This window comes from Colossoma macropomum, unplaced genomic scaffold (genome assembly GCF_904425465.1).
Source record: "Colossoma macropomum unplaced genomic scaffold, Colossoma_macropomum, whole genome shotgun sequence".
NCBI classification, from domain to species: domain Eukaryota; kingdom Metazoa; phylum Chordata; class Actinopteri; order Characiformes; family Serrasalmidae; genus Colossoma; species Colossoma macropomum.
In genome coordinates this window covers 22,559,646-22,694,619 of record NW_023494804.1, presented here as the reverse complement: position 1 = coordinate 22,694,619, position 134,974 = coordinate 22,559,646, and the positions used below count along the sequence as shown (strand labels likewise).

The following is a 134,974-nucleotide window of genomic DNA, read 5'->3' as shown; positions in this document are numbered from 1 at the left end:
ACAATGGTAATGGAAATTTATAGTCAGCAGTTAGCGCAGTTAGTTGTGCAAACTGCTTGCCCAAATCATCACATGCGTTGTCAAGTTGTTGAGTAACCTGAGATAGACTTGCGTGTGAAAAAAACAGCATACACAAGCATAGCTGGTTGCCAGCAAACCATCATGAGTTGTGTTTTGGATGCTGGTATGCTGGTCAACCAAAATGACCATACTGGGTGACTATTTAAACTAGCATAAACCAGCATAAACCAGCTCAGATCATGATGGGCTTCATGCTATTCTTAGCTGTTGCAGGCCTGTTACCTAAATTAGGCAAAAGTATCGAATTCAGGCTTTAGTGGTCTCGTAACAAGAACATCTGGGGACAACCATGAGAAAATGTGGGCAAATATGGGTGGAAACATAGAATTGTCAGGCTGGAAACAAACTGAGTGTGAAATTACAAAACCAACCCAACAGCTTGTGAAAGTGGAGCTCAAAGTAGAGACAACAGTGCGCTTGTCAACATGGTTTGTCAGACAAAAAGCCTGTTGTTAGAACATGATTGTAATGTTAACGACATCTACCAACATCTAAAACTAATATTCTCAAACACTCTATAGGAAGAAATGCATAGCTGATAACATGACTTATACTCCAAAGTCAGTAACACCACTTACAGTTCAAATGTGCACATTTTTAAATAAAGAAATTGTACTAGGTTAATTGTACTAGTGTATCTAGGTTAATACTTTGTTCTTATGTTAACATTGGCATACATATGGCTACTGTTATTATATGACCTACGTTTCTTTGCTTCACACTGTGTTGCACTAGTAGTAGTTTTGTGATATTTTGGGCTAGATTTGTGTTTTTTTTTCCACCGATGTCAAATCCAGCATTTTCTGATTAGTGCCGTCTCTACTGGTACAGTTTATTAAAGGGCAATCAAAATTTCTGCATATTCCAGTCATGGATGTGTAAAACAAATCATTCAGAGTGGTTTGATGTGACTATGCATTGTAGAGAAACTTACCGACTGATCACAACCAGGGATCGCATTGTCTACAAAGCAAATATATGCATTTTATTTATTATCTAAAATTACATCAATCTTTTTTTTTGAATAATTTGGAGACTCCAGTTACCCTTTACATTGTATTGGATTTTCAAATTGAATGGAACAACAGAAATGGTCCAAAATTACTTGGAAAAACATCTTTCATTACAAGTTAAAATGTTTTTTCATTCTATCGTATAGTTTTTATGAACGGCAACAATATGCAATGTTAATAATGGTAAAATAGTGGTAAATCTAAAAAAGTGGCACTTTTTACAACCACCCTCCTTATATATATATATATATATATATATATATATATATATATATATATATATGATTGGTGCATCCAATCAGGTTTTATCGCCAGTGCATGATTAGAATGCAGTACAACAGATGGTGTTGCAACACCAGTTCATTAAAACAAGGCAGTATTTAATGAAAGCCTCAAACCACAATGTAAAAGAATAATATGAAAAACAGCTCAATCAAAATGTACCCATTTAACCAAGATGTTATCCAAATGCAGATCATCTCTGCTAAGTTTAGCCTACATTCCATTACCAGTGCCTGCAGGTGAGCCTAACGGCCTGATCTAGTTCATTGGGTAAATATCAAGCCTCAAGAAAATGATTATGTTTGAGCAGGGAGAACACGAAACTATGCAGTTACCACAGCATCAGGGTAATGTGGCCTACCAAATAACCATGTTGACAACAGCTTCAAAATATTATCTGAGTTTCTTACTCACTCACCTTTGAGTTTATGCAATTATTGCTACCGTTGATGAGGTAGAAATTATGTTGTAATATAGTAATCAGGCCTTAACTGAAATTAAATTAAATGTGCTAGTCACTGCATGCCTGATTCAAAAGCTGTTTCATCAAAAACCACATTAATGCTGTGGTAAATCTTGTCTAGACCTCAAAACACAAACTCTCCACCCACCTTAACTCTGCTACCTAATATAGTCTCACAGGTGCTGAATGTTTTGCAGCAATAATAGGCATTTAATCTGAGAAATTACAAAATGAAATGTAAATGGTAAGTCTGGCTTTGGGCTGTTTTTCAGACACAGAGAAGCCAAATCCTAAACCACAAGGCATGTTTTCAGTGAGGAAACTGGTGTAGTTATATAACACATGTTTGCATCGCACAATATATTGTGCATCTTTGTACACATAATCTAGTCTCTAGTCAAATGATTACAGTCATTTGCAACAGTTTGGGCACCTCTGGACAAATGGCACATTTTATTGATTTTCTAAGTGAAAATAAGTGAACACTTCCTCTACAGAGAACATACTTCAGCACATTTAATGCACAATTATATGTAAATGTGCCCTGTGCAAAAGTTATGGCACATTTTATACTGTGTGTATTATTTTTTTCAATATGTTAATCTCAGTAAAAATTAGGAATTGTGCACTAAAATTTGCAGAAATGTGTTACATGTATGTATGTTCCCTGCAGAGGATGTGTAAACTTATTTTCACAATGCAATCTTCAAGCTGAATTATTTATTTCATCACATTTTGACCATGAGGGCACCATTGAACTCCTGTTGACGCTGATAGGCTACAGCGTCAGTGCTCCAGTACGTGTTGTGTTTTAAGATTTTTAAAATTTCATCTCCTTTTCTGATAACACAGCTGGATCAAGCGGCACAGGATGACAAGGAATATGTCAATGTTAGTGTGAGCACATTTTGTATTGCACATAAGCTAGGCTACATAGCATCTTTGTAATTTGATTGAGGCTGCAGTGCACCATGTGAATGAAGTACAGTATATTTATATATATATAAGTACATTGAAAGTACTTTAATAGGGAGCATCAGTCTATTATCCATCCCTCAACCCATTTTACTACCCTTACAACCAGCTGAGATCTCAGATGCACACGCATTATCCTTTTTATAGCGGAGGCCAAATCACTCCTGTGGTCATCATCCTGAGAAACATGCCCCGATCAGTGCTTATTATAATAACTTCATACTGTGACTGCCAGTGTATTGTACATTACATACAGTGTATTTGCAGTGCGACATTGAATTACAATGGAAATTAAGTAATTAAGTGTTTGTATAGTGTTTTTAGTCTTTATTATTGCAAACTGGACCAATTAAAGGAGATTTTGGCAGTGTCATTGGCATAACCACAGGGATGCAGGGGTAAAATCACACTTGGAACCATGGTGCAAGGGGTCTCACATTTTATTCACTGTACATGGATATGATGTTCACATTTGCATCACTTTTTCAGACAAAATGTGAAGCTCATCATCATGGAATATTATATATTTCAACAGACATTTGAACAAACATTCATCAGCACTACAGCATTACATCATATACCACCATTACTACATGGTTTTGGTTTTAGCTGACCAAAGCCTCTGCACGAAAACTTTAGCATAATGACTCACCTTTTACAGGCAAAAGACCTTCAGAACCTGAAACCTTTGCAAAAGTCTTAACAGTGATACAGCTTGGCATCAGAAAAGCTCTGCTCTGCCCATTCTGAGTTACAGAACATAAACAACTGAACAAACCTGGTACACTTAAAAAAACATCTTGATGAGTGAAAGCACTTCATATATAGGCAATATATTTAATATCGTTACTGTTGTAAGAGTATTATAAGATTATTTTACAAGTCATTATTTCCTGTGCAGTTTTATTATTTCATGATTAGAGAATTTTGCCTTTTCCATGAATAATTCTTCAAATTAACAAAATTATATGTCAATGAAACAATCACATTTGATATTTCAAACTGATATTTGATGCTTTACTTATTGTATTTCAAATAGCAGAATGTGTAGGTGACTTTATTCATTTTACAGCACTTATAATCCTCTACCAATAAGTGTTATATTTCTCTGTAATGCTATTTGAGATGGTTCTAGTCCCATTTTCTACATTTTATAAATGTTTATATATCAGCAATGGTACTGGCAGATATGTCAGATAAAAATACTGAATATTGGTATCAGCCCACCCACTTATTAACATTCTTATATCAGTGCATCCCTTCTTGAAATAGGTAAAATGTTTAGAAATGGACAGTAACCTAAGTCTAATAAGAAATATATAGATATATTTACAACCCCATTTCCAAAAAAGTTGGGACGCTGTGTAGAATGTAAATAGGATACAATGATCATGTAAACCATATTTTTAAAAGAAATCAAATGTTGAAACTGAAAAATGTTATTGTTTTCTGAAAAATTTATGCCCATGACTGGGTATAAAAAAGCATCCCACAGAGGCTGAGTCTTTCAGAAGTAAAGATGGGGAGGGGTTCACCAGTCTGTGAAAGACTAAGCAAGTAAATAGTGCAACAATTCAAGAATAAAGTTTCTTAATGTAAAATAGCAAAAAATTTGCTTTTCATCATCTACGGTACATAATAACATTAAAAGATTCAGAGTATCTGGAAAAATCTCTGTATGTAAGGGACAAGGCCAAAAACCAGTATATGCTGGTTTCCTGTACTTGTTTTTCTTTTCACAGCAACAATATGGTAGCCAAATGGTCCCTGTTGAAAAGGGACCTTTAGAAAACACTAGGATTAAAATCACTAGTTTCCTGTAAATCACCATTAGATCCCATTAGGAAACGATCAAATGTATTTAGAATCAGCCATTGGTAATGGAGAAGGAAAAAGTGTTCTTACCTTTTAATCTAATTTTTAAAAAAAAATGTAAGTAAATGTAACAAAATTCTGGAGGTAAATGAAATGTTCACTGAATGTAAAATGTAGCTGGCTTGTTAGATGATTCTAAATAAATAAATGAATAAATGAATGAAGTTCCAGAGTTACGAATGAAGTTATGACAGCAATAATATGACCAATTCTGGGAGGAAACCTGAAACCTTCAGCCAGGGAGGAAACGAAACGTGTGGCGAGCACTGACGACAATGGAATTTTCTTGCTAATGATTTAGGAACTGGCTCTCGGGGCAAAGCTAAAAACAGGTCTGCTCCAGCGCAGATGACAGCATCAGTGTGGAAAGACGGCCCTGTGATCAGTGCATTGTTGTTATTCACGTTCCCCCCCTTGCACTAGAAAGAGGAATGGCCCAGTGACGTCACACAACACTCAGTAAGGCATCCAAGAAATATTAAACTGCTTCTGTTTGGACTGAACTGACGCATCCATGCTTTGACCTCAAATGCAGTCTTTCTTAGGAACTGCTGTCACGTGCATTGTTGAGCTGGATTGTTATAGTAGCTATTTAAAACTAGGCAAGTTGAAAATGATTATAAGAAGTTAGTTTCATGGAGCCACATGTGATCTCATACTGTTAAACTTTTGGTGATGGATTGCATCAAAATCTGCTTCAAATAAGGCCACCAAGAGAAAGACTTTTTCCAGGTAATTTTGGGCCATTTCTTTTGGTGCTTTCAGTGTGAAATTAATACATAATGTAAAGGGAAACAGGCATTTTTAAATTACATTAAAAAAAATGAAAATAGACAGAAATGGAGATGTGTGGTTTTGTTCCAACAGCAGCAAAATGCTATGAAAGGGACTTTGCAGCCATGCTAACTTATGTTACAAGCATGAAGCTAACCACAGAGTGTTGTCTGCATACTGTCACCCTCTACATCTTCACGAGGTGTTGGATTGAATTAGAAATTAATTTAGTTTGTTCCCACTCTAATCAGTCTCTGTTCCCACCCACATTCAGCCCCAAAATTCTCAAATTCTCCACAGACAAGACTGCATCTGGCACCGCGAAGCTAATAACAAGTTTGCTATCATGCTAATGTTAGCTGATCGCACTACAGTATAACACATCCAAACAGTGTAACATTTCACACAGCATTTAAAATTAAAAAATGTATTCAAACTTTTGTATTTCCAGTTGTGTGCCACAGTTTCTCTTTAGGTTTTTGCCAACATCCTGTAAACGTTCTGCTTGTCCAACCTTGCAACAGTAGCTACAAAAGAATGCATTAGTGGGTGGAGCATAAATAGGTCAGTTCCCAGTACAGTGCCCCTCTGGACATGTAACCACTGTAAATTAACTCTGTGCAGAGACAGACACTCTTACACATAACCAAGTGGTCCTCTGTATAGAGAGAACTTGATTATAGCTGACCCTTCAGGTGACCTTTAGCGTTCCAGCATAAGCAATGGTTAACCAACTTAAGTCACAACCTTTAGCTCACCGTCACTGAATCACTCACCTCAAGTCAAGAAACTGTTACTCATTTTCATAACATGTAATTAAATAAGTCACCTTTAAATGTGAGTGTTGTAGAGCTCTGTGGGTGTTCCTGTGGTGGAGGTGAATTGTCTTCCTCGTGATTTACTAGCACCTTAGTCATTGTATTTCCATCTGAAATAAACCCAAACACAAAAGAAGGGTTAGGCTTCACGTTTTCACATTTCTCAGTTCAGGTTACAATGACAAAAGCAGGGTAAAGAGCATATATTTCAAACGTTCTACCAAATTAGTTCAAATTGAAATCCCACAGTAAAAAAAAATTAAATAAATAAATATGCATTCTGATCTTAGATATTTACAAGGATTAAGTTATGATCTATTTAAACTCAAAGCAGAGACAGTAATGAGCTAAATGTAGGCAAAATCATCAATTACAGGGTACTTTCTGTTGGGAGATGTTGGTCCCAAACCCTAACCCAGGGGTCGGTAACCCAATTGTTAAGAAAAGCCATTTTGTCCTTTCAACAAAAATCAAACGACCTTGGAAGCCACAACATGTTATGTCCATTTTACCATCTTGGCTGTAGATATCTCTCAGTATGTGCTACTAGAATAGGCTGAAAAATACAATATAAACAAAAATGCAGTCTTACGTTGCTCTGCTTTCAGCTTTAGCTAAAATACAGCCATTTTTCTCACATCTTCGACTGGATACTTTTCCGGAAAAAGTGGAATGTTCTTTTCTTTTAAATCTTCTAAAATGTCTCTCAATGCTCAATTTTTTACATGGCTAAAGTCAGCTAGCCATTCACCAGCTTTAGTTTCCAGTTCCACCTTAAATGCTGCCTGAGGCACCACAATGTAACTGCTGCACTATTTAAGGTAGAATGGGAAAATTCAAACGAGAAGCTAGTGAACGAGAAGCTGATGAACGAGAAGCTGGTGAACGAGAAGCTGAGTTCAGCTTCGCAACTTTTTTAGTGTTTGACTGTTTCTCACCACAGATTAAACGTATCAGGAAACCAGCTGGAGTGATTATAAATGCAAATAAGTCCATTTGTCTTCAATTTATTAATGTTTGTCTTAAATCTTTCTCTCGTTGTTTTCGTTAGCTACTAGCTAGGCGAGATTGTTGCTATGGTGACCAGCAGTCTGTGTGCAAAACTCCAGTGTTTAACATTATTTATTGTTAAATCTGTGTTGAATGATCAGCAGAACTTTATTTCACTGCAAAGGAGGATTATTTTATTTTTACCTAAAAATCTAATTCTGCTGCGGAGCCGCAACAGGGCAGTCAAAGAGCCACATGGCACTGACCCCTGCCCTAAACTGTACATTTCAACTTGTGAAAAAATGCTTAAAATATATATATATATATATATATATATATCTTAATTTATTTACAATTGCTGTCCCACATTTTCATGTCACTACTGAAACACAAAGAGTTTTAGTTTGCAGGCGGAGTCTTATTTTAGCTGTACCCCTGCATTTTAGAGCAGGAAGTGAGACTGCATCCCTGTTCCTAATGGCCACATGGTGAGCACTTAGATTCCACTGTTTTGAAGTAAATGTGTGCCAAAGTCTGAAAATCAGTGTGGAACATTTAAAATTGTCAATCCTGAAACACATATTTTCTGCAATAACATAAACTTTTATTGTGTTTTCATGAAAAATATTACAATTTTATTTGTGTACAACTGTTCCAAAGCTGTGTTTGCTTGTTATGTACTGGCTAACAAAGATTGTCACTACTGAAACAATCACTACTGACAGATCTGGTAAAGTTTCTGCAGTGTTACGATTGTTTTGTAGTGACAAAATGGATCTCTCAATCATTTCCTTTAATAAAACAAAGATTATTAAGATGCATGGTCACTAAAAGCAAAAGGAAGCAGGTTAAAAGCATAAAATGTGCTTCGATATCCAACTTTGAACCAGTTTGGTAGAATGATTCATATAGTACAGTTTAGCTTATTGTTTGAAAGATTTTAAACTTAGGAGTCATTTCCAAATGAAATGCTAAACCTTGCTGTTTTTATTCTGTGTTTATAAGAGAATTCAGCACCTATTTAGACGACAGGTGGTTGCAAGCATTTCAGCATTGTCCTTTTAGCGATTAGAATTGTATTTTTAAGGAAGCACAAATAAGTAAAGTAGTGTTAGATGCCAATCAGTCTTTTTTCATTTTCTAAGAAAAACAGACATGACTGCAGCTTTCTTGAAATAAAAAAGTTTGTAGTAATAAAAAAAGCATTTGAACAAAATAAAAACCCTTCACTTGACCTGTTTACCCACCTACAAAGCAGAAAACAAGTTCACCTATGGTTTTGTAAATCATGCATATTTCATATATCTTCAAATATACTCTAATTATTGAAGAAAAAGAAGTGTGTCAACTCAGGAACCTCCTTCAAAACAGGCTGGACTGTGTTTTATGGCTACTGATATGTGTTAGACCAATAGCATGAGGAGAAAAAAAAAAGTCTTTGAAGTTGATTCCAGAATATACAGTAAAAACTTGCTAAAATGCCAGTTACCACAAGATCTGCTTTCAAGCTATTGCTGTCACATTTACAGCATCGTATTCAGATCAGATGCTGTGGTGGCACCGCTTGTATCTTTTGCTCAAGCTGTACAGTTTGCACAGTTTTTACATTTAGTTTTACAGATATGAAAAGAAGATTCGGGTCTCATTTTGGCTCCTTTTCTTCTAGACAATGTTTGCCTTGTTCCGAATGATTTAAAGTGCTGTTTGGATTGCCACACACTAATTACAGAGATTCAGAAAGGGTACTGAGGAGAGCGACAAGGAACCGGATGTTCCTCAAAGCCGCACACTTACGCAGCATCGCTCATTCATCTGTCTGGGCAGATTCTTGTCTGACCCAACCCTCCACTTACTCACAGCTCTTCAGTATATTAACTGCAGCAGCACTGATCTCAACTGTAAACAGTGATACTCCTGTAAGTGGACAGAGCACTGAAGCAAGGTAATTCAATTCTATTTCTGTCTAAAATCATGGGATTCTAATGTAATTAGAATAATATCATGATATTAGTGACACTGCACTCTGTACTGTGTTAATGCTGACATGCTATAAACTGCAGGATTATATTTTTTTTTGCAGGTAGGTCTCTCAACGGGAAGGATGTGGACATTGCAGACAGTAATGCTCATGCTATTCATAGCATCTGTTTCCTCCAAACCGGTAAGTTGCAGTAATCATTTAGTATTCAATGTCTACTGTTTGACTTATTCAGTAAAGTAAAATGTGTGAGTCCTTATTGCACAACAGACATTAAAGACTCCAGAGCAGACATACCAAAGCCAGTCTGGTGCATTCAGTCATGTTCATTCACTCCAAAACAAACACCTTACAGTAGATGGGCCTGTTCATACCCTAAAGGGCCCAGATCTACATTTTTTTCTTATATTTTATTTTGTGGAGGTACACTTGTAATGCTTGTGTGGCTTCATGTAACAGTCATAATTGAATATTACATGATTATTGTATTTTCCAACCTCTCTGCATCCCTTAAAATTAAACAGGATGTTTTGTTACTTTACCTTTAAGACTGGTGCATGTAAATAAGCTCTGTTCTGATTGGCTGCCTTGTATTATGCCCCATTGAAAAAACAGTCCAGGCTGAAACACTTCTTATAACTTTTCTTTTAAATAGACTGGGTTAAACTTCTGTAGGCTGAATAAGTGTACATATGTAAATGTGTTGGTTTGAATGCAATGATTTCAAAACTGGCTATTTTTGCAGCATAATTTCTAGATATGGACTGTATGTGCTCAGCAGTGATTGGTGATTAGTGATTACATTTTGGAACGTTAACATTTTCAAACTCTTTTATTTAAAAAAATGTGAAAGTGACAGTTTTCCATTATGTGAGGACTTTAGCATTCCTGTTGCTCAGTGGTGACTGGTTGACAAGCTAATATGCCCATTAGCTGAGCAAAGTGGTTTGTTCAAATATTTATTGCACGCGTGTTGCACGCAGTTTTCTGTATAAAAATGAGCTTTATAAACTATGATTTTGCACAAATACTGGATAGGAGCGCCCTCTAGTGTCTGACAAACCCCAAAGACATTAATGAGTGGCATTTCACCACATTAGAAATTCTCTGGTCCTAAAGCACAGGGAGAAAGGAGGGCCAGGACTTATTCTTATTCTGGATTTTTTTTAAAGAACCAATATCATGAAAAACGGACTTTCCTTGTTTTAATGAGTTTATTGTATGTAAACACATTCAGTTCACTACCCAGGCCATACAGAATGGAGAATAGGCTGCAAAAACAGCCTGCTTTTGTGATGTCACAAAAAATAACACATTTACATATTTCCACCTATTCAGCCTACAGCGGTTTAGCCCCACCCATTCATGCCCATTCATGCCCATTCATAAGGAGTGTTTCAGCCTGGACTGCTTTTTGAATGAGTCATAATACAGGGCAGCCGATCAGAACAGAGGTCATTTACATAGATCAGCCAAAGCGTGAGGGAAATAAATAAATTCTTAAAAATGTTTACAGTGTCTCAATTTTTGGGGTTTATGTTGTTAGAGGACCAGTGTGGAAGGCTTTAAACTTTCTATTTGAGATTCTTAACTCATCTGTGAAGGATACAATTAGAGCTCCATAGAATCAGGGTATTTTTAACACAATGAAAATCCAAAAATTGAATCATATCTTGACCTCAGAATTGAAAATACTTGTATCGCCACACTGCTAGTAGTTAATGAACAATACTGTGGATAATATTACTAATAAAAATGTCAATTTGCTTTTATAGTGTCATTCATGGAATCAGAAACACCATATCAGCAGAGACTTTCAGGCATCTGACTCAGTTGAATCTGATGAATCGAGTGACGTGTCAGATGAGGATCGCTCACTGTCATCGGAGTCAACTGAGCCTTTAGAATCCATTGAATCCAGTGGGTTTTCGTCCAGTTCTTCTGAATCAAGAGAATCTTCATCCTCTGAGGAGAATGTTCTCACCACTCCCAGACCAGACATCATCACCAGCCAGACCACAGAGGAAACGATCACCACACCTGGACCAGACATCATCATCAGCCAGACCACAGAGGAAACAGTCACCACACCTGGACCAGACATCATCATCAGCCAGGCCACAGAGAAAACGGTCACCACACCTGGACCAGACATCATCATCAGCCAGGCCACAGAGAAAACGGTCACCACATCTGGAGATATCACCTGTTTCACTGTCCTGCATACAACAACTGAGCCCAGAGGAGATAACTAAAGCACTACTGTGGTTCCTTAAAGGGTTAAGAAGTTCACATGAATGTTTAGATTTGCTTCAGAAATGCACTGATCTCAATAAATTTTTTATGATCTTTTTTTTTGCTAAGCTTTACAAATGCACTGTTCAGGCACTTTTTAAATGTTGTTTTATGTTTTTCTTTGGCTTAATATGTTTCTCTTGCACATGTATTGTCACTGAAGCCTGTTTTTGCAGAAGCTAAATGGAATATATGCATGCTACTGTGTACTGCACTCCGCAGTAGCACATCCTCAGAGATATACAATGCACTTTTGTACAATGTCACAATAAGTCAGAATAAAATCCTCAAAACATTCATCAACAGCCTTTTATTAACAAAAGCTGTGGAGAAGGTCAAAAGAAGCTCAAGTGTTGTGTCCCATCAGAATCTTTCAAGCTGTTAAGATGAAAACTGACTGTGGTACATACAGGTGTATTAATCAAGATTCAAGGTATTCAATGTCTAGCAGTTAAGTAGGTCAACTACAACAACTACAACCAACCCTAGAAGTTCAGAGTCCACTTGGAGGCTACTAGCATTTCCATGACTTCACTTTCTAGCGATGAGGTAGGTTGTCTATTGAGGGTATTGCCTTTCTTCGTTATTTAGATGTAGATGATAAAAATATGGCATTATGCTAACGCTGCTTGAGAGGAGATCAAAATATTCAATATAGCCTTCATCTCAGCGGAGCACTGTGAGTGCGGTCCTTTTCATAGCTAAAACAACTATTTCACAAGATTTTAATAACAGTGACCACCATGACTATTGGCTAATTTATCTCATGGTGGCTCATGGTAGTTGTGTTTACTTTTAGGGTCCCAGCTAAAAGATATATAAGCATCAAGAGAGGGCTACAATACTGCTCCCCAAGTACTACACATATTTTATGTATATATATATATATATATATATATATATATATATATATACACATACACACACACACACATACACATATATAAAGATATATATATATACATATATACACATACACACACACACATACACACACACACACGTATGATTTATATACATATATATATATATATATATATATATACACACACACACACACACACACACACACACATATAGGGTTTTTCACATTGCAATATCAATCCTTCAACAAAAGCCACAACACATTACAAAACCATCAGGAAACTAATGAAACAGTTAATGGTTTCTATGTTTTTTCAATAGGGTTGTCAACTAATCATGGTATCCTCTCTCTCAAATCCTTCTGTGTATAGCAGTGGCATTTGGCCAGAGCCATTTCCATGAAGGTGGCTCTACTTCACATTACTTTAGCAGGCGTCCAATACTTTACCATTGCTTTACCATTAGATTCATTTATTTAATTCATTACATAAAGTGAGCTATTCAAACAGCTCAACATACATTATCTGTACCACATTTACATACCTGTCCAGGAGGAATATTGCTAATTCTGCATCTAAATTCATTGTCTTCATGTTATAATCCTCTCCATCTTGGAAAACGCACTTCCAATGTTGATTATTGTTTTAGCACATTTCTTGTTTTAAAGTTTTTTGGCAGTTCGATAACCAGATTCTATTATGTTTTCTTAGCCAAGCAGACAGGTGAGGTGGGTGGACTAATGTGACATTGGGGAGGGTCTTAGAAAATGACTGACACAGACAAGCCTCCTGGTTCATAGTGCAGTTTTTCAAACAGGATTTATCAGGCACATTATATATGTATGCTGATGCCACTGCTAAAGCAATATTTTTGTCAAGTTCTACCTTTTTCTTATTGTTTCTACTAGTAAGGAAATAAAACACACCACCTAGAGCACATTTAACAGATTGCTGGAACTCTACTAATTGATGTGAGTACTGCAGCAGTTTGACAGTGTTCTGCAAGCTGGAATGGTTGAAACTTGTTGTCTGTCTTCTCCCTCTGTTAATTACAGGCTTAGCAGCACTCCTTAGGGATCACAGCTGAAATAGACTTCTGTCTGCTTTTCTTCAAGACAGAGTGGGCCAGGCTGATGCGATAACTCCTACTTTGAATATCAGACTATACAAAGACAATTTACTGACTTTGACAAATGTCTGCAGTGCAGACTTGTAATTTAAAACAAAAGTTAAGTTTTGAGGCTGGAGCTAAGTGTAAGGTTGGACTTGGACTATGCTGAGTTATGTTGCCACGCTGTGGCCCTTTGAGAGGATGCAGTCAAGCCTTCATCTGGTGAAGTATTCACTGATTCCAGCTCCATCTGTTTCATCCTGCAGACTTTTTTCATGATGACTACTAATATAGGCCTCAGTATGAAATTCCAATTCTCTGCATGAACATAAGTAATGGCAATATGCAACAACAGAGATCATTTATTGTTTTTTGAAAAAAAAAAGAATTTATTCATTAAGGATAAATCATGATACATGGTAGAATAAAATATTTTACATAAACATAATGTAAATACATGTGCAAAATGTTGTTTTGTTGAGATGAAACTGCTTTCTTACAGGTAGCCTAATGCAGCCACAGCCCTGGACCAGGCTTGTCTGAATTGTATTATTGCGCTGTGCTATTTTCCCTTTTTCTCTCTCATGCACAGTGAAGTGAGTCACTTATTAGCACCACTCTGGATACGGTTGCATTCTTCACTGGGGACAGCAGTTTTTGGGGTCTTGTGCTTCGTGGTGCGTTTATTTAGCGATAATGACATCAGGGACATCAGTCGTGGCTTCCACAGCCTGCTCAGCGGAGTCGTCCTCTTGGCTCTCAGAGCTCTGAGAAGAGTCGTTGTCTGCGCCTGCAGTCCCGGGGGTAGCAGTGGCCTCCTCGCTGCTCTTGCTGCTGTTGGCCTCTTCTTTCTGCTCCTGGCTGGCACTAGCACTTGCGCTCTCACCGCTGGCATCGCTGGCACTGGCACCCTCAATCTCCTCCTCAGCAGGAGCACTCCCCTCACTACCCAGGGATGCCTGCTTTGCACTGGGCACCTCGTCCTCCTCTGGAGTGCTGGTATCCTCCTCCAGGACTTCATTGTGCACCTGCAGAGCCTGAGAACCCAACAGAAAACAGCTCAGCTTAGATCACTGCTTACTGGCTGTAAAAATATACGCATACATGCAAGGCCAGCTCTGGTGTTTTGAAGGCCCTAAGCAAGATTTTTTTGGAGACCACCCCATCTGTGTAGGCCAGGGGTCAGCAGCCCAAATGTTTAGAAGTGCCATTTTGTCAAGTTTCAACAAAAATCTAACCACCTTAGGAGCCACAACATTTCATGTCCATTTTATTGAAGTAACGTTTTACCATCTTGGCTGTAAACATGTCTTAATATGTGCTAATGTTCTAGTATAGGCCAAAAAATGCAGATTTACTTTGCTCTGCTTTAAGCTTTAGCTCAGCTATAGTTACTTTTCTCGCATCTCCAGCAGGAAACTTTTCATCAAATGTGGAATAGTTTCTTGTAAAATGTCTCTCAACTTTTGACTTTTTACGAGGCTGAAGTCAGCTTATTCACCAGCTTCTTGTTAGAATTTTCCTGTTCCATCTTAAATGGTGCCTGAGGCAGCAGAATGTAGCTAACTATGTAGCTAACTGTTGCACCGTTTCAGGTGGAACGAGAAAATTTAAACAAGAAGCTAGCGAGCAAGAAGCTGACTTCAGCTTCAAGACTGTTTGACAGTTTCTCGTTGCAGATTAAATGTATCAGAAAACCAGCTGGACTGCTTATAAATGAAAAGTCCATTAGTCTCCAAATTATCAATGCTTGTCTCAAATATTTCTCTCTGCCTTTTCTTTAGTTACTAGCTAAGCGAGATTATTGTCTACATTGCTGTATGACCAGCAGTCTTCAGGCTCAAAGGGTGAATAAGCAGTTGTACATGTATTTTTAAAAAAATCTTCCAAAATTTGTTGTTGAATTGTTGTGAAATCTGAGGTTTCATCTAATTAGGATTCATCTAATTATTTTCTGAAGAATGAAAGTTATTTTGAATCTTTGTGAAGTCAGATGTTTATGCTTGCTAGCATGTTTAATTTGACAACCATACGGTCATGTAAACCTGTTCTCAGATGAACAGATCTGAGATCTGCTCACACCTAAAAAAAGTCCTAAGGTCACTTATTAATACAACCAGAGGTGCTTGTTTACCTTGTACACCTTCAGATGCTTCTCCACATCATTAGCTTCCTGGCCATCAAAATGAGATGTCTTCACGCTGATGTTGTTCAGGTCCTCAGTCTTGTCAGGTCCATAGGACTTGTAGGAAGAAGGAATTTTCTCAACGTCATTGGCATCCATGTAGATGATTGTCTTCTTGTAGTCGCTGGGGTAGCCCATGCTGTCTCCACGGCCATTGTCAATAACAGGGTTCAGGGTGGGCTCCACGGTTACAGGTGGGACGGTAGTGGCCTCAGTCTCTCCTGATTCAGCACTCTCACTGGAGTCATCTGTGTCCTGAACAAAAACAGCACAGAATATGAGGATCATCTGAGCCTTTGCTTCAATACTGTCTCAAAAAACTCTTATAATATAATTTTTTTAGTTTCTTGTGTTTTTACACCACTTTATTCCACTTTTTTTACACCGGTGCCAGTTGCCCCTTTTCATTGAGTGAGCATTTCATTATAAATGGACTGATAGACATTTTAGTGACATTAACAGATTAAGAATAGCTTTTCTTTTTTTTGTATACAAGGTTTTCTTATGTCAGAGACAATATGTTTATTATACTTATGATTATACTTATGATTATCTTGAAATAACAGTCATCTTAAGTGAGCATAAAAATAGCTTAATAAATAAATTAAAATGGCTTATTTTAAAGCTTAGCAGTTTCTAAGAAGAAATATTAGATCAGTATTGGTACTGGCCAATACTGAAGGTTTTAGTACAGATATCAGTAGTGGAAAAAAAGAAGTAGTATTGTGCCATCTCTAATACTCAATAAAAATACTTAATAAAAAGCTGGATATCAGTCAGATTTGACTTTTCCACATTCGATACTGTTTCTTAGTTGTATTCATTGTAAAATTCTAACAGTGCAATCTTGTAAACTTTGTATTGTAGGGGTGACAAATACATAATATCACATTCATGAAGATGTTTTCATGGCACATGATATGTGTCATCATATCTAGTTTACTTGATAAGTTTGAACAGAAAAAAGTGCTTTTTATTCAGTGTACTATGTGCTACAATGCACTAAATCCAATTAAACAGGACAAATTGTGCTCTCTTTGTAATGAAACATCCAGTTGACCAGTGTTCTTTAAAGGGCCCATAGCCTACATTTTCCTGTATTTATTTTTTTGTCTTAAAGTCCACTTACAATATTTGGGTGGACTGACGTACCAAAAATCACAATTCCTTTGTAGATGATCATTTTCCAACTTCCTTTTTATCCCTTCAAGGTAAACTGGCTTATTATTTATTATACCTTTAAAACTGATGTATGTAAATGAGATCTTTTCTGATTGGCTGCCTTGTATTGTACTTCATTCAAAAAGCACTCAAACCTGAAACACTCCTTGGAACTTAATTGGCCAGAGCTAAACTGTAGGCTGAAAAGGTGGACATATGTAAATGAGTTGGTTTACATGACATCAAAAAAAACATTCATTCAAGACGGTCTTTTTTGCAGCTTAGTTTCCATATATGGACTGTATGGACTAAGTGGTAAGTGGTAAGTTTTGAAACTTTAACAGTATTTACAACACAAGTGCCCTAACAGAGCACTAGTATCAGATCATTAATCCGCATCCAGAGTACAGATATCAGGATCGGTATTGAGAGAGAAAAGTGAATCGGTACATCCTTAGTTACATCTGCGTGTGAGAGTGTTATAACAGCATATGCGGTAAAGCTTGACTCACAGTGTCTTGCGTGTCTGCGCTGTCTGCACTGTCGCCCTCCGTGTCTGATTCTGTGTTTTTGTCCTGGAAATGAAGGAAACAGTCACAAGACAGGGAGAGTTACTGACACATACACCCACAGTGCATCCAGACAAAAAGAGCCTTATTTTTGGAGCTGGGAAGCTTTTATTAGGAAATAAGTGAATGCAGTGGTGACTCATGTGGTCAGGAGGATAAGTTGCCTTTTACCTCAGCTTCATCTGAATCGTCAGTGTCCTCGTCAGATGCTACTGCTGCTACTGCGGCCGCTTTCAAGTCCTGACACAAACAGCAAAGAGAAACACCCACTGAAGCATAAGCAAAGAGCAGCAATTATCATGCCTTACTTGAAATGCTTCACGCATTAATTTGAATACTGTTAAATTATAGAAAAATAGCCATGAGAGATTAAAACAAGGCTTTTACCTGTGCAGGTACTGCCTCTGGTGGATTTGCAGGGCCTTTATCCAGAACTTGGAGAGGCTGTTTGCGAGATTTATGGCATATCATTAGATTTACTGCATTTTTTACTTCGACAGAATGGCATCTTAGGTGCTAGAGAAACACTCACCGGTTGGGCAACTGCCTGCTCCTCAGAGCTCTCTGAGCTGCTTGCTGAGCGTTTTACCTGCAAAAAAAGCATCATCAGACAGGAGGATGCATCTTTATCTCCGTTCCTTAATCCTTTGAATCCTAAGGCTTATTATTCAGTTATGAAACTTAACACTGATTGTTCAGAAAGTGCTATAAACTACCATAAACAAATCACTATAATCTAATACATACATTAAAGAAGTTTTAGCTGAGGTTTCTGAATTAACACCAGGGCACATATCAAAGAAGAACCCCTTTTGGTTTCCCTGAAGAACCTTGTAGTGCCTGGTTTTAAAAGGTAAGTGAAAATGTAAAGTATCTGTTTACAACTGAAAGGTTTAAAACCAGTTAAAGTTTCTCCTACATTCTTAAAAAAAAGGTGCCACAAAAGGGTTTCAGAGAAGAACCACTTTTTCTTGCCTAAATAACTTTTAATGGATGGTTCTTCAGTGAAACATTGAAGTAAATGAGACGTCTGAGTACAAAGTACTTTTTTAAAGTTTAGAGATCCTCCACATAATGTAAAAGTTTTATACTAATTTAAGTTTTCTCCTACAGTCTTAAAAAGAGAAGGTGCCATGAGCTTTAGGAGTTTTAAACTTTGTAAATGTTCTTTACACCCACACATCTCATTTAAAGAGTTTGTTCCCTTAAGAGCCATCCATTGGGAAGCAGAACTGGTGCTACTATGGCATTAGAACCCTCGTTGGCATCTTTCTTTTTAAGGGTGTAGAACTGTTTAGGAGCCTTGTATGTTTGAGAGTACAGTATTGCATATTTCAATCGTGTTGGAGCATTATTGCTATTGGAAAGCCTCTGCATGCACTGTCAAAGTCTAGACAGCTATCAGTACCATTTGTAGACATTGCTGATTCAAGCTTTTGCTCAGAACTTACAGGATGGCAGTAGACTACAGCGAAGAGGAGCCCGAAAATGATGACGGCCTTCATTTTCTTCAGATGTTTTCTGAGGAAAAAAAGAAGCGATCATCTTCTGATTGTACATAATCTACTATAAAATCATTCCAAATAACATAATGCTGAGTTGCGATTGCTAAAGGAAAAGCAAGAACCCCTCAGTGAATAAGAGAATGACGTTTCAGTGCATAGTTAATGTCAACGTGTTTATTGAGAGCATCGCCTTCACTTAGACCTCATAATGGTCAAACTATAAACCAGCTTAATGAGCTTGGACTGGGCCCTTTGGGTTTGTGCTTTTCCGCAGTGCTCCGGAAGCATGCCCGTATAGAGTAGGCCACTACGTTCTTGGCAGACGATCCAGGACTTCCCTGCTAACTGCAACCAGCTTTCGCCATGAAACATCGACCATGTTTTTCATTCCAGCTACGATAACATCACCTAAAGTATAAGCTGAGCTTGCGAGTGTTTAGCTACACCTATAATGATCTCTTTCCAGCATATAATTCGCAGAGTTATATGTAGACGGCTGGTGGCCACAATCTCCAGAACTAGAAACCTTAAGTTATATTTTGAAAACGGTCTCAGTTTCTCATTAGGGACTCCATCATAGCAAAACAAGCCCTAAGATTTGTGTAGTTGAAAGAAAAGTGAGGCACTAAAGGGTGGAAAGGATGTTGCAGAGGCGGCCTGATGTAATTAAACTGACTGTCAGCATACTGTTATTATTATTATTCTTATGCATGACTTTAATTTGGTGGTTTTGTTGCTGGAATAAATGAGTCAGCTGACAAATTAGTGAAGGATTTATAGGCCAAAACCACAACTTCTTCTTCATTCTGTTATATTTTGACTCTGCTGACAAAACAATACTGTGCTTTAAATCATTCAGATATTTCAGTTGTTTTAATGTTTCTACAGTTACTCTATTATTAGAATCTGGTTCAGCTGTTCTATATGCAAAGAATTCTGCCGTTTGTTTCCAAAGCTGTTTTGCACATCTGGTACATTGGTTATGCTTAAATATATGCCATATGCAACAGCTTATAATGTACACTTCTAAAATGACCCTTGTTTGGGGTGTTCTGTAGGAAATGTGCATCCTTATAGATATAAAGTACCTGCTATATGAAATAGTTTAAAATGCAGTTCCTTAAGGCTTGATTTGATGAACCTAACTAGCAGTTTCTTTGTAACACAGGCTAGAAAGAGGATATAAAAGTCATTGCTTACCTGTGCCTCCGCCGGTGCGAATCCAACACTCTTGACACTTGTGAGGACGGTGGATTAGATCAGTACTCTCCAAGTTTATCGGATGAGTTCTTGCTATGTTTCGATGCTTTAAGTTGGTTGGCTTTTAAACCCTGTTGCCCGAGGAGCCGACCAATGGCAGCGCGGCCTGTGATGTCATGACATTTACCACTGTTGTCCCACCTTTCTACTCCCACACTTCCTGTGGGTTCTGTGGCCAGTCAATGCAAACATTCAGCACCAGGCATGACAAGCCAGAAAAAAACAGAAACACGTCCTGGGATTGTTTTTCAGGCAGGAAAGGCATTTTCAGACAGTTTGTGAAACACCACATTTGGTAGCAGTAATAGTACCTCTAGTGCACGTATAGTGCCATGACATTATATAACTCCAGTTAGCATTTATATCCTTCACCCATGCTCTTCTCATCTCTCTTCTCCCTTCTCCCTCTTCTGTAGATTGTTAAATGGCTTTATAATTTGTTAATTGTATAGGCTGCTTATAAAGTGTTCGGCATGTGATAACTTAGACTTAACATGGCCTAACCACAGACAAAGACAATGCCAGAGAAAATTACAAAGAATCAGTGAAATAAAGGGTGCATTCAGCTGTTGCTGAAATTCTGTAGCTTGTCCTGCTAGACTAATTGTGACTCATGGCGTTGAGCAAGAATGAAAGAAAAATGTAAACAAAGACGTGACTCATCATCATGTTTGTCAGAATGGGAACTGGTGAGAAATGTCTTATCTTCTGTAAATACACAAGTCTATTTATATCTTAAAATTCCAGTCAGGAACAATGTCTTACCTAAGGGCACTAATTAGTAGGGATGCCCTGTAGCAAATAATTAACACCAATACCAATCGTTACCACACACATATTAGACATAAAACCGACATTTTTCAGAATGCTTAGGTGATTAATCGAACCTCTAGTCTGCCATGTTGGTTGGTGGATCTACAATGCTCATTTCAGTAAGTGTGAGAAGAATGAAAATGCCCGACCATAGTGACTACACATGTATCGGTGTGTCCACAATACATATATGTGAATCAATGCAGGCACAATACGTATGTATGTTAGTTTGTGCGTAATAAATATGTTCACAACATGTATGTATCAGCAAGAGCTCAATGCATATGTGTCAGTGCATAAGCAATGCATACACGTGCCAGTGAGTGCTCAATACATAGATGTGTCATGTTTCAGCACATATATGTATTGTGCACGGATTAACGCATATACATGTCTTGCGTATGTGTATGTATTGTGTAAGGGTATGCACAATATGTATACGTGTGTCAGTGCATGTGCAATGCATTTCGCGTGTCAGTGCTTGCACAATATAAAGGTGTTAGTGCGTACACAATGCAGAAATGTGTATCAGTGTGTGCAAAATAAGCGTATATGTCAATGTATGTAAAATACGTATATGTGTGTATGTGCAATGCATCCGTGTGTTGGTGTGTCCACAATATGTTTACGTGTTGGTGCATGCACAATATGTATAAATGTGTTAATGCATGCACAATACATATACATATGTTGTCATTGTATGCATAAAATGTATACACATCAGTGCATGCACAATATATATATGTGTGTCAATGTATGCATAGAACGTATGTGTGTGTCAATGTGTGCACAATATATATACGTGTGTCAGTGTGTGCACAATACATATATGTGGCAGTGCATGCACAATACACATACAGTGCTGCTTAAAAGTTTGTGAACTCTCTACCTTAAATTGAATTTCTATTAAATGTGACCTAAAATATGATCAGCTCTTCATTGTAGCCATATCAGTAAAGAGAACCCAATAAAACAATAACAGAAAGAATTAAATGCTTTATGATTCATTTAATAAAAAAGTGATCCAACATTAAATGTCTTTTTTCGCAAAAGAATATGTGCATCTCTGCTTTCAGTAACTGGTGTGACCCCCCCCCTGAGCAGCAATGACTTCAACCAAACGATTCCTGTAACTGATGATCAGCCCTGCACATTAACTGGGAGGAATCTTGGCCCATTCCTCCTCTTCAATGTGCTTTAACTGTGTTATGCTGGTGGGCTTTTTTGCATAAGCACCATGTCTTAGGTCCTGCCACAACATTTCTATTTGATTAAGGTCTGGACTTTGACTCAGCCATGCCAAAATGTAACATTTCTTGTGCTTCATCCACTTTTTGCAGATTAACTGATGGTTTAAGATAGTTGTCCTAATGCAGAACCCACCTTCTGTTGAGGCTTAGTTCAAGAACGGATGGCCTAATATTCTTCTGTAGAATTTCTTAATGCAATCCAGAATTTACAGCTCCATCAAAGGATGGCAAGCTGTCCTCGTCCAACAGCAGTAAAAACAGCCTCAAATCATGATACTGCCACCACCATGTTTAAAAGTTAAGATGAGATTCTTATGCTGGAACACATCTTCAGTTTTATACACACAATACACTTATGTGTAACATACAAAGTATACAAGGATGTAAACCAACTTTTCAAATGTATTTTAGTCCTAACTTTTTTTTTATTTTAGATTTTTATGTGGCTGTGCAGCAGTGAACCGTTTTAGAAATTATTTAGGTGAATCATATAAACTACAAATTTGCCTTGAAATTAATTTTGATAAAATTGTTTACTGTAAAATATCAGTACTTTTTTGAGCTTACTGACACAGTGCTGGTACTGATAAGCAGCCAACAAATTTATCATCATAGCATTCTATTTTTATACATTTGAGATATTCTGTTTGCTTCCATATGCAGGCTTGAGTTGTGTAACACTGTTTATTGTATGAAGCTGTATATTACAGGGCATTGGTGTCAGACAGTGGGGCATTCCAGAGAGACATTATAATGATTTGCCATTAAACTTGAAGCTCTTTAAATCAAACTCTTGCTAAGTGGTTATTAGAGTTAAAGCATCTATGCTGTGCATCCAAAGTCATGGTATGACACCTTTAGGCAACTATAAACGAGTCTATCTCCCTAACAATGATGGAAGATGACTTACTGCATGTGCATTCTTTTATCCCTACACATAACTTACATAATCAAGTGGAATGCCCTGTATATTATGTACCGTACATTACCTGTAAGGCAGTTGCAGACATAAAAACATCACAAAGGGGAAAAACTTCATCAGACATGCTAATCTTAGGTTGTCTCCTGGAAAGACTGAGATTTGGATGTGTCAAGACATGTTACATTAGAAGCTGTGGGAATGAAGAGAAAAAAAGAGACATGTTTTTGAAATGTTTTCTCCACTCTGGTTCACGTCGCAGGCGAGAAGTCTATAGTTTGTGTCTGGAATTTTCAAATGTTAAAATAAGCGTTTCTCTGTCACGGCCCGGCTGCCAAACCGCCCGTGGTTCACAGACGGATTAACACAACGACACAGAGACACCACCACATCACCGCAAGATTACAGAAACTTTCCCATTCTGCTCTGCAATAATCACACCAGCTGGATCAGACCTCTACACACGTAACCTGCTGACTTTCAGCAGAGCCGATGATGAACGACAGATGCAGTTTTGTCTCAGGGTCAATGCATGACACACATTGAGTCACCTTTTTTGTAAAAGTTAGAAGCTGTTTCAATCCATTGTTTGCTGTATTAGAGCGGAGCAGGTGCCAACAAAGATCCTATGGGACCTGCCATACAAAAAACACCTTCAGTGAATAACAAAACGATGCATTCTGCTTTTTTACTTACTAGTGCTGTGTTTCAACCAGTCTGGTGCTTTAATGTAGGCTATATCTTCAAGTTATCGTATTTACCCATGAGTCATGCATATATATGTGTGTAAGTAGTGATATAAAGGGTTTAATAAAGCCCCATCCCCTGTGCTATTGCCACACCTGCACTACTGATAGTTATGCCACTGACTGATGGGCATTACATATCAATTCATTATATGCAGGGTGATTCAAAAAGATTCATCCGATTTCAAAGTGCCATATTTTTACAACCATGAGGCGCCTAGGAACCAATACATCCCAATTGAAAGAGGTGGTCATAGAGTTTCTGACTGTCACCGGAGGATGGCTCCTTCAGTCTGTGAGGAGATGGCGACCCCTGAGCAGAAAGCGCTTTGCATTGTCCACTTCAATAAGAGTGAGTCCGTCATAACTGTGCAACGTGATTTTCGTCGGCAGTGAACTTCCAACAGCTCAGAGCATTCATCGTTGGTTCCACGACACTGGATGATCTCCGAAATCACATTGAAAGAGCCTTGAGTACAGTGACACCCGACATGCTCAATCAAGTATGAGATGAATTTGACTATGGCGTTGATGTTGTCCGTACAGCTGGAGGAGGTTCAAACTGAGCACTTGTAAAATTACATAATAAACTTTATGCTCACATAAACCATTTACAATTTACTACATTGATTTATTTCATTACAAGTGAAATAAATCATTTTGAAATCAGATTAATCTTTTTGAATCACGCTGTATAACTGTTTGCATGCGTAATGGCAAGCCTTAGAAAATATTAACAAAATCTCTACACCAAAGACACTACAGGGTCCATATCATAGAATAGCAAGTTTTTCTCACTTTCCTGATATAAAAGTTTGATGTAGTATAACACTGTTTCAATTTAAAATGTACCATTCCATATATGGAGACTAAGCTGCAAAACACAAGCCTAGTACAAATTTATCTTTTTTGTGATGCCACAAAAACAATGTATTTATGTATACATACACATTCTGCCTGCAGCGGTTTATCTCCGCCCATCCACACTGAAGTTATAAGGAGTGTTTCAGCCTGGACTGCTTTTTGAATGAGGCAAAACACGGCAGCCGACAGTCGTTTTCATATATCAGACTTAAAAACATAGTAACAAAAACAGCCTGTTTAATTTTAAGGGACAAAGAGAAGCTGGAAAAGGGCCAGGTGAAAATGAATCATGGAAGTTTTGGAACATAAACCCACACAAATCTTATAAGTAGACGTCAGGGAAAGAAACACAATACAAGTAAAATGAAGAATGGAGATGGGAGGGTTTTAGTCCAGCACAGTTTGGTGACTGGCCTACTCAAACACTCCTAATTCAATTCAGCCTCCATGATGTAGGATACAGGCCCTTTAACTAAATTGCTGTTGATCTGTATGCAGAGTTTCTGTTTTTCTCTTTCTGCACTTTAATATACTCACTCTCATCTAGCCTTTTGAATGTCTTCATATCTCACTTGCTAACCCTTATAGACTGATATATATACATATTCAAATCATGCACTAGCCTGTTCACCTGTATCTGAAACAGCCATTGAAACAGTGTCTCAGGTGTCTCAGGCATCAGGCAAAGTATTCATAGATATTTCATTGAATATATATATTCAAATCATGCACTAGCCTGTTCACCTCTATCTGGTACAAGTAGTGCACCGTGGCAATGTTGTACTGTGCAGGTTGCAGGTGGCCATTGTAGCTAATAAAGTGAAAATGTCTATCAGATACAAATGCTTCCTAAAATCGTAGCCTGTGTCTAATTCTTTATCTCAAGAATATTTATATTATTTATGTACTATGATTGTGACACAGTGCTAAACCATGACTATTAGAGTTCAGCCTTCAATTTAGGATATAAAGGTCAAAACTTGGCCAAAGAAAAAACTCCCCTATATGATAATGCTAATTTCTGCTTGCTACCTTGTAGCAGTTTTACAGTGACTCTTTTCCATTTCTGACAACTCATTGATTAGGCTGCTGCTTGTATCCACAGTCCGTGACATATCTAGGGCGTCCAGAAGGCCTAGGGTGATGTTTTTTTCTCAGAAAATTGGTCCCGCCCACTGTGAATTAATAAATGATTGGTTTATTCCTCTGTCACTTAGTAATTATGCTGATGGTTAATCTAATGCATTTGGCCTTCTTTTCCACTCTTAAAGTCCTAACCAATACAGGCACTCACCCAGCTGTATCTACCCAGATGCCACAGAGAAAAACAGATCAAGAATTTAACTCTTTTGTTTCCATCTAAAACTTTACAATGAAACAAGAGTAGTGCCGTAATACTTGCAGAGTCTAAATACGATGATTCTGTAGAATAAAAATAAGACATTTTCAGTTTCCAGAAATCATCTTCAGAAATCAAGGCCTTTTCTGAATAGGAGAATGCTAACTGTCAATTCTGTTACATCAGCTAACAAATGCCTGAGTTGACAGGCATTGTGCTGAGTGATGGGGGAATGGAGGTGATAAGGCCAATGCTTAGACAGTTCCACCTAAGTACTGTGATTTTTATAGCACGTTTCACTTGCTGCACTGCACTAAATCCAATTAAGCAGGACTAATTATACTCTCCTTGTAATGAGACATGCAGTTGTTCAGTGTTCCAAGTAATAACAATATCCACAATATTCTCAGAATATATTCTCAGAAAAGACAGAATGTGATGTAATTCACCACAATAAAGAAAAATCATCATATTACCCGGCTGAATATATAATGCATCTGTAATACCCTGTAGTAAACTATACGATTGGTCTAAAATACAAGTGTCTTAAATGAATTCTGTAGAAAATTTTGTTCATGAGAGCAAACTGTAACCTTGCAGTGATGTTTTGCCCAGCATGGCCATGTCATCAGTGGACCGCAGGGACCTTGTTTGGTAGTCCTCCTTCTCTCCGCAGTGTCTGCAATTCTAGTAGAGATGTTCTTTATGAAGCCACTGAAGAACGTCTCTCTTGTCTGCCTGATCATGTGCTCCTATGCTGTGGTTTGACTGTTGGGGAAAATGGAGAAAAAGGACACATGGCTTTAATTGCGTTCTGCTCCACAGCATTGGTTTATGAAGCTGATGTCACCCTTTACAAGACTGAAACCCATTGCTACAACTCCTGTGCCATTAAATGCAACTGAAGCCGGCAATTTCTGTGGTCAGTTTGTTTGGAAATATTATGTAGGAGCACCGTGCATACATGGCTTATGCTAAGCCAGACATGCTTTTTAAAGGATCATTGAACAGAACCATCAGCTTCTGAATCATTAAACAGTATATGAGAGTATTAATAAATGGTAGGAAAGATTAGATGTGGTCTAGATTAGGCCATTTTATACGAGGGAAAACTTGTTGGGGCCTACAGATGGTTAAGTGTTGTGTCAGGTTAAACAATGGAATAACTCTGTACAGGCAACTGAGAGTGGGAAAGAGGGGAATCCACCATGAATGGATTTCACCCACACACTTTAATTCTCTCTCATATAGTTGTTGACCGTATGTAGAGTTTACGTGTGCATGGATGTCTGTCTGTTGTAAAATGCAGGTATCATATGTTAACCACAAAGTATGTTCATAAAGGCTCTGGCACTTTCATGTGTGGGTTTAAGTGGTAGGTTCTACTATTTAGATGTGATGTACTGTAGAGCTTCCTCCCAGGCAATTTAGAAGCCTTTAAATGTGTCACAGATCTATCTGAACCCAATGAGATGTACGAGTGTATTTGAAAATGCCCTAAAGTTTTGTTTTGAAAGCTGTTTTCTTAACTGTCTCTTTTTTTTTTTGTCAAATGCAAGAGAATAGATCATTTCACCGTTGCTACCTGAAAGGGGAATTCCACTTTTTTTTTTTTTCAAAATGCATAATTCAATCATTGAGATGTAAGCAAAGTCATTCAGAGCAGTTTGTTGAGAAATGGTGCATTATAGAGAAGCTGAGTCACATTTTCTTTACAATGGTGACAGGAATCAGAAGTAGCGACATCTACAACACAAATACAGCTATTTTATTTATTATCCAAAATGAACAGTGAACCCACACGTCTTTGAAGTTTTTATGCATTATGTCAGGCATGACAAACTGGGGATCTTCCTGGCCAAAGCGCTGCAGAGATTAGCGTTTACCTTCATCTAACACTCTGAATTCAGTTCATGAAGGCCTTGCTAATCAGCTTATGAGCTGAATCAGGTGTGTTTAATGAGGCAGCATGCTACAGTCTGCAGTGTTTTGGCCCGCCAGGACTGGAGCTTGACACGTGTGCATTATGTTGATTAATAGTAAAATAGTGGAACATTTAAAATAAGTCCTTACAATGCCCTGCATGAACCTCTTCACCATAAATGAGAAAGAAAAGTTTCAGGCCAAACCTTTTTGAAGAACTATCAAAAAACAGTGTCTCAGGCATCAGGCAAAGTATTCATAGATATTTCATTGAATAGCATTTTGTAAGATGGCTTTTAGAGACATTTAACACTTCAGACATCTGGTTCCTATCACCACCACTGTGAACAGTTCTGAAGGGCTTTGTTTAAAAGTTCATGAACCGCTAGTCATGCTAAATGGTACTGGATGAGAAAAGAAATAGGTCTCACTTACAGCCTCTTGCAGATTATCATTTAACGTTGAAATTGTTTACAAACTATTTAGAGAAAATCAGCTGATTCTCAGCAGTTTTAGGGTGAGGGTCTAGTTTAGGTTTTGGGTTGAGTTTAAGGTTAGTGTTAGGATTAGGACCAGCCAATCAGCACACCCAACCAGAGCAGAGATTATTTACACACATATACCAGTCTAAAGGCAGAGTAACAAAAACACCCAGTGAGATGTATGAATGTATTTTTAAAATAGTCATGAGAATCAAATGAATATGTATTTACGTATATTGTACACGTGTGTGTATGTATGTATATATATATACGTATGTGTGTGTATATATGTATATACTATATATACAATGTCCATTTCCGGAAAAGTTGGGACATTTTGTGAAATATAATAAAATAATTTGTAATATGTTAATTCTCTTGAATCTTTATTTAACTGACAAAAGTACAAAGAAAAGATTTTCATTGACCAACTTCATTGCATTTTGTGAACATCAACAAATTTAGAATTTGATGCCTGAAACACACTTTAAAAATGTTGGAACAAAGGCATGTTTACCACTGTGTTACATCAACTTTCCTTTTAATTACACTTCTTCATCATTTGGGAACTGAGGATACTAGTTGATGCAGTTTTGCATTTGAAATTTTTGCCCATTCTTGCTTGATACAAGACTTCAGCTACTCAACTGTCCATGGTCGTTGTTGTCTGATTCTCCTCTTTACCACACACCATACATTTTCAATTAGAGATAGATCTGGACTGCAGGCTGGCCAGTCAAGCACACGCACTCTGTGCCTATGAAGCCACACTGTTGTAGCACATGCAGAATGAGGCCTGAAATCGTTCTGCTGAAGTAAACATGGACTTCTCAGAAAAAGATGTCATCTTGCGTATGCAAGTCACCCATGCCATTGGTGTTGATACACCCAATACCATGATAGATGTTGGCTTTTGCACATTTTGTTGATAAAATGGGGTATACTGTTTGCACCTTTGGCACAGAGAACTCAACATCTGTTTTTCTGAAAAACAAACTGAAACATGGACTCATCTGACCACAGCACACATTTTCAGTCTTTTGGACTATCTGAGATGAGCTCGGGCCCAGAGAACTCAGCGGCATTTCTGCATAGAAACTTGCATAATACAGTTTGAAGTTACATTTCTTGATGCAGCAGCGGGCTGTGTTTTGTGACATACGGCCACGCCCATGTGGCTTTATTTAACACAATAACATGACGAAGTTTGGCACAAAATGGTGAGCCATGACACATCTTTGCTTGCAAAGACTGAGTCCTTGCTGGACGCTCCTTTTATATCCAATCATGATACCTTCACCTGTTACCAGTTCACCTACTTATTGTGGAATGTTTTAAAATAGTGTAACTTGAATATTCTATGAACATTTCATTCCATTTTGCCTGTGTTTCAACTTTTTTTGAGTTTCAGGTATCAAATTCGAGATTTGTTTATATTTTCAAAATACAATCAAGTTGCTCAACCAAAACATGGAAAGTCATTTTTGTAAGCTAAGCTTCTAAATAATCTACAATGGACTATCCAAATTAGGTAGTGTTAGTGAAAATTACTTAATTCTAAAAGTAAAGAAACTTGATTTCTCAGAGTGAATGCACTACTTTAAACACCAATCCAAATGAGCCATTTGTTACAGATTAGCCTTACAATATCCCCAATAAAATGCAGTATGATCTAGTTGTAGGCCTGGAGAGAGTGCCATAGACATCAGCTACTGTTTTTTCCACAATGTGACAGTTAATGCACTACATATGTATATACATGTAAATGAATACATGTAATACATTTAAATAGACTTATCTTTTTATTTTAGTCCATTGCTAACAAGGTTATGTAAACATTTTGGCACAAACAAAGGAAATGTCATTATGGCTTGACACATGGCTTATTTGTGTCTTTTTTATATGTTCACTTGTTAGTTTTAGTGTGAACAAAACACCCTACAGCTTTTACTGTCCAAGTCCAACAGCAACACAATAAGAATAACAAAATTAATCTTGTGGAAACCTCTTAAAACAGAATGGGACCCTTCAGCCTTCAAGAAAACAAATTTGCTCTGTTCTACTACAAAAAGCAGGCCAGACTTTTGAACAACAATTCATAAGAATTAATGAGAGACACACAGGAAGTGAAAGCTGTTTGTTTGGAAAAAAGGCATTAATGCTTTGTAGCAGGACACAAAATTGTGTTTGGTTAAGAGAATAGCCACAAATATTGATGATTTCTCCAAAGTGGCAAACAGCCACCAAACAGCTTGTTTAGTGTGCTATATTTGAAGCTCCAATCTGAAGCAATAGAAATGGTCCCATGGCTGATATTACTAAGAGAGACTGTTAAATACATATTGTACTGCATGTATTGTAATTGGTGCTGTTCTTTGAAAGCCTCAGTTGTTGGCCTGCCATTTGCAACATTTCCTGATTGGGGTTTAAAGCATGTTGTGGTTGCATGGATGGAAAGAAAAAGGCAACCAAGTGCTAAATGCTGAGGCAATGTAACTGCGGCTATGCCCAACCATGTGATAAACTGCAGCAACATAACTGCAATCTAAAGGCATGTTTTTTTGGAAAATCAACGTACCATAAATTGATGTTTTCTTTGCTCCAGAGACACTTCCTAGGTCATTGTGTTTTCTTGTCCTAACACAGGTTGTGTGCGTATGTGTACACACCCTGCTATAATGCAGTCTGTTGTATTTTTGGTTTCCACCCCCACTTTCCTCCATGACTGGACCACCATGCTTCCTGTCTCTTAGACCTGTGCTCATTCTCTTCTGAGTCACTGCTCTGAATAAACTTCATGCTCCTCATCAGGCCTTCAGAGGGTTAAGTTCAAGGGAAGGCGTTTAGTGTGTAGTTCAGTGTATGGCCTTGTTTAAGGGAAGTTATTTTTGCCTGTTCTTGCCTCATGCCTTTGTGTCTCTGGTTGGTCAACACAGAGATCTACTCTGATTGCATTAAAATGAGGGCTAAAACCAAAAGCTGCCCCTTACATTGTATGAAAATTTCATGATGAATGGACCAACCGAAGTGCTCCAAAACTGCATAGAATAAAATCTCCTTATATTAACTTACATTAAAGTAAAGAAAGTTTTTGCCTTCTCCTGTAAAGTTACCATTTTGGATATACCTATTTTTCTTTGACAATGTTATGTAAAAGGAGCAGAATGAACCATTTTCTCATTTTGTTCTGACCAATCTAGGAATGTTATGTTGGGGTCTGAATGCATGAAGTGAAATTGTGGTTCCACTCGGAGAAAACCAATTGAATTTTCATTTTATTTCTAAACCCAGATTTTGCGCTTGGGTCTAGCCAGAGCATGCACTGAAAACTAAACTCCAAACAGTTTAACAGTTAATGCAGTTTTGTATTGCTCACTACATCACTGATTTACTGTAGAGGCCTTGCAATGTAAGTTATGGCAGTGACAAAGGCATTGCCTACTCACCCCTAACCAACACGTTTTAAGCGTTCAGTTCATGATTAGAGCTGGTGAGTAACTATGTACGACACTGCAGTGGTTAGACAGTACATTTGTGAATCAGCTGCTTACGCATAGAGTGGTGTGTAGTTATTTGAGTGAAACATCACTGTCCCTTGTTTACTGTACTCTTGAGAATTCACTATACCAGCGTGATGGTTTTGTTATCTCCTAGTCATCAGCTCTTATCAAATCCATTGTGCTAAAGATCTTAAATAACAAAAATTGCCACTCTTTTTTTGCTTCCAGCCTGCACTCTGAACGTATCACTGAATTGCCTCTCCCTGTAGGACTTTTTGAGAACAGTTTTTAATTGGTTCTCATTGGGACTTAATGAGGAGGCCTGTTTAAGATCAGTTCTCAGAGGAGTGGAATCTGTTTACTGTCTCTGTCACCTCTGAGCCCAATCTTTTTCTTTAGTGATCTGTGAAATGCAGGGTATTAGACCAAAGTAAGCCTGAGACCAAGTCCTGTTCCAGCCAGCATTAAGTCAACACCATGATTAAAAACAAACTCATTAGTTTAACCACAAAATTGACTTTCTATGGACCAGTTAAAAAAGTAATTAGATGTGGCATTGATTAACATCATCTAAATGAGAAACAGTTTTACACAGTTTTCAGAAAATCCTGAAGCAGGGAACTTTATTGAAACGAATACTGGGAACTTTAATTGTTCTGCATCCTTATCCTCATGGTTCCTGTGACTGGAAGCACTGCATGACTCATTCTCAAGTCGAGATAGTACCTTCTTGCTCTTAGTGGGAGAATGAGCCATAAACAAAAGATAGAGTGTGGAGAACGCTGTGAGCCAAATGTTCATTTTATCAGGAATCAAAGTTATAATTATTTCACCAAAGAAAATACATGTAATCATTCTAACCATTCCTGGATTTCTTATGCATGCTTAAAAATAAAGGTTCCTAAATGTGTCTTGACTAGGATGTGCGGTTCAAGGTATGAATCCATGTTTTTCATAGTCAAGTCATAGAAAAAACAGGGGGCCTGGTAGAAAGCCAACTTCACCACTAGGTGGAACTGCTTTATTTGTGGACAATCTGTCAGCTAGCTATGCACCCTACAAATGAAGCAACTTGTACATTAGTGACAAACAACATGCAAGAAGTGAAGCTGCATGGAAATTACTCCATCATATACAGCTTTTAAGAAACATTGTTGGGTCCCAACTAGTGGTGAAATCCCAAGAAAAAAGTGGGTCCAATATAAATAAGCTGTGTTCTAATCCATTGAGTGGTCCTGCTCCACATGCGCAAACAATTAGTATCAGGTAATAGCTTAGTTTAATGCTGAATTGTGTTGTTGTACCTCATAATAATGTTACTATTTACCTCTTTGATTCAAGTCATCAAAATATCCCTTTTAATGCTGGTTGCATTTTCTGATAAGGTCATTAAGGCTGTCAAATTACCTTACCGGTAGATTCTTTTTTAGCCTTCTTTTGAAGCAACAGGCTGTCTTTTACAAGAGTAGTAGTTAAACAGCCCACTTAAATGCTAACCTTACCCAAGACTGATTAACGTGTTGTGCTACTTGTATGCTCCACTTGCGCGTCACACTCATAGAAAATGACCTGAAGATGATCTTAGTTGACATGAATCCTTCTTACTACTATAAACACTTTGTTTATCTCTGATAGAAAATACATCATAGAACAACATAGCTGATCACCACCAAAACCTGCATTAGTTGTGTTTTGGATGCTGATATACCAGCTAAACCAGCACCAGACCAGCATAAATCATCTTAGACCAGCATGGAATTCTGGTTTTAATCCCACTCTGTCTATTTTTATCTGAAATCATATCAGGATATCTGTGATTGACAGCTGTTTGAAGGCTTGAACAGTAGTGGCATCTGTAGAAATGCACAAAAATGCACAAATCAACATTTTTTATTTATATTCATAATAATCATTTCAATTGTGCTTCCTGAAACTTGCACTTAAAACATGAGTGGGAGTATACTCATAAATGGGAATACACAGCTCATCATTAGGAGACAATATACACAAACAAGCCTGTTCAAATGTACATGGCATATACTGTACAGTCATATGCAAAAGTTTGGGTACCCTTGTCAAATTATATGTGAAAATAAGTGAAAATAGCTGCAGAAGAAGAACATACTTCTGCACAATGTAACGTATTAAGGGTGGGGGTGGGGGGGGGGCATAAAATATGGCGTGTGCGAAAGTTGAGGCACATTGTATATAGTATGCTTTTTCCAATACGTTAAACTCAGCAAACACATTTTTTTGCAGAGAAAAGACATGTTTAAGTGTGTTCTCAGTAGAGGATGTCTTAACTTATTTTTACTTTCCACTACTGCTCCAAACCCAATGTTTTTTTTGGTCAAGTTGATCCTCCAAGACTGGTCAAGACCGCTCAACATTATCTGGAGGTTCTTTACAGTTTTAAAAAAGGTTCTTTCCACTCACTTCCCATCTCATTTACAGAAATAGTTCTTCAAGCAACCATCTATTGAATAGTTCTTCTATGGCGTCTCTCCAAAGAACCCTCTTCATTTTTAAGGCTGTATGGTGGTAAAGATCAGCAGACAGCCATCTGAAACCTTGCCCAGAGGGCTGATAGACTCTATATTGTAAGTAAGGTTGACAAAAGTACATTTTCTCGATTTCATCTCAATTTGCATCTCCTTTCTAAATATTATAGCGCAGACATGGATCTTCCTGCATATGTGTATTTGCTTGCAAATGTATATAACACTGGAACATACATTTCAACAGTTTCCAAACTGAAAAAAGGGAGCACTTTTCTGTCTTGGGCTTTAATGGGTGTGATATGGAGGGGTTCCACAATATCACTTTAACAAGCTTTCTGTTAAAAGATGCCATAAAATTCACTCTGACATTTTTTCTCTTGAACAGAGATTGTAAATTGACGCTCAGAGTTTAAGGGTGGTATTAAAACAATTCTGGTTTTGACTTGTGGACAAAAACATTTTCACTCATTATGTAATGCTGTTTTTGCTCTGTGTCGGTCCTGGTGTAGATGTGGAGCTCTCAGGACAGGCTCCACCAAATATCAGTCCTGCTGTCCTTCGTCTGGAGGGAAGTTATGTAAGTTTTCTTTGGTCAACTGAAGGCCTCCACTTTGGTTAGAACATATGGAGTTATGCAATACCGACATAGTCTCAGAATTGTATGTTTATAGAAATCTGCACAAGCCAGCGCATATGGAAAGTCACTGACTGTTTAGGTTAAGAGTTTAAGGGGATCATAGTGATGATTGTCAGTATTGACTTTAGTAGTATTTAAACAATCTACAGATTATTATGATGATTAATTGATAATCACAGCTTTAAAAGGACAATATGAATGGACGTAACTGAACAATAGCAAACCAGACATACCCTTTCACAGATTCCAAAGTACTTCACTGGTAAAAATCCATCAGCCTCTGTTTATGTAAGAGAGGGTATTAGAAGAATTTATACACTCCCAGAAATAAAGGTAGTAAAGTGTCACTGGGGCAGTACCTCACTGGGGTGGTATCCTCAAGGGTACATCTCAGTACCTTTATGCAGGGAACATAATTATAATATATATAATCCATTAAAATTATATTTTCTAAGTTGTATTGACTCCACACACTCTGTCTCATCTCCAGCCTTTTTCATTTTCACCTGGGAAAAACTTACTTAAGGTACACAGATAGACCTTAAAACCACTGTTGTACCTTTAAGGGAACATTTACATAGTTTGTACCTTGAAGAATGAAAAATGTATCTGCGTTCATCGAGAAGGTAAATTTTAAGGTAGGTAGAGAAGCCTAAAAGTGACTTCCTAAAAAACAATACTTGCCTTCTGAACTGCAATGGAACTACTTAGTAGAAGCTCAAATGTGTTGGGCTCTAAGTTCTTTTTAATGCACTTTTTTGATACTTTGTCAAAACAGCCATTAAGTACAATTTCTTCATTTTCCAGCATCAGGAAAATGCAGAAAATGTAAATTCAACAGAAAATTATGCAGATGCCTCAACAATATATTATCAAATACTTTAGCATTTAGTGTGTTCACCCTTTACCTTTATTACAGCTTCCATTCTTTTTAGGAGACTTGCTTTCAATTTTCAAAGAAATCTGCAGGGAGTTTTTTCCATGCCTCCACAGTTCAGTCTTAGAAAGTGGTACCGTTTTCTGCTTCTTATAATTCAAGTAATCCCAAACACATTCATTTATGTTGAGGTCTGGACTCCCATTAAGTACATGGTTTTCAGGAGTTTATTTCCAAGGAGATTTGATATAAGATAATCAACCCACATAAGGAAAAGGAAATGTAAAAGGAAGGAAAAAGAGAAAGGAAGGAGATTCCAAAACTTTCCAAAACTTTGAACTGAGTTAAAAAAATATTAATGGATACAGAGAAAATAAGACCCCTAACAACCGCCTGCAAAACCTGGTAGATCACCAAAACTGCCCCCATCAGATAAACAGCACTAAAAGCTTTCATCTTTGAGAGAGAGGAGAAAATCAAGCTCCACTCTTGCTTCAGATCTGAAAAAATCCACAGGTTTTTCTGTCCATCCTTTCACTGCAAGAGGACAGCTCAAGATGATAAGTCTGAAAGGATGTGTAGCTATTAAGAAGCCCTTACTGCAAAAAAGGAAGCAGACAATAAGTAGGAATAATTTGCATATTAACCAAAAAAAACTGCTGGTGTTCTCAGGAAAATTAACTGACCATTCCAAAGTCCAGACCATTGAAAGTGTTTGGGATTACTTGGAACTTGAGAAGCTAAAAGTACAACCAACTTTACAGGCTGAAGTCTTCTGAAAAGAATGAAGGCTGTAATAAAGGCAAAGAGTGGAGAATGGACACACTAAATACTGAAAAAACTGAGATTATGTTTACTTGTTGAGAGCTCTGTGTAATGTTTTCTGCTTTTTTCCTGATGCTGATAAATGAATAACTTGTACTCAAAAGTTGGAATGGACAAAAGGTACCAGCAAAACATTTAAAAGGCTATAAAAATGTGAGTTCATTGATTTTTTTTTTTTAATTCACCATTTCACAAACCGCACATTACTCTAAACCATAGCTACACCCTCTGGGAACCCGTTACATCACTTTGTAATGAAATATGCAGCTGATCAATGTTCCTTAAGTTTTCATTATACCTGCAGTAAGCCCACAAAAAGTACATTGGTACATAATTTATTGTGATAATGATAGATTATCACATCGCCCACCTCTAGAAGAAGCTAGAATGTGAGGCCACCCCAGAACTCCAAGCCCTCCCTAGACAGCTTCCAGGCATTCTTTCCCAACATATTCAACTGAATAAAGGTTCCTTTTCTTGTAGGTGGTCTGTAGTTGGGGAGAGAGCATTAAGTGTAACATTGCTTCAAGCCTAAAAGATCATTTGGGGAATTCAAACATATATGTTTCAGCACAACCATTATGATGTCTTATAAAAAACTCTGCCAAGGGCAACACGCAGCGTATGAGCTAATGTTAAGTGCAGTACATGTAGATCTACATGCCCAATCCAAAGCTGTCTGTCTGGGTATGTCTGACTTGCCTTGCTTTCAGACTTCATCATAACATTGACTTCACCAGCAGATTAAAAAGATTATTTCGGTCTTACAGTAAGAGCTTATGGAAAGAGCATTGCATTATTCTGTCATTAGCAGTGCAACAGGCTCATGCATGGATGTGGAAAATGTCTTGACCCTTTAAGTCCTGCAAAACATTAACATTGCTAACTGAAGATCAACAACAAATCAACGGAAAATGCTAATAAATGATTGGAGAAAGATAATGAGTGCAGATGCTCCCAGAGAGGTGTACGGCATTGTAGAAATAAGCAGCTAACATCCTGCCGTGCTCTGTGTCATGTATAAAATGCTGAGCAGGTCCAGTTGTCACAGTTTTTGATAAAGATGGCACAAGGAAACAAAAATATAAATGAAAGAGGGTTTGTTATTCTGACACGGTTGGCAGGTGCTTCAGTCACAAAGACTGCTCAACTGACTAGTGTTTCAATAGTAAAAGTAACTAAGGTGACATCTGCATTTAGATCTGTGGGAAAGTCATCAGTAAATAGGGATCATTCAGTGAACATGATACTCATGCAGTCAGGTGTTCCTCAGGTGACTGAGAGCATCAGTGCAGGATGTGATCAAACTGTCAGCAAAAGCAGTTCATCCAGAGCTACATAGAGGAGGATATTATAGTAGAACTGCAGTGCATAAACCCCCCAAAACAAAGATGAATGACCATTTGGGAGTTCAGTGGTGTAAAAAAACATCAGCACTGATTTACAGAGATGTGGAAAAAGGTAAAATGGTTAGATGAGTCATCCTTCACCATATTCTCCACAAGTGCATGTGCGGTGTACACCAAGAGAACAGTACAGGCCTGAATGCTTGATCCCGGCATTCATCTTTATTGCAGCTCACGTTCTTTTCAGGAGGCTTGCTTTCAGATTTTCAAAGAAATCTGCAGGGATATTTTTCCACACCTCCAAAGTTCGGTCTTAGAAGTTGGTTGCATTTTCTGCTTATCATGTTTAAAGTAATCACCATTCATTTTTTGTTTCCTTTTCTCAGTAAGAGAAGTTTCTTAAGTTTCTAGACAGCTGCACATCCTTTCAGGCTTATAGCGCTGTGTTGTCTTCGCACAGTGGAAGGATGGACAGAAACACCTGTGGATTTTTTCAGATCTAAACAGCTTGATTTTCTCTTCTCTCTCAAAGATGAAAGGTTTAAGTGCTGTTTATCTCATAGGAATAATGTTGGTGGTCTACCAGGTCTTGCAGGTGGTTGTTAGGAGTCCCATTTTCTCTGTAGCTTTCAATCATTTTTGGGAAACGTCTGGGGTCAATTATTTGTCTTTGATTATCAGATTCCTTATGCAAATGGAGTGAAGATGAATTTACAGTTGTAAAACATACAGAACACAAACTTTCACTTGATGACACCCATCACTAAAAGCTAATCAGTTTTTTAAAGAGGAATAGATTCGTTTTGGACTGTTCAAATTGCCAGAGACACAATAGAGTTGTACAGGATAAAAGTGTAGCACTCTGAAGAAAGTTTACTTTCAGTTTACTTGATTTTTGGCAGTAACTGTGTCAAAGTAATATATTTTATTTGGAATATAACATCAAAATCAAGGAAATTCATTGCATTACTTTTTTCACTGGAGCTCTAGTAGAAGGCAGGCTGTCTATAGTTTGGTGACTATTTTATTGAGGGGCTAGATATAGGCTCTAATGGGATGATATTGGTTACTGAGCATCTATAATTTAAAGCATTCAATCGGGATAGTCTGATTATAGCTTCACCTTCTGTTAAACTAATGTTGTACCATGTGCACATCTTGCTGGTGCTTATAATGAACAATTCCCCTCCTGGTCGGGCATGAAGGGAAGCAGACGGACGAGACTGCACGTCTAACTTCTGTTTACCATCATAAACCAAGAACTGCGTGGGTGGACCTTAAACTTGTTTACATCTTTTGTCAAATTCCTTGAAAAAAAAATTAAATAGGCAAATATTTCCACAAAGCCGTCGTAAGTGCACTTTTATAAATTCACTAATTTGTTTTGAGGTTCTTGTGACAGAAAAACATTGCTTGAAAATACATTTTACGAGAACTTCCGACTATCTGAAATATGTTCCTGGAATCAAGGAGCCATACACAGCTTTCAAAACAGAACACTATTAAAGAGGTATTCTACGAATATTTTTGGTGGCAGCACGATTTCATCATACTTATGGCTTCAGCGACCCACGCACATCTGTTTTCCCCTTTAGAAAGTGTGCTAATGAGTGACATGGAAAGCGTGAACTGAGTTTACTTTCAGGCAGTGTAACCTTTAAGCGTGCCCACCCACACAAATGCCATGAGCTTGCTGACTCTGCAAGGTGGCTGCACTCCACCATATTCACATGTAGGTTGTTTATTACAGTATAGTGCAATTACTGTATGCTGTAATTTTTAATAGAACATTACATACGTAATGGCACATCATCAGAAGCTCTATTGTAAAGGCACAGGCAGCACATAAGGCATTAGGCTGCTTGGGCAGTTTAACGATGCAGTAGAACTAGCATAAAGGCCGAGTGCCTTAAAACAATGAATCATATGCTATAATCATGTTAGCCAACAATGATTACTGTTTTAAAAGATCAGTGACTACTCAGTGACATCTCAGAGGAATGACCTCCGGTTGCTTGACCTTATTGACCTCATAATGTTCTTTGCAGAGTCAAAGTCCGGTAACATGGGCACCTGCAAAATTACACTCATTTAATTTCTTATTCTTAATTTCAGGAACAACCATTAAAATAAATCCAAATATCTGTGAAATAGAGGTGATCATTTGTGTTATAAATTTAAATTATATTTCTAACAGGAGTGTTAAAATACAGTATATGTGGTTTATTTGTTTTTTTCAAAAAACAGATATTGACTATGGAATTTTACAGTAAAAACACTTTTTTTTAACAGTGTAGCCTATAACCTTCATATATGAGAAAATATAACAAAAGCAATGTAATAATTCATGTAGTCACTAACATCCCTTTTTCATGGATTCATGAATTTTCCATGGAAGATGCAGAGCCAAGAGTTTCTAAAGAATAGACACTTGCTTCATTCTTTCCTAGTAGTGAGTCGTCATTTTCTCAACACAGTTTTTTCTCTTCAGTGAATGTGCCAACACATTCTTTGAAATAGAAATATCTTTTAATTGTATTTGGCTTCAGCTAAGGCCAGCTAGAGCAGTTGTACCCTTGTTAGAATGCACTAGCCACACCACCTTTCCCATCTAAATCTGTGGCAGTGTTTTCACATCAAATTACATAGTAGCCAAAAATATGATTATGTACTTACCTCTATAATGTATCTCGAACATAAGAAGTTAAAACCTTACAGGGGTTTCACAGAATTCTTGGTCTGTATGTGTTTTCTGAAGCTTTCTGTGATGCAGCTTAACGAATGCCTGGGTAGTGATCTCAATATTCAAATACTGGCACCTGGAACAGTTTACTGAGTACCAAGTACCTGTGCACATTCCTAGTAAAACTAATAAGAAATGTTAAAGGTTATCCTTCATGTTCTCTTTGATAATGCAATTTGAAATACTTTATCACACACACTCTATCTGAGCTGCTTTTGTTCTTCTGGGTCATGAGGGGAGCTGGAGCCTATTCCAGCAGTCACTGGGTGGAAGGCAGGAAACACCTTGGACAGGTCGCCAGTCCATCGCAGGGCAGACAGACATACACATCTACACACACACACACACACACACAGACTCACACCTAGGGGCAATTTAGTGTGTCCATTTGGCTTGACTGTATGTCTTTGGACTGTGGGAGGAAACCCACGCAGACACAGAGAGAACGCACAAACTCCACACAGAAAGGACCCTGGTCGCCCGGCCAGGGAATCAAACCCGGACCCTTCTTGAAGTGAGCGACAGTGATCATTGTTTGAGCACATAAGGTATGAATATGCAGTCCTGGAAATACATTTTAATTTAAAGTCTCGATCAACAAGTTTCAGATGTTCCAATTTTTATTTTAATAGTAAAGTTATCTCTAATGGTCGTTTTAGACATCTGATTACATTTTGCAGCTAATGTTCGAGAACTCAGGCTTTTATTTTATGACAGGTAAATCACAGACATATTGTGTCTGACATTTGAATGCTAACTTTGGGTGGGCTTCTGAAACAGAAGCAGAGGTCACAGAAGCTCTCGTTGTGGGTCAGTATGGTCATATTTGTGGACAAGGTGTTGAAATTTCTTGTGTGCCTCATTGTGCACCATGCCTGTAAAGTACAGCTGCAGGGAAAAACTATGAGCCTTGATGTTAGGGGAGTGGCTAACATTTTAGCTTTTAAGGTCAGGACTCTGTGCAGGCCAGTCAAGTTCTTCCACACCAAACTCGCTCATCCATGTCTTTATGGACCTTGCTTTGTGCACTGGTGCGCAGTCATGTTGGAACAGGAAGGGGCCGTCCCCAAACTGTTCCCACAAAGTTGGGAGCATGAATTTGTCCAAAATCTCTTGGTCTGCTGAAGCATTAAGAGTTCCTTTCACTGGAACTAAGGGGCCGAGTTCAACTCCTGAAAAACAACCCCACACGATAATCCCCCCTCCACTAAACTTTACACTTGGCACAATGCAGTCAGAGAAGTACCGTTCTCCTGGCAACCGCCAAACCAGACGGAGAATCGTGATTTGTCATTCCAGAGAACACGTCTCCACTGCTCTAGAGTCCAGTGGCAGCGCTTTACACCACTGCATTCGACACTTTGCATTGCGCTTGGTGATGTAAGGCTTGGATGCAGCTGCTCAGCCATGGAAACCCATTCCATGAAGCTCTCTACGCACCATTCTTGAGCTAATCTGAAGGCCACATGTAGTTTGGAGGTCTGTAGTGATTAACTCTGCAGAAAGTTGGCAATCTCTGCGCACTATGCCCCTCAGCATCTGCTGACCCCGCTCTGTCATTTTACGTGGCCTACCACTTTGTGGTTGAGTTGCTGTCGTTCCCAATCACTTCCACTTTGTTATAATACCACTGACAGTTGACTGTGGAATATTTAGTAGCGAGGAAATTTCACGACTGGACTTGTTGCACAGGTGGCATCCGATCACGGTACCACGCTGGAATTCAGTGAGCTCCTGACAGTGACCCATTCTTTCACAAATGTTTGTAGAAGCAGTCTGCATGCCTAGGTGCTAGGTCTACTGCAAGGAAAGCGATACTACTCTGCTTTTGCCACGAGAGGGCACACTTCCGAGTTTTCTACATGATTGGGGGGGCGAAGAGTAAAATGAGTCACCAAATATACTTTAGCAACGTCTTAAACGTGCAGTTATAGTAGATGTTACTGTAGATCAAACACGACAGTTTAAACATACCTAAATGGAGGACTCTGTTTGTCTGGTGCGAGAGAATCACTCTGCAGTTAATGCTTTTACATCGTGAGTGTCAGATATATTGCGGTTCACCCCTCAAACTACTGCGATAGAATAGAGAAATCCAGATGTCTACTAGCTGGTGTTTGATCACTGACATGGATATGGTAGGAGTGATGGCAGTAATGCGGTGTGATCCATCATTGATGTACCGAACCAGCTAATGTTTGCTGTTCGTATTAAGCTGGCTTTGTTGAGAAACGAAACAGTTTACCGCTTGTAACCGGATAGCCTAGCACTCGTCATCAGCCAGCTAAAATAATCTGTTTTCTTTCTTAAATTATGAATATTACAAAAATTGCAGCCATGCTTTTCCAGCTGGTAAAAACAGCTTACCAGAAACTTTCTCCCACTCTCCCATGAGGGATTTGTGAAATGTTCCACTGTTTGGCAGGTGTTTGTGATGTTCTGACCATAAAGTATAGTTTAAAACAGCAACTGACCACTCAGGAGCAAAAATCAGCCTTCAAACTTGCAAGAAATAATGATTTGACATTTATCGCGATATGTGTCAATATCGAACAATATGAAATTTTTTATCGTGATTTTTGATTTTTGACCATATTGCCCAGCTCTAATTTTAATTTTAATTTTGATCCCAAAATTGCATAAAAAAGTGGGAAATGTGAGCCCAAACATAAGAATACATTGTCATTTTACACAGTATGTTTTCGTTTTAATTTTGCTACTGAAATGCTTCCACAGCTCAGTATCTTGCCTCAAAAAAAGGTTTTAACACTCCTTATAGCTTCAGTAAGAATAGACAGGTTGATCTACAGTAGCCGGTGTGAGGAAATGTGTTGGTTTTTGTGACATCACTAAAATATTGAGAAGCTTTTGCTGGTGAGATTCCATTTGTGGATCATATAGACTGGGAATGCTCCCAATTTTACATTTTGAGCCTGTGTTACCAAACTACACCAAAATCTTTTATTTTCAAAAAGCTACAGAAACTCAGTTTTCTATGATAAATGTCCTTTGAAGTATAAAAAAAATATTTGTGCAACGATACATCAGTCAGATTCCCTCAACCTAGCATTTACCCGTAATGCACGACTCAGTAATGGAAATATGTATTGTGCGCTGACTTTGATAGGATCATTATCTACCAGAAGGCTGATAGTCAAGAACCGTCATCTGTGCATCCATTTAACACTGTATGTCACCATTTAACACTGTAAAGTAACTGTGTGCATAAAATCCATCACTAAACATTTTCCCACTTTCTGTGTGTGTTCACCAAGAGGCCATAACTTCACTTCATAAAGTTTTTTTCTGAGGCCTGCTGCAGACCACTGGGTATTTCCTATTAACATTTCTCAACTGTTCCATTAGCTGCTGATAGCCAACCTTATTATGACTTCTATTCTCAGTATTTTGCTTGGTGGTAAGTTCATTAGCCAGTATTTTCAATGATAATCATTTTCCTCTTGTGAAAACTGAAATTTTATAGTTCTGTTTAATTGGGTTTTTACTGCATGCCCTGATAAGAACCACATCCACTAAAACTGGATTCTGTCTGTTCATTTACAGTACAGTATTGTATAAAACTCTGTCTGGAAGGAGAACGGCGGTGGATTTAAATTGAGAATGTAAACATTTACTGGGAGATGTAAAAGGACAGAAATTTCACCTCACTGAAAGTGTTGACCTTTCATGCTACCACAGATTTCCCAAATGGAAAATGTATGAATATGCGCAGGCTTTGAATAGTTTTCCTGGTAACAGCAGCCTGTCTGATCAGCCTTCCCAGCATCTGAGTAGCCCCGATACCGCCACAGCAGCGGAATTCCCCCACACACTTCACAGTATGAGGTTAAGAGCGGTTAAACATTTGTGAAACATTCAGACATTTGTTTAGTTTTACTTTGGATATACACAAATGCTACGTGTCAGGGTGTCTTCATGTATGTGCTCTCTTTTTTCTGTTTTTCTCTTCTCTGTTGGGTTGCTCTTTGCTCTCTGCCTAGGAAAGATTCAGGTGCCATTCCCTGCATTTTGGGCGTTCTAGGAATTCAGAGAGGACCGACTGGTTTCTGTGAAATAAAAAAAAATACGTGTCTGTAGTTTTTTTAGGTCATTTTTATTCAATATGATCATCATGCTTGTCACATTCAAACTATGTATCATAGTAATACTCTAATTGAATTGTTAAGTTTTTTATGGAAATAAAAGGGTGAAATTCTTGAAAACACCCAGTCGAAAATGATCCAATCAAGATGTTTTTTTCTGCGGTATCTTGGTAGATACAGCCAAGTGAGCTTTCCAGTTGGTTAGGACAGGGATTGGCACCATGAGGCTCTTTTACTGCCCTGTTGCAGCTCCACAGCAAAGTTAGCTTTTTAGGTAAAAATAAAATAATCCTCCTTTCAGTAAAATAAAGCTCTGCTGATCGTTCTAACACAGTTCTAACAATAAATGCTGGATTTAATACATAACTGCTAATTCACCCTTTAACCCTGAAGATTGGCACAGACTGCTGGTCACCATAGCAATGCAGACAATCTCACCTAGCTAGTAGCTAACGAAATGGCAAAGAGAAAGAATTGAGGTGAACATTGATCATTTCTTTGCATTTATAATTACTCCAGCTGGTTTCCTGATACTTTTAACCTGCAATGAGAAACTGCCAAACACTATAAAGTCACAAAGCTGGAGTCAGCGTCTCACTCACCAGCGTCTTGTTCAAATTTTTCCGTTCCACCTTAAATGATACAGCAGTTGCATTCTGGCACCTCAGTCACCATTTAAGGTGGAACAGGAAAATTAGAACAAGAAACTAGCAAATGAGAAAACTTAAGCTAAAAAATCAAACGTAGAAATATTCTACTTTTGTGGAAAAGTTTCCTGCTGGAGATACGGAAAAGCAGCTATATCTTAGCTAAAGCTTAAAGCAGAGCAAAGTAAGTCACTTTTGTTTTCATTTATATGTCATATTTTTAGCCTGTACTAGGACATTAGCACATACTAAAACATATTTACAGCCAAGATCGTAAAATGAACATAAAATGTTTTGGCTCCCAAAGTGGTTTGATTTTCACTGAAAGAACAAAATCGCTCTTCTTAACATTTGGGTTTCCAACAGTAGATGAACTAAAGGGCTTACATGTTAGATTAAGCAATAACATAATTGGGACATGAGAGTGGAATCAAACAAGAATATTTTGATTTTCAATGAGTGGAACCATTTTCATGAAGATAAAAACACACTGTAGACTTTTTGGAAGTCTTAAATACATCACTGATTGGGAAAACAGTGGTAGTACTCTAGTAGTTTCAATCAGCTGTTAGAAATGCTCTGTGTCAGGGATCTTTACTGAAAGGGTCACTGCAAAACTGCTACATGTAAGGTGTACAGAGAAAATAACACTCCTAACAACCATGCAAGACCTGAAAGACCACCAAAACTGTCCCCATCAGATAAACAGTAGTTAAGATCAGACAGTACTTAAAAATCAAGCTCCACTCTTGCTTTAAATCTGAAAAAGTCCACTGTGAGAAGACAACTCAATGAGATGGGTCCGAAAGGATGCGTAGCTGTCAAGAAGCTCTGGATCTACTGGATTGTGAGAAGCAGAAAATGCAACCAACTTTGAGGTGTGTTAAATATCCTAGGAGATTTCTTTGAAGAACTGGAAGGAGGTCTTCTGGAATGTATGAAAGCTATAATAAAGGCAAAGCAACTAACTAAATAGTAAACTTGCTGATATTATATTCAGTTGTTGAGGCCTCTGTGTAATCATCTGTTATATATAATATTTTCTGTTTTTTTGTTGCTGTAAAATGAATTACTTCTACTTAATAGCTGTTTTGACTGGAAACTATATAAATAAAATGAGCAGTATTTTTGAGCGATGAACAATAAAATTAGCTCATTAGAAACACTGTGAGCCTGTCTGCTCTACATTTCTCTGTGTTGTGTTTTCTAGATATGGCAAATGGAGCTGAGGTATCGTTATATGTAGAGAGACCTGTTCTTGCTTTTCATGGCTGGACAGCACTGTGAACGTGTACGAGGCGTGCGTGCATGTGTGCATGCATGTGTGTGTGTGAGGAACATGGTGGTCTGGGCTGTGGGCTGGAGGGCCGGAGACAGTAGGCCAGAAGCCAAAGCAGCGTGTGGGAGAAGAGTGCTCATCAAGAGAAGGCAGTCGCGGTCTGCAGTAAAAGCCAACAAGATTAGCTACCCTAACCTCACAACACATACACATCAGCCTCAAGGGCTGCTCTGACCTCCCCGCCCGGGACCTTATTTTTAACCCTCTTTTATGTGTTTTTGTATTTTGTTTATGTCAGCTGAAGTGATTAGTCTTTCAATAATCCCATTGTAAATGGTCTGCTGACCTGTTCATGCTCTGAATACAAATGGGTACTTTTGTAGGAGGTGTGGTTAGACTAGCTTCACAGAATATTAGCAAAAATCCCATTCATCAGAATGAGAAACTGTAGCGCAATATTAGCCATATTTGGTTTGTTAATTCTAAATAATATTTTTTTTGTATCCATGTGAACGGTCAAACTGTTAGGATAGATTAGCTTAACGTAAGCTAATGTTAGCATCATGGCAATTTCAGCATTATTGTTTTCACCCTGACTAGTTTAGATAAGCTACTATAACCCAGAGTAGCATTTTAGCATTGCATTTTAAACTGCAGTGTAAACATTATGAAGCAACTGTAAACAAATATTGTAGTTGTAGTGGGCAGCATGACCAAAAATGTATATCATAATACAATTAAAATTTCTGACAGTATCGGTATATATCACAATATACATACATTTCCAACTAAAGTCATTTTAGATGCTTTAGTAAACCTATTTTTGTAGTTAGCAGTGGCTTATTATACTGATTATTCTGACTGTTATACCAAAATAAATCAGAAATATTTTTATTATGCAAATTAATAAAAACAATACTGAACAATATGTAGATAAATCTGTGTTAATATTACTTTCTAACGTTAACCCCACAGGCTTGGCAACAACTGTGCTAAATGTTGTTCCACATCTTAATTTCTACAAAGCTGAGGTTGGCTTCTTATTTGGCAGGTTTGGGTCTAATTTTCTGTTCCACCTTAAAAGAAGCAGCAGTTACAATCTGGCACTGGTATACTCACCTGAATGTGACTGCTACACCATTTAAGGTGGAAAGGGAACTTTGATTAAGATTTGCAGAATTTCAAGCCATTTGTGTCACATGTGTCCTATACACCTGTGCCTCTGACCACTGAGCACTGACAGTAATTGGAAAATATTACGGATATGCTGCAGTTAATAACTGGTCCACAGCTTGTTTTGTGCACAACCCTGCTGAAAAAAAATGGTTTGTGCTGGTTTATGCTGCTCTAGTGCTGGTCTGGTTCTGGTTTAGCTGGTCATGGTCATGCTGGTTGACCAGAATACCAGCATCAAAACGCAACATATGCTGGTTTTGGTGGTGATCAGCATATCAACTTCCATTGCTGCTGACCAGCATACCAGCCATCTATAACATGAAATTTGCTGTTTTTTCTAGCAGGAAAGGCCCCAGCTGCGGCATCTTCTGATCCAACTGATCAAGTCAGGTCAGGTTTCTCAGGTGGTACAAGAGGAAGCACAGCAACTGATCTGGTGTCCATGTTAGACTAAAGCTAACTCCAAACAACTGGCCATCCCTTTATGTCTGCTGTCTCGAAAACAAAGTGGACAGAGGAAGCACAACTCTGTGTTGATCAGTGTTTTACCTCTTACAACATCCCTGCTGAAAAAAATCATAGAAACCATTGAATCTTTCTGTTGGTTTCTGGTGGTGTCTAATAATCACTAATGGTATTCTGTGTTTTTCTGATAGGTTGATATCACAGCGTAAAGGACTCTAGTGGTTTAACAGGTTTTCTGATTCCAGATGCATGTGATGGTTTCCTCTTGGGGATCTGAAGGTGTCCTACAGAAAACTTGTGGTCTCTAATGTAACAATTAAACCAATTCCTATCAGAAAGCAAAACCATCAGGTTCAAATCTTAATAGTTCTAATGGTCTATTTCACAGCAGGGCCCAGTCTAAATTCACTGAAAGGAAACACAGCACTTTAAGAGTTAACACTGGTGATTTCACTGCATGTTTATTTGCGACAGAGTTGTCTGTCTAGAAGGCCAGAGAGAGAGAGAGACAATGGTGCTACTGTATAACCAAATTATACCACTAAAGGAAGTCTGATTAGTGTCTGTAAGGTGTTTACCTAACTCGTCCGCCTTTGTAAGCTACAGCACTGCAAACTTGTATTTCCCATAAACTGCATCACAGACGTTGACTTGACTGTTCTCGACAAAACAGCCTCAACTTTCCATGCTCATGAAAAGCACCTCAGGTATGTATCTCAGCGAAGATGAAATGCCGAAAAGCTTTGTGTGTTTAAGGGTTAAACTTTTCTTTGGTAGTTTTCATTTGACTCATTCTTTTCACACCTTTAACTTCAACTAAAAAAGGCTAATTAAAGGGGAATTACACTGATTTTTTTCATCATTCATGCATAACCCAGTCATTGAGATGTAAATAAAGCCATTGAGAGTGGTTTGATGTGAAATGGTTCATTGTGAAGAAAATTACCAACTCAGGTTTCTTTACAGTGGTGGTAACAGGAACCAGTGCTCGCAATGTCTACAACATAAATATAGTCATTTTATTAACTGTCCAAAACCATTAGTAAATCTACATAAGTGGTCTGAGTTTGTATATCATTGCTGTCAAAAAAAAGCATGTCCATTTTGTTTCTTAATTTGAGCTCAGCAGCTGATCTATATATTGTTTGTGATGAATGTACCAACAGAAGTGCTCCAAAATTGCTTGGAATCAAATCTCTATGCATTAACTTACATTAAAAGAGAAAAGAAAGTTTCTGGGTTCTCCTGTAAAGTTACTACTTTGGAGATACCTGTTTTTCTTTGGACAGTGTCAGTGTGTAATGTTGATAATGGTGAAATAGTGGGAATTCAATACAAATACATTTTGGAGACTATTTTGCCATATAACGCCTGCATTTAGCTCTCCGCATCTAATGCAGTTGGAAATAAAATATCGCTGTTGTCGGAAGAAAAACTCATATCTCCAAAATGCCAACTTTACAGGAGAAGGAGAAAACCTACTTTACTTTTAATGTAAGTTAATGGAACGAAACATCTTTCCAAGTAATTTTGGGCTGTTTCTTTTGGTCCATTCTTAATTAAATTTACACACAATGTAAAGGGCAGCAAGCATTTTCAAAATTTGTCAAAAACTATCAAACGACAAAAATGGAGATACAAGGTTTCCTTCTGAAAGCAGCGATATATTTTAGGCCAAAATCTCATCATATTGATAATGTAGAAAAGCTTTCTGTGAGGTAACATTTAGAGACATTAAACTCTTTAGATGTCTGGTTTGTATCACTGTAAACAATTATGAGTCAGCAAATTTCACTAGAATGGAGCATTTCACATCAAACCACTCAGACGGACTTTGTTTACATCTGTAAACAAACAAGTTCAATATCAAAATTGAACCGTGTGCTCTATTTCTGGGTACAGAAGTAAATATAATTGTGCTTCAGGCTAAAATAAAGGCTGTTTGGTTGGGTAATTAGATCTTTTTAAAAAATCCAAAATAAACAGTTGCTATACTTAGACTTGTATTGATAGACGATGTCTGCCCTCAAAACAAGCCACTGAAATGTCAATAATGGTGGGTGGAAGCTTGTTGGATTGCTGTGCAGAATGTAGCCATCCAATCTTATCATTTCTTAACAGCACTTTCTGCTTTCTTTTCTCTTTCATACACAGTGTTTCCACTGGAGGAAAAGGGTTCATACAGTGGTGATCACACAGGGTATTGGGGTTGATTTTGTGACATGACATTAATTTGATATGTACCATCAATGTTTTCAACTGTCTCCTAATTTTCATTTTATAAACGGTGAATCTGGTACTGGCTTGTAACATAACTCTTTATCCTCTGCCCACAAATCAGACTTTTTTCTGCTACTTTTGCTTGTTTTAGAATGTTGGAAAAAATCACATACAGCCTCACAACTCAGTGTATTTGTTAAGCGCAATTTCACTGAATATAAAATTTCTGCATAATTATTTTGTTAAGATATGACGAGCGATAGGTTGTGAAATCCATTCTAGATGAAACATACCAAGTCAGAATTGTTCACAGTGGCGGGGATAGGAACTTCTAATAGAAGTCTCTAAAAGCTCCCTGCATGAAATTGTTATGAATATCCTGATGATGCCTGAGACATTGTTTTATGATAACTTTGAGATTTTAAAATATTGGCCTAAAATGTGTATTTTTTGAATCCATTCATGGGGAAGAGATACATGCAGGATTTTATATGGCAAAATAATGCCCAAAGAAAACTTTGGTACCACTTTAAAATAAGACTAACCGTATAAAGCGTTCATGAATGGTTTAATATAAGTTTATTGATTGTTATTAATTGGGTCTTAAAGACCTTAAAATCATTAATAAGCATTTACAATACATAAATCAAAAGGGCAACAGAGACCTGTTGTTTGCCTAAAAATGAATCCTCATTCGTTTATATTGTTCAACCTCAGATTTTGATGTTTACTGATCTTGATTTGCCTTCTTCATCAGTCAGCATTAAACCTGTCAGCTTCACCACATATTTATATTCAGCAGATATACCAGTACACTTTACACCGTTTAATAATGTGTTAGAACTGCTTAGTAATGTGTGTTATAGTTTCTCATTTGGTTGAATGTAATTTTTGCTAAACTTCCCAACAGTTGCTACAAAAATGCATTTGTTGGCTGGGCATGAATAAGTCTATTCTTTCGTAGGAGGAATTTCATATTGTGGCAATGCTGTGGGCCACATATATAAGTTCTATAGGTTCGTGAACATGACTCTGTCTTTCCAGTGTCCCGCCGCACTCACATCCTGTCTTCAAAGGGTGGACCACACTCTTCTGTAAGTCCAAACTGGGCAAGTGGGTTAAACTGCTGCAGGAAGTTCCTGGAAGCTAGATGTGGCATTGGTTTGTCACCACCAACGCTGGCTTCATGACTGGGCCTCCACAGAGGTAATTACAGAGTAATGGAAAAGGCACAGTGATTGGCAGCAGCTCTGCCTTCCCCCCAGGAGGAAGCAGACTTACATGGTCATCATCTGGGTGACGCCCATGGTAGTGTGACCTGTCCAAGCCTGGGAAACTGAGCCAAACCTGGACTCTCAGCTCACAGCCAGATGTTAGAAGAAGTTGTAAGCAAGACACAGGAAGTCTGGTGAAGTCCACTGTGGGCTGTCTATGATTTAGTCTATTTTTATGCACTGGAGCTCCATTCTCTTGAAGCTTTTTGTTGTAGGCTATTGTAACGTGTTCGCCATCGCCTATCGGCCTTTTTGCGGTCGATAATTGCTAAGATTGATGTCTATACTGAAATATGAATAACAGTTCCACATGTAATCCCTGCCATAATTCAAACATGTTCTTTGCAACCATTGCTAATTTTGGGTGCTGTTGATCTTTTAAATATGGTTCAAGAGCTCCACATGACCAAAATTTCAACTGCCAAACCGACACTTTGTAAACCTTGCACAAACATAATGTTTACCAAATTCATGTGAGCAGGCACTTGTTTGAGCCAGGCCCTGTAATTATGCAATGAAATGATTTGATTCAGGCACTATTGATTCTGTGAAATGGAGCCTATCCAAATGTCCTTTTTAATTATCCCAACCACATTAAAGAGTTATTATAGGAGCATGATGTCTACAGCACAGTTCTCAAACTCCACTCTTGCAAGTTGTGCAACCATACAACATTTCAAAGCTGTGCTCCAATTAGTTAATTAGTTATGAGCTTCTAATTTTCCACATTTAAAGTAAAATATAGTGTTTAACTGCTTACAGATTGACTAACCAGAGCTGAAATATTACTTGGGTATAAAAAACAATATTCGGCATAACATTTTACTTTAAATGTACTTGTTCTAGGTTAATTGCATGTTTGAAATGTGATATTTCAAAATTACTTTTGCAAAATGTAGATTTGAGGAATTATTAGGAATTATAGCAATTATTACTTTATGTTTGCAATATTTCATTTTGTAAGCCTTTTATACCCTAATTTTTTTGAAAATAAGAACCCAAATAAGAACTCATGTCTGAGAATCTTTTGCAGATGCACCCAAAATGCATCCTTAAAAATGTACATAAACATTTTATGTACATTTATTAACACTACGCCAGACATAAAATGTTGCTCTTGGTGTTGTATTTTTACACAATTGGTTCCTGAGCTCAGTTCAGTAACTCTGTAAACAGTTAGATTTTAAAACTTCATAACTTAAAAAGTAATTGAAGCACAGCTGTGAAATTTTGCATAGTGGCATAAATTAAATTGAAGATTTCTTTGCATTTTTTTCAAGGAGGTCATTGACCGAACAGGACCGAGGTCAGTTGTCATGGAAGGAAGCCACCAGTGTTTCGCAGTCATTGTTCACAGACTGAGATCAATATCTATATTCTAGAACTATCCAGCTCTATTTTTTAAACCTACTGCTCTGTAAAATGTTATTCTGACCCTGTTCTAACATACCTGGATGGAGTGTTTAGATGATTAACTGTGCTGAGTCAGATTAGGATTAGAATTTACCTTTCTGGCTGGAGGGTAACTCACCAGAACCTGGATTAGCATCCCTGCTGTGGACGCTATTAACTTTAGTGTCAAACGTCAGCCCTGGTGGACAAAAGTAGACCTGTTTAGGCTAGTGTTGGTCAGTGCTAGTACTGCTGATCAACTGCAGTGCACAGTTTTGAGTTTTTCTCACTCTAATATACCTACCTCAGCTCACAAGGTAATTATCAAGCCTTTCATGAGCTGTGTCATTACCAAAAACTGTTCAGTATGACCCTCCATGCATTTGGTCTGACACCCTTGTTATATAAAATGTATTCATGCCATTAGTTGCATTTGCCTGTCATGACTCACTCTCTGCAATGCCTTTTGACAAAGCATGATATACACTTTTAAGCCCATATAAATAGTTTTTCTGTGCAGCAATACTGTATAAACCAAGGTTGCATGTGTATGACAATCTTCTGCTAAATTCTCAAATGCTTGTTCGCACAGTCTCTCTGCAGTAAAACTGAAAATGTGAGCTATTACGGTTTAAATATAGGAATCTCCGGCCCTTCTTTGGCTTTTTAATAGGTTTCTGTCTTTTATTTGATGCTATACTTATTTCAAGTACTGACTATTTTAAGAGGCAACCATTGGAAGGGAATTCTGACATGCTTTTTTTCCATTTCCTGTTAGAGTAACGAAGCCCGTAAAACGTCTGTTTCGGTGACTTTACAAGTGTTCGGGTGGGAACCACAGAGAAGCTGGAACAGCACAACATTTAACGTGAACCAGTTGTCTATGTTTCACATCATTTGCTTCTCCTCTTGTGCAGAATATAGAAGGCTCTTACTTTATAGTTTCTTAATCTAGTTGTATTATTTTCTAGCTTGATTTGTAGTAGACTGTAAAACAACAGCACAATTGCAAGATTCGTGCTAGCTCTGAGGTGCACAGCAGCACAGATTTCAAGGTTAGGCAGCAAAGCAAGAGGGCCTTGTAGCCATCATATGAATCTCATAGGTAGTTTTGGTTTGGCCTTCAATCGAGACAAGTTAAATCGCCTCTCTTTTTAGCTGATCTCCAGCAGCTGGAGAAAGCATGCTTTTCTGAGGAAATAAGAGGAAAGGTTTACAGTTGCTGATGTCAGTGGAATGACAATTTGGTGCATCAGCAGATGAGTTCACACCGTGCCATTTTTATCACATTTCCTCCTCTACAAAAACAAAGCATTTCATGTCTAGTCAGGAAAAAAGCGAAGATGGTCCAGTAACAGCAGGCAACAGAGAAACACAGAGAAACTGTATATGGGACTGTGTGTGATTAATCAAATAACAAAATAGTAAAAGCAGAATAGGACATCCCTGCCTGCCAACTGCACTGATTTTCATCCTGCCGATAAGACTGCATGCCGCAGCTGGATGTCATGGAGACTGTTTGTGCATGCATCACCTGACCCCTGCACTAGGATGACCAGACGTGCTGTTTTCTGGGGACAGTCCTCATTTTTGGTGGCTAATTCCTGGCTCAAGCTGTCCGCAGAAATGTCCTCATTTTGATTGTGAATTTATCACACCAGAAAGTCCTAAGAAAGACCTGGCAGCAGAGCAGAGAAGCAGACGTCTCACGTCGTGCTTGTTTTGGCCAACAGGAAGTGTCAGGTGAGTCCACAACATGACCACAAACATGTTTTCAAGACACAAGGTAACCTAGGGATTAAAAGCAAGGGTGAGGTTATGGGACTTAAATCACACTAACAGGAGAGAGGTAGGCTATCTAATTTGTATAGGCATACAATCTACTTGTATGAAGGCTGCCATGCTATTTTTTTGATTGCATAAATTTTTCAGCCCTCCAAATATGGCATTATATATGTCGATAGCAGCCTTCTCTCCAGAACTGGAGAGGGGTGTGCTTAGAGTCTGGCTATTGGGCTATATTGTGGCTATAGCTATCGTTTCTATAGCCATGGGTCTCTTTTTACTGCCAAAATATCTAATACTCATACAACCACTCAAGGTGTGAAATACAGGGGGGTCCTTGGAGGTCTGGGACCTAATTAGTAAAGCTCTTGAAGCCCCTGGATGTCTCAAGATCAGAATTCTGCAGGGGTTCCTGATAATAAACTGGTTATGCTGTCCATTTGGGAAAAACAGACGCTCAAATACAAATTCAGGGAAAGGTCATTGTTGGGCTGCTTCACCCACCGCATTACCAAACTAGAAACATTTCCAGAAGATGAATTGTTAAACAAAACATTTTGTTGCCACTGAGGCTAGCATCAGCACCACTATGGTGAGTGAGTTAGCAGTCAGTCAGCGCCGGAGTACCCAGCAAACATGGGACCCCCGAATACCAGGAGACTTTTCGCACACTGCAATCACTGAATCTTTTGTGGTAAACGTATCTCTGATGCATCCTTGTCTAAGCCGCTTGCCTTAGTGACTTTTGAGATCCTCTTAACTTAGCGACTTTATTTGTAAAAAGCGACAAGCAAGAAATATAAATCTTAGGACTATTGTAATCATTGCCATGTTTAGTTAGTACCCAGTTTTATCAGTCAGGCTTCACCATAGTTTATTACAGCACAACAGTTATGATGGTCAAAATACATGAAACTGACACTGTCCCTTCTTTTTTTATTTCATCGATAAAAACATCAGATATTTTAATAATATATAGACCACCGAACTGGACCTGTCCTGGTTTTCATTTCAGAAATCTGGTCACCTGGACTTTAATTTAAGCCCTATACAACCTGGAGCTACATTCTGCGGCAGACAATAACCTCACAGTGTCTTACACTATCACACATAGCCTACTTAGATCACCTCACTTGTAAACATACAATCTTGAACATTAGAAAAGTGGAGCTGGAATACTTTGCTACAGCAAAGAAACATGAAAGATGCTGACTGTATACAGATTACATTTCCCATGAGTCTGTGTCCATGTGTTGGAAAATATGAATTTGAACCAAAGATTCTCTCTGTTTAAGCCATAGTTGCTTAAAACTTTTTAAAATATATTTTTGGTTGTATTTAACACCCAAACACAGCACACAACACACTGTTAATAAGCAAAATCCAGATGTGTTGAGAGTGAATTATTAGGGATGCAATTCATCCCAAAGAGGACACGACCCCTGCTGCCCCCTCTAAATTCACACCTATGATCAAACGCCTTACAGATTTCCATATTACACATTTCAGAGCCTCCTATGGTAAAACTAATCCAGCACAAAAATGGCTTAAAAACCATTGTACACCTGTCTCACACTGTACAGAGTTCCTTACCTGTTCTTGCTAACATCTCCTCTGGGTAACAACAGATTTTACTCTCATTCTCGTTCTTTTTAGACAACCTCTGACAGAGCCCATCTATCTCTTTTTTCATGTTCATATATTCATTAGTCATTTCCTTGTCCTTTTCGCTCTTCTTATTATGTTGTTTTGATATCCGGTGCCACCCAGAGATGGGTTCCCCTTTTGAGTCTTGGTTCCTCTCAAGGCTGCTTCCTCTTGCTCCTAGGGCTTTCTGTAAAGTTGCTTTGTGACAACCAAGTGAAAAGCACTGTAGAAATACAGGTTCATTTTATTGAATCCTGTTTGTGTAGCTAATATCCAGACATATTCTGCCAGGTAAGTGTATGGGAAGAGTTTTTCAACCTTAAAGCCGAGATGCTGTCTGTCACTAGGTTTAAATTATTATTCTTCTGACAGAAAAATCAGGGCCTGTGTGGAAGAAGCAGGACCACAAAGGGCCACAAAGGGCCACAAAGACAAAACAGTATAAAGAAGATGGCAAGTTTTAAAACTAGTTTGTAAAAACACATTTTATAACATTATATTTTTACTGAAGTATTAAACACAGTAAAATACAATACTATATATATATATATATATATATATATATATATATTATATATATATATATATATATATATATATATACAAGAACCCCCCTGATACTGACTTCAATTCAGCTGAAAAGGCTAACTGTAGCTCAGTTTCGCTCTCCCTTTGACACGCTTTATAACAGGGCTCACCAAAGTGTGGAATTTTGGCCAAAGTTGATCTGTGAGTACATTTGATCAGATAGAGAGGTTCCCTAACCCCACTTCCTCACGCAATGTTTATATACAATGTTTGCTCTCTCATTGCGTGAGGAAGTGGGGTTAGGGAACCTCTCTGATCTGATCAAATGTACTCACAGATCAACTTTGGCCAACATTCCACACTTTGGTGAGCCCTGTTATAAAGCGTGTCAAAGGGAGAGCAAAACTGAGCTACAGTTAGCCTTTTCAGCTGAATTAAAGTCAGTATCAGGGAGGTTCTTTGAGCTAATAGAGCCTTTACTCTGGATGGCAGGTGGGGGTGGTGGGAGGGGGAGGAGAAACATGATATTATAGGTTAATGTTATTTTTCCCTGCCCACTGGCGGACGATGATGTGATTAAAACCCAGAAGATGTATTAGAGATAGAAAAACAAGAATTTTGGCCTTCAAAAGAGACAATGCACTATGCTTTGACTTGAACTAACAAGGTTAAAAAATGTCCATTTTGATTTCAGGTTGACTTTAAATGGGTCATGAAAGACTCCAGCTGATCCTAAACTAGTACTTCTGAGATGTTTCATAAACATGACCACTAGTGGTGGGTGGTTCTGTACTTTATGATGTTGAATCCTCAAATGAAAATATCAATGCTGATTATTTTCAGCCTGTCCTTTTTGATGTATCTTAGATGCTGAAAAACTGAAAAAAATTATTGCGGCAAACAAATGTTAAGGACAGGAACTAATTTTCTTTCTGCCTTGCTTATCTCCTCACACACACACAGAGTAACAACAGGGACTTCAGTGCAAACTGGTTGAGCTTTTCTTAGGTTATAGAAATGTGTAATAAACTTTGGACCCACTGGTGGGCCCTGGCCATTTAAGGGGTGAATAGTAATGCAAATGCTTTCAAATGTGATTTAAAAACCCCGATGTCAACATTTACTGGTGTTCACTGTAGAGGTCACTGAGAATTCCCCCTTTTAGGAGCACAGGATGGTTTAGACTTTCCAGATATTGGGATATTTGCCTTGGACTGACTTGGAATTCACAACAAACAACATAAACAAATAAATAAGACCTGAAATTCATTTCTTTTTTGTTTTGAAAATAAGCAAAGTGAATGTGCAGTATCCTATTATGTTGACACTGTAACAGTTTGTATTTTTTTTAAGATTTGCACATCTAAAGACAAACTTCAATCATGATTTCTTCTCTTTTTATTTTAAGCTAAACCACGTTGTACATTGAAGGGTAAACGCTGACACCACTATCACACACTGGCTAAAAAAAACACCCATTTGAATCTAAACAACAAAATTCCAATCAGTTATAATCTAAAATGCGAGGAGCCATGAGAACAGATAATCTTCCTTTATTGGTTTATTCTATATTGTATAGCTTTTTCTTAATCTCTTGTGTGGGATTGCAAGTGTTTGAGCCCCCTTGCCGTCTGAGGGTCTACAAGGCGGTCAGAGTAACTCATCCCTGGAATCAGACTGCAAAGAAAATTGGTGATTTTTATTTATTTTTTAAATTAATTTATTATTTTTGTTTGTTTATGTGTAACTGGCATAGCCAAGAGAGGGGGTTAAAATGGATGAGGATAGGTTGGTATGATACAAGACAGATGTTCACTGTCAGTGGTTCCTCTTGTGCTGTAAGATATACAAATACCAAAAAGAAACTTTTACAAGAAAGAAAGAAAGAAAAAATGAGTGGTGTCACCCATCTGCTGTTTTGAAAAAGCAGCGCTGCAGTGCGCCTCTCTCACCAGCGGGTGGCAGTGTTGGTCTTAAATTGATGCCGGAATTTGCTGACATATCGCTGCGCTTTTCGCCTCATCATCTCTCTGAGTGACCTGCCTCAGCAAGCGGCGCTCATTCACTGTTCAAAGCGCTATCAGACGAGTCCTGAGCACAGCGAGCCGCAGATGGATGGGAGGGAGACGCCAGGAGAGGAGAAAAAGAAAGAGACCTGAAAAGGTGAGACAAAAAGCGAGAGCACCAGAACCAGCCGTTTTTTTCTGGAGTGAATACAGACGTGTTGCTGAAAGCAGCGCTAAGCGGAGTTCGCGGAGTTGAGCGCCACGCCGTTTCCCAGCGCTGTGTTTTCGGAAGCAGAGGTTTCGAAAGTGTCGCAGTTGTGTAGGAAGGGGATCTTAAACCGAACTGTGACATTTTCATATCTATGTGCTCCCAGAAGCGGGGGAGAGAGAGAGCTGCGTCAATGAGAGACGACTCGAAATGCGTTGGTGTGTTTTTAAGAGGGCAGAAAGCTTTCACTTCCTCTCCTGTAAATAATGAATGAACCCATTAACTGATTTTTAAAGACGCGAAACTCCTCAGAAACCCGCCTGGTTACTCACTCACTCACTCATCACTCGCTCGCTGACGTTTAGCTCCCCAGGCTGGACCCTAATGGTCTCAAAACAGATGGTTCTACAAGGGTTATTTAGTAAAGGCAGTGAATTCAGTTCATGAAGGCCTTGCTAATGAGCTGAATCAGGTGTGTTTACTGAGGAAGTGTCCTGAAGTCTGCAGGGTTTTGGCCGCGAGGACTGGATCCTGACACGCGTGATTTAGAACCAAGAGTTCTATATAGAACCATTTGCATCCTTACATGGTTCTTTGCATGGTAAAATGGTTCATTAGATTGATGGAGAGTGTGTTGGTTCTGAATAGTACCAAATGAAACGATTCTTCTACTGTTACAGTGTCAAGCTTGTAACTATAGAAGAACCCTTTTCAAAAAGGTTCAATATAGAACCATATATAACGTATTTACCACCAACCTGAAGAACCATTTCACAATGCAGAGAACCATTTAAGCATGGTGAAATGCAAATGGTTCTAAATTAAGTAAAGAACCATTTTCTTTACTAAAGAACCCTTGAAGAACCACCTTTTTAAAGAGTATACCCCGTCCCAAATAAGATGTCATTACTTGAAAAGTAGGCTAAATGCTGTTGAAAGCGGTGCTGGAGGCATTGATATAAATGTATAAATCTGAAATTTAATATTCAGTCAAATTCACTATATGTTTCCACTACATTTTAGTATGGTACTTAATTTTACATGAATAAAGTTAACGAGCTCATGCATCCTGAGCACTGACAGGATCTCACACAGTAAACGTTAGCTGGACACAAACCACAACTCCAGAAACAGAACACACTATTTATTTTATATGGATTTTAAACTTGTTCTTTCAAAATGATACCATGAGTAAAGAACGCAAAATAGAGTAAAAAAAAAACTACAAAATTAAACTAACCTCTCGGCAACAGGTGGACACAGCTATGGAAATTATAATGGCTATAATGCACATTATTTTCTCAACGCTCACAATTTTTCAAAATGTCTGCATAATTAAATTATTAAGCTGTAAACAGTCATTTAGAGTGGTTTGGTGTGAAATGCACCGTTCAAAAGAAACCTACTGAGTCAGAATTGTTCACGGTGGTGGTGATAGGAACCAGACGTCTGAAGAGTTTCATGCCTCCAAAAGCTCCTTCGCTAAAAGTTGTTACGTAAAATGGTAATGTACAACTTCGCTTGATATCTGCCTGATCCCAAAAATATTGTTTTATGATAGTTTTGAGAAGACATTGGCCTAAAACCTATTTTTTGAAATCCATTCATAGCGGAGAGGTACATATGGGGCATTAGAGGGCAAGATCAACAAAACATAATTTGACCAGGGGTCCCCAAACTTTTGAATATGACTGTACATAACCTTTTGGTGAAACAACACTGTCCTGTGACTTAAGTTAGTTTTTAAGTATTTTTGACGTGTCAGCTTTCCTTGTTGTTGTTCAGCTATATGCATGATCCAGACCCACTACGTCTGACTGTAATAGTGAGATTTTGTAAGCTGATCTTTGAGTCGAGCTCACTGAGGCACTAAGTATCCTGCAAACATTAATAAAGTTTGGACTGACCCAGACTGACGTTTACAGTTTGGCCATGCAAAGTGGCCTGTAGAACTACCCCTGTGTCTTTTTTTTTCCTACTTGTCATGGTGAAGCTTATTTTTCTGAAGCCTGAACGATAGATTTTTCAGTGCAGCCAAGCTGCCCATTTCTGCATACCAGTGAGATGCAGATGGTGCTATATAGACCCTCCACTCTCTAACAATCAATTTACAGCCTAGCATTAAGGCTGTCTGAGTCCAGTCGGCCTCAGAGGGCTCTAGATCTGACAAAGCAGAGGACTTACCCAAGATATACAATCCAGGTGAGAACTGAATGTGTTTGCCCAGAATTCCTCAGTATAGTATTGGATGTCAGACCAGAAAACCTGTATATTAAGGCATTTCCACATCATGTGCATCAGCATGCCTGGCTCTGCTCCACAACACCAACAAGTGGACCTATCTAGTAGGCCGATTCTGTATAGTCTAGATGGAGTCCAGTATGCTCTGTTTATGAATTTAAACTGAATGAGTCGTGTCTTCAGCTCTCTGGACATTTTCTTTGGGAGCCTCAGAATCCTATCCCACTCTGTTAAGGAATGAGTTAAGAATGGCATAATACCTAGCAGCCTCATGGCCTTTACCAATCTGTTCCAGGATCTGGTCAGGAATAACTGCCTTAGTGGGACATACTGTCAAGGAGCCAAAGGTTTGCTTCAATAGATTGTCTAATCTGACAATATCTCCAGAATTGGTTTTGAGGTAGATTAAACTGTTGTTTAAGACAGTCAAAGGACTTTAGTGAGCCACTGTTTTAATGCCTCTTTGAACCCATTCCTTCCAAAAGAATGGGGATTTTGCTATATGTACTCTGGGGTTATGCCATATTCCAGAAGAGGAGGTTAAGTATGGGTTAAACTAGCAGTGGCAGTTTTGCTTTGGTAGTTGTTCTGTCATTATTTGTTCTGTAGGTACCGACAGTAACCTTACTCAAGTTGGAGACACAGCAGAGGAATAAGTAGAGCTAATCTCTAACAACCACAATCTAGAGTAGTAATAGTTGCAGTAGTTGCAGCCTTGACAGACAGCCAGAGAGAGAGAGAGAGAAAGAGAGAAAGAGAAAGAGAGATGAGATTAGCAGCAAAAATATGAGCTCCTAAACACACAAAACAATGATAGTGAAAGGTAGAGGACAGTGACAAGACATATATGGACCATTCTACTAAATTAGTTGAACTATTAAAAGTGGAAGATTTAGATTTATTATGACTTTATTTAATTTAATTTTAAATATAAATACTTTTTTATCATCAGCATCAATGTGTAACATTAAGAATTGTCACTACCGAAACATTTGGTAACATGCATTTGGTACCTAAACATTTGGCAAAGTTTAGGTGGGCTCTTGTTTCAGTAGTGACAAAATAGAATGTTTATTCATTTGTTTTAATAAAATAAACATAATTATGTTACAGCATCATTCAAGCAAAAGGATTTTAGTCTAAAGTTTAAGTCAGTTAAAAGTGTTTTTGTACTGTGACTTTGACCTGATTCGGTAGAATGATTCAAAACGACTGCAAAAATTTAGCTAATACTAAGCTAATCAGTTACCAAAGATGCTAACTTGAGGAAGGACTAAAAGGAGAGAATTCAGGCCTCGAAAGTAGTAGTGTGAAAGTGTACAAAACTTTTAAGAAATCAACTCTACAGTGGGATCATGAGAAAAAGGCAAAATAAAGTAAAAGGGAGGTACCATATCTGTGATAGCTATCTTCAGAATTAGCTTTTAGTTAGACAGCAGTGACCAACACAAAAGGAAACGTTTGAGTACCCACAGCTAGGAGCCACAGTAGCGTGCCATCACAGGCAAAACTGCCAGAAAGCAGTACAAGGCAACAGCTGTTAAGAGACTTTACAAACACAGAGAACAGATCTTATCGTTTTAAATGACTAAGAAAAAAACAGGCTTGCTCTTCTACACAGAACATTCAAAGCTGTGACTTTTTAAAGCCCTTTGCTTCCTAGTAAAACTTCATAGAGACCTGACTCCCTTCTGAAACCAAGACTAGTCCCGTGCCTTAAGGATTAAACAAATAGCCTGTCAGCTTTCAATTATTTATTTGTGCACCAAACCAATTGACCAACTTGCACAATTGTATTATATTCAGAGTAACTTATAAGGTGACTCAAGTGATCATAGATTGTCTGTCTGTCTAACGCAAACTGTTGTCATATGGTGCCGGCAGGTATCAGTGAGTCATCTGGTTACTACTGCATCACCAGCAGCTAAACTGTTTTAGACTGATCTATATACAGTACTGGGAAAAAGTGAGAGCCCACCCTGTGTGTGTTTCATTTCCAGTCATAATGGTCATGCTATTCAATTTTTAGTGTCAGGAAAAAAAGTGAAAATCAGCCTCAACAACTAAATACATCTTTAAATTTTGCAGTATTTAGTTTGTTCAACTTTTACCTTTATTACAGCTTTCAGTCTTTTCAGGACACTTGCTTTCAGTCTTTCAAGGAAATCTGCAGGAAATTGTTCCACACCTGCAAAGTTCAGTCTTAGAAGTTGGTTGTATTTTGTTTTTCTGACAATCCAAGTAATCCCAAACACATTCAGTGACATAGAGGTCCAGGGCGGTCCATTTTTCTCTATAGTTCCTGTTTTACATGTTTTCTCTATAATTCCTGTTTTACATGTATTTCCCTTTGACTTATTGTCCTTATATGTCCTTATTCAAGTGGAAAGTCTTATATCTAATCTGCTTGTAAATATCTCCTGAAAAAGGAATAAATTGTAGTTACTGTTTGTATAACTGGAAATTAAATCATAGATGGTCTGTACAACTGCAAGTCAACTTTTAATAAGGCAAATTGAAATTGCAGATTTATTATAACTAGTCTTGGAGCAGCTCACAGTTATGGAGACGATGCTGGAGCTGATGATGGAGCAAGTTACACAGGCATCTCCAGGCAGAGGAGCAATGGAAGAGTAACTTGATTGAAATAGATCTTTATCTTGATAGTTTCTTCTCCACCATTTTTCTTGGTGGTTTTAAGGGCATTTCCTGTTGAAGGAATAGTGCCCAAGGGATTAAAGTATTAGGTTCACTTATTATAATCAAAGATATATTAAAGAGATATCATTGCTTCTTTTTCTTAATGATATGCATATACGGTAAGGGGAATCTGAGACAGTGAGGGTCTGTGTCCCATCCTGTCACAATGGAAAGTCTTGCCCCCACCTACACAAAATGCCATTCAGGTGGGGAGGGGTAGGTTCCTGTCTCTATAAGAGAACATTTTTGTTGTTTAATTGAGCCCTTCATAGCAGTTTATGCTTTAATTAACCCTGAAACATTGTCTCCACAGTGAATACTTCTTCCATGCGTTAGTCAAAGGTGTACTCACTAGGAAGTGTTGCTAATTTTTGGTCTTATTTATAATATCTTATGGGCCTTACTAGCTTATCAGCTTATTGGCCACACAAAGCTCACACTTTGCAGGCTTATGAACACAGTGATATGAAACACAGTCCTAACAGATGCACAGACAAAGCATTCAGAGGAGAAAACATAATCATATTTAACATATATTCAAATACTTCAGATGTTGGTGTTTAAGTAGAGCTGCCCTAAGTAAAATGAAACCTTGTATGGGAACCATATTATATTGTACACTGTATTCTGCACCAGTATATACTGTATATTGCAGTCTACACCGGTTTATATTGTATATTGCATACTGCACTAATATATCGCTGTTGTCGGAAGAAAACCTCATATCTCCAAAATGGTAACTTTATAGGAGAAGAAAAAAAAACATACTTTACTTTTAATGTAAGTCAATGGAACGAGACTTTTTAACAAGTCATTTTTGGCTGTTTCTTTTGGTCTATTCATCATGAAATGTACAAACAATATAAAGGGCAATAGGCATTTTCAAATTATGTCAAAAACATAATTTGTGAAAAATGACAAAAATAGAGATACAAGGTTTTCTTCCAACAGCAGTGATACACTGTATACTGCATACTGCACTAATATATACTATATGCTGCATACTGCACCACAAAATATAGTGTATTCCGCATACTGTGCCAGTCTGTACTGTATACTGCATACTGCACCAGTATATGCTATATTCAGCATACTGTACCAGTATATACTATATTCAGCATACCATACTAGTATATACTGTATGCTGCATACTGCACCAGTATATTTTGTATACTGCATACTTCACCAGTAAATACTGTACTCTGCATACTATACCAGTGTATACTGTACACTACATGCTGCACCAGTATATACTGTATTCTGCATACTATACCAGTATATGCTGTGTTCTGCATACTATACCAGTATATACTGTACACTACATTCTGCACCAGTATATACTGTACTCTGCATATGGACAGCCCTAAATAGTATTGAAACATCATCTTTATTATATATAAATAATATAGCATCAGTATTATTGTGTGCAAGGAGAAGAAGTTCATAGCTTTCAAAAGTCCTCAGATATTACAGATTAGACTGCATGAAGATTTGTATTGCATCTTGTCAGCACTGGCAGTGTGTGGATTCTTGTTAATATTTGACATAACTTAATGCAGGTCTCACTGTCTCTTACTCTCACTATGTGCAAACTGAGAAACACATGACAAGATACTGACAGAGGCTGAAAGCTTTATTCTTGTCTTCACCCTGTGCAGTACTTACATTTTTTTGCTTCCCACCTTTTACATGCAGGGGAAAAAGTGCTGAATCAGTTAGTAACGTGGGTGGTGATTATTACCAGCAGTGAGCAAGGCCTTAACCTTACCATGACCTTAAATAAAACGAGTCATGCTGGAACAAATCGAATAGTAGTTTCCATCTAGAAACCTCAGTTACATTATAAAAAAGTTGGAACGTTATGCAAAATGCTAGTAAAACAGAAAGCAATAATTTGTAAATTCTGTTTCACCTATATTAAATTCAAAACACTATAAAAAGATGATATTTGATGTTTTGCCTTTCTTGTTTTTTTGTAAATGTAAGCTCATTCAAATTTGATGCCTTCAGCACCTTCCAAAAGATTTGGGACAGGAGCACAATTTACAACTGTGTTACAACACCTTGCATTTAAACAACACTTAATAAACATTTGGGGACTGAAAACACAAACCGGTCGAGTTTTGAAAGGCAAATTTTTGCCATTCTTCTGTTACACAACAGCTGCGCAACCATACAAGGTCTTCATTATTGTATATTGCACTTTATAATGTGGCTTATGTTATCAATAGAGGACAGGTCTGGACTGCATGCAGGCCAGTCTAGCTCCCACACTCTCCGATTATGCTGCCATGCTGTTGTTACATGTGCAGAATGTGGCTTGGCATCATCATCTTTAAATAAGCAAAGACGTCATCTAGAAGGCAGCATATGTTGCTCCAAAATGTATATATATCTTTTAGCATTAATGATACCATTAAGTTACCCATGCCACTACACCACCTTACCATGACAGACTTTGGCTTTTGAGCTTCACATTGGTAACAATCTGGATGGTCCTTTACTTATTTGGCTCAGTCATCACAACGTCCATTATGTGAAAGATTGACTCATCAGACCATAATACATGTTTCCCCTGTTTATCAGGCCACTTCAGGTGAGCTTAAGCTCAAAACTGTTGGCAGCATCAGGAGCAGTCTTTGCACTAGGCAAAGGTAGGCAGTCGCCTAGGGCCCCCTTGAGCCAAGGGCCCTGTGCAAATTCAAATTAGACATAACAATGGGTGTTGTTGAAATGTGGCTTCCACAGCATATGGTGCTAATCTGCATCCCGTCTCTGTCAAAAAAAGCAAGTATTTCATTTTTCATTACATTTAAGCATATCAGCTGCTCTTTACTTTGTATGAAAATATCTTGATGAATGGACCAATAGAAATGCTCTAAAACTGCTTTACATTGACTTGCAATATAAGTAAAGAATGTTTTGCCTTCTCTTGTAAAGTTAACATTTTTCATTAATATTTGAAGATACATGTTTATCTTTGGACAGCGATGATTTGTGGACATTGTTTATTGACAACAGTGCGTCAAAATTTCACTGGTTCCATGTAGGGATATCGATGAATTCCCGTGGATTCCCTAAAAAGAACCGTTGTTCTTAAACTGTTGTTCACTAATACATAGTTAAGGAAAGTGGCGAGCCTCGACCCACCCTTTCACAGGACCAGGCCTTTCCTGGATGCTCCTTTTAAGCCTCAGCATCATTTGTTTAGGATGTTTGTGAACATTCTTAGTCCAAGTTATCGCAGTCCTGACATTTTTTGGAACAGTTTTCAACTTCAGAATGAGTGTACATTTACAAAATAACAATGAAGTTGACAAGGTCAAACATTAAATATATTAAAAATGACTGACACAAATTGTACATAAACAGACAAGCTGCAGTCTCTAACTGTACACCAGCAATATGGAGGGGCTTTTATTGAAGTGGCCATGTTGCATTCTGTGGCAATTTATTGTTATAGGCGGAGTGCAGTAAATATTAAATACTCATATTTGAGAATGGCTCTTCCTGTTACAGAGAATTGGAGCAAAACAGCTCTATTCAGTATGTGTATAATTGCCTTTACATGCATGTAGTGTTTATTCTTGTGAAAGGAAAGTGATGTCATGACTGCTGATTCACTCTTGCTGATTTACTGTCTTTCAGGGTTAGTTTTGGAAAAATGAGCCTCTTCCGTGTTCTAGAAAGGCAGTTTCCAGAAAATGGCCTTGATATCTAGTAGAGTAAATCATTCATCAAAACGCCTAATCTTGTCTTTGTAGTGCTTTCGTTTCGCACTTCTGCATTCGCATAGTGAAGCAGGCTTTGTGAGCCACATTCATTAAGTAGTTGCAAGCCAAATAGAAAGTGCTTTATTTCTGAGATGGAAAAAGAGAATGTTTGTGTGCTGCTTTGTAAAGTTTCCTATGTCTCGGTTTCGATTCCTTGCTTTCTTTCAGTGTTTTTCACCTTGTCTGGCTATCATAGCTACCCTCTTGAATGTTCCGAAGTGGGCGAGCAACTGTGGCAGGGACAGGATTGCGTGAAGACCCCCCGCCAGTCGGCTTGTCTCAGACCTGCTCGTCTTATTTACATGCGGCTGTCTGGACGTCATGTAACCACAGCCTCTCTCAGACTTCCTCTGTTAGTTAAGATGAGTGTTCTTTTTCTTCTTCAGAGTACAAGGACCCTTCCAGTAGGTGTTAGGAGTACAGTTGAATCATCACTGCTAAAATGGCTTCTGCTTCTTTAGAGCTTTTTTTGGGAAGCGTGGGCTCTGATGAACCCTGCAGAAGTTCATGTAGCACTGGACATTTTCAGGGCGTTTACATTTTGCTATGTAACATGACAGATCTAGCAATATCGTTCAGCGTCATGCAGTCGTAGTATACCAGAGTTCAAAAATAAATGATGGATTTAATATGTGGCATAATGTACAGCACACTTCAAAAGTCAGAGACAGATATTTAACAGAAAATTATTTTCTAATTTCTAATTAATTGCTTTCAGTTTTTCAAAGAAATCTACAGGGATATTTTTCTATATCTACAAAGTTCAGTCAAAGTTCAGTCCAGAAGTTGGTTGCACTTTCTGCCTTTCACAATCCAAGCAATCCCAAACATATTTAGTCGTGTTGAGATCTGGACTATACGGTGGTCAGTCCATTGTTGTGAGCTTTTTTGTTTGATTTGCAAACTCCAGTCCTTTTTTTTTTAACTAGAGCAAAAAACTCCTGTTTTTTCACTAATTGTGACTTTAACTTTCTCCTTCATTATGCAAGTGTATTATCTTATATCTCTCCTCAGAAATATCCTCGCAAAAAATGAGTAACTTGTACTTAATGGATGTTTTGACAGGAAGTTAAATAAATGATGGGTGGTCTCTGACTTTTGCTTGGCACTGTATATTATTGTACAAATTCTGTTTGTAAACTGAAAGTATAATGTAGCTATGAAATCTTGAAATAGGACTAGTTGCAGAGTTTGCATGCACATCAGCATGTATGCCTACTCTGCTGTGGTGTTAGTATTTTTAGCAGCCAGTGCACTTTTTAGAGAATCACCTTTGGCCATATTCTACAAGAGAGAGCAGATACAGACAGCAGTGTAAATGGGAGGATCTCATAAATAGAACATTCAAGTGAACCAGAGAGGAAGTGGACTTATTCACTGCAAACCACTCAGCTCAGTTTTTGAGTGCGAGCTCAGATGGTAGTTCAGATGGTCTCAATGGGTAAGCCCCTGTTTATTTTTGTCTGTCTAAATTTATTAGCTAAGTTTGCAACCTAGTACTCCTGAGGACTGTTGGCCTGTTCTGTTGGAGATTAGTTTATGGTAGTGGCTTATGTCTGTTTAAACTCAAAGGGTTCTGCTGTTTCTTTGTGCTTGTGCCAAGTGTAAAACCCAAAAGAGAAAGTATGCAGGGCTGGTACTTTCCATCCAGGGTTTTAAAGGATGTGGGTCAGAATTCCCTTTTTTGCCTAACTGAAACTTGAAAATGTGGGCAGTGTCATGAACCAAGCACTGGTGGATCACCATTGCGATGCATTCAGCCAGGTATTCGACATTTGTCTTTTAGCGCTTGGACGTTGAGCCTTTCTAAATGTACATAAAAGGATTTTTGCATGCTGATTTACCAAAATGTCTCAATTTTTTATCAGTTTGTCAAGTTCATGCCAAGTTAATGGTGGTGTTGATTATAGGAAGTGTATTTTACCTGGGCCTTCCTTTTCTAATACTCTTGAGTCTTGCAGTTCACAGAGATTGTGCTTTACTACCTAGTCAGCTTAGCTGCCAATTATGGAATGGGAAGTGAGAGGAGTTATTCGTTCTGCTTTGGATTGCAGGGGAAAACCCTCTTGGATTGGAAAGTCCAGGAAATTTGCCATATTTGGGCTAGTGCTGATATTGCGGCTGTAAAATTTGTGCTCATAGGTTTAAGAAAGGTTCCCTAAAAAGGTACACAATTTTCCTTTTGTTTCAAAGGTAGTCGATTGGCCGAAATGTATTTGATGTCTGAAGTTTGCTTCACTGGAGGCTAATAAAGCTAAGTAGTCATCTTCTTGGGTGGGAGACTCTTATTGTTTTAGCCAAAAACCAAAGAAGCAGACCTCAGTAATTTAACATGTCTTGGCCTATTTTTGTGGCAAGCGGAAAATTGTATATATTTTTGTTGTTGAATTTGAACTCTGTAAATGTGAGCAGTATGTGGCTTTACAAGGATCCACCGATGCCTATTTATGACTTTAAAGAATAAAACTATATACACATAAGATATTTATTGTTGCTGTCACACACAAACCTTGTATATTTCATTTAAGTTTGTCTTTTTTTAGCATAATTTGGAAACTCCAGTTACCCTTTGCCTTGTGTTAAATTTGATGATTAACAGACCAATAAAACTGCTCCAAAATTATTTGGAAAAAAAATCTAGGTAGCTAATTGTCATTACAAGTTAAGGTTATTTTTCCTTTTAATGTAAAGCCAACATTTTGGAGATATGAGGTTTTGTTTCAGTGACAGCAACGACATGAGAACAAGTCTGGGACGCCTTTTCCATCATTGGTCTAGAAAGCTTTGGTTTTGCAATGGCGCACGTCTGGACATTGGTTACGTGGTCGCCTGGATCTACTGTAAAAGCCAGTGGAGATGGGGTGGAAAGTCCCTCTCCTCGCCCATAAGCTTAAGCTCTGAGTGTGAGACCCAGCCAATCAGCTTAGCAACGCCAGCCAACAGGAAGTCACACTCTGACACAGACCGTCCATGTTCGCATTGTGGCCATGGGGAGGAAGTGACTTGTCACTATTTGCAAGCTTTAGATCATAGACTGCCTCCATCTAGCTCCTCCACTCTATCAGTCCCTGAAACCTGCCGTCAGCTGTCTCCTTCACGATTATGCGTTCAACTTCAGCCAGATAACATGGGAGTCCTGTTTCCATGGCTTTGTCATTGAAGAAGAAGAGGCCGTTTGTACATCCGCATCAGTCTGTGAAAATGTGTCTGACAAATCTGAATATTTTGTAAGTATGATTTGCTTCTTTGCTGCCTGGGTCTTATTCCACTTATAGTCTGACAACACATAACCATTAATGTGTCACATATTAGTACTGTATGTGAGCTGACACACTTGCGAAGATGTACCAGTGAGCACGTACAGCGATTAGATGATGTACTTTGCTATTACTTGGACAGCAGATAAAAGTGAAACTGAATGTTCACAAGTGGTTAAAACTTTACTCTGCAAACCGCTGCCTTGAACTGTTGCCGCTTTGACAAGTTTTTGTGGTCCAAAAGTCACATATATGTGATAATCGCCTCCTTCATGCATTGTCATGTAATGTGTAGACTTGACGTTTAAACTTCTAAAAGGGTTAAACCCTTTAACACCTCGCTAGTCCAAATTCTCAAGCAGCAAATTCAACTCAAGACTTTAGGTTCCTTGATGTGGTCTTGCCGAGACATCTGGTATCTGATATGATCAAAATCAAAATAATGAATGATTGATTCAGAGCTGAGTGCAGATGGTGATGGCGTGTTTATGTGGTTGTGAAGAAGTGGGTGAGCTTCCCACAGCATGCGAAACAGCAGCCCACACAATCTCAACAGCCAGGTTTGCCAAGACAGTTGTCTGTTTAGTCGCTTTTCTCACACTGACTCATTTACTCTTGTTGCAGCCAGGTGTACTGTTGATTTGTGTCATTTAGAGAATCTTGCATGTTCCTCCTGCACTTTTCTTGAGTTGTGAGAATAGTTTCCTGTCCTGAGCAGTGTGCCCATATTTGGAGACAGGAAATGATGTGGGGGAAATCCATGGAGCGGAATGACTGCATGCAACTTCTTGGTTATCAGTGCTATACTTTTAGCTTTATGTTCTTTCAGAATTAGAACATGGAAATGTGTGTCTGTTCCAAAAGGGAACAAAAAAATCTTGCACTCACCGGCCATATTATTAGAAACCCCTAACTTGTACAGTAGTGTGCAAAAGTCAGAGATCACCCGTCATGTATTTATCAGTCAAAGCAGCCATTACATTCAAAAAAGTATTAAAAGCCACAGAGAAAATGGGACCAACCGTGCAGGACATGGTAGACCACCAAAACTGCCCGGTCAGAAGAGTCCTTAAAGCCTTCATCTTTGAGAGAGAGGAGAAAATCAAGCTCCACTCTTATTTCGGATCTGAAAAAATCCCCAGGTGTTTCTGTTCATCCTTCCACTGTGAGAAGACAACTCAACTCTATGAGTCTGAAAGGATATGTAGCTGTCAAGAAGCTCTTGCTTAGAGTAGGAAACAGACACGAAAGTAGAAAATGCGCAAAATAAACAAGAAGCTGCTGTTGTTCTCAGAAAAATAGACTGACCACCTCAGAGTTGATTGTGTTTGGGATCAGTTGGACTGTGAGAAGCAGAAAATGCAACCAACTTCTAAGACTGAACTTTGGAGGTATAGAGAAATGAATAAAAGCTGTAATAAAGGTAAAGAGTGGACACACTAAATACTGAAATATAGATATTTAGTTGTAGAGGCTTCATTATTCAGTTGTAGAGGTGTAATTGAAGAACTTGTACTTAAAGGCTATTTTGACTAGATACAAATTAAATGAGGGATGGTCTCAGAATTTTGGAGAGTGCTGTAGGTCCACCTTGCTGTTATACACTTGTAGGTCATCTGTTTGTGTATAGTTTGTGTTTGCCCTCCAGTAGCCCTTATTCAGTGGTCATTTTGTGACCACGTAGCCATTTTTGGCTGGATATGTTTGGGTGGTGCAAGACTCTCAGCTTAGCAGTTTAATGTGTGTAAAAAACCCCAGCGCCACCACTGTGCCTGATACCTTCTTACTACACTCACCCACACTACCATGCAGCTTCCACATCAGTGTCCCTACTTTGTTGACAATAGTCCACCACCCAAATGAAATCTTGTGGTCCTGTGGTCAGAAACTGGTTAATGATGAAGGCGGTTGATGATACTAGTACAGTGTTCAAAGAGCTTATATGGTGACTCAAGTGATCGTAGCTTCAGTCTGTCTATCTGATGCAAACTGTTATCAGCCGGTTGCAGCAGGTATCACTCCGTCATTTAGATACTGTTGCTTTCTTCTGAAACCTAGACTAGAGTTAACTGAGGATTAGTTGTAATGTTCCTCTGATTTGCCTGTAGTAGATGAGCTAAACTGCTGTAGTCTGATACATGAACAGTACTACACAAAAGTCAGAGACCCCCTTTCATTTACCTTATTTCCAGTCAAAACAGCCAAGTTCAGTCTTAGACGTTGGCTACATTTTCTGCTTCTCACAATCCAAGTCAAACCCTACATATTTATCTATTGAACCTTAGTCCACATCTCAGATGTCCAGTTTTGATTTTCTACTTTTTTGTATGTTTCGTTTTCTAGTAGCAGCTCATTGATAGCTGTACATCCTTTCAGGCCCATAACGCTGAGTTTTCTTCTTACAGTGGAAGGATAGACAGAAACAGCTGTGGATTTTTGAGATCTAAAGCAAGAGTGGAGCTTGATTTTCTCCTCTCTCTCTCAGAGATGAAAGGTCTTAGTGCTGTTTATCTGGGGTGACCATATGTCCTCTTTTTCTAAGACACATTCTCTTTATAGGACTAAAAAAACGTGCTGGGCTGAGATGTCTAAATTACCTAAAATGTCAGAGATTTGAGTTTGCTTTCATATTGACATTTGATTCTACAGTCTACCCTGTGCTGCCATCCTGCCCCCAGTGTCTAGTTTGAAAACCAAAATACGCTCTAATTTATCTGATGGTGACCTATTGCGGTTGTCTACTAGGTGTTCTGTGGTTATTAATAGTCACATTTTCTCAGAACCTTCAATTTTTTTTCACTCCACATTTGGAAACTCCTGTTTTTTCACTGGTTTTCTTTTTGACGTTCTCTTTCATTTTACAAGTGGATTGCCTTAAATCTAACCTCCGTAAAAATATCTCCTGATAATAAAGTATTTGTGCTTGATGGAATTTTTGACTGGAAATTAAACGAATGATATTTTATGACTTTTACACAGCACACTGGATTTTGTGACATCATTTAAATTGTATGATTTTTTTTGAGGCTTTGTTTCAATTAATGGACTGTATGGACTGGAAATAGCAATGCATACAATAACAGTAACAATGCCGAACACTTCGGCATGAATGGACGGCCTCAGTTGCTATGGGCTGAACGAGTGGTCATGTGTAAATGGTCATGGTTGTGATGTCACAATAATTATAAAGCTGGTTTTGCAGCTTAGTTTTCACATATAGACTGTATGGACTAGGGAGTGAGCAGTACGTGTACACACAATGTCAAGCTTTCAGAAATTTGGTTGTCCATGATTTGCACCAGATAGATTTGTACATGAGCTATTATAAAACTGCTGTGGTGACAATAGTCTGTCGCCCAAAGAATAACTTTGCAACATCAATACTGTGGTCAAAAACTGATTAATAATGGAGGCAGTCAGTGATGCTAGTACAGTGTTCGAAGAGATTACAAGGTGACTCAAGTGATCATAACTTCATACGTCTTTCTTATGCAAACTGTTGTCAGCAGGCATCACTGAGTCACTTGGTTACTATTGATTTCTTCAGAAACTAGACAACAGCATTACTGTGAGAGAAATAAGTGTTAGACCTCTGATGAAACTGCAAACAGTGTGTCTCGATAACATCATCTGGCTGGTCACTTCCATGAAGCTTCATTTTGTTAGGTTGTGCAACAATAAAGTATAGAGTGTGGTCTAAGAGAGGAAGCTGTCTGTTTCTTTATTAGTGTTTGTGTCTTACTGGATCTGGACCGTTGTTTTGGTGTATTTAGACCCAGTACCGGTGCTGGACTATGGTGACTCTGAAACACAGGGTGTCTGGAATTAGAATTGGACCAGGAAGTCTATGTGACTGGGGCATGATCTAAGAATGTGGACAACAAAGTTTTCAAACACATGGTCTTTTAGGCTACGTTCACATTACCAGGCTGAAGTGGCACAAATTGGATGTTTTCCAATCTGATATTTGCAAACCAGATCTGAGCCACTTTCATATGTGGTCCTTGGCTAATTTGTGGCCATGGGAACTTAATATGAAGATCAGAATCCATGCGTTTTTTTTTGTTTTTTTTTACCATTCAGCATTTTTGTGGCAGCAGCACCTAACCTGAAGTTATTGATCAGGATGTGTGCATACAGGTTATTTCAGGATGCAGATTCATTAGACATTAATAATGGATTTGATTCACATATCTACACTAATGTGAACCATCAGGTTAGACAGATCGGATCTGAGCAAAAAATAGGAATTGAGCAATGAGGCCTATAATGTGAATGTAAACTTATATAAAATCCTAATAACAAGAGTTTTAACAGCTCAGTTTATATGCATGACCTGGGTAATTAACATGTTATTATTATGCTTCATTATTAAATCTTAAAGGGCATTGCAGCCTAAAACTGTTGTGCCTGTGTTATGTAGTATTCTGTAGTGCAGTATGTGTTACACAAATATGCCGTACGGCTCTCAACGAATCCTGACTGCTAGCCACTGATCTAGCACTGATCTAAAAAAAAAAAAAACAGCCAACCCACAAGTATCCACCCCAGAGCACTTGTAGTCTTTTAAAGTTTACTTCCACCTTCAAGAGACATCGTCAAAAGGGGCTTTTCCTAGTCTTTAAACCAGAAAATCTCACATTTGGCACTGATATTAGAGGCAAGTAGGCTTGTTTACAACGGATGCAGCGATGGATACATTTTTCATTTTGGCCAGAGTGTCCTTGCAAAAACAGTTTGAACATTGGTCACTGCCTTTGGTATGTGTGCAAACGTCTTTCTCTTTGTGGTAGGCCCTGAGCTGCCAGTGAGCTGTGATATATTATTAGTCTTGGGGAAGCTGTGGCTGTAAAAGTATGACGTCTAAAATTCTGTGAAATGTCATGCTGCATAAATCAGCCTGGAAAGAGATTTTGATCAGTGAGACCTTCCTTTAGATCCTGGTGCAGTCTGGGCCATTTACACCACTTTTTGTTTGCATCCTGTTGAGGAACTCAGAGAGTTGGCCTACGTTAACCAAACCCCTGGGTTATCTTGAGGAAAGCCGCATCAGGAAGTTCACTGAATGAAACTGGCATGTTTGCCAGCCCCCCGGTTTAAACTGGTTTCTGTGAGCCCTTTTCCCCTGGTTAATATCTCAGTTTCAGCACACAGAGAGATCTGAGGTTCAGATTATATTGGTTATCTAACCACTATATAACTAATTTCATCTGCGTTTTACATGTTAAATAATTTACTCCGCCAGTTGCCCTGAACTAAATGATTCATGAACCCCTGCCAGTTTTAGGGCTTCGGCACTGCAGTTTTGTAATAACTGGCTCAAGTGCAAAAGAAGTGAATGGTGAGCTACTGCTGTTAAACCGAACTGGAAATTTTAACACTATTAACACCTTAAAATTTCAGGCTTATTACATACCAAGGCTGATTATTCAGTAACTACTTCAATGCAAACTGGCTGAGCTGTTATTAGGTTATAGAAGTGTGTAATAAATCTTTGTGCCCACTGGTGGGCCCTGGCAATTTAAGGGGTTAAATTTTCAATACATAGTTCACTCTCCTGTCCATATATGGGAGCTAATCCGCAAAACAGCCTGTTTTAAAATCACAGATTTTTGTGATTTTCAGCCTGCAGCAAGTTAGCCCCGCCTATTCACGCTGAAGTTATTTGGAGTGTTTTAGCCTGGACTGCTTTTTTGGATGAGGCAGAAAATCAGAAAATAGGTCATTTGCATATATCAGCCTTAAAAGCACAGTAACAAAAACAGCCTGTTTGATTCTAAGGAATAAAGATAGGTTGGAAAAATGTAATATAAAAATGGTACATAAAGCCACAGAAAATTGACCTTGGAGGAAAAAATATAAGGAAATATAGAATGTTAGCCCCTTAACCATTGTAGTTAAAGATATACAAAAGCTTGCTTACAGGTTTCGTGCTGACGTCATTCTGATCATGGCTCTGCAGATCCTGTGAACATCCGGTCTGGTAGCCTTGAAGCATTTATTTACAGCCTTCTGAATTCTCCATACATATAAATAGATTTCATTGTGCACGTAATGATGCTATTAACACTATACAACATTATATTAACCCCTTATAATACCAGACTTTTTACATACTAAAGCGTTTTATTCAGTAACTACAGGGACTTCAGTGCAAACTGGTTTAGATATTCTTAGGTTATAGAAGTGTGTAATAAAAAGTTTTTTCTCACATAAAGAGACGTAAACATAGTTAAAGTTTCAAAATGTAATTTTGAAACAGGCATCTTGAATTCATGGTTTGTGATGTCATTAAAACCAACACATTTTAGTATAACCTTCTGCTCAGTCTATAGCAGTTTAACTACACTCATTCAAACTGAAGTTATAAGATGTATTTCTGCTTTTTGAATGAAGCACAATACAGGACAGCTAATAGCCAACAGAGCTCATTTACATACATCAGGTTTAAAGGCACAGTATTAAAAGCAGCCTGTTTAATTCTGAGATAAGAAGAGGTTGGAAAATGGGCATGTCAAATATATTATTACTGTTTTTGGTACATAAATATGTAAGTATGTAGAATATGAACCTTCTTAGCGATGTATGCAGTTGGGTTAGCAGGTTGATTTCAAAAGCCGGTTGGATTTTGTGTCACCTGTGCAAGATACTGCGGTTGCTTGAGGTTCATTTTGTATACATTAAATCAAAAAATGAATTGAGCTGAATATTGTGTTATGATTGTCAGCTCTTGTAGCTAATCTTGCATTTCACACCTCGACACCTCACTGTCATTTCGTAGGTGTGATGTCTTATTTTTACCTTCTTTCACCTACACAACATTCTTGGGGAAAGGAAGACGCCTCTGATGCAAATGTGGTGGCCGAGAGTGTGTTTTCCGCTCGGGTTGGTGCTCCCTAGTGGAAACTAACACAAGTTCAAAAGAAGAGAGATAAAGGCCTCTTGTTTGTCCTTTCAGGTGCCTTGAAGTGAAGGCCATCAGAGGGTGAGCAGAAGATGTGTTGTTGTGTCACAACCACACCACACCACACCAATTTTAGCGTCTAAAGATAGCATCAGATTGTGCTGTGCGAGCTCAAAGTTGGTGGAGCAAAAATTCTTTGCTGGCATGTCCACGATTCAGTCAACATTCCCGCAATCTCGAGGACATTCCCTCTTTTGGCCCATTTGTCAGATTACTTCCTGACCTTTGGGTAATGTTGTGTATCTTTCATGCTACATTTCCATTCTCCATTCTTTGGGCTGAGCCCACAGTTTCAGTTGTCCCATGGCACTAGATAATGTCTCAGCTCCACCCAGCAAGTTTTCAGAGCAATTTAGGAGAAATCAGATTCAGACATCAGACAGACACTTTTATTTTTTCCCATCTTTCACTACTTCATAAGCCTTGGTGTGCATCTACAGACTGGCTGTCGGGCACCGGCCGTCACACAGTGAGCTTGAAACAGCAAACTCTGCTGGAAATCTGTGACCCGCAGCACGATCAAGAGCTCAGGAGGGGATCGCGCATTCCACGGGAAACGTGCTTTTTCCTGCCTTTCCTGTCTTGGCTTTGTCCGGTCCAGGGTGAAGGTTTGGCTGGAGGGTTTGGGCTAGTCAGGCTGGCTTTATTAGGGCTGTGGTGAGAAGCTCCTCAGTCTCGTATGGATCTCCTCCCAGCTCTAAGCTCCGCTGCCAGCATGTTCAGTGAGAGCACGGCAGTAAAAAGCATAAGAAGGCGGATGAGTAAGAGGTAAGCGCAGCCTGTGTGTGTGTGTGTGAGAGAGAGAGAGAGAGAGAGAGAGATAGAAAGAGAGAAAGGACTAATTTTGAGAGAGCTGAGTGCTGAGAGTGGAGAGAGAGCATTAGGGGAGTGCACTACATGGTGGACTTGGAGTGCTGATTCCATCCGGGAGTCATTGCTTGATTTTTCATGTCAAAACCTCGTTTGTCATTTAAAATTTCAGAAATGTTGACATGTTATCTTAAATGGTCTATAATTACTTGCAATAAAATGTTCAGGTTAAAAAGTTTTCTTTCTTCTGTGAAGCTACCGTTTTGAAGATGCAATGTTTTCTCACTAGAGCAACGACTGAACTTGCTGTGGAGTTGAGTGGAGATGGTGTGAAGTTTCAGTCCAAAACTGAACTTGAGCTTTCTAAAGTGCATTTTTCAAACTAGTGCACTTCTGAAAGATAAAGTGGGCCTTTCAGTATGTTTTTTTTTCTTTGTTCTTGCTGTTTCCTGCCTCATGTTCTTTAAACGCCTCTTCGTGTATTTGTTTCTGGGGCATCACACAGTTGAGTTTTTAACTTTTAACTCATTTAATATTTTTCAGTTTTTCATTTGTTCAGTTACTTTTCGCAGTAGCCGTTAAATGTGTTGTCCCCTTGTTTTAGATGTTCTTTTGCAGTTTGCACCTGTGCAGTTTTTTTCAGTAATGTTGATGAATTATATTTCAATAGATCATTAACAAACTAGAATCTAACTGGATTTGCATCGTCATAAGTGATCAAGCAACTCAAATTTTCGTAGGGCAGTACACAACTTTAGATATAAAAAAAAGCTGCAGATGTGCTATCTGTTGCATCTCGACACGGCCGTCTGTGCCGAGATACAACAGATGTGAGAGGTGTGAGTTTTTAGAGCAGGATGTTCTTATGTCTCCCCTTAACCTCTCATTTCTTGCTAGCAGCTCAACAACTTCTCACACACAGAGAGCCAACAGTGTCCTAGTTAATCTGATGAGTTCATTTTTATTTGACTGCATTAATTCAAAGCATCCACATCTTTTTCCATTCTGTTGGTGGAATGGCTGCTAGGGGGCCTGTGGAAAGAGGCTGTGGAATACATTTGTCTTTTTTTTCTGTTGATGAGAAATCTTTCTTCTCTACTGTAGAAATATGGCCACTGCACAGATCTCCTGGCCTGTCCCCATGAGGGCTATTGGAGCTCAGAATCTTCTGACCATGCCTGGAGGGGTCACCGTGTCTGGGTACCTACACAAGAAAGGGGGCAGCCAATTCAGCTTGATGAAATGTGAGTACCATTGCTTAAAAATGAAAGCTATCACCATACATCTGCTATTTGGCACCACCAAAATGGTTTTGAAAATCCTGGAATATATTTGGTTTTCGTGCCAATCCCACAGGGCCTCTACGCTACATTATAATCCACAAAGGCTGCGTCTACTATTTCAAGACAAGTACTTCTGCTGCACCCCAAGGGGCATTCTCCCTCAATGGCTACAACAGGCAAGTTCACTTCCCCTGCTTACTTTACTTCGAAACTGTGAAATGCTGTGTCTGCTTAGCTAGTGAAGACACTAATTATGTTTGCTTCTAGGATGGTAAATAAAATTAGAATTTCAGAAGTTAACCTGCTACAGAAATGCAGCTCATATAGAGCTCAAAATGGACACTCGCTGTAGTTATATTTCGCGCTAGTTAGCCACATCCTGTCCCCAATTGAGCCCCTTGAATATGAGTCTCAAAAGGTATCAAGGGTTTCAATTCTGCCCACAACTGCACAGAAACCTTGCTTCTCATGAATGTCAGGTCAGTGGAGATGTTGCGTGCGTCTCGAATGTTCTCTTCGATTTTCCATATTCAGGCTAGCTTTTACACAAGAGAGAAGGCTGAGAGCAGAGCAGCCTGCAGTAATCCTCTCAGTTCCTCCCTGTGTGGGCCTGACGTGGCGTAGGCAGCGTGTGTATAATTACTGTGTGTAGTCACCAGACTCCACTGTGGAATGGCAAAAATAGCCCTTTAATGCAGCTGCATGCAGGCACTGATCTCCTCTCAGCTGGCTCTGTATGTAGAGCATCGGTTCAGAGAGCCCCACAAGGCCCAGCATTACAAAGAGTGGGTGTAAACTGGGGTTACTGTTGGTACGCTATGAAATTTTAATAGTTGATGTTCTTAGTAATGTAAAATTACAAGGAGCTCTGTGGAGAACTTTTTTCAGATGAAATTAGAAGTAGCTATACATTGAATACATTGCATTATGATCAGTTATGATAATTCAGCAATGTACAGTACTGTGCAAGAGCCAAAGACCACCCTTCATTTGTTTAATTTCCAGTCAAAATGGCAAAGAAGTACAATGTATGCTGTTTTTTTTTTAGATTTTTCTAAAGAGATTAGATAACAACTTCTAAAATGATGCGAGTTCTGGTAGACCACTAACACTGTCCCCATCAGATAAGCAGCATTTAAGAAGCTTTCATCTTTGAGAGAGAAAATCAAGCTCCACTCTTACTTCAGATCTGTTTTTTCTGTCCATTATTCCACTGTGAGAACTCTGTGCTATGAGTCTGAAAGGATGTGTAGATGTCAAGAAACTCTTACTGAGAAAAAGAAAATAGACAAAAAAGAAGAAAATTTGCTAATCAAACAATAATGCAATGTAATGACCACCCCAGAGTCCTGACCTCAACATTACTGCATGTGTTTGGGATTATTTGGATTACGAGAAGCAAAAAATGCAACCAACTTCTAAGACTGAACTTTGAAGATGTGGAAGAATATCCCTCAAGATTTATTTGAAAAACTGAAAGAAAGCCACTCAAAAAAGAATGAAAGGGTCTTTTATCAGATTTTTTTGTTAAATGTAATTCTCTGTTGTTGTTTTTTTTTCTTGACACTGTAAAATTAGTAATTTGCACTCAATGGAAATTTTGACTGGAAATTAAATAAATGAAGGGTGGTCGTGTATGTACATTTTTTTGGCCCAAATTACAAAAATCTCTATTTTGAAGTGTAAATATCCCTATTAAAAAAGCCTTATTTGTTGTTTTTGTTTTCTGTATTCCACTACTATTTAAAAGTCCTTTCTGTCACGTGTTCAGTGTATTTTAACATTTTCTAATAACTCTGAGCTGTAACAAGAAAATCAAATCTCATTAAATCTTAGTAAATTTTGAGATTTCAAGGCACTTTGAATTATAATCAAATGCGATCATCAGAGGTAACATCCATGTTTTTTTTCTTTCAGTACAGAAACATGTGATACAGTTACAGATGAACTTCCTTATTTCCGGAAGCCACTTCATGCAGCTTTCAATAATGTTGTGTTTGGTTGATAGGGTGATGCGGGCAGCAGAGGAGACCACATCCAGCAACGTATTCCCATTCAAGATTGTGCACTTCAGTAAGAGACACCGTACCTGGTATTTCTCAGCAGCCAGCGAGGACGAGAGAAGGGTGAGACATCTACTAAATATTATACCCATCATCAGGGCTGTCTAGACTGGAGGAGGACTTTCTGGTTGATCTGTCATGGAACACATGCTGACAGTAATGTGACGTATCGTTGTCGTAGCAAAACCGCATATTACCGAAATGGTGACTTTATAGGAGGGGAAAAAAAGCATTTTTATGCATCTATTCGTCATGAAATATCAACACCATCAAGGGCAACTTCTGCTAAAAAAAAATAAATGCCGAAAAAATGGAATTAGAAGGTTTTGATATGACAATGATGGATAATTGTATAGAAAAATTGCTATACTCAAAAATTCAGTAATTTCCATTTTTTGGGGTCCTTTAAGAAAGTCATAAATGAGCTTCTTTGTATGTACAGTAACATGCAAACATTTGGTCAGATGTTTGCAAAATGTTGGTTTTGTTGATTTTCTAAGTGAAAATAAATACGCACACTCTACAGAGAACACACTGTTGGGATTTAGTGCACAATTAAAGTTTATTTGCAACATGTAAATATAGGAAAAAATTATAAAACATAATATATAAAATATGCCATAACTTTGGCCACATTTTGCCACATTTTGTGTTTTATTTTTTCCTATTATGTTCAGTATAGCAAATAAACAGTAGTTGTACATTGAAATATGTGGAAAAGTGCCATATTTAAGTTTTTTTCCCTGTGGAGGGTGTGTTAATATACTTCCACTTAGAAAATGACATATGATTTGACCCAGGGTGTTCAAACTTTTGCATATGACTGTATGTTGTATCTGCATGTCCCATAACTGTACAAAAACCTGCATCTCTCATCTCCAACAGAAATGGATGCGTCATCTGAGGAAAGAGATAGACCACTATAACGACAAGAAAGACTACCTTGATGCCAGGTAACTCTTCTTCCCTTCTTTAAAGGGTGGATTAGAGCTTCTACTGTTTCACTTTCATGTATAATACACTTCATCACATGGCTGGTCACGTAAGCAAGAGCAAGATATCACCTACAACTAAGGCCTGAACTGTTAAGAAAGACTTTACTCAGATAGTGGATTGACCTGAGCTTTTAACCTGTTCGCGCTTGACATACAACACATTTTACATTCATTTTCTGTTGCTTTTTATTTGAGCAAATGTTGCTCTCTTTTAATGTGAAATCAATTGCATGGCTTTAGTTTTCATCACTCTGAATGACACCTTCCAGGGCAGAATTCACCCACAAACATAATAGAACATTTAAAATCCCAATAAATATTCAGTGAATCAGTAGTTATGCCATGACTAGCTTTGCACTTACTAATAACTTGGTATATACTGTAAATTGTACATTTTGGGTTGATCAGTCAAACCACCAGCGTCCCCACCCTCTAAAAATAAATTGTTGTATGAACTTAATTGAGTAATGCCACACATTTTCCTTCAGTCAAATCAAGTAAAGTCAATATAAATAGACTTTGTTACCTCAACATAAAGCTTGGTTGTTCATGGAGCAAAATTGAAACATTTCATTACAATTTATTTGGGGTTTATTGGAATGGAATTCTCTTTGGATCAACATATACAGTTTTCTTTCATTCATGCAAGTGTACTTTCATTAACTTCTGCTTATTTTACATAAACCAGCTACTTAAAGACAACACAGTTCATTTATTTAATGTCAGCATATTTTCAGTCAAACAACCCCCACTGAAAAAATAGGTTACTCAAAGGTTGCTTTAAATGTACTTGATTTAAATGTGTACATTGGTTCCACATGAATGAAATATGTAACACTAGCATGATTGCTGTGTATGTATAAAGTTAATTTGAAGTTAATGTAACATTTTATTTGTGTGGGCTTTTCAGTGTATTGGTTCATTTTTTTTCAGTGTACAGTGTTGTAATACATCTTGTTGGATTTAGTGAATCCAGGGACTTTTCAGTTGTAGCTCTACATTTATAAAAATAAAGCGCCTAGCTTGCTTTTAATTACCCTTGACTTTTTACAGAAGTAGAGACATATTCTCTTTTTTCTTGGAGTTTCTCATACCATCAGCTGTGACCACTTCCCTTTTCTGATAAACGGGCTTTGAGCATGTTACTGATCCATTCCCAGTCTATCTATGTTCCATGGTCGTTCTGATGTAGAGTGGAAATAATGATCAATATATTAATGCAAAATTCTTTTTTAATTCTAGTGAATCTGAGTCTGATGCTGAGAGTTTCTATGGACCAATAGAGAGCCCTCTGGAATTCACCAGTGTCCCAGATCACCCTGAAGAAGGTGGGGTGTGACATAAAACTGCCATTTCCCATTAGATGCACAAAATTGCACAGTACTGTGTAGGGGTGCGGGAAAAAATTGATTCTTAGATGCATCGCGATGCGGACATGAACGATTCTGAATCGATTCACAAATGTCAAAAATCGATTTTCTAAATATTTAATTGATAACGTAATCTTGACGGAACGCAAAACGCGGAACTTGGAAGTGCGGAAGTGCAGCACCCGGACAGTCCGTGGCACATAACAAAAACACTACTGGATGGGCGAGAAATCCGACCGGCTCCCTCTGCATTAAAAGCCAGGTTAGATCAGGAGTCACAACACAAATGATAAGAAGAGCCATTTTGTCCTTTCAACAAAAATCAAACCACCTTGGGAGCCACAACATTTAATGTCCAGTATGTCTCTGTATGTGATAATGTCCTAGTATAGGCTAAACAATATAAACAAAAACGCAGATTTACTTCGCTCTGCTTTAAGCTTTAACTACAGCCGCTTTCCTCCCATCTCCGCCAGAAAACTTTTCCTCAGAAGTAGATCAGTTAAATGTCTCTCAACGTTCGACTGTTTTACGAGGCTGAAGTCGCTTCTTATACTCCAGCTTCTTGTTCAAATTTACCCGTTCCACCTTAAATTCTAACTGAGGTGGCGAATGTAAATGCGGCACCATTTAAGGTGGAACGGGAGAATTCGAAAGAGAAGCGACTTCAGCTTTGCCACTTTTTACTGTTTGACAGTCTCTCGTTGCAGATTTAACTTACCAGGACACCAACTGCGCTGCTTATAAATGCGAATAACGCATCGCTGCTATGTGACCTGCAGTCTGCATGCCGGTTCTCAGTCGTTGCGAAACAGGGCTTTGGTGCTATGTTGCACACGTCCCGTCTCAAAGATACTTTACTGACACAGCGATCCCCCCGTCTATACAATCCAAAACCGAAGTTATAAAATCACTAAAGAAAACGGGTAGAATAGCTGTAACATGTGCTGCGTGGACGTCCATCACCACTGGATCTTATTTCACCGTAACTGCGCATTTTATTGCAGATGAGTGGCAGCAGCTTCTCATGCTCCAAACAAGAGCAGTGAATGAGAGCCTTCTAGTTCACTTGCCACATCACTTCCATTTGTTTTATTAAAAAAAGATATTGGAAGTAAATTCATTATGGATCATTACAAATACTTTGCTTTAAAAGTACCAAGTCACTTTAAATAACAATAACACCGAGTCTCTTAGTCACTTTAAAATGTATATTGTCTGTATATTCTGTGTATATTTTGTGTATATTTTGTGTATATTTAATATGTTTCAGTTGGTTTTTCTTGTATTTTTATTTTTACTTATTTACTTTCTGTAGAGTGATTAGCTGAGCCTCACCACAAGCATTTCAATGCATAAATGTCCTGACATGTTGTGCAAATGACAAATAAACTTGAAACTTGAACTCGAAACTTGAGCTCACACAGTGAGAAAATATAAATGCTATATAGAAAAAAAAGATGCATCGAGATGCATCAATAATTGTTTTATAATCGCATCGCAGCCCTCTGAATCGTAATCGAATCATGAGGTGCCTAGAGATTCCCACCCCTAGTACTGTGCAACAGCCAGAGAAAACCCTGCATTTACTTAAGTTTACAGTAAAAATGGCCATAGTTAAGTACAAGTTATTCATTGTTCAAGAGGTTAAGATATAAGGTAATCCACTTGCATAAAGAAGAGAAAAATAAGTGAAAAAATAAGACTTTCCAAAACTGGAGTTTAAAAAATGATTTAAATATACAGAGAAAATGGGACCCTTAACAACCATGCAAGACCTGGTAGACCACCAACACTGTCCCCGTCAGATAAACAGCACTTAAAGCTTTCATCTTTGAGAGAGAGAAGAAAATCAAGCTCCACTTTTGCTTCAGATCTAAAAAAATCCACAGGTATTTCTGTCCATCCTTCCACTGTGAGAAGGCACCTCAACACTATGAGTCTGAAATGATGTGTAGCTGTCAAGAAGCTCTTACTGAGAAAAGGAAGTAGACAAAAAAGAGGAAAATGTGCGAATCAAACAAAGAACCACCCCAGAGTCCAGACCTCAACATTGTTCAGTGTGTTTGGGATTATTTGGATCTTGAGAAGTAGAAAGTACAGCCAGCTTCTAAAGCTGAACTTTAGAGGAGTGAAAAAAATATCCCTGTAAATATCCCAGCAAGTCTTCTGAAAAGAATAGAAGCTATTATAAAGGGAAAGGGTGGACACACTAAATATTGAAATCATATTTCGAATAAACAAAAGTCTCTGATTTTTCGTACTGACAGTACTGTACTTGGTAGAAAGTTTGAAATTGACTGCAGCTTACAGTTGTCATCCTTTAATGGCAATGACCTCTATGGACCTTGTATTAATACCTGAACTTATTTATTTAATTTTTTTAGATTATATGTCACAAGATGAAGACAGTGATGAGGAGGATTATCTTAAACCTGATGGCTCACCAGGTAGCAGTTGTATATTACCTATGCATTTTAATACATTATTTTACTTCTTTATGTACAGTTGTCCTCAAATTGCCAAATGTAATTAATCTCATCTGGGGCTTTTCCAGGCCGGCCGACAGTACCACCTCCATCTTACCCTCCACCACCTGTCCCACACCAGGATAGAGACGTCTGCACTCCCAACCACCCTAAAGGACCTCCACCTCCAGTGCCCCCTCCACCCAACAAGACCCCCCCATGCCCATATCCCAAGAAATCCATAGCCATAATGCCAGGCCCTCCTATCCACTTAGACTCCATAAACAAATGCCCACCGCCACTGCCACCAAATCCATCCCACCCTCCCAAACCATTCCTGAACAGGACCACAGGAGGCTCCGTCAATCCAGCTCCCCCACCTGTATTCCTCAAAAAGTCCATATCAACCCTTCCTGCATGTGACAAGAAGCCTGCTTCCTCTGTGGTCATCAAAATTCCCTCCACTCTTCCCATCTGTCACGATCTGGAAAAGAAACTGGTTCTGAACACTGGGGAGAAACCAAGGCTGCTCAACATGCACAACCACTCCCAAGGGAGCAAATCAGCGGAGGAAAGAAAGCCCAACTCTTCCACACCGACAGCCAATAAGTCTCCTCTCATGATACCCAAACCTCCACCACCAGGGGTTAAGCCCAAATCCATCCGGCCATCTCTCCAGTAGGTGTCCTCTTCCATTCATTTTTTTTTAGTTTGAGCTAGAAGTTTCCATATTATGGAAATCCTGATTGTCTTTGCTGTTTTCAGCTGAAAGGTTGTGATATGTATAAATTGTTACTTTCAAAACTCACTCCTCTCCCCAGTTGGGTCATTCTCACTCAAACCGTACATTGAAATGAAGCAGCAAAAACAGCTTATTTTAAATTTATCGTGGTTGAGATGTCACAACCATTACTGCATTTACATATGAACACACATTCAGGCTTTAGCAGTCGAGCCTGTCTATTCATGCTGAAGTCATGTGGAGTGTTGTTACTGTAGACAGTCTGTAGTTGTTGTGGTGGAAATTGTGGGAAAACAGTCAAATGTCGTGCTGTTCCTGGCTGTCAGGAAGCTAATGGGTCATAGGATAAGCCTTGCAAAGCACCCACCCATCCCGAAAGTGTCAGAAAGTTTATTTTTTCTGATGTTTCCTGAGGATTTAATTCTAAATTTAACAGTTTACTCTGTATGTTTCAGTCCAGACAGCTTTTTGAACAAGCCAGGGCAGAGCTGACAATAATAACACATAATTACATATATTAGCCTTAAAGACACAATAAAAAAACAGCCTGTTTGATTCCTGACAAACAGAAGCTGGAAAATAGTAATGTCCAAATGAACTATGACTGTTCTGATAAAAGCACACAAACACTATAAGGGGCTGAGAAAAAAATAATAAGCAAGATAAATGCAAAATATTGATTCTAAATCTTCAACGCTGTCATAGATGCTTTGTTTGTACATTGTTAATACTGTGGTAAGAAGATTTATTAGCACATTAAATACTTTATTAAGCTGCTTTATCTCTTTCACTGTTTGTGAAAATGATGAGTAATTGACTAATTGAGAAAGCCAATAACAGAATAGAGCTAATGAAGCTTCTGACGTTTGTAAGCAAACTCATGAAGGTGTACATTTTCACATCACTTTCCTCTCAGAAGATCGTCCCCTGATGGCCAAAGTTTTCGATCCTCCGTGGAGGAGAACCCCTTGAAAAGGAGAGCCAAATTAGAGAATGGCAATGAAGACTCCGATGACGATGACTATGAAAATGTGAGTGAACTTTATGCACACCACCCACTGCCTATGGGGACACGCATTACAATAAGGTTGGGCCTTGAGTCACTTCCTCAAAACTTACGCCAAAAATAGATTCAGTTTTGTGTGGGATTTACATCATGCTCTCTTTATAGCTGTCTTATGTTATGGTTTGCTGTCGCTGCATGAACTCAGGGTGTTTTTTTAGCTTTTTTTGCTGCACCGAAGCTCAGTTAGTCATTTTTCCAACGTTAGGCAGTAACTTAAGTGAGGAAGATGTTAGGATTCTTCAGTATAAACAAAGACACAGTGGACACAGAGACATGTAATATGCTTAAAGGAATAAGCATGAATAACTCATTCATGATCATTGTCTGTCTCACATTTTCAGGTGCAGTTGCCTGACTCTGTCTTTGTGGACACAACAGAGACCACCGTTGTTGAAAAGTAAGACTTGTTATTCATGGCTTATTTCTGGTTGCTGTATGTGATGGTAAAAGCCACATTAAGCATTGCATATGTATACTGTAAAAACAAAAATAATTAACTGTCAAAGTACTGTAAAATTTAGTCTTAAACGAGTCTAGTGTTCATGTAGTTTACGTCTCAGTGATGTCCAAGCTCAAGTAGGAATCTTCATCAAAGTCTAACAACACTAAAGCTATTCAATCCCCCCCTCTAGTGGACTACAGCAGCAATTATGTAGTAAAGTGTGTACACATGAAGGGGAATTCCACTGTAAAATTTCAACCAAAATTTCTGGTTGAAATATAAACGTTCAAACAAGTCATTCAGATTGTTGTGATTTGAAATGATTCATTTGTTGAGAAACTTGGATTTTTTACAGTAGTGGTGATAGGAACCAGACGTCCTGATGTCGACAATGAAAATATAGCCTGTTTATTTACTATCTCCAGTGAACCTACACGTCTTTTTGATTATGGTAAAATAGTGGTCAATCTGAAAAAAATAAGTTTAATACGTTTTCTTTGGGGACTGTTTTGCCTTACAACACAATTCTTTTATCATTCCACCATAAATTGATTAAAATAAACTGATTAAAATACATTTTAGGCCAAATTTTATCACAAAGCGACCGTGAAACAACATCGCAGACATCAGACAGTGTATTCATAACCATTCTATGTAATAACTTTCTGTGAGGTAGCTTTTAAAGGTGTTAAACTCTTTAGACGTCTGGTTCCTATTACCACCACTATGAACAATTCTGACTTGGTAAGTTTTTCTGGATTTAAGCATTTTACGGGAAAACCACTCTGAATGATTTTGACACACTAACCATTTAATTATGCAGAAATTTTGAAAAATCAGTGGAGTTCCCCTTCAAATATTTCTCTCCCATTCTCTCTCTCTCCTCTCATTAATCCTTGCTTTTTTCTCTCACTTCAGATTATTTAAAGAGGGAGCCAGTTCCCCACAGGACGGCCTCTACTGCATCCGAAATTCAGGAACAAAGACATCAAAGGTACAGCACAGCATGATGTATATACAGATAAGCAGGATGTTATGCAGTCATGAAATGAGCAAGTGTATGTGTGTGTTTAACTGTGCTCATTTTGTTCTTCTGAAGGTGCTCGTGGTATGGGACGTGAGTCTTAACAAGGCCAGAAACTACAGAGTCTTTGAGGAGGTAAGTGTCATTAATATCTCTATGTGTTAAAGACAACCTGAAATCAAAACAGACCTTTTTTACCTTGTTTATTTGTGTCTTTGGTCACATTATCCCCTTAAATGGCCAGGGCCCACCAGCAGGCCCAAAGTTTTATTGCACACTTCTCTAACCTAATAGAATAGCTGAGCCAGTTTGCATTATTGCCAGTTGCAAGTCCCTGTGGTTACTGAATAATAAGCCTTAGTATATAATAAGCCTGGGATTATAGGGGGTCAAGCATAATCCATTGTGTCATATTATTCAAAAGACAATATTTTTGTTTCTCCATAACCTTTGATCAAAGTATAGTCATTTCTGGACTTCTCTAAACACAGTCTGACATTTGGTTGCGTCAGCGTGTGCCAACGTCCGGGAAAACCAGTAATATCTTAGCAAATTTTCCCTCCTCCTCTTCTATCACCCTGACCAGTCATAGGGTGAAAACACCTTCAGCACCTCTGCTCTGTGCTGTACGAACATTACGTTGGCATATGAGCTCCTTTCTTCTCCTCACTTTACTCTCTTCGTTTCAGTGTTCGGTTGTAAAATAATCACTTATGAGTTATTTTAGCTTGTTTACATTGAAAACCCATGTTAATGCTAACATGAGTGAAGTAGTTTTCTGCCACGTTGTGAGGTTAAGGGGATGGGAGGGGGTCAGCTGAAGAAGAGGGGGACAACACGGATGCTAACCTCGGTAAAAAGAAAACGAGACAATAAAATCAACAATTAATTCAACAATTAGACAATAAATTCAACAATTAATCAATCGTGTTTCAAAAACTACGGAAAATACACACCAAAATGTTGAAGTACTTCGTTTGCTGACCAAATCAGGTTATTTTTATGTATTATTTTTCTTGCTTTTCTGCAAAACAGATGGATCCTACTGACAATAGGTCTCTGATTCTGTGTTCGTTCCAGCATGCCCATTTTTCACGATTGAATCAAATCCCGAAAAACAAAATTGTGTCCTGCCCACAATCATTTCTCGCCCAAGCAGCCTGTTTCTCTCGGAAGATTCGTCACATTGAGGAAGAAAAGTGTGTTCTGATTTCTGATTCACATTGACTTTAAGATCGAGTTAAGGTCCCAGTTCAGACAATTAAGACAAGCACACGCCATTAAATCCACACCAATAAGCTTCGATTAGGGCTGAATGAATTGGGACAATATCATATTGTCAGTATTGCAATGTAAGTTGCGAAGATTGTTTAAAATTACTCTGCAGGCCTGTATTGGTGCTCTACATAGCCTAACCTTCCACTGTTTATTCCACTGTGATGTAATTCCACTGTTTATTTAAATACATGGGGCCATACACAGTGTTAAAACGACTGATAATCTAAAGTTAAAGTAGAGATTCTCTCCAAAAATTACTCAGATATTGGCAGTTACCGCTCTCCTCCAAGCGTGTTGAGCTGTCCAATAACATTATGTTAGCAGGAGTTTGAAAAGAAAAGAATTGCGCTTCACGTGTCTCAGAGGAAGCACATACAAGCTTTCACCCTTCTAGCTTAGTAGCATCACATGATGGGGGGACCTAGCTAGTGGGTGAGAAATGGCCACAACAAAACTGGGAAGAAAATAGTGTGAAAATCTGAAAAGCAAGCAAACCAAAAAAGAAAGCACATTTAAAAAGCCTGTATGTTAAATAGAATTTCTCTTGCTTTTTTTGAAATAATGGAGTTTAAAGTAGTACGTGAGCATTGCCATTACTCAGTTTATACAGTCCATATATGGAAACTATAATACAATTTTGGACCTCAAACAAATTACTTGCACACCATCCATGAAAAACTACTGTGTTCTTTTAAAATATAGTGGAATATAAGATACACAGAGGACAGAGCTACTTAAAGTGCAGATCATTTTGAAAGCTTCTTGTGTATAGTCATGTAAAAGTTGTTTTTCTCTGCAGGTAATATCTGTAATTTATCTATTTATTGGTGTAATGACAATTTGGACATATTCAGTGCTAGTGTTACAATGTTGAGAAATGTGTGCTGAATGCGTATGAAGTAAATACCTGAAAGAAAAGAAAAGAAGAAAGACACATTTCCCTTACAAACCCAAACAGACTTCAGACTCAGCCAAAACATAATTATCCACACTCATTGTTCTGTGTTTTCTCTCTCTCTCTCTTTCTCGCCCCCGATCTACAGGACTCAACAGTGTTCCTGGAGGCAGATATGACCTTCCCATCTTTGGCAGCTCTGGTGGAGCACTATTACAGCCACCCCCTGCCCAACCACGGCTCCCTGTGCTTACAGCAGCCTTACGGTTACACGCCGCCCAGGTGACAGCATCCTCCCTCCTCCAGCATCATGGACTCTTTATCCACAGCTCTGTGGCTTCAGCCCTGCAGTGCAGACACAACTGCTCCCCCTGCTGGCTGCAGCATCTCACTACAATTACAGTGCTTCAGCACTATAGACAAACTAGATTTGCCAATGTGTTTGGGAATACGGATGAACGGATATGGACGCATGTGAGCACCTCGGGGACAAAAAGAAGTTTGCATAGATGTAAAGAAAAAAACGTAGAAGCTACAGAGATCAATCTGAACTTCATTCAAACTGTACCTGGTGGAGATCTGAATTCAGCAATTAGAGGTTGCTGATGGTTATGTAGCCATTCCATCTTTTGCACAGAGACAAACCTGCTGTCGTTTCTGCTGAAACACACCATTTCAAAAGGGAAATAAATGGTCAGGAATATTTATCATTCATCTTGATAAAAGGAGCATGTGGTGAGATATTGCTCAGGGTATGACGATATAATGTTGTCATCATGAAAAAGTTACATCCCAGTATGCAGAGAAGTTTGGAAGAGGCTCCTGAGAGGTGGAGCTGTTTAATGCTTTGCCCTCTAGACAGAAGATTGCAAGTTTAAATGCTCACGACGCCAGGAGTCCAGATTAAGAAGCCCTGCTTAATGTGATGTAGTGCTGTGCTGTTTGTGAAATATTGGAACAGTTTTGCCTTTTATTATAATATTTTGCACAGGTGGGGCACTGGATCAAATATCATGATTTTATTGCTGTTTTGCCCATTCATAGTTCAGGGCAAAACACTGTAGAATTTCCCATATAATGTCTTCAGGAGGTCTTGTCTGAGAACATGTCTTCAGGAAGTCTCATCTGAGAACATGTTTGAACTACATTGCTGTTCAAAAGTTTGGAATCACTTGAAATTTGCTGTCATTTTATTTAATAATAAGTTAAAAAGTGTAGATTGAAGTACAGACAGTATTTTTTATTTTTAGTAGTTTTATTTAATATAGTCAAAGAAAAGTGTTTTGCAACACACACACATAAACACACACACACAATCTCACACACACACACACACACACACACACACATACACATATGTTCTAAGTCACTTATCCTCATGGGTCGCAGGGGGTGGTGGAGCCTATCCCAGGGCTCATTGGGCGGAAGGCAGAAAACACCCTGGACAGATCGCCATTCCATCACAGGGCAGACACACAAACCCAGGCCCTTCTTGCTGTTTTGGAACATCAAAAATGTATTAAATCATAAATAATATACTTGAGTTATCTATTTATAGTCAGTTCTTGTTTTTTGCACCTTTTGCACCTGAGATTTCTGCATTTTCAAACAGAAGGCATTTATTGTATTAAAACTTCATTCTCATTGTCTCTCAGTTATTCGAGAATCGTGTACTGGGTCTAAATTATATGAATTGTTCTACAGCTTTCTACAAGGTAGTTGTGGTGTGTAGAGTGGTAGCATCATATTAGAATCATATTGCATGCCTTCAGCAAAATTGGCTTTACATTATTGAATGATTCCAAACTTTTGACAGTAGTGTAAATGTTACACAGTGTACACTTATGTATGGATTTGAAGTTCTTCATATGGATTATTAGATTTTAAATCAGAATTAGATTGCCATTGCCTGCTTTAAGACTACGTTATGAAAGCCAAACAAGACAATTCTTATCAAATACACAAAACTCCAAAAGCTGTCAGCAACATTGTACATTGTTACATAGTCCATCGTTTTCATATTCTATGTAAATACTGTAAACATTCTGTTAATTTAGTACAATCTTGCATTTTATAATTATATATTAGTTTGTACCTTTTTTAAAGCCTGAATTGTGAAAATGCACATATGTAAATAAAACCTCTTTGTACTGTAGCTGAATGATGCTTTTATTCTGAGAGAGTGCGAGTGCTGCTTGGAAAGAGTAAAGGATTGCACTGTATGCTGCAAAAAAAACAGTTATCAGTTTATCCTGGAGGATAAATACTAGAAATGTGTTTATTCTCAACACATATAAAATGAAGCGTCTGTGACTTACGCAGTATCAACTCTGTAAATGATTTGAAAAATGTGATTGTGTGGACCTTTCTGGGACCTCAGTAGAGGGGTCATCTTATTTATAACTGCTTAACCAAAACTCCTGGGAGAAACATCACATGCTTTTTGGTTCTTAGCAAACTACTGTGATATCTACACACAGTGGAAATCTAATGGCGATTAGATATCAAATTCTTCACAATGTAGATTTGATCATAAAATTCCCTCGACATTATAGCCTCCTTGAAAATGTTCAGTGTACACTAGTGAAGAACTAATATCAGGGACACTCAAGCTGTACGTATCCAAACCAGCGCACCTAAAAATATTTCGCTAAAACATACAACGAATGGAATCGATTGTATCAGACAAGCTGTAATTCAGGTTTATTTTCAGTTTGTAAAGTACTTGACTGGACAAAACAAACTGCTGAGCAAACCAGTCAAAATTAGAGGCAAAGTTAGAATTGTCAAAAATAAACAAATAAATTAATAATGGATCACTAAATTATTAATTAGTGCTTTACCTTAGTGCAAAGTGCTTTACAAGGAGAAATGCACATAAAAACAAAACAGAAAAAATAAAACAATGAACAACATATGAAAATAAATTAAAAAATCAAAAAAGTAAATGAAATAAAATAAGAAGAATAAAAATATAACTAAGTAATAAAAAATATAAATAAAAGGTAAATAAAGAAGAAAAATAGTAATATGAAATAGGGAAAGCAATGCATTACATTAAAAAAAACATTTAAATAAATGAAACTGGAACTCAGAAAAAAACATTTTAGAAAAATCAAATAAATAAAATTGGCAAAAACTGAACAACACAATGACAAAACTTGTCTCTCATCTCAGTTTCTTATCAGAATTTCTCACAATAAAAATGCAATCATTTGACATTTGGGGACACATATACACTTAGAGGTTGTTTTTTTAAATATAGATATCTTGCTTTTAAGGTGACATAAACAAAGTGAAGTTAAGTCTAAATGTTAAAGAGAATGAGAAGGTCATTTAAATCACATGAAACGCTATTTAAAAAAATATATGGATTGTAGTTCACTCAGATAAAAAAGCCCTGATCCACAGCTATTTGGAGTGCTGTATGCAGACATTAACAGTGAATGGAGTTTCTTTTTCTGGTATTTAGTGCCATATGATAAGACAAACACAAGACTTTTTACAAGAAACAGCAGTTTTTGTTGAAGACTCTATGGCTATTTTGACATAAAATCACTCCCCTGATCTTACTGTCACAGCCTCTTTGCATCAAGGTTTGAATAAAGCCTTACTATGCAGCAGATTAAGCCTGGTAGAGCTTGGCTACTAAATAAGTCATTATAATGGAGGTTCATAAATATTCTGAGATTGGACATGTTGAGTGAGGGAAAATCAGCCATAGACCATGTAACATCTTCCCAAGGCCCTGAAAAGGATCCAAAAAATATCCGGCCTTTTATTGCAACATTTACATTCTGGTTAACGCCTTTGCTATCGTGCTTCTATCATAATATTAGGCGCACAGGATATTAGTGCGGAGCTCTTCAAAGCCTTAATCAAATCTGAGATGGTAAATATGAAGTATTGCAGATGAGACTATACGAGAGAAGAGACACCAGACTTGTGAATTAATTAACAGGGCATGCTGGGTGTCTGCAGGCTTTACTGCCAACAGCCTCCCAAACACATTCAGCCTTTTAGAAGGCATTCAAGAAAATGATCTAACAACTATGAATTTCTGTTTTACAGATGAGGAAAAAAATCAATAAACGAAGTCAGGTAGTAATATAGAGAACGAATGACAGATTAAGTGCAGGTTATTTAAATCTTTCTTTCTGATGTTTTGTCATACTAATTACCCACCTAGCCTTCATACTGCATCTAATTTATGTTAGTTTGTTTATTGATGCGCTGTTCATTATCTTACTAATGAAGTGATTTTGAAACGGATGAGCCTCCATCCATCTAACCATCCATTTGTTCATTCATTCAATCAGTAATTTATTGAGTCCCTGGTTAAGAGCGCATTTGTGATGATTACTCGACATAACCTTTGATAATCTCAGCACAGGACCCATGAGCCTGCGTCCTATTGGCACCATGGACGTGCACTGGAGGTCAACGTACCATTTTTGCGTGCTGTGCAGGGACTGTTCATGGTCTCTCAAAGCTCCTGTGCACAACCATCTTTGGAGGCCCCCACAATATGATATATAGCAGATGTGTTTATATACACTATGGACTGTCCCCCCCAATCTTTAAGCCACCTTGGGCCTTGTGATATGAGGCTCCCCGAGTCCCCTAGCAGTCAGAGGCCCCTGAGCACTAGTCCCCGCTGGCTAGTTATGTCAGTGCTCTTCCCTTCAAGTCAATAGTCAGTGTTTAGTATCTGTGGATTTTTTCCAATTTTATAATTTAGAAAGTTTGATGTAGTCTGTAAACATTGCTAAACTGTCTACATGTACCATTCAGTCGTGTCCATGTGGAAACTAAGCTGCAAAAACTGAATCATTTTGGTTTTGACGTCACAATTATAACCACATTGACACATGGTGGCCCATTTAGCCTATAGCAATTAAGCCCATCTATTTATGCTAAAATGATGCAGAGTGTTGTTACTGCAGACAGTCTGTAATTGATTTTTGGGGGTGGGATTATTTGGATTTTGTTGTTTTTGTGATGTCATGGAAATCAGCCAATTTTTATATGCCTCTTTAGTTTACAGAACTTTAGCCACCCATAAGGTTATTATATGGAACTGCAAATAATGAGTTAAAAACGCTCTGGTTCTACAAACACTGTGAGAATATGATGCACATATCCTATTAATGTTTTCAGCGGGAAGTTTTGGTTTTTTTTGGTCCATCTGGGAACATTCTCTGAAAACATTATCATGTAGCATAATCTGTGACCCTGACAAAGTCCTCAAAACATCCTCTGAATGTTACAGTTCCTCTGAATGTTGCAAATGTTATGTCTTGGTTCAATGTTTCTCAACCCTGATCCTACAGGCTTTCTGCCCTGAACATTTTAGAGTTTTCCCTGCTCCCAACACACCTAATCCAACTAATCAGCTCATAAACCCTTACTGAGTCCAAGTGTCATCACATCAAATCACTCTGAGTGACTTTGTTTACATTTAAACCATTTAATTATGCTCGAATTCTTTTAGAAAATTATTTCACCCTGTCCTTCAAAGATCATGACCCCCACAGGACCACCACATTGCAGGTATTATTTGGGTGGTGGATCATTCTCAGCACTGCAGTGACGTTAGCGGGGTGGTGGTGTGTTAGTGTGTGTTGCGCTGGTACAAGTGGATCAGACACAGTAGTGCTGCTGGAGTTTTTATCACTGCTGGGCTGAGAATAGTCCACCAACCAAAAACGTCCTGTGACCACTGATAAAAGACTAGAGGATGAGCAACACAAATTGTACAGTAACAGGTGAGTTATTGTCTTTGACTATACATCTACAAGGAGGGCCAACAAGGTAGGAGTGTCTAATAAAGCAGAGGCGTAGCAAAGAAGCGGCCAGGGGTGGCCAGTGCCATCCTGAAATAAAGCACAGCCACCCCAGTTATGGAAAGTGAGTCATTCATCATAAATCAACCATCATCAATAAAGCATCAAAAACACTTAATGTGAAACTCTGCCATCAAGATAATTACCAATCAGTAATGAGAGTCTGATGCTGCATTTATTAATTAGCATATCTTGCTTGCTGTGAAAGGCTAATTTAGTCAGTAAACAGGTGACTGAATATGCACTGGGTCCCATCTGCCCTACATTAAGTACATTAAGTACATGAAGTAGGCTATTCGATGGTAAGATGTATTAACTATCAAAGATGAATCAGTTATAATTGTTTATTATGCTAACTAATCACTTTTTTACAGTTGAATGCATGCTAGCGTTGTAGGTTCCCTTATACAGTGCTGTCTGCCTAGCTTTCTAATCATAAACTTATGTACAATTTGTAGTGAATACAACCTAAATGAATAACTTCTGTGGCCTGTTTATATGAAATGTTTTCTTAATGTTAACATGTGCTGAAAAAAGTGATGCATTCAATTTACTTGAAACATCAGTTCCTCATGAATGAAAACGTGTTACATCACCACAGTTTTGTCTTTCAGTTTACTTTTGGCAATAGTTGTGCTGACATAATAACTTATTCATGTGGCAATAATGGACTGATCTAGTTATGTACAGATAAAAGGCAACACATCAGTTTATATGTAAAATATAATACACTAACACTATTTTCTTAGCAGCGTGCCACCCTAGTAAAATCTCTGGGTCTTATCTGACCACCCGATTCTAAAAGCTCTGTAGAGTGGACAGTGAGTGGACACAGTGTTTAGAAACCCAGCAGCACTACTGTGTCTGATCCACTCATACCAGCACAACACACACTAACACACCACCACCACAGCAGTGTCACTGCAGTGCTGAGAATGATCCACCAGCCAAATAATACCTGCTCTGTCGGGGTCATGACCACTGAAGAACAAGGCAAAGGGGGGTAAAAAAGCATGCAGAGAAACAGATGGACTACAGTCTGTAATTGTAGGACTACAAAGTGCACCTATATAGTAAGTGGAGCTGATAAAATGGACAATGAGTGTATAAACAAGGAGGTGTTCCTTATAATGAGTGTGTATTCAAACTGCTTTAGCAACCAAGTTTCTATAACAAAGCTGGCTGCATACATTCAACACGAAGTGAACGCTGTGGCGGACAAAGGGTTAACACCGCGTAAATGACATGTTGAAGGAGAGAACGAGAGAAAAAACACACGCGCACACGCACACGCACACACAAGCGCGCGCGCACGGCTGGCGCGGTGATTAGCTGCACGTTCATTCGTTCGCGCTATCCTTCAGTATTAAAAGAGGAAAGAAAGAAAGAAGGCGAGCGACAGAAACGAGGACATGGACGGCAGTTCCGCGAGGCGCTCGCCACCGACTGGGTGTGAATTAGAGTATTAAAAGGAAAAAAAAAGAAACGTTTCTGCTTTCTGTTTGTCCATCGAGCGGACCGTCCTGCTTTAGCGGCGAGGAGGAGGACGAGCGAGGCCAAAAAGCAGAGCAGAGAAGCGGGCTGAAAGAGCGAGCTATGCTCCCGTCCGTGCTGAGGCTTCTTCTTCTCCTCCCCGTCTGGCTCCAGCTGGGCAGCTTTGCGGGAGGTGGGTGGAGGCGAAGGCGGCGGAGGAGCTACAGACGCTGGGCTCTGTCTGCGGAGCTGCACGGCGTTTGGCACGGAGCTACTGGCGCTGATTTAAATCGCGAGGCTGAAGTCAGCTTCTTGTTCGATTTTCCCGTTCCACCTTAAATGGTGCAGCAGATTATTATAATGCCTTAGGCGCCAGAATGGAACTCCTGCACCATTTAAGGTGGAATGGAAAAATTCGAACAAGAAGCTGGTGGTGAATAGGAAGCCGACTTTAGCTTCGTGATTTAAATGGCGTTGATTCATGCTTTCATATCGTGTTTGCGTTGCAGTCTGATGAAACACTGCTGCTATTTATATTCTGTACCTTTAAATCGTAGATGTGACCTATGCTACAGCGTGTGTGACTGACTGGCTCTTTTATTGCGCCTTGTATAAGGCGTTAGTTAAAGGGTAGGCCTCTGCTAGATCTGCCAGGGGGTTGGTAGTAGCATGCATTCAGACCTGCAGTTCTATTTGATATGTTTTAATTATATGTAGCCTGAAGGCTTTGTTGTATTGTGTGGTTTTTGCCCCATTGATTTTATTTAGTTATTTTGAGTGATGCAGTCAAACGTCATTGTATGCGTGTACTGGTCAGGCTGGCTGCTTGTTGATGCATTTGTTCTTAGAGATGGTCACTGCGCTATGCAACAGTGCAGGCCTGTGCCTGAGGATGAGAATGATGAGGGTGGGTGCGAAGCGTAGTTTCAGGTGCAGGTTTTAGCCAAGGGTGGTCCCATTCAGGTCCTAGGGGGCCACAGGCCTTCAGGGGTTAGTGTTTACCCCTCTAACACACCTAGTTCAGCTCATGATGGGCCTTTTGGGAGTGTGCTGCTAAGCTGAATCAGGTGTGCTGAATAAGGGAGGATGCTAAACTCTGGTCCTCCCAGACTGGAGCTAGAGGTGGGCAATATGGCAGAAATGCATCACGATACACAGTACATCACAATATCACATCACAATATTTCATCTTTGTAATATTTGTTACGTTGGAACAGACAAAGCATCAGTAGTGCCACCAGTTTTAAAAATGCTATCAAAACGGAGTTCGATAGCCAGTGAATAAAACATGCCATTGAAAAAATCCAATTCAGCAGGCCTTATTATGCCGCATTTTAATGCACTTGGTGGTGATTTTCTTTTATAGTGCAATAAAACAATAGTAGCCATATTACCTCTTATGCTTCCTATAGTATATTGCTCAGAAAAGCATATCCTTATGATGATTAGTATAGTCATGTTGGCCCCTAACTGGAGCCTCATGCCTCTGAACTACAACTGTGAATCTGCCTTTGAAAATGCATCACTGGTGGTCAGCAACTTGCCTTTGTGCTCATCTGTATTAGAATTGTTCATATTTAGCACTAAAGAGTGCGTTATGCAAGTTAGTTGCAGCACAGCTGACCTAATTTGTACACACATGTTTTGGTTCATGCCTGTTCTGCTGCTATAATGTTCAGTAGGCCTTTAAATCCATTGAACTGTTTGGTATTGTGGTATGATAATAGAAGGCTGAGACGAACTACTATTGCATGCTTTTAAGTGAGTGGTGTTCTCTCCCAGGGTTTGCACTGCTCACATCATCTGGTTCCAGTTATCGGTTAATTATCAAAGACTTGCTAGGTTGCAGCAAGGGTGTTGGAGTAAGGAAGGTACTGAAATGTGTAGTGGTGATGTCCCAGTACTGGGAATACTTTGTTTCACTATAAAGAGGATGTCAGAAGACATTGGTGCTGTGTTCCTTGTGTGTATATGGCTACATATAGACAATGTTTCCACAGAGCTGCATTTTCCACTGCTGTTTTCTGGGGAAAAGCTTTAAAGGGCCCATATCCTACATTGTCCTTGCATTCTATAAGTTCACGTGTGACATTTGTGTAGATTTATGTCAAAAAAACCAGTTATTAATTAATATAATCATGTCCATTTTCCGCTCTCTTAATGCCTTACAATTAAACATGTTTTGGTACTGGGCCTTTAAGACTGATATGTAAATGACCTCTGTTCTTATTGGCTGCTCAGTGTTGTAGACTTGGCTGAAACACTTTCTAAACCAGTGTGAATTGGAGCTAAACTGCTGTGGCTGAATAGGCAAATAAATGTAAATGCATTAGTTTTTGTGATTATTACAGAAACAAGGAATTCAAAACATGCTGTTTTTGCAGCTTAGTTGCTGAGTAAACAGTAAATTTGAAACTTTAACAGTTTTCATACTACATCAAACTTTAAAAAAAAAAAAAAGAGTAAAAATGAAGTTTTCCAGAATTATAGGCCCTTTTAATTTACGCTCTGTTTGTGGTGAACCCTCTCCCTATGGATCATGACTAAGATCCTGCAATTGTACAACATTCCTGTGGGCATTTCTTTTTTCATCTTAATTATTTTAGCATGAATCTACCACTAAAGAAATCAGAGCTTTCTGTTGTATCTGATCTAGAATAATGCCTGCCAGACTTCCTCAAATGCACTTATTTTCAAATACTGTATACACCACAAAGTAAATACTGCACTCTCTAGGTTTACAGTAGACACTCTGTACCTTCTGTCTTTCTTTTGGAAGGGGTGCAGGAGAGGGTTAGTTTTGATTGGCAGTGACAGCGGCCCGCTTTCTGCCAGAGAGTGATCTTAGGCTGCCCTCTGCACAGCCTGATTGGGCTGAACAGCATGTCACATGTCATAAGGAGTGCTGCTGAAGTGGGCGCCCGTGCATTGTTCCGAAAGAGCGGACGCAGGGTCACGAGTGCAGATGAATGCAGGCCATGTTGTCTGGCCAGCTGTGGACTTGCTGTTTTTTTTTTTAATGCTCTGAGTAATTTGAGCACGTTCTAAATGAAACTCGTGTCAAACATCTCATGTTTTTTGGCCTCTTGTGGCTGGGTTTGATTTTTCCCTTTTTTTCCACTTATCATGTTTTCATACTTTAGACTTTATCTTGAACGTGTTAAATCCCAGAGAACTTGACCTTGCGGGTAGCGTGTGGTGACAGTCTTATCCTAGAATTTGCTTTTGATCTGGCATAACAAGCAAATCTGACCTCCATAGTGGAGGTGTAATGATCTGTAGATAATTAGGAGAATCGGTGAGTCAGTCCGAGTGACTGAAGCGTGACCCTGTTAATATGCTTCAGTCACCTGAGCAACGCCCTCTTCCTCTCCCATCCAAGTGCACTATTGGCTCCCTTTAATCAGGGGTCTTGATGGATCTTCTCTGTGTAGTGCTGTGCTGTTAACATCAGTGTTTGCATTTAGAGCATAGAGAATATTTTCATTTGAGTCTGCCATCAAATGTTGTCTGATATTCTGTGACGATATGAAAAGACTTGGTTCATTCCAATAACTGAATAGAAGGCTTAATTTATTATTTAATTTGCCACCATTATATTTATTTAGCTTTTTATAAAAATTGAAAATACTTCAAGGTGGCGGAAATAAACATGACTGTTAAATAATTATTTCATATTTAATTATTTCATGCCGATTCTACCCATCTGGCAACGCTGGTCTGAATCTGAACAACAAGTTGTGGCGGCACTCGGACTCTTCGGCTCTAGCGGCCCATGCGTCTGAATAATTTTCTTACAGCTCTGAACGGTTAGCTAGCCGGAAAGTTCTCATTTATTCTCAGTAACAAATGTACCTGAGAGCGTGCTAGCTAGTTAGCAGTCCAGGGAAGCAGAAAGCTTATTTGAACTGCACCTGCAGTTAAAACGTTCTGTAGCCAGAAATTGCAAGATTCTCGCAAGCTATGCTGAATCTTAAGGAGTCCGTATTGAGTCTGGTGCTGTTGGTGAGAATTTACTATGAGGCTTGAAAGCTTCTGCTTCCCCACAAAAGTGCCATGGTTCATAAGAGTGGTAAACATATCAGTTATTCGAATGGCTGTTCTGTTTTCAAATATTTTTTGAATTTATTAAATATTATTGAAAATCTGTTGCAACCCTGGTCACCATACTCCTGGAGATCCAAACTGATGCAGTTCTAAATATGAACGCTTGATTCAGGGTTTTGGGTTCTAAGATTAGGGCTGCAATTAACAATTATTTCTGTAAGTTGCATGTCTTTTTAATGTATTTTTAATGTATGCAACATGTGAACACTGGCTTCTCTGATTTCTACATAACCTACTGATAAGAAAATTTAAATACATTTTTCATGTTATTACATTTCCTTTTCTATAGCCTATACCCCCCCCTCAATAAGTCTTTTGTATCGGAACATTGCTAGTGACCGCCGGCACCATTTTTAGGTTCGTAAAACTGTGGAAGCCGTTCCAGTTGTAAAGTGCAGAATAAAAAAATATCTGAACATGAGGACTTTTATTTAAATGCCTTGTTAGCCTTTTCCTCAATCGACATTGTCAACAATAAATTAACTCGTCAACCAATCATTGCAGACCTATATGGGATAAAGGGTTTGCATTTGGGTAGATCTTCAGTAGCAGGGTTGGGTGTCCCTGCTCTAAATCATGTGATCTCCTGACCCCTGCTGCCTTAGAGTTTACTGTGACTGTTGCATAAACATGGCATGTCGCACCAAGTAAACAGAATTTATTGTGTAGTAAGTCTGTTACCAGGGGACTAAGTTGTGTACAGTTTTGGAATTTTAAACCATTAGACCCTTTAGAAGAGGAATGCTACACGTACAGCTATTTTGCCCTTTCACAGTAAGCAACATTAACGGTGTGTCATCTCCTCTGCTCTTTTCACCCTTGTCATCTCAGGCTCGCGGACGGAATGTGAGCCTTCTCAGTTCCAGTGTGGGAATGGCCGCTGCATCCCGTCTGTGTGGCAGTGCGACGGGGACGAGGACTGCTCGGACGGGAGTGATGAGAGCACTTGTGGTGAGTCACTTTTTATGAGCAGAAAAACAGAGAGGACGTTATAAAAATGTACTAATATCAGTGCCCAACATATTTCTGTATTATCTCTTTCAATGTAGTCATTTCACCATAGGTGTTACATTGTTAGATTTTATTTAACCTCCTATCCTGTGTACTACATAGTAGACCCTGGTCCAGTGACGGCTAACGGTGATGGTAAAAACTTATTCACTGCCAATATAAGAAAAAAGTTTGTTTATTGATTTATTTCTTACAAACCACACCAAGGCAGCAGTGATCCCACATGTAAACGTAACTGAGCTTTTAAATGTATTGCGATATCCTACATTAATGACGTTTATTGTACCTAACAGATGAGATTATTGTAGAAATGCAGCTGTGTTTGTTCTAAAAGCTCTGTGCTGCAGGCAGATAACATGCCTGTACAAAATGATGCCTCAATGGTGCAGTGTACATTTTAGGACATCCTCACACCACAGTGGCAGGTTTCAGACTGAAAAGCTGCTTCGGTCTCAGGAAAAGCACATATGAAAATGTGTCTCAGGTCTCGTTTATCAGGAGAATTGAGTCGTTTCAGACAGTCAGGTTTGTGTGACGGTTGCAGTTCCATTCCTTCAAAGTAAATTAGTTTTGTGGCTAAAATAAAGATTACAAAATGAAATGTGCTACATTTTCTTTTATAAATGAAGATTAGGGCTTCTCTTATGGTATCACTGTGATTTCTCCTGTGTCTGTTTCAGTGTGGAGAACCGTTGGAAAGTTGCATAACAAAACAGTGAAGTTAAGGAAAAAAGCACAGCCAAATCTGGTTTTACCATTTGCTGTGGTTGTTTCCCACACAGTTTCCCAAATAAGAGGACTCTGTTAGCTGCATGTTCATTTATTTAGTTTGAAATAGTATGATGAAGAAAACCCAGTGGTAACCGGATTACGGACGCACTAACATGTTGCCCACTGAAACTTCTTGGCTGGAAGTGATCAAAAATAATTTAAGTCTTTGAGTAATTTTTATGTTGATGAAAGACTGATTAAAAGCACTGTTCTCTTTGCTTTCTTGCTTTCATGTACCATTCAGTGCTGATGCTTTCAAACAGTTTAAGCGGTAGCAGAACAACATTGTTCATGTGAAACTAATTCATGGTTCCACAAGGAAAATTAGACAAGAGATTTGTAATCACTGGTTGTTGAAAATATGAAGATAAGGCAACACCCAAAAACATTTTCATGACAAGTTTGTTTCCACTTGGAACAAACATGGAAAGTTCCTGCAAACACACAGATGCAGTAGCTACTGTTTTTGAAACATTTTTTTTTTTTTAAGTTAATTGCTTTGGATAAACTATCGTTCGCTGCTTTTGAGGACAGTGTTTTTGTGATGCATACTGTAGCCTGTAAAAATGTTAGTACTTTTTTTCATTATGTTTAAAAAAAAATAACGAGTGTTAAACATTAAATATAGTTAGCTTTTTTACGATGTTGTTTCTCAGCCCTGTGTCCTGAATATTTAGTTGGTTTTCAGCCAAGAATTTTTATTTCGGAGGTTAACTGTCAGTAACCTTCTCATCCTATTCCTGGGTGCATTTTCTAGTTTCACAACAATACAGCTAAAGGCCCTGGAACAGTGACCCTGCATTTAATCCTGCATGTGCAACTGTAAGGCTTGGACTGCAGGTTCTTGAGTCTCATGCTAGTTTAAAGCTGCAGATGCAGTTCTCAAGGGGCTCGGCCATGATGTGCATACATTGCACAAAGCGTTCGACTTTACACCATGCTGACAGATTGCACTGCGCCACAGTTACTTAAGAATTATTGACCAAATTGACCGCTGGTCTGTTAAAGCCGTGTCTGCATACTACTGTATATGAGAGATCAAGAGAAGATCAGCATGACTACATCATCAGATCCCCTTCTGAATGATCCAACTCCCCTTGTATCTATGGTAACTGGGTCATAGTCGTGTGGGGAAAAGGAAGAAAGAGAGGGAGGGGTTGGCACAGATATGAAACGGCGGCTGTGATTTGTTAGTGTAACTGTTACATTGAAGTCATGGAGATTCCAGCCCAGCACTGAGCTGCATTCTTCCTCGCAGTGTCTGCTGTGTGTGTGCGCTTCCATTTCAAGTGCGCTCTCCTCCGCAGTCTGAGTGAACTGAGCGAGTGTAAACTTTTAGTCCTGTGGGGAGAATGCTAATGTACGTTATTAGTTAGGAGCCCTCCTGCCACTTCTTGCCATTCCAGCCACAGGAGGCTATTCCCCTGGAGTATGCACTTGTACACTGAGTGGACATGAAGTGACTGAAAATAGGGCACTTTACTTCTTAACTTGTTTCTGCAGGGCATTGCCCACTGTTTACCTTTGTAATAGGACATAATAAACGATTGTCATGACATACATTTTCTGGGTAATTATCCAATTTTGTTCTGGTTTATACAGTTGCTAAATTGAGTTGTGAACATTTTAAAGGGGCACTTTGGACAAAACTAAAAAAAAAAAAATTACCCATTAATACATCTGTTGTAAACACGCCCACTCACCTCTTACAGTGATGCCACAGTAGTTCTGAGCGTGATATTTTATGGTTTATAGACTAGAAAAAGTGCCTTTCCGATGATTTCTTGAAGGTAGGAGAAACAAACAATACCTAAGATTAGGCTGTTTGAAATGTGTGTGTGTGTGTGTGAGGATTTATTTATTTATTTGTTTGTCTATTGTTTAAAGCTGGCTGAAGGAAAGAAGTCGGATGGCTAACATTACAGCTTGGAAGCCAAATATGTCTCTTCACCTCTACGTCAGTGCGTTTCTTTGTTGCCAATAGTTGTTTAAGGTGTTTGTGCAATACATGCTGAGTAGTGTAGAGAAAATAGAAATTGTCAAACCACTGAGAATACATTGCTGTTCTACAAAATACTTTAAAGCACAAAATTATTAAATGCTAGGTTAGGCTCTTAAGGTCAAGTGTAAATCCATGCTCTATAGTGACCCCTAAATGCATTGTTTTGAGAGTTTTTCATACATAACCTGGATTGTTAGTGACCTAGCATTTTTATCTAGTTGATCTACAGGCATCCTTGATGGTGTGCAGTTGTCAGGAGATTTTTTTTGACAATAACATTTTTTTTTTTTTATTTTTGGGCATTCTCTTGGCCTCTGGAAAGGATAAAGGGTGGATAAATGGTTAAAGTATGCATTTAAGGCCTAAATACCAAAATTTATTTTTAACTTCTTTGCTATGTAGGCCACAGAAGTACTCACAGAGCAATTCTGCATTAGAGCTGCACAACATTGAGAGAGAAGTTTCAATGGTGTTTTTTTTGTTTTTTTTTGTTTTTTTTAAATTTATTATCTGTTGAAATGTGTCAAAAAGAAAAAGAGGCAAGAATTAGAAGTTCCAAACAGCCTTTACGTCTTTTAGGGCAGTGTAGAGGTCAGTGCTGAGGACATATTCTGGGACATCTGAGTTTTGCTCTTAAATGAATCTGCTGAGCTTGTTTTTCTTTTCCCCTGAGTCTTTTATTTTATAAAGGGGAAAAAAAAACTGGCTTAAAGGTAGACTCTTGAGACTTGTTGCGGTCTCGCCCCTCCCTAACCTGCCTTAACTGAGTGTTGCTGTTGCAGTGAGGAAGACGTGCGCAGAGGCAGACTTTGTTTGCCGCAATGGCCAATGCATCCCCAAGAGATGGCACTGCGACGGGGAGCCAGACTGCGAAGACGGCTCTGACGAGAGTACGGAGGTGTGCCGTAAGTAAAAGTATTCCTTTTTTTCTGTTTTTTGTACAGTTTCTATATATAGTTCCACTAGGGGTGGGTAATACGTTATCTTTATTGTGATGAATTATGCCGCAATGTGCTATTCTGTTATCAGTACTTCGAAAACACTGAACCACTACATACATAATTAAATAAGGACACAGTGCCATTGGTATGAAGGCCTGCTCTTATGAAGCATCAAAAGCTGTTACCTATTATGACACCCCCTTGTGGAGAATGTTCAATCTGCTAAATGTGAGGGAGTTACAACCTAGTTACATGAGGTGTTGCACATCTAAAAGTGACAGATTTAGACTAAGTATAGAGAGCCTGTAAACAATGTCTACTAGGGATGCGCGATCATATACAAGTTATGTCGGTATGGACACATGATCGCTTAAAAAAAAAAAAAATCTGCATCAGACAAATGTTTAGATTTGACTATTACTAAAAAACAACTTTAAATTCAATTTAATTTGATATCTATTGTATTCTGGAAGAGGAGACTTTTAAACTAACGCTGGACTGCTGCACTAAAATAACTGTTTGCTGCATCTGCAGCTCTACAGAAACAGATTCTGTTTCTCTGTAATGCTGATCCAGCTGAATTTGGTCCTGGTTTGACAAGTGTTGGCACACCTACACATTACATCTACAGGAGATTTAAACATCCTATTCTAAATCCATAGGGATTAATATGGAGTTGCCCCTCTTTGTGACTACAACAGCTTCTATTCCTCTGGGAAGCTTTCTACAAGATTTTGGGGTGTCTCTCTAGTAATTTTTGTCCATTCATCCAGAAGAGCATTTGTGAGGTCGGGCAGTGATGACGAGAAGGCCTGGCTCACGATCTCTGTTCTAGTTCATCCCAAAAGTGTTTGATGGGGTTGAGGTCAGGGCTCTGTGTGGGCCAGTCAAGTTCTTTGACACCAAACTCACCCAGCCCTGCCTTTATGGACCTTGCTTTGTGCGATGGGGCTCAGTCATGCTAGAACAGAAAAGGGCCTTCCCTAAACTGTTCCCATGAAGTTGAAAGCATACAATTGTCCAAAATCTCTTATGATGAAGCATTAAGATTTCTCTTCACTGGAACTAAGGGGTCGAGGCCAACCCCTGAAAAACAACCCCATAGCATTATCCCTCCTCCACTAAACTTTACAGTCAGCACAATGCAGTCAGGCAGGTAACATTCTCCTAGCTTTCGCCAAACCCAGACTCATCCATTAGACTGCCAGGTCGAGAAGCGTGATTGTCATTTCACAGAATACAATTAGACTGCTTCAGAGTCCAGTGGCGGCGTGCTTTACACCACTACATTCAACATTTGGCATTGTGCTGGATGATGAGGCTTGCATTCAGCTGCTCAACCATGGAAACCCATGCAATGAGGCTCTCTGCACACAGTTTTTGTGCTGATGTTAATGCCAGGGGAGGTTTGGAACTCTGCAGTTAAGTCAAGAACGTTGGAGACTTCTATGCGCTATGAGCCTCAGCTCAATCTGTAACTTTACTTTTTCTGCCACTTCGTGGCTGAGTTGCTGTGGTTTCTAAATGCTTCTACTTTTCAATAATAACACTCGCAGTTGATTGTAGAATATCTACGAGGGAAGAACTTTCACATACTGACTTGTTGCAATGGTGGCATTTTATTACAGTGCCATGCTTCAGTGAGCTCCTTAGAACAACCCATTCGTTCACAAATGTTTGTAAAGGCAGACTGCTTGGCTAGGTGCTTGATTTTATACACCTGTGGCAATGGGACTGAAAACCTCTGATTTCAGTGAGCCCTGTCCCGGTACATTTGTCCATATAGTTTGTTTATGTCTCCGGATTGGTATCTGCACCAGCACATCAAAATACTCGATATCTGCGTCAGCCCACAATTCCAGTATCAGTGTATCCCTAGTATCTAAATAAGGTGTTTAACAAGCGTCTGATTAGATATTGACTGTTGGTGTTGATAGGTGTTAGTGGATTGGTGCATTTTGTCTGTTCCAACTTGTCTTCATATATCATGATGTTTGCTGTATCGTTACATTTCAGTGTTGTCCCTGTTGACTCGCTCATGGTCGCTGCAGCCATTTTATTCAGTTGCTAATAAATCCTGTGGTAGAGATGCTGTCAAAGCCAGCAGGTCTGTGTATAACAGGGACTGGTTACTGCAAATGGTTCTACATTCCATTAGGTAATAGCTAAGGTCCCTTGTGTGTAAAGGGCTTCCGTTTTATACATCAATTACTGTGTGAGAGTGTGATAGAAAGAGAATCAGGATAAATGTGGCACGAAGGCTGTGTAGAACGGTGCATGTTTTTGCATAGCTCTGTCTCCCTTGAGTCACTCATCTGCTGTCGGCACATTTGATGGCTACCACTTCCAAATGCGTCATGGTGCAGATGTCCCTTCACCCAAATGCGGCAGCTGGCATTTATGGAGATGGCTGCAGATCAATCAGTACATCAGGTCGAGTTACTTTCAGCTCCTTTCTGGAGCCCCCAGTACATATCGTCCTTTAGACCCCCTCTGCAAGCCACTCGATGGATCCCTACTGAGAAATACCAGCAGCCTTTTTTTTTTATCAGGCATGGAGAAGAGTACTAGGATTAGATACCCACTGCCCATACAGATTGGGGGAGGGCAGTTGGACAAAGGTATCTTGCTTATTGTAGCGGCTTAACAAAAATAGTTGATGCTATAAGCTTAAACTCTCATGAGCAGACATTTCCACATGTGCACCATATATACACTGATCAGCAATAACATTAAAACCTCCTTGTTTCTACACTTGTCCTTTTTATCAGCTCTGATAGAAGACAACTTTGTAGTTCTTGCTCTCCATACTTTGTTAGCCCACTTTCATCCTGTTCATCAATAGTTAGGACCCCCACAGGACCACCATAGAGCATGTGTTATTTGGTTGGTGGACCTGAAGTTTTTAAACACCTCAGTGTCACTACTGGACTGAATAGTCCACCAACCAAAAATATGTAGCCAACAGCATCCTCTGGCAACTGATGAAGGTCTAGTGGATGACCAACACAAACTGTGCAGCAACAGCTGAGCTATTGTCTCTGACTTGACATCTACAAGGTGGACCAACAAGGCAGGAGTGTCTAAAATGGACAGTGAGTGGACACAGTGTTTAAAAACTCCAGCAGCACTGCTGTCTGTTCCACTTGTACCAGCATAACATACTAATGCCACCATCACATCACTGTCGCTAATGTGCTGAGAATGATCCACCACCCAAATAATACCTGTTCTGTGGTCGTGTGCGGTTCCTGACCATTAAAGAACAGGGTGAAAGGGGGCTAGCAAAGTATGTAGAGCAGTATGTATAATTACAAAGTGCTCCTGTATGGTAAGCAGAGCTGATAAAGTGGACAATGAGAGTAGAAACAAGGTGGTTTTAAAGTTATGGCTGATCAGTGTACACGGCTAATCTTAAGATTAGTATGAAAGTTGAGTATTAGATTATAAAAATTGACATTTACCTGTGTAATGGTGTAGCCAAATGTTGCTTAGCTAGGCTGAAGAGAAAGACATTAGCCTACGGAAATAACTTTTGTAGTTTAAGAATTTCTGAAACTTCATTTTTGTCATTTATTGACTGTACACTTGGTTGGATTAAAGCAATTCAGTTGAATGTTTTAACAGTAAAGAAAAGAGAAATATTTTTGTAATTTCATCATAGTTATCCTGGCCACGCTGCCAGGGACGCAGGAAGTAGGGGTGCTGAGTGCGCTGCAACACCTCCTGGTCTCAGGATTCCCACTGTTAAAAATAACATCAATAAAGCGTTCTTTACTACGCTTAAATTCTAAAGTTAAGATCCATGTGTGCTAGTTTTGGAGTGGAGTTTATTATTTTCTAAATCTGCAGTATTCATGCAACGTTCAAGTAAACGCCGTATTTTTCATTGCAGTGAGCTGTACAGCTGGCCTCTTTGTATGCACATCACACAGATTGAGGTGCAAAGGTAGAAAGTGTATACATGGTTGTAGGCCAGTTCTGAGCCCCAAGCCAATCTAATATTGTTTTGTGTGGTGTATGTGGGCTAGTATTGCTTTTTTTATTATGTTTTTGTTTTATTAACAGTTATCAAATTATTTTACATGACGTCACCGGTTATGTCACAGAAGCTGCTTAAAATTTCAGCATCCCCAACTTAAAACACCTTCCCGCATCCCTCTCCACTACTGCAGGCTTCTGAGTCATGTCTGTGGCACATTAAAGCACTCACGTTTGCTACTCTAGTGCGTCATACGGTGTCAAACCACATTACCAAGTCTGTTTGACGTTACTTAACACCTCATTGTGGTTTGAGGCAAGGCAGTGCTAAAGGTTAAGCTTCCATTACTTAGCCTCATAGCTCCATTACAAAACTAGAGAAGCAAATTTCACACCAAACATTCCTTGACTGCTTGAGTACATTTAAGAGAACTTTATTTTTTAAAGAATCGTCGTTTTCACTGGGGTATGACCAACAAACATTAAGCTAGCTTTAAATACGTCAGCATGAATGCTACTAGATGTTCTCTCAAATTACCTTTTCCTTTGAGTTTGGTCCATTTGCATTAGACTGAGGGGACACATTTCGCACAGCCTGACAATGTCACTGGAGTATTTTTATATGCTGTACGTGCAGCTCCGTGTGGCAGGCCTCCATATCAGTTCTTGTTTGACCAGCTGTTGGAAAGTTACTCAGCAATAAATGACAATGTACCTTTTGCACCTGCTTGCTCATGGGCCTCTGTGAACATGCAGCGGGTGTTTAGAGTGCTTTTGCGCAGCAGAGTGCAGAGTACACTGTCTGCTTGTCTGGATTGTCTTCTTTTCCCCCCCTTTCCTTACTGGATGTTAGACAGATCTCAGACCTGAGAAAGTGATCTTTGGCAGACATGAGTGTTTTTGTAAAAATGTGCTTAAACAAGTGAGCAGTGTTTCAGCGGTTCCCCTTTGATATTAATCTGTTGAAAACAGACTTAAATTTAGACAATGCAGCAACTGAATTGTGGTCAGAAACATAAACGGTGATTCACATTGCTTTAGAAGTAGTTTATTGGGTATGCTGTAGAACATGTTTGCTTTAGGCTGAGCTCATAGTTTCTTCTTGAACTGACAGGCATGCCGCTTTGTGTTCTTGTTTAAGTGTTCACCCAGCTTTTATAACTTGTTCTTTGTTCTGTTTTTTTTTTTTTTGGTTACTGTTACTGAATCGTTTTCCAGAAATTGAGTGCAGAGTTCTCAAACCAATTATTTTTTTTATCCCAAGGTATTTATAAAATAAAATAAAAAAATCTTCTCCTAACATCCTGCTCTCTCTTCAGACACCCGAACTTGTCGTATGAATGAGTTCAGCTGTGGTATGGGTTCCACGCAGTGTATTCCTGTCTTCTGGAAGTGCGATGGCGAGAAGGACTGTGACAATGGAGAGGACGAAATCAACTGTGGTGAGTCAGAGCCTGACTTTGCATGACACTTGTGATGAATGAACTGCCCTTAACAGTTTTGGAGGAAATACTGCTTGCTCTGCGTAGCCTCAGGGTGATTGTCGTGTGATGCAAGCGAAGCCGTTTGTTGCATGTGGCAGAGGGTGAGTCACCCAAGGCCAAGGATCCTGGAAGCAAATTACAAACGTTCCAGAGCTTTTAGGAAGCTACTTCATTCAATATATGGGTGGTGCCACATCAGATCTTTCTGTGAAAGTGGGATAATGCGAGCCAGTCATGTAGTCTGGGATATAAAGTGCTTCTTCAAAATATAGGGGTTAGAAGCCATCACCCCTCTGTTAACTGACACCAAAAAAGTAACTTATCCAGTTTTAAGTAATTTTAATAATTGTGTCTACATTGTACCTTCCCTAACAACTCAAAAAAAATAAATAAAAAAAAACTTTTGCTAAAAGTTAATATTAGGTTACCAGCAAGCTTGGCTGGCTATCAGATCAGCTAATTTCTGTCCAAGCTAAGACTTTGGCCTTAGTCTGTGTAGAGTCTCACCCTTGTTTCCCCGCTTTCCATTTAGGTAATATCACCTGTGCTCCTTTGGAGTTCACATGCTCCAGTGGTCGCTGCATATCACGGAACTTTGTGTGCAACAGTGAGGATGACTGTGGTGATGGCAGTGACGAACAGGACTGTGCTCCCTCTTCCTGCGGCCCAACTGAGTTCCAGTGCGGCAATGCCACGTGTATTCCCGGAGGCTGGGTGTGCGATGACGACGTGGACTGCCAGGACCAATCAGACGAGTCACCACAGCGCTGTGGGAGGAACCCCACACCACCAGCCAAGTGTTCATCCAGTGAGATCCAGTGCGAAACTGGAGAGTGCATTCATCGCAAGTGGCGCTGTGACGGAGATGCTGACTGCAAAGATGGCAGCGACGAGAAGAACTGCCGTGAGTGGCTTGTGTATGGAATGCAACTAAGTGAAGATGTATATTAAACTAGAAATGCACCTATATGGTAAAATGTTTCTGGGCAAATAACAATCACTAATAACTTGACCCTTACTGTGGCCAATACCAAGTACTGGTAAATTGTTGACACGTTTAAGCTAATTAACTTTATAGGTGACTTTACGAGTGAGATTAATTAGAACTCCAAAGATTCTAGCTGCTTCATATGGCTATATAGCCACTCCAGTGAGGCCTTGTTCGTACCTAGTATTAACATCAGTCTCCAGTGGTCTATAGTAAGCTGTTGTGGTTAAATCACCTACAGTGCATTTTAATGCCTGGTGTGAATGAGGCCTAAGTGTAAATGAAAAGTGGGGGGAAAAAAAAAAAAGTTTTCTCAAATTCTCCTCTTTCAGTCTTAATCTTGGGTTACATGTACATAAGCAGTATGCTCATCAATCGCCTGGCTGATGTGAGTTTTCCCATCTACGCTGTTGAGTCGGAGAAAGTTGCTAAGCAAAAGCCTTGCAAGCATAATTGCGCTAGCAAGCTAGCTCATCTGTCTGTGTGTCCTCTGTCCATCATCTGTTTGTTTGTGTAACTGGCCACACTAGCATTCTCTGGATGCACATCCAACAGTAAAAACCTCATCTACCTTCTTTAAGAAATTGGCAAATAAAAGCTTGATCATGTCTTTACTGAGGCATGGACACAGCGAGGATGGTCTACAGCACGACCTGTTTATGTAGAACCCGTTTTGCTCACTTCTCCACCGCTTTTAGTTCCTCGTAGTTCTGCTTTAGGTTTGCAAGATGACAGTGTTTGACCAAGCACTGTCAGTTATGGATGCTCATCAAAATATATTATGCCCAGACATTTTTTAATATTTTCACTATATACCATGGGACTTGAACACTGTTGTGAGATTAGGTGCCTGTTGTTTGGAATGTCATGGGTATGAGCTTCCACTACAAGGAAAAACTAAAAATTGGCCTTTTTAGTAGCAGTTTAGTCTTTGACTAGATGCCAAGACAGTGGCTTGATTGTGGCTTGGTAAGTATATGAGGAATTGCGTGTGTGCGGGGCCTGCTGTTAGAGGTCAGCTCTCCTGTGTGTTTGGCCTGTAAGGTCATTCTTAGGTCTTTGTTTTTCCATTCCCTCTCCAGCTGCTCGCTCCTGCCGGCCTGACCAGTTCAAGTGTGACGACGGCAGCTGTATCCATGGCAGCCGGCAGTGCAACGGCATCCGAGACTGCGCTGACGGCACAGATGAAGTCAACTGCAAAAACTGTGAGCCTGCTGAACCACAAATCATTTCCAATCTCTAAATGCTCTTCCTGAAGCTTTTTATAGCAATTAGTATGGCAGGAAATATTGTATTGAATGAGGCCAAGTGTGTGTGAAATCTGTCGTAGCGGGGAACTGGGTCAAATCTAGAATCAACACGGTTCACCCAGGTTATTTCAGACCTTCACTAATGGAAAATTTTCACATACCCACAAGCTTTCAGGTTTCAATCCCTGAAATACTACTGTATAGTAGCAGTGGGCTTGGCATAAAGCACGCACCTTTTTTGCCTCATATGGTATCATTGTGTCTGTAGGTCTGTATGTATGATGTCATGGAATTAATTGTTTTTTCTTTCCATCTCTCTCTTTACAATTTGTGTAGTGACTCAGTGTAACGGCCCTGACAAGTTCAAGTGTCGGAGTGGAGAGTGTATCGAAATGAGCAAAGTGTGTAACAAGGCCCGGGACTGTCCTGACTGGAGCGATGAACCAATCAAAGAATGCAGTGAGTGTTACTGGGTTACTGCTTTGCAGGACTGTGATAACAGAAATGAGGGGAACTCTGAGCAAGCATAAAGCTAATCCTGGATAAGCATTCTGAGGCATTGCATACTAGTGATGAACTAATTATGAATTCTTATGGTAGCTTCAGATTTCTTTACAGCCGAATTGGGTCCTTTTTATGTTTTTATATTTTATTTTATTTATTTATTTATTTGGAAAAATGAGTTAACATGAAAACACTAGCACATTTCCAGTACTTTCTATCAGGTAAAGTCACAATTTAAACAACTGTTTAATTTGCTCTTTAAAGAGCCAGGCTGGCATTTTGAAAAATCAGTTGCTTATTTAAATGACATCAGTGAAATAAAGTGCAGTGTTGAGAGAGGCAACTGGATATTTAGCACAGTGAGTCATGTTTAATTATGCTTTGACATTTTGGCACAGAGGTAGTATCGCAAATACAGTACAAATGCACTTATCTGCTTCAAATTATTAATGTCATAATTGCAGCACAGATCAGCCAAAATCAGAATAATAAATTAGGAGATTGCCAACCATGTGTTTGGTGCTAATATCTGCAGGTTGCTATCTTGGCCAATTTCCGTCATGCAGCCGTATTTTGTACTGATTTAAAATTAATAAATACAATGATTTCACCTTCCACCTGAAATGTTTTCTTGTTAGTGGTGTCAACGTTAACGTGGTAATTGATTATCAGAAATTTTTGAGAAAATGTTGCCGGTGCATTTTCCCAGTTTGACCCTTTAAACCATCTCTAGTTCCAGCCTGAAGCCCAGCTGTTTTTGCACTCTTTGCTGCTATGATGCAATCTGCACCTGTAGTCCTGTTAATAGCAAAGTGGAGTGTATAGATGTAGTAATGAGTTAAATTGGAAACTCTTTGTGCTATGGAAATGTTGTGGTTTTAATGAAAATGTAATTACATTCAGGGCTTATTTTAAGTTTATCCACTGAGATAGCTATAATAAAATGCACTGCCTTTCAAATGGGGGAAAAAAAGTCTTTCTTAAAGGTTCAAATAAGATAAATGACTGCTAAAAAATGCATTTAATCACAATTAATTTTAATTGACTGACAGCCCTAATTATGTATTGTGTTCAGTCACTGACAGAAGCTGCTTTTCCCCTCTTTCTAAGGACTGCATTTTACTGTCTTGATGACTGTTATCATTTTAGGACAGGGATATTTGATTCTGGCCCTGGAGGCCAGCTCAATGTGCCTATTTGCCTGCTCAGAGACACTGTATTAAACATCTCTGTTAATTGCCAGGTTTAGGAATTGTTTGAGTGAGAATCTCAAAACCTGTGCTGGACACTGGCCCTCCAGGACTGGACCTGAAGAACCCTACTTTAGGAATTCATCTGTTGCGTTTGTCATCCTGACATTGTGGCCACAGGAGTGAGCTGTGAAAAACAAATATTGACTTGCTGTATGACTCATTTTTGTAGAGCAGTTCAAGGACATGCTAGCGTTCCTCCAGTCAGCCTGTTTCTCTCATCACCCACACCTCTAGAATATTGATCTCTGTGTGTGTGTGTGTGTTTCCTGTTCTGTGGCTCAGTCCGCCTCCTGCCAGGTGCTAGTATTGATATTCTGCTCACGTGAGACACCTGCCTGCTTTTCATTTCAGATTTGAACGAGTGCCTGCTCAACAACGGCGGCTGCTCGCATATCTGCCGCGACATGGTGATCGGCTACGAGTGCGGCTGCACCCCAGGGCTCCAGCTCATCGATCGCAAAACCTGCGGAGGTGCGTGCAAGGCCATAGAAGTTATTCGGACTAATGATTGAGAGAACAGATTTAGCGGTGATTAAGTGGAGCTGAAAATGTGTTTGGAGGAGTTTTTGTGTCTCATGGTTATGCTACAGTACTGTTTCTCATTTAAAGAGTTTGCACCGGTTTCTCTTGCATGAAATAAGGTTCCTGTGTGCTTTTGAATCCCAAGGTTTTCTTTTAAAAGCCCGTTCATGCCGTTGCTGTTCTGTTCTTCAGCGGTTTGGTTTTGTGAATGCTTCAGCTGTCTTTTGATATCTCCCCTGCAGATATCAATGAGTGTTTAAACCCTGGCATCTGCAGTCAGATTTGTATCAACCTCAAAGGAGGCTACAAGTGTGAGTGTCACAGCGGCTATCAGATGGATCCCACCACAGGAGTATGTAAGGCAGTAGGTAGGTGTGAATGTAACAGAGTTGACTCATTGTTAAACTGAATTCTCAAGGTCGCTCTGAATAGAGTGTGGGAGTTCCCTTGGCTTGGCACGCCTGAAGGCTTTGGCTTTGAGCCAGTGTATCAGCAGTGCTTATTCATTTGCTGTAGTTAGTCAGTTGTTGTGTAAGGCAAGGTTGTCCAATTTCAGTCCTGGAGGGATGGAGTCCTGCAGTCCTACAAAGTTTAATGATTTTTCCTACTATTTTACTAAACCTAGAAACTAATTGCTTATTTGTGCTTATGCATGTTTAAGCAGCAATATTACTACATTGTGCAGAACTCCAGACCTCCAGGCCTAGATTTAGATGATATAATGGGCATTTCTCTTTCAGAAGAACAAAAATAAAAATTAGACTAAGAGTGAATGGGACTCCTAACAACCATTTAAATACCCAGTAGACCACCCAAACTGTCCCCATCAGATAAACAGTACTTGACGAAATAGTTCGGCAAACAATCAAATTAACATGATTTTATCACTGACGTCTGCATAGATACACCTTATTTAAACATTTAAGCTAGAATTGGAATTATCTTGCCATCCACACAACGTGTTGCTTTGTAGTGCTACTCCGTCACTACATGGAGAAGCTGCTGGTGTTCTACGAACAATAGACTGACCTCGCTAGAGTCCAGACCTTAACATCATTGAATGTGTTTGGGATTATTTTGAGAATCTCGAGAAGCAGAAAATGCATCCAGCTTCAAAGACTGAACTTTGGAGGTGTGGAAAAGAAGAAAAATCTCTGCAGATTTCTTTGAAAACTCAAAAGCAAGTCTCCTGAAAAGAATAGAAGCTGCAATAAAGGCAAATGGACACCCTAAATAATGAGAATTTTGATGTTATGTACACCCAGCTAGTTGTTGAGGCTTCTTTGTAGTTTTCTGTTTAATATGTGACCCCCAACATTAAAAATGGATGGCCTATGAATTTTACACGGTGATGTGTATTTACTTATTCAACATTGTTAAGTCATCAGGGCTTATGCCATCATGCCAACCCTTCACCCATCATTGCTCTCCCGGTCACCTGTACTCTAGGCAAAGAGCCATGTCTGATCTTCACTAACCGGAGGGACATCCGGAAGTTGGGGCTCGAGCGCCGCGAGTATACACAGATAGTGGAACAGCTACGCAACACGGTGGCCCTGGATGCAGACTTCACCCAGCAGAGAATCTTCTGGGCAGATTTGGGACAGAAAGCCATCTTCAGGTAAAACGTGGCTTTCTGACATGCTTTACCCTGTCAGCTGTTTTAGGGTAAATTATATTAGTCTCACAGGCTGTGATGGTGTTCGAGGTGGAGTTTTTACAAAGGTTGAAATGAAAGGTTTACGATATGGCAAAAATATAACTTCTTAATATTGCAAAAATGTCTTAATTTTTCTAAATCCAATTTACAAGACTAATTACCGGTTTGTGATGAAACGTGGAGTTGTTCTGTTTGTCTTATTTTGGGTTTGCTTATTGATTTGGTTTCCACAGCACAGTCCTGGACAAACGTGATGATATAGGCACCTACACTAAAGTGATTGATAATGTTCAAATGCCTGTGGGAATAGCAGTGGACTGGATCTACAAGAACATCTACTGGTCAGACTTGGGCAGTAAGACGATAGCTGTGGCCAATTTTAACGGCACAAAGCGGAAAGTGCTGTTTGGTGGTGGCTTGAAAGAGCCGGCTTCCATAGCAGTGGATCCTCTCTCTGGGTATTTTCTACGTTTGTTTTGTAATTTGAAATTGCTCAACCACTTTTAAATAACTAAAGACATGAGAATCTGACCTGACACAGGCTTTCTTGCCATTGTAGGTTCCTTTACTGGTCCGACTGGGGAGAACCAGCCAAGATTGAAAAGTCTGGCATGAACGGGGTAGACAGGCAGGTCCTAGTTGAGACAGACATTCAGTGGCCCAATGGAATCACCCTTGGTGAGTGAGTTGCCAGTAGAAACCCTTCTTTGGTATTTGGAGTGGAAATGTTGATGTGTGCTGTCTTTGACAGACCTGATCAAAAGCAGACTGTACTGGGTGGACTCCAAGCTGCACACGCTCTGCAGCGTCGACTTCAATGGGGATAACCGACGAAAAGTGCTGCAGTCCCCGGATTACCTGGCCCACCCATTTGCCCTCACTGTGTTTGAGGTAAGACAATATGCTGCTATAGATTTCAGCTTGTTCTGTAATACAGTCAGAGCAGACCTTTACTGCTATGCCACATGGCAGTGCCTTGAATATCCTGGAGGATGATATTTTTCTTTCAGCCTTTTACAGTAGTCAGGGCATCCCTGACTACTAACATCACATTAGTGATTTCCCCATCCTTTTGTGTGTCCACGTTGGTGCATCTGTGTTCATAAAAAGCAAACCCTACTAAAAGTGGTCAAGATAGTAGCACGTATGCTGTTAGGCTCACCCTTGGGACTTGAGTCACAGATGAACACTAATTTAATGGAAGAATGACAACAGTCATTGCAACTTGACCCAGGTTCGAACCCAAGCAGATGAACTATGTGTGTAAAAGGGTGTCTAAGAGCCTCAGTCTTCTAAGTACAGCTCACATTTTAGTGGGTAGTAACTTTTTAACATCCACCTTCTGTTTGTCTTTGACAGGATCGAGTGTTCTGGACAGATGGTGAGAGCGAGGCCATCTATGGGGCAAACAAGTTCACAGGATCAGATGTGACTATGCTGGCCAACAACCTGAATGAACCGCAGGACATTATTGTCTACCATGAGCTCATCCAGCTGTCAGGTGTGTGCAGTAGCACTGTGGATGCTGTGTTCATTAATAACAGTCAGGAGAGTTGCATGCAGTGAGAAATCCAGTGCCCCTTCTGTCCAAAGCTGCAGTTACAAGCTATTGTAGCCTCATGGTCAGAATACTGGCATTGCAAATATTGCTAGATATTAACCATGCAGTATATTTAAATGTATTGGTTGAAGTGTCATTGTTTAAAGTGTCAAGAATGGGCTGTTATTTTGGACACATCTGGAACTGTGAATGGTCAAAATGCTCACTCCACACAGTAAAGAAGTATTGGTTAGAGAGCTTGTTTGCATATTTCAGCCTTGTTTGGTGTTGGTATTATAGGTCTTTATCACAGTAATGGTTTAACAAGTAATGTATTGTGCAGGCAGAATAGAGCTGAGCTGAAGTGGCTGAAGGCTGTGTTTGCCTCTCTGTAGGGACTAACTGGTGCAATGAGAAGATGCACAATGGTGGCTGCTCATACATGTGCCTGCCAGCACCGCAAATCAACAAGCACTCCCCAAAGTACACGTGTGTATGTCCAGAAGGTCAGGAGCTTGCCTCAGACGGCCTGCGCTGTAGACCAGGCAAGTATCTGGCAGTTTGACCTAATGCGCTGAGGGCTTTTTTTCATCCATCTGTCCTCTTGTAAAGTTGTCATTTTGCTATACATTTGTGTTTTAAATTACATAAGTATTGATATTGTCTAATCAATTTTACTTATATTCTCTATGAACAGGTATGACTTTGCACTTCTGACCTTTCTGTTCAGATGTAAATATAAATGTTTGTGTAGCCAATATACAATTTTTCATCAAATTAAAATCATAACACCTCCTACTTACAAGCCATTCATCTGTGTTTGTAAGTTGTGATTTTCGCAATTTTCAGTTTTTCCTCCCTGCCCCCCAACACCGCCCCCCTGCCCCCAAAAAAAAAGCTATGAGTTAAAAATTTGTTAAAAATTACAACATGCTTTTATCACTGGCAATGATGGACTTTCCATTCTGCAGTAGTGCTCTTAACATTTTTGTCCTCTTTGTGTGGGGCAGCTTGCACTTACACAGCCCGACGGGTCTGTTCCAGCTCTGACCGTCATTGTTTTTCCCCTTCTCTGCCTGTCCATCTGCCCCAGCCCCCCAACCACCACCTCTTTAAGCTGTCTTGCTCTCAATGCTTCTTTCACACAGAGAGCATGCCATGTTGAGTAATATACAGATGGTACTTTCCATTGAAAAGCAAAAGCATGAGCACAACACTAAAGGGAGCTTGGAGTTCGGGGGGCCGTTTTTGGGACAGTCATCACTGTGTGAATACTTTTATGGTTCTTAAACCTAAACAAAATAACAGGGTTTTCTTTACTATGCAACACATTGATGGCAATGGGGAGGCAGCAGGAGAGCACCCTAATTGCCTCCATGAAGAATGCAAGAGCAGTAAAGGGTTCTCTAAGACATGGATGCCTTCTTTAGATGAAGATAAAGAACCCAAACTCCATTATGTCTGAATGGCTGATCTGATCAACAAACTAAAATCAGTTACATGTTTTTATTTAGTGTGTGTGTGTGTGTGTGTGTGTGTGTGTGTGTGTGTGTTTTGGTTTTTTTGTTTTTGTTTTCCCTCCCCTCTTTGTAAAGAACTATTATTCCATGGGCATATTTAAACCCAGTCAAACAGTGGCTTAGAGGGCTGTAGAAATACCCAAGTTATAGATAACCTTCAGATTACCATGTTTGGTCAAATGTCCATATGCATCAGGTGTGAACAGTGGTTATCGGGTAAGTTGAGAAGTTCAAACTATAGTGAATATCCCAGATAAATAAATAAGCTTTTTTTTTAATTTGTTTTTCTTGACTGACCACTTGTTTTCTTTATGATTAACCAGGTTTCCATCCAGCTGTTGAAGTAAATTCTCAAAAGAAAATGGCAAATTGGCTTGGTGCAAGAGACTAAAAAATTATTTATTTATTTATTTATTTATTTTTGTGTAGGGTTTCTAAAAAAAGCCTATAATGTTGAGCAACTTCTTGTTGCTGTTTTGTTATATTGCATTGTGTGTTTGCTCCTACAGTACTACATTTACATTACAGTGCACAGACAGCACACCCTTTGTTTATTGTGTAATATCACTGTTGTGCTTGTGTTTTTTTTTGTTTTTTTTTCAAAAAAGTAGTCCTCACCTTTTATGCATTTTGTTTCTGATTTCATTCAATTTTGCCACTTTCATCAAGCCTTTTTTATTTGATATCACAATATGCGTACAAATACGTGGATGGAAACCTAGCTGTCGTTTTCTGTGTGGAGTTTTGTTTTTATCCCATCAACATGCCACATGAGCCATTGTTCTGACTACAGCCATTTCATATCTCATTAAGGACCTAGCACAGAGTCGCCTAGAAACTAGCTCAAATTTTTTGACATTACTTCTTTTGGAGAAGTAATGTCAAACCCATGAGAATGTTAGCTGTTCAAACTTGTGGCTGCATTCTGACCGAACATCCTCAGACTGCTTGCTGCTTACTGTGTAAACCTATATTGCATCTCATTTGTCCTTTGCCTTTCTATTTGCTACTTTATTTCTGCTAACACACAATTAGATTTAAAACAGGGCCTTTTTTTTTTTTTCTTGAAAAGTATGTAGCAGTGCAGATAGTTTTGGCCATAGTGTTATCACTGTGCTCTCTTGTAACAGTGGCTCCTACAGATGCCCCACAAGATGATGGGCGGGTGCTCATACACACCACACATCCTCAAGGTAATGCAGTCTCCCTCTGCAAGCCTTCAGACTGCATGTGCATGGAAACCATGCCTCATAGCTGGCTTCATAGTCTATAGTGTAGTCATTTGCTTTTCAACAACCTCTAGAGACTTGTCAGTCCAGCTGACATTTAAGAAGCTACTGTATGTTTGCTGACTTGCTATGACATTGAGAAGTTTAATAGAGTTGTAGTGTCAGTAAGTAACTGTGGTGTGTAGGTTCTAATGTTGCATCACCTTAGCTAGAAATGCCCTAACTCACCTTATTGCTACCATCTGTTTAATGTCCTGATTAATGAAGGGACAGTAGTGGTCACTTTGCAAAAAATAGACCTGTTGGAGATCTAGAGCAACTGGACTATAACCTAGTTCATCAGGTGCAGTGTTTTCACTCAGGCTGTGAAGAAATATTGAAGCAACTATCAGCTAATGTAGTGTGCAGTTACTAGCTTTTAGCTTGATGACTTGTCTGTGACAAATTGGATGATGTGTCTCAAATGAATTATTTTTCCAGTCAAAGCTTCTCCAAAACCCAAGGTTGCCCCCCAGACAAAGCCCATTGGTAAGCTTCACCACATTGCTCAATGCCAATTCTAAACACTCCTAACACCACTTAAGGCACCATGTGCTTCATCGGACTTTTCAGCTTCAGAAAACGCTGGTGTTTAGATTACCTGCTACTAAGTGTTGCAAAATTCATGGTTTAGCAAAAGGAAAACTGGCTGCCTGTCAGACGCTCATGTGCTGCTTTGGTTTTGATTTTGACTTTATACCATCAGCTCCATCCCGTTCATCCCATCTCTGTGCATTAGTGTCTATTTTAGTTAGAATTTTCTTTTACAATGTCCATTTACTTTCCTTTTACAACTCTAGGTTTTGTTGGACATCCTGCATACAGTTGTGAGCAAAAGTTTGAACAACCCTTGTGTAATGACATGTTTTGTTGGGGTTTTACAAGATATGCATAATTCAGTGGTTCAGATGTAAACAGTCATTCAGGGTGTTTGGATGTGAAATGTTTCATTGTAGACTTAAACTTATTTCTTGAGTGGTGGCCATTTTATTTACAACCAAAAGCCATCAGTGAATTTGCATGTCTTCTTAGTCATAAGTCAATGTTGATGATTTGTGAAATAGTAATAAATCTGAAATGTTTTCTTTGGGGCCTCTTTTGCCCCACAACGCCCTGCATGTACCTCTCCGCCTTTTAAAATACGTTTTAGCTGAAAACCTCAAAACGATAGTAAAGCAGTTTCTCAGACATCAGGCAGCATATTCATAACCATTTCATGTAGTAACATTCTGTGAGAAGCTTTTAGAGAAACTCTTCACACATCACCACCACTATGAACAATTCTGACTTGGTAAATTTCTTTCAAATGGAGCATTTCACATCAAAACACTGAATACTGTGTTTGACTTTTACATCTTTACCATGTAATTATTCAGACATTTTGAGTGGTGGATTTCCACCCGAACACATCCACTATGGGGAACAATATTAAATATGGCATTTTTCTCCACAATTTCTGTTTATTTGAACAGTTCCAGACATGTGTTCTATAGAGCAGTGGTTCCCGATCCTGGTCCTGGAGTGTACTCCCTGCCCTGCACATTTTAGTAGTGATTCGATTTACCAGATACTATCAAAGAATTGGAGTGGCTGTGTGTTAATACAGAAAAACACAAAGATGTATGGGGTAGGGGGTACTCCAGGACCAGGGTTGGGAACCTTTGCTGTATAGTGTGTGTTAATTCATTTTCACTTCCAGAAAATCAACAAAATATGTAATTTGATCAAAGGTATCTAAACTTCTGCATACAACTGTAGAATGTCCGACTTAAGTGAACAACCCTCACTGTCCTTTTTTGCATTCCAGTGAGCTCTTTTTCAGGCTAATACTTCATTTTTCCCCATATCCTTATAGAAGGAAATATCAGTACCTCCATACATGAGGTGAAATCAGCCAAAGGATCAGCTGCTGCCTGGGCAATTTTGCCTGTGTGTGAGTAGCTTTACTGTTCTGTCCTTTTTAAAGAGTTGTGGCACTACACTTCTTAATGCTCGTGACTGAGTGATGTTCATCCAAAATGTCAATTTTAGATTTCAGAAGTATTTTGTATGAGCCACTAAACACACAAGGGCATTTTGGATGAGGACTTGAGATTATAGCATATGCTTTTGATGCCTCAGAGGTTACAAATGTACTCGTCACTCAAGACGAACTGTAAGCTTTTGTCTCTCATACCTGATACCCATTGAGCTGGCTAAATCAAGACACATTATACAATAAGATAAAACGGCACACCACATAAATGAACGGTTTTCCAAAAATGTTCTATGTGATCACAAAAAACACTTGCCAGAAAAGATGGTTATTAGGAAACAAAACACATTTAAAGCAATATGAAAAATCACTACTAAATACACTATATTGCCAAAAGTATTCACTCACCCATCCAAACCATTGAATTCAGGTGTTCCAATCACTTCCATGGCCACAGGTGTATAAAACCAAGCACCTAGGCATGCAGACTGCTTCAACAAACATTTGCAAAAGAACGGGTCGCTCTCAGGAGCTCAGTGAATTCCAGCGTGGTACTGTGATCGGATGCCACCTGTGCAACAAGTCCAGTCGTGAAATTTCCCCGCTACTAAATATTCCACAGTCAACTGTCAGTGGTTTTATAACAAAGTGGAAGTGATTGGGAACGACAGCAACTCAACCACAAACTGGTAGGCCACGTAAAATGACAGAGCGGGGTCAGCGATGCTGAGGGGCATAGTGCGCAGAGGTCGCCAACTTTCTGCAGAGTCAGTCGCTACAGACCTCCATACTTCATGTGGCCTTCAGATTAGCTCAAGAACAGTGTGTAGAGAGCTTCATGGAATGGGTTTCCATGGCCGAGCAGCTGCATCCAAGCCTTACATCACCAAGTGCAGTGCAAAGCGTCGAATGCAGTGGTGTAAAGCACCGCCACTGTACTCTAGAGCAGTGAAGACGTGTTCTCTGGAGTGACAAATCACTTCTCTGACTGCATTGTGCCAAGTGTAAAGTTTAGTGGAGGGGGGATTATCGTGTGGGGTTGTTTTTCAGGAGTTGAACTCGGCCCCTTAGTCCCAGTGAAAGGAACTCTTGATGCTTCAGCAGACCAAGCGATTTTGGACAATTTCATGCTCCCAGCTTTGTGGGAACAGTTTGGGGATGGCCCCTTCCTGTTCCAACTTGACTGCGCACCAGTGCACAAAGCAAGGTCCATAAAGACATGGATGAGCGAGTTAGGTGTGGAAGAACTTGACTGGCATGCACAGAGTCCTAAACTCAACCCGATAGAACACCTTTGGGATGAATTGGAGCGGAGACTGCGAGCCAGGCCTTCTTGTCCAACTTCAACAACCCCTCGTGTCTGACCTCACAAATGCGCTTCTGGAAGAATGGTCAAAAATTCCCATAAACACACTCCTAAACCTTGTGGAAAGCCTTCCCAGAAGAGTTGAAGCTGTTATAGCTGCAAAGGGTGGGCCGACATCATATTAAACCTTATGGATTAAGAATGGAATGTCACTCAAGTTCATAAGTGTGTGAAGGCAGACAAGCGAATACTTTTGGCAATATAGTATATTTTGTAACCATGCCTACTGGCCTTCTACAGTGGTCACAATCTCTACAGGGGGGTTTCCTGGTTTTAAGACTAGGAAAACCTCATTCTGATGTATCCTGAGGGTGGGGTGGGAGGAGCTTTTGAAAAACAACTACTTTGGAATGGATACTGTACTTGAGGGCTGTTTGAAGATAAGATCAATGTTCTCTGGTCCTTTAGTGCTGCTGGCCATGGCCGCAACAGGAGGATACTTAATGTGGCGGAACTGGCAGCTGAAGAACAAAAAGAGCATGAACTTTGACAATCCAGTGTACCTGAAAACAACAGAAGAGGATCTGAACATCGACATCAGCAGACATTCTGCCTCTGTTGGTCACACGTATCCTGCTGTAAGTTTATGCTTTTATTTGACCTTAATTTAATTCATTATTCCATTTTGATGCCTACAACACATTCAGAACATTGGGACAGAAACATGCTTACCACTGTTACAACACCTTTCCTTTAAAGAACACTTACTCATCTGGCGGCTGAAGACACCAGTTGATTTAATTTTGAAAGTGGAATGTTTTGCCATTTGCCATCCTTATCCAAGTCTTCAGCTGCACAACCATACAGGACTTTTCATATCTATTTGCACTTCATAATGCACTGTTTTCAATGGTACACACCATCTTTTGTGTACACTGGCAGGCCAGTCTCCATGCTGTTCTAACGTGCGTGTGTGTGTGTGTGTGTGTGTGCGTGTGTGTGTGTGTGTGGGGGGCTTGGCGTTGTCATTGAAATAGGCATAGACATCCTTGAAAGACATGGACTAAAAGGCAGAATATGATGCTCCAAAATGCGTGTGTGTGTATATATCTTTCAGCATTAATGGTGCCTTCAGATGTGGGAGCTGTCCACTAATACGTTCCCATACAGTGACAGACTCTTGCTGATCTAACTACTGATCTAAATTATTATTTATTTATTTATTTATTTATTTATTTATTTTAAGCTAAGCACACAGTTGGGCAGACAGTGTTCCAAAATATTTTATTTTTCTCAGTATAATGCTGGCACACAAGGACTTGCAAGTGTTTTTCAAAAAGCAGGCTGATTAAAAGTAATGCACAGCCTTGCTGATAAAACATTTAAACTCCCTGCCTTAAGGGCAGCTTGCACTGAATGAATTTCTGAAGCATTTTAAATCTGCTTGATGGAACAGACACACTTCCATTTTAATCAGTTTTTCAGTTCACATCAGCCACACTAGACATCCATCCTCATCTTTCTCCCTTCTAAACTATGTTTAAAATCATAGTTTACTAAATGTGATCTTGTGTGTGGAGGCCAGTTTCAATTAGTTTCAATTATACATGTTAGTTAATGACCTAAGAATTTGACTGTGCAGCTTAGATTGTGAATATGCACAGCACAAGCACGGAAAGCAACGAACAATCAGTTGGAGCAGTTGAACTCGCTAGAATGAAATAAAGATCCTCATGTTGGAGAGCTTCAACCTCACCTAAACAGGCCAGACTTGATTTTCATTCAGGAGCGTCTATGTAAGCTTTACATTTTAGACTTTATTCGCAGGCAGCTGTCTTTGAATGGTGTCTACTGACTAGTTTCTCAATTCTTAAGCATTAGCCGTTCATAATTTTAATCATGTATTTACTGGCTGTGTCATTTAAAGTCCGGAAGAGTGACAGGCTTTTTAAATGACATTTGCTATGATTGGCACTTTCTTTCAGAATAATTTAGGGAAAATGACCAGGTTTTCCCTTGTACAGGCACAGATGAGTGGGTTTTACAGAGTAACATTTAAGGCAAGTAATGGGACGTGAGATTACATTCTCCAGAAAGTGATGTTATTACAGTTTGAGAGAAGTAATGAGTAATTTGTACCAGAGTACTTATTTTTGACTTGTTACCCCAGTGCTGGTAGAGGATACTCTACTGGGGCAGTACATAGATTTGCTGTTTGTGTTTAGTTTTTAAATGTGCTGATATTCCCACCAGAAGCTGTTATGTGACTAAGCTGAGAATAAATTTGCTTTTTTTTCTCTCTAGATTTCAGTGGTAAACACAGAGGATGACTTGTCATAACCAGGCCTGTACACTGCTCCCGTTCATGAACTGTCCACTTGGGACCTTTTTGCCAACCGCTGCCGTTGCAGCAGACTGACAGATGCCTTCCGACATGCATTTTGCAGTTGTATTTCTCGGGGGTGGTGTGCGTCCTCTTGTGTGAGAATACGACGATGGATTACTTCCTCTGCCCAAAGCATTACAGAATCAAGCATATGGCCTTTCACTGATTCTACCCTTCTTTTGCCCCACTAAAATGATTCAGCATCAAACAGCTCTTGGCTCTGAGGCATTGAGAGTCTAGACTCCAGAGACTCCAGACAGAATCCAAGCATTGTCAGTTTTTTTTTGGGCCTCTGTGTGAGTGTGTGTGTGTGTGTGACTATTTAAATTTGAAATGCATATTTTTAGGCAGTGATGTCTTTTAAGATGCAAGTTTCCTTTTTTGTTTAAACTTAGGAGCATTTACCTCCAGAAGCACATTCTTATAAAGCTTCTCGTGTCTGTCCAGGGGGGAAGAAATCCAAACTCTATAAGAGGAGTGCTGTTAGAACATTTGTAAAACACTGTACATAACCCTATCTTTAAACATTAATCAGGATTCTACAAGCACTTTGATCAAATGGTCCTGTGTAAATAAGATTGTATACATTTGACTGAATCAGTTTTGCTATGGTGGGTCATAGTACCAGGGTAGAAAATGTATTGAGAAAAAAAGTTTGTTAAACTATTTTGTATGTTTGTGTGCTGTTCCTGTGACCTTTTTATAGCATTGTACAGGGGGACTAAATGCTCTGTATTGTGAAGAAGAAACATTTGCGAAGACTTAAAATAAAATGAAATGGTCAGTTAAATCAGATCACTCTGAAAGTAATCCATTTTCCAAAAAAGCAAGAGTAAACAGTGTGCTTGCAAAACAGCTGATTGAAATCATTTGTGAATCAAAGATTGATGGACAAAAAAAATGTGTTCTGGCCTTTTGAAAAGTGTGGTCAGTACCAGAGGACTGACGGGTTCCACAAGCAGAGTCCTACCGGTGCAAGGAACCAAGTGGAGCGTAATCCACATTGAGTGTGCTGGGAGGTGGAGATGACGAGATTGTGTATAAGGCTCAGGTTAATTGGGCTTGCAGGTTAGAATAATGGAATTTACATCCCTGCTTGTTTGCTTCAACCAGGATTAATACGGAAAACTGTATTCAGTCTAATGATGCAGCTCTCAAGCTTTTTTTTAATCTAAGTCCCCCTTGCCCCAGTTATTACATACTTTTACTTAACAATGAGGGCCAAGCCTTACCAGAACCCTGTCCATTTCGCTAGCTACCGCTGACCAACATGGGCCTGTTCTGACATTACAGATAATTCACTTATCCATTTATTTTTAAACATGTACCATGTTTTAGGCTTTGCCAAAGCAGATTTAATACAAAATAGAAAATTCAAACTTACAAAGCAGAGACAGAAACTCTAAAATTTTGCCCCAGGGATCCACTGCCTCTAGTTTAAGAACTGCTGGTCTAATGCATTAAAGGGATGCATTGTTGATATCAACAAGGTGGTGTCATGCAATATAAACTAAAGATGAAATGACCATGCATTTCCTCCTTTTTTATGGACCACATTTTGATAGTCTAATAACACTACTTTTCATGAAGTTTATTAGTAGTACACTATAAATACAGGTAGCAGCTCAGTGTTTTACAGACCGATGATACTTGTTGAAAAAAAGATGAATAAAATTAAAGATGTATAAAATTAAAACTAAATAGAAAAAGAGGTAGAACTTTTAATTTAAAGCTAAATTAAAGAGATTTTCAAATGTTTGCACTGTCCGTCTAATAAAAGGTTGTACTAAGTGGCACACTTGAGAAACAAAGACCCTTCTCTGCTTTTTGTGTTACTTACTGTGGGTATTTGAAGAAAGCCAGTAACTGCAGATCTAATATGTGTTAAAGCTATTTTGAGCCTTAAATACAAATAAGATCATTTTAAAATTTTACTTTAAAATCTTAAAAGTGTAGCTAGAGGTAAGACTTTTACAACATGGTTCATGCACTTTGTTTCTTGCTCCTGCGCTATGAGTTTTAGATGTATCTTATTAAAGTAGTAAGCCACCAGAGGCTGTGTGTTACTGCGATTTTATCATGGAGAACACCTTTCCCCATGATAAAATCGCAACAGACAGCCTCAAGTGGCTTATTGATTTTATCAAACAGTGGCCAACATAAAATATGATAAAACAATTTTTCAGAAAATAACTTATTTTTATTAATAAGTATTCCACCAACAAATGTAGTTCCTTTAGAGTGTGGTATCGACAAGCAACCATGGATCTGTGAACGAAGAGAAGAATGTTCGGCCGCCCATCACTGTATACTGCAGTCATTTTATGAATTTTTTAAGTTGGTGTTGTATAACTGAACATATAACACAGCACTGTTTAATGCAAAAACTTTGGCTATAAGTACTTTTTGGTCACTGCTCTTCTCACGCTGGAGCTGAATCTCAAATGGCTCCTTGCTCCCTGCATAGTGCACTTACGTAGGAATTTAAATACTGGATCCTGCATCCTAATAGTGCATAATATAGCTAAAAATAGTAATTTTGGACTCAACCACATCCATACTCAATCAGTGATGCACTATTTGGCTGTAGAGGCTAGAATTTCTTAACTTCCATAGCTAGCACACTGCTTAGGAAGTACGGAGCTGTCTGGACGCTTCTTCTGACGGAAACACGGACATTTGAAGCATTTAAGCCATTCAAGTGACATTCTTTAGACTTTTATACTGCTGTTTTACAGTGAATCATATCGTAAGTACTTTAATTCAAGCCTGTAATATTAATGATGGCGTTGTTTAGACTGTTAGCTTGATGACCAGTTTAGTTCTAGTTAGGAAAATTGGATGTCAGCCCCACAGTTTAAACAAAAACGAGTTCTTACTTTATCAGTGCACTCGGTGCGTTAGAGTCAAAGATTGTTACATTAACAGCACAAGGGTTTTTATTCCCTGGCACAGTAATACAGAATTCAGTTGTTGTAAGGCGGTCATAGCTTATCCTCATAGGACCCTGTAATTAATTTTTGCCCTCACTGGGGGACAGGAGTTCCCAAAGGATATTTCAAAAACCGTATAAGCTACAATGCTAAAACCTGGCCTTTCCAGGGATATATCATTTGGTGGGGTGTGTCATTCACAACAGGCTTTTTGCCTTTTCAAAATGGCTGCTCAGCAACCACATTTTATTGGAGCAAAAGAAAAATATGTATTTCTGATGCTTCTAATAATGTCCATAAAAGTTTAACCACCCAGCGGTAGACTTTTTTGATGGTGGACACTGAAACTTACTAAATCTGTTACATGAAATTCATGGTATCACAGGTGACAGGAAATTGACTGAAGCAGAGGAAATTAAAGGATGATCACAACTCTTGTGATCCTGTTTGGTTAGAAGCAACAGCATGTAAGCTAAGGAGTTAAATACATTACTGTGATATTACTGTCTCTATTTTTTTTCTTTTTGCTCCTCATATTTTGTACCTCCAGTATTTTCAGTTTTACTCTTACTACTAAACAGACAGCCGGAATGAGTGTTTGCAGACATTTAAGCTCAGGATCTGAGCCTTATTTAATCCTAGTTTACTTATTAACTCCTAATTTATTAGAAAATGTCCTTTTCCACAGTTGTACATGCAAAAATGAAAATATTCAAAATAAATGAATTCTCTTCCCTCTGAACGCCCTAAAGTTACTTTGAGCAGTAGATTGATGTTAAGGTTTTTGAAATTTCTGATGTTACATCAGGGTTTTGGTCTGATGCAGAACGCATGACCTCAGAATAATTACTCTACAACATCCTGTTGTCCACCATCAAGAACATTATATAAAAATTAAACACAAAGTAATTTTGAAAAAAATCACTTTGACACTACATTTATTTCATCTTAAAATTACTGAAATACTTAAACTTTAATTTGTCTTAATTGTCTCAGGAGGGTATATTGTGGATTTTACCACAGCTTTGAACACGGCTCAGCCAATCAGATTTTAGGGCCGTATCTATCCATTTTAAAATATGTATTTAGTGTCATTAATTCTGATGGTATCAGATGCATGGACAGCATTTTGGGATGGAAAAGCCCAAATGAAGCTATAATATTTAAATGCTAATAGACAACAGTATCA

General features: G+C 38.9%; 4 protein-coding genes across 9 annotated transcripts; 3 read left to right on the top strand and 1 right to left on the bottom strand.

Annotated features, from left to right (window-relative positions):
• Positions 1-9,097: 9,097 nt before the first annotated feature.
• scpp8 (secretory calcium-binding phosphoprotein 8) lies at positions 9,098-11,843 on the top strand. Its single transcript, XM_036595176.1, has 3 exons — positions 9,098-9,213; positions 9,352-9,432; positions 11,025-11,843. The coding sequence occupies exons 2-3, from the start codon at positions 9,373-9,375 to the stop codon at positions 11,502-11,504; spliced, it is 540 nt and encodes a 179-aa protein (XP_036451069.1). The 5' UTR covers positions 9,098-9,213; positions 9,352-9,372; the 3' UTR covers positions 11,505-11,843.
• Positions 11,844-13,883: 2,040 nt separating this feature from the next.
• Positions 13,884-20,252, bottom strand: spp1 (secreted phosphoprotein 1). Its single transcript, XM_036594938.1, has 8 exons — positions 20,139-20,252; positions 18,885-18,954; positions 17,966-18,022; positions 17,821-17,877; positions 17,605-17,673; positions 17,377-17,439; positions 15,653-15,958; positions 13,884-14,555 (listed from the first exon to the last, which is right to left on the bottom strand). The coding sequence occupies exons 2-8, from the start codon at positions 18,936-18,938 to the stop codon at positions 14,202-14,204; spliced, it is 960 nt and encodes a 319-aa protein (XP_036450831.1). The 5' UTR covers positions 18,939-18,954; positions 20,139-20,252; the 3' UTR covers positions 13,884-14,201.
• A 39,251-nt stretch (positions 20,253-59,503) lies between these two features.
• sh3bp2 (SH3-domain binding protein 2) lies at positions 59,504-93,632 on the top strand. 5 transcript variants are annotated; one of them, XM_036595433.1, is made up of 13 exons: positions 59,504-59,642; positions 80,543-80,682; positions 80,795-80,897; positions 82,730-82,847; positions 83,670-83,737; positions 85,022-85,107; positions 87,537-87,599; positions 87,707-88,295; positions 89,276-89,390; positions 89,767-89,822; positions 90,786-90,861; positions 90,967-91,026; positions 93,213-93,632. In XM_036595433.1, exons 2-13 carry the CDS (start codon positions 80,547-80,549, stop codon positions 93,348-93,350), a joined length of 1,608 nt encoding a protein of 535 aa, XP_036451326.1. In that variant the 5' UTR covers positions 59,504-59,642; positions 80,543-80,546; the 3' UTR covers positions 93,351-93,632. The 5 variants fall into 5 exon arrangements, with proteins under 5 accessions (XP_036451326.1, XP_036451327.1, XP_036451325.1 ...); XM_036595434.1 differs by lacking the exon at positions 59,504-59,642 and adding an exon at positions 69,773-69,848; XM_036595432.1 differs by lacking the exon at positions 59,504-59,642 and adding an exon at positions 71,395-71,634.
• Positions 93,633-100,201: 6,569 nt separating this feature from the next.
• On the top strand, positions 100,202-131,642 carry vldlr (very low density lipoprotein receptor). Of its 2 annotated transcripts, XM_036594748.1 has the most exons (20): positions 100,202-100,576; positions 105,322-105,441; positions 109,057-109,179; positions 114,516-114,638; positions 115,213-115,584; positions 116,751-116,873; positions 117,255-117,377; positions 119,027-119,146; positions 119,440-119,565; positions 120,647-120,818; positions 121,091-121,315; positions 121,417-121,535; positions 121,609-121,748; positions 122,217-122,358; positions 122,793-122,942; positions 125,048-125,110; positions 125,627-125,674; positions 127,041-127,118; positions 128,935-129,104; positions 130,771-131,642. In XM_036594748.1, the coding sequence occupies exons 1-20, from the start codon at positions 100,507-100,509 to the stop codon at positions 130,804-130,806; spliced, it is 2,643 nt and encodes an 880-aa protein (XP_036450641.1). In that variant the 5' UTR covers positions 100,202-100,506; the 3' UTR covers positions 130,807-131,642. The 2 variants fall into 2 exon arrangements, with proteins under 2 accessions (XP_036450641.1, XP_036450642.1); XM_036594749.1 differs by lacking the exons at positions 125,048-125,110; positions 125,627-125,674 and having other exon boundaries at positions 100,507-100,576.
• Positions 131,643-134,974: the final 3,332 nt, after the last annotated feature.

Coding starts and splice junctions, on each gene's coding strand:
- spp1 (XM_036594938.1), bottom strand. CDS start 18,938: ATGAAGGCCGTCATCATTTTCGGGCTCCTCTTCGCTGTAGTCTACTGC. Junction 17,878..17,965: donor AGCAGGCAGTTGCCCAACCG/GTGAGTGTTTCT, acceptor TCTCGCAAACAG/CCTCTCCAAGTTCTGGATAA. Junction 17,674..17,820: donor CAGAGGCAGTACCTGCACAG/GTAAAAGCCTTG, acceptor TGTTTGTGTCAG/GACTTGAAAGCGGCCGCAGT.
- vldlr (XM_036594748.1), top strand. CDS start 100,507: ATGCTCCCGTCCGTGCTGAGGCTTCTTCTTCTCCTCCCCGTCTGGCTC. Junction 105,442..109,056: donor GAGTGATGAGAGCACTTGTG/GTGAGTCACTTT, acceptor TTGCTGTTGCAG/TGAGGAAGACGTGCGCAGAG. Junction 120,819..121,090: donor GGACAGAAAGCCATCTTCAG/GTAAAACGTGGC, acceptor TGGTTTCCACAG/CACAGTCCTGGACAAACGTG.
- scpp8 (XM_036595176.1), top strand. CDS start 9,373: ATGTGGACATTGCAGACAGTAATGCTCATGCTATTCATAGCATCTGTT. Junction 9,433..11,024: donor CATCTGTTTCCTCCAAACCG/GTAAGTTGCAGT, acceptor TTGCTTTTATAG/TGTCATTCATGGAATCAGAA.
- sh3bp2 (XM_036595430.1), top strand. CDS start 79,308: ATGGATCTCCTCCCAGCTCTAAGCTCCGCTGCCAGCATGTTCAGTGAG. Junction 80,898..82,729: donor TCCCTCAATGGCTACAACAG/GCAAGTTCACTT, acceptor TTTGGTTGATAG/GGTGATGCGGGCAGCAGAGG. Junction 89,391..89,766: donor ATGACGATGACTATGAAAAT/GTGAGTGAACTT, acceptor TCACATTTTCAG/GTGCAGTTGCCTGACTCTGT.